A 115640-nucleotide genomic window follows, 5' to 3' on the forward strand; every position below is an offset into this window, starting at 1 on the left:
TTTGTGTATACATAAAAGATCTCGCCATATTTAAAAGCAAAACCACTGAAAGAGTAAAGAAGATGATGTAAGGAAAATAAATAGTTTTCTTACGTGCGAAACTATTTAAATGTTAATAATTTTATCAGTATCTTAAAATTTTGTGTACGTTTCTTCTTATTTTCTACAAAACAGATGTTTTATATTAGTGCTGCCAGCTCTCATAAAGTTGATCCAGATCGTTCCAATGAGATTTGAGCCAGAGCCAGAGCTCGATAAACCAATGGAACGGCCCAAAAGAGTTGCCGATAAGGTGAAATCTTTTTCGAACACGAAAAATTTTTTCGCCACCCTCTGCGATAGGGTGAACAAAAACTGTGAATATGTTCATAGCCTTCTCTTATAAATAACGGTGCTCACAAGTTACAGTGAACATCTAAAAATATAGTCTAAGAGCCCGTGACTGCCAGACCTTCTTCATTTTATAAAAACTGATATTTCTTCAGCGCATACTGCAAAATTAGATCTTACTTTTATCATTTTATAAAAGTTGATGTTCATAAATTGTCTTCGTAACGATATTAGAAGTTGTTAGCCTGATTGCCAGACACTGTCTTAGTGGCATTGTCCATTCAGCGGACAGGGGAACGCCGCAGGGAGGAGTGCTATCACCTCTGCTGTGGACGCTGGTCATCAACCAACTGCTCAGGCGATTTGATGAGGGACCCGAAAAACTTACGGCTTACGCGGATGAAGTTGCAATTGTCATAAGTGGGAAGTGCCTTCCAACGATTAGCTCTTTGATGGATCGGGCGCTTCGGGATATTCATACCTGGGCATCAAATGTCGGGTTGTAAGTCAACGCGGATAAGACGGATATGGTCTTGTTTTCAAAGAGGTACAAGGTCCCAAATTGGATCAGGCCTAAGTTAGGAGGGGTGACCCTACAGGAGAAACCTTGTACAAAGTATCTAGGAATCATCCTAGACAGTAAGCTGTCATGGAAGCTCAACGTGGAGGGGAGGGTGAAGAAGACTTCGACGGCGCTTTATGCATGTAAAAGAATGCTGGGGTGTACGTGGGGCTTATCGCCCTCTCTTTCTCATTGGGTTTTTGCAGCGATTGTAAGCCCTCTCCTATGCTATGGAATTCTTGTTTGGTGGAAAGCCACACAAAAATCAACCTACCTCAAAAAATTAGAGGGGGTATGGAGACTATCAATGCTTAGCATTACGGGAGCCCTGAAAACTGTGATTAAGATGACTATGAAAGATCAAAACTTGAAATCCCATTTTAAATTTAGGCAAGATTTTAACTAAAGAGTATTTTAGTCAGCGACTATGATTACAGGCCTGTAACTCTCACTCGAGAATAATTGATGTTTCGAACTCGCTCTTTGCCATGAAAAAAACGGTTCTATCTTCTCTTAATAATAAAAGAATTATATGTATACTTTTAATCTATTGTATTTGTGAATCTATATTTCTCAGCTGATGTTTCTCTGTAGCTGAGCAGTTTTAGATCTCGGCGCTTAAGAAGCCAGTGCCTCTCAAAGACTCGGTAACAATGAAAATTGTAAATAAAACATAAATAAGAATTAGAATAAAAAAATATATGTATTAAAAAACAGGATTAGTCTGGTTTCATCGGGTCACTTGAGGGCAGTGCGCTGCCACAACGTCCGAGAAAAAAACAAAAAAAGCTCCAAATAAATATAAAACACAGTTTTTTTTTACTATGACTATGCGCCAATTTGTTTCGGCTATGAAAAAATAAGTTTGCGATACGAAAATTGTCGATAAACCAGTTACAGGCGCTATAGTCTAGAGCATGCGTTTTGAAATGTACAAATTTTTATGAAAAAAAGTATATTTCAAAACTCATACAGAATGCAGTGCCAGAATCCGATGACAATATCGTCACTAATGGCCGCGGCACAATGACATTTTTCATATAGATAGATGCACAAGCTTATGCATTCCAATAATTTGCGTCATCCAGTGAGTTTTACAGCTCCGGCTCACGATCAAATCTCACGGGAATGCTCCGGATCATTGAGAGACTTGAGAAGCAGATGTGATATTTTCGCACACGTAAAATGTTATAGGCAGATGTCGCCGCTGTTTTTCATTTAGCTCATACGGCGAAAGGCTAAGCAGCGACATCTATTTTTGAAAAAGTATGTTTATTAAAGGCAGCGTTGCCAAACTAAAGAGTAGTAATTAACAAATTATCTGGCTCACAAATTTAACCAGACTTCTATCTGGATTTATCTGGCTCAAGTCGTTGTTGTTGCATTTACATGCAAAATTATTTATCTGGCTTGGGCTCTTTGCCACCGGAAGATAGCTAATATCGTCACAATCAACCAAGATGTTGCGTTTGTAAATATGAAGGAACTTCAGACTTGGCAATTGATATTTATTTCGCCTTGCCCATACACATACAAAAATTCGCGAAGCGCTGTTATTAAAGTTCTCCGTATACAGCAAAAATTCTTGCTAACATATTTTGTGTCGTATTCACTTGTTATATAGCAGTTTTTAATTGCGAAAAATGTTAGAATGGGAATGGGAAAAATAATTACACTTGCAAGTTGTGCCAACACCCTTCGCCAAAGCAAATGTCAAATTCTTCGCTTGTGGTTTGCTTGTAACAAAATTTGAGAGTTGGCCACTTTTCCATATCAGATGGCGCCAGTGTCGCTCAATCTACCGTTTCCATAAAAATACGTGCAATCTACTCATAATGCATAATTTTCACCTGCACCCTGGCGACTAATCTGTGGAGTATCGACTGACTTGCCTTTGGTGTAAGCATGCTGTGCTTAAGATAATAGTTCCTTACTCATGTTTGATTTTATATACATAGACTTCTATTAATCTCTCTAGAGTTTTGAGTAGAAAATATGTTAAACTAATAAGCTAGTCGTCTTTTGAATGCAAATGACTTGTTTTTTCCCGCTTCATTATTATTCTAAGCCGCTATACAATTGTTCCACTTGCCATCTGCAGCATAGCAGGGAATATCCTATCTGGACCTGTGATTTGAACTTGGCTTTTGGTATTTGTCAGCTATCCTGATACCTCTTTCTCCGTGTTAGAAGTGGAGACGATGTTACAAAACTCTCCTGATGGGAAGTGTGTGTTAAGTAGTGCCTCAAGGGACCACTTCTGTGTGACCATTCCTCGTCGTCCTTTTTTATTAGTCCCTGGACTGCATCTGCCTTAGATAGGACTACATCTGCCGTTTCGTTGCAGCAGAAATTTTTCCATGAAACCCTTGACCTGTTGATTTTACGTTCATAGATCCTCAACAGATATATATGTATATTCGTCCCAGTACTCCTCGCTTTCCGCAGCTTTTGCCAACTTAAAAATCTGGCCTCTAAGAAGACTCAACTCCTTACTCCACCATGGTGGCTTCGCTTTCCCCTTGAATCTTCTCAGAGGATAAGCTCTGTTGTACCTAGTTGGCTTTTGATAAGAAGTTGTTGCATTCCTCCAACTCCTCTACGGTGGTAAACTCTTTAGGCTGCCCCAGTCTTCCTGATACACATTTCTGAAATTTGTACCAGTCCGTTGACCTACGGTTTTCCCCTTATCTGCCCTTTTTAGGGGGATGCTGAAGCCTGTATATGCTTTGTCTGAGAAGGATGGCCTGTCAAGAACCCTCCATTCATAACCCGATATATCATGCTCAGAGCTCAATATGATATCAAGCAAATTGCTCAACGTTAGCCCAACATATGTAGTACTGGCAAAACTCACGGGTCGAGATGAATGTGTTGGTATATTCGGATTTTGACGCTGCAGCACGTTAAAGATATCCTCCGTACTCACCACTCGGGGTATACAAATCTTGGCATTTGGTATCGTGGGGATCAGTACTCTATCCACCACCTTTAACCTTGCGCCTTTTGTTTTTGAAGGTCTGGAGCAACTCTCTGCAGCCATTCTAAAGTCGCGTTATTGGTGGAGGTCATCAGTTTAACCCCATTATACCATCCATCTGTTTCAAAACATGGTAGTGGCTTTCTTGGCTCATTATGCATCTCTTTGATGATGCTACTAATCAGTTCCCTTTCTACGGATCTCCACCTTTCGGTTGACATCTGTCCATTGGGGTTGCTGCGATCTAGTAGTGCTACTGCTTCAAAACTTCACTTATCTTCTTCTCGGTGAAAACCGGAGTATCAGCGTTAGGTTAGGTTGAACTGGCCGGTCAATAAAGACCTCACACAGACTGACCGTGTCCATAGTGTTACCAAAATCTGTTTGACGACCAAACAGAAGAACCCCAATAAGGTGCCAGGACATATATGTTAAAGAATAATTCCGTCCTCTTGGCAAATACTGTGAGTTTTCTAGGACCCAGCTTAATTGCTGCCTCAAGATCTGGAAACTCTGCCGCCCCTAATAGCTGGAGCCTTGATCTGACGAGCGCAGGACATGAACACAGAACGTGCTCAACCGTTTATTCCTGCAGCTCACACTTCGTACACTTGCTGTTGCTGACGAGGCCTAACTTATAAGCATGTGGCGCCAGAAGGCAGTGTCCAGTCAGTATGCCCATCGTGAGCCTTAAGTCTTCTCTCATCAGAGATATGAGCCACTTTGTTAAACTAATATCGTAGGCTTTGCCCATGATCTTAGACATTTCGCAGCCCCGTGCTTTTGTCTACGCCTTTCCTGCTTGATGGATCATATGCAACTCCTGTCTCCTTTTGATTTCTCACAAACGGATTGGAACGTCTATCGTCGACTCATTGAGTGTTGCATCATCGGCCTTTTCGTTACCTTCTATCCCTTTATGACCGGGAACCCAGTAAGGATGTATGGTCCGGCCTGAACGAAGTTTTTCCAATCCTTCTTTGCATTCCAAAACGCTTCTTGATGAAGTACTGTGTGAGATTATTGCCTTAATCGCAGCCTGATTATCAATATATAAATTGACGCGACTGCAGCTTAAGCACGCTTCCTCCAGAATTTCTGCTACTTTCTTCACTGCTATAATTTCCGCTTGAAAAACGCTGCAGGAATCTGGCAGTCTGTATGATCTACTTATTTCTGGGTCGACACAGTAAACAGCAGACCCAATCCCTTCCATTAATTTGGAACCATCTATACACGTGTATAGCATGTTCTGCCACATCTGCACCCCGGCACCAACCCTCCAGCTCAATTTTTACTTCACTTTCGAGTAATCTGGAGTCTGATCTTTATCTCCCTTTAGCTTATTAACATTTGTCTTTGTTTCTCAAGCCATTATTGCCTTACTCTTCCTGTACTACAGCTTTTGAGGTAAATGGCTTGCCATATGTAGTAACGCTTATATTTCTCTCTTCGATCCTCTTGGCAGATTTTGAGGTTTGGTTCATATCATTCCAGCTGTTTCACCTCCTGTTACTGGCACTAGGGCGTTCCCTTCTGCCTCTTAAAGCGGGCTTGTCAGGTTCAGTCGATCGCTGCCTCTTACATCTCGGGGCTTCTTCCTCGATGCAGCTGCAAAATTGAGAATTGGTAGTAGCAAAGTTTTCGTCAGTGAACTGTGTTCGACATTCTTTCACCGTCTCTCTGGCCCATGTCAAGCGATCGCTCTCGTCGGTGATTGGTTTAACCACTCTTAAAGCTGCACGGCATTGTGAGAGGGTTTAGCTCCCTATATCGTTCCCGTTCTAATGTTGATTCTTGCTTTCTTTAGAAGTTTTCAACTCGTCTTGGTCGTACGACCACCTGCCCGACAAGGTGGGCACAGCGGGCTAATGTTAATAATGAGGATAAAAACCGTCTGCCACAACAGCGCCTATTGCTGTGGTAAGCCCATCATTACTTCTCGAGGCGGCCGATATGAGGAAGGCTCCGTTCAAATAATAACCGAAAACACGCCCTGACTGCAATTCATCCAATAGGCACGGCCCGCATAATACCCTGCTTTAGGAGGTTGGCAGTTCTTTTCACCAACATACCGTCACCCTCATATGAAGCGAAACGGTGTATGAAGATGCAGGCCCCAAACTGCTTACTCCCATAGTCGCTATATAGTTCAGCTAAGCCCTCACACCAATGACAAGTTGCTTGCTATAGTCAGGAATTCTAACAACTGAAATGAACCAAAATTATTACAAGGTTTCATGGCTTTTCAAATTATACTCACTTTCAAGGGAAACTCCAAAATAAGTCCCAAAAAATTTAAGAAAAAACTACGCGTTTATAATTGGGTGACCCGCAAAGAATACAATCAGACATAAGCAATCACCCTTATCGCGAAGTTCACGCGGAAAAGTGTTCGCCTTCACTTCTTTTGTTCTGTTGAACTTTTTCCGCCTATTGGCAATTTCGGGCGAAAAAAAGTTCACTTCGAAACAGCTGATGCTCTATTGCGAATTGGCAGTGAACAAATAATTTACTTACAATTGTGTAAATTTTGTAACCAAGCGTATTTTTCCTTAAAATACAACAAAAATAGAAATAAAAAATGTATAAAATAATGTTTAGTATTGCACTTAGGTTGGTATTGATTGAGCGTGAGGAGAATATACATAAATGTGAAAGCGGTTCGGAGCCAATTAAGGGAAAGTTCTAACCCTTTGGAGCTAAATGATTCACTGTAAGCTAAAAATTGCTATTTTTGAATAAAAAGTTAATTTTTTCAATTAGTTTTCGCCAATATTACAGGCTAAACAAGTCGGCATTCTAATATTTGCTAGTTATTCTTACCACTCCTTGCCACCATTGAAGCAAAAATTTGGAGTTCCACTAATTGTAAAATTGTGTACATGTCTTCGTTTTTTCGCATAGGGAAAGGGCGTCGGAAAGGACCATGAAGTGGGTCTTAGCCAATCTTGTTTCAGTGAGGTGCTCAACATTTTGGAACCGTTGCTTTGTCCACAATGGATAACTTGGCCAACTGATACGTTTGTCATAAAAAATAGAATTTACAGCAATACAGGAATTTCACTTCTTCCACTCAGCTTCCGATTGTGCATTATTTATTGATTTATTTCTAATAATAAAAGAACATATAATTATAAGAGTATCAAATTTCAAAACAAAAAATTACTTAAATTTTGTTTTCCTCTCGTTCGCCTGTAAAATATAAGTGAACAAATTTGGGTGTTCATTTCGCCCGAACAAAAGTTGCGTTCCATTGAGACTTGAGCGAGATACGGATAGAAATTTAACATGCAAATGCAACAACAACGTTGTGATCCTGATATTTATCTGGTTCAATTTCTGATCCGTATAGCAGTTCTGTTCGTTTCGTTTTCTGTAGTAGATTTTTTGACAGCTAACCACTTTTGAGTTGGTAGCACTCATGGCTCAACTATATGGTTGGCTCATCTCTACAGCAATAACATACCTTTGTTCACATTGCCAAAATTAGCGTGTTGGTGTTAGGCGAAAGGAATGGAATGAAAACATAAAACTTAGCAGCATTTGTAAGTAGTCAGAAAATGTTGAAAATTCGTTGGTTTCTTTTTAAGTTTGCCATCTCCTTCTGACAATCCCTACTCCAGTGAAATGAAAAAAATAAAATCAACTGGTGAGATGAGCCAACCATATAGTTGAGCTATTGTAGCACTGAACTAAATACGTGTACATTTGTGTATACATAAAAGATCTCGCCATATTTAAAAGCAAAACCACTGAAAGAGTAAAGAAGATGATGTAAGGAAAATAAATAGTTTTCTTACGTGCGAAACTATTTAAATGTTAATAATTTTATCAGTATCTTAAAATTTTGTGTACGTTTCTTCTTATTTTCTACAAAACAGATGTTTTATATTAGTGCTGCCAGCTCTCATAAAGTTGATCCAGATCGTTCCAATGAGATTTGAGCCAGAGCCAGAGCTCGATAAACCAATGGAACGGCCCAAAAGAGTTGCCGATAAGGTGAAATCTTTTTCGAACACGAAAAATTTTTTCGCCACCCTCTGCGATAGGGTGAACAAAAACTGTGAATATGTTCATAGCCTTCTCTTATAAATAACGGTGCTCACAAGTTACAGTGAACATCTAAAAATATAGTCTAAGAGCCCGTGACTGCCAGACCTTCTTCATTTTATAAAAACTGATATTTCTTCAGCGCATACTGCAAAATTAGATCTTACTTTTATCATTTTATAAAAGTTGATGTTCATAAATTGTCTTCGTAACGATATTAGAAGTTGTTAGCCTGATTGCCAGACACTGTCTTAGTGGCATTGTCCATTTGACACTTTTAATCCTTCTTAACTTGAAAGAACATTCAAGCAATTTTATAATGAAACTCAAAAAATCTTGAAAAAAAATGACTTCTAATATCGTTACGAAGATAATATATTGAGACGAATATTATGATCACTAAGCGATACTACCACCACTAAGCCGATACTAAGCAGCCACTCGTATGTACGTAAACAAATCAATCATCATGTACACACATATATACAAGGCAGCAAAGAGATACTCACAAACGCATGCCATCATCAGACGAAGTAGTACTCCCATATACACGCGCATATGGATACAAACTACAAATATACATGTATATAACTGGTAAACAATCATGAAGTTCACGAAATTACTAGACCTTAAGAGAAATGGGTGAACGAAGAAACCGAGAGTATAAAAGCAGCACAAGCTGAGGCATGACTAATCAGTTTTGATTTAAACACGCTATTGGTTGTGAAATATAATTGTGAAGTACTACTCTTGAAGTGGTGGCGGCCACCGTGGTGTGATGGTAGCGTGTTCCGCCTACCACACCGTATGCCCTGGGTTCACACCCCGTGCAAAGCAACATCAAAATTTTAGCAATAAGGTTTTTCAAGTAGAAGAAAATTTTCTAAGCGGGGTCGCCCCTCGGCAGTGTTTGGCAAGCGCTCCGGGTGCATTTCTGCCATGAAAAGCCCTCAGTGAAAACTCGTCTGCCTTGCAGATGCCGTTCGGAGTCGGCATAACACATGTAGGTCCCGTCCGGCCAAATTGTAGGAAAAATCAAGAGGAGCACGACGCAAATTGGAAGAGAAGCTCGGCCTTAGATCTCTTCGGAGGCTAACGCGCCTTACATTTATTTATTTACTCTTGAAGTAATCTAAATAAAGACCATATTGCAACACTGAATATTGGAGTGATTTATCAACAGTTTAGCGATTCGAACGTTAGCAGAAGGTTTCAAATAAGCGGAATTGCCCTAAATTCGTTACAATATGAATATCAGACTCAAGCTTCATAGTGTACCAAATTCCTACTTCAGGTGGAAGTACGCGCTAACGAAATTTCAACTTTTATAAAACGACGAAGGTCTGGCAGTCACGGGCTCTTGCTCTAAAAAGTTTAGCAGGGGTTTAACTAATTTTGAGCAAATTGTTTTTAATTATTATAAGACCACCGTTGAACATATACATATGCATGTTTGAACAGTTGCATATGAAAGTCTCCGTCCTATCACTAATTTTTCCTGTTGCCTCACGTCCCCCTAATGGAAAAATGCGAATTCGTGAATTATTTTCCGGTGAAATAAGTTCCGGGTGGACATCACATGAGCTTAAAACTATGGATTCAAAAATCGATAGCTTTTTACCACTACTAATTCTTCATTAGATCCTTTCAAATTTACCTAGAAATTACATACTTTTTTTGAGCGTTGTTAGTTTTTATTCTATACCCAAGCGAAAATTTGTAAGCCTCTTTGGAAAAAAAATGAAAATATTTTTTCTGAAGAAGTGTAATGTATACTTATGCAGTTGTTGTGTGCATTATTTGTTTATTTAAAAAAATGTACTTTACATTACTGTTTGCATTATGAAAGTCTTGTATTAATATTTTATTTAGCATTTTTCACTTATTTTAGTTATTAAGTATACATATATGAATGGCTTAATATCTTAATTGTGAAATTTGTTCTGTAAATACATGTACATTTTAAAAATTAAGTATTTAATGTAAACAAATAATTTATAATTTTTGTTGTTATATCGGCCTACTGATTTTAAGATCGCGGGTTCGAATCGAGCTCAAGGCCTAACAAAAATTTTTTATCATTATTATTGTTATGATAAATTTTTTCTTAATTGAAAAAATTTTTAAATTAGAATAGAAGAAAGAAAAAATTTTAGACAACTGCCAAAGCTCGTTGTATAGATCCATTTCGGGAACTGCTAAATTCCTTCATCGGCAACGTTTAGGCGCCGCTGCTATAACCATTCAGCCATCACAGCGGTTTTTTGTTTGTCTTCATTAATCCTACTTCTATTCTGTTTCGTGCCAATTGATATTCACAACACTGCGACATCTGTTGCAGGATGGCTGTGAAAATTGGACTTGTTTGTTGGCAATGCCGCCATAGTGTCATATTTTATTGACACTTTTTTCCCCGTGCTCTGGGATGTATTAACAATTTTTGTTGTTATATCGGCCTACTGATTTTAAGATCGCGGGTTCGAATCGAGCTCAAGGCCTAACAATAATTTTTTATCATTATTATTGTTATGATAAATTTTTTCTTAATTGAAAAAATTTTTAAATTAGAATAGAAGAAAGAAAAAATTTTAGACAACTGCCAAAGCTCGTTGTATAGATCCATTTCGGGAACTGCTAAATTCCTTCATCGGCAACGTTTAGGCGCCGCTGCTATAACCATTCAGCCATCACAGCGGTTTTTTGTTTGTCTTCATTAATCCTACTTCTATTCTGTTTCGTGCCAATTGATATTCACAACACTGCGACATCTGTTGCAGGATGGCTGTGAAAATTGGACTTGTTTGTTGGCAATGCCGCCATAGTGTCATATTTTATTGACACTTTTTTCCCCGTGTTCTGGGATGTATTAACAATTTTTGTTGTTATATCGGCCTACTGATTTTAAGATCGCGGGTTCGAATCGAGCTCAAGGCCTAACAATAATTTTTTATCATTATTATTGTTATGATAAATTTTTTCTTAATTGAAAAAATTTTTTTAAATTAGAATAGAAGAAAGAAAAAATGAAGACAAACAAAAAACCGCTGTGATGGCTGAATGGTTATAGCAGCGGCGCCTAAACGTTGCCGATGAAGGAATTTAGCAGTTCCCGAAATGGATCTATACAACGAGCTTTGGCAGTTGTCTAAAATTTTTTCTTTCTTCTATTCTAATTTAAAAATTTTTTCAATTAAGAAAAAATTTATCATAACAATAATAATGATAAAAAATTATTGTTAGGCCTTGAGCTCGATTCGAACCCGCGATCTTAAAATCAGTAGGCCGATATAACAACAAAAATTGTTAATACATCCCAGAGCACGGGGAAAAAAGTGTCAATAAAATATGACACTATGGCGGCATTGCCAACAAACAAGTCCAATTTTCACAGCCATCCTGCAACAGATGTCGCAGTGTTGTGAATATCAATTGGCACGAAACAGAATAGAAGTAGGATTAATGAAGACAAACAAAAAACCGCTGTGATGGCTGAATGGTTATAGCAGCGGCGCCTAAACGTTGCCGATGAAGGAATTTAGCAGTTCCCGAAATGGATCTATACAACGAGCTTTGGTAGTTGTCTAAAATTTTTTCTTTCTTCTATTCTAATTTAAAAATTTTTTCAATTAAGAAAAAATTTATCATAACAATAATAATGATAAAAAATTATTGTTAGGCCTTGAGCTCGATTCGAACCCGCGATCTTAAAATCAGTAGGCCGATATAACAACAAAAATTGTTAATACATCCCAGAGCACGGGGAAAAAAGTGTCAATAAAATATGACACTATGGCGGCATTGCCAACAAACAAGTCCAATTTTCACAGCCATCCTGCAACAGATGTCGCAGTGTTGTGAATATCAATTGGCACGAAACAGAATAGAAGTAGGATTAATGAAGACAAACAAAAAACCGCTGTGATGGCTGAATGGTTATAGCAGCGGCGCCTAAACGTTGCCGATGAAGGAATTTAGCAGTTCCCGAAATGGATCTATACAACGAGCTTTGGCAGTTGTCTAAAATTTTTTCTTTCTTCTATTCTAATTTAAAAATTTTTTCAATTAAGAAAAAATTTATCATAACAATAATAATGATAAAAAATTATTGTTAGGCCTTGAGCTCGATTCGAACCCGCGATCAAATAATTTATATTTTTATTTCCTTTTTCGTAAAAATATAATTGAGTTGGTTTGGTCCGAAAGAAAATTGATTTGTCTTGATATTATTTTTATTTCGCACGCATTTAATTATTAATTATTATATAATCAGTTTTTTTAATGTTATACTTTTTAAGCCTTATCTTACGTAAATTTTATTATATTGTTTTTAACTTTCGAATTTTTTTTACGAACATATTGGCTCATTTGTTTTTTTGTCGACAATATCCGATCGCTGAGCAAACATTTTTTTTAATAATTTTTAATACAACAAAAAAAATATTTTTTATAATATAATAAAATTTTGAAATACATAATGTTGCGCACATATTGTTGTTGTTGTTGTTGTAGCGATAAGGTTGTTCCCCGAAGGCTTTGGGGAGTGTTATCGATGTAATGGTCCTTTGCCGGATACAGATCCGGTACGCTCCGGTACCACAGCACCATTAAGGTGCTAGCCCGACCATTTCGGGAACGATTTATGTGGCCACATTAAACCTTCAGGCCATCCCCTCCCTCCCCACCCCCAAGTTCCATGAGGAGCTAAGCAAAACCAATATTTAGCAAACGCATTGCAATTTTACGTGGTAACGCAAATCAGAGTACGAAAAGTTGTTTGCCATTTTCGTAAAATGAATGCTGCTACCAGCATAGGATATGGGTCTTAAACTTGTAATCCTTGGTATCCACAGCACAAGAAAACGTAAACAATTTTTTCTTCTCTTGTAAACGTTGTATTTTTCTTGTATTTCGCTAGTTTTTTGAAATATAGTTTACAAACTTACACCGGTACTGAAACCGCATTAGGAGGGATGGCGACAAAAAATCTAGGAGAAAATACAGGAAAAATTCAGAGAGAATAAAGTAGTGTCAAAGATGGTAGTGTCATATAAGCCATGATGTAATATTAAAGGTGATATCAACAACAAAACCTTACTTTTCGGTAGCTTTTTTTCCAGTATTTACTTCCCTGCAAAAATCGTGTGACCAAAAACGCACACAGACACACGAATTTTTGACAGGGGTGACGATTTGGAATGAAAAATTCTCCAAATGAAATAGCATGTTGACAAATTTAGCTTTCCCACAACGTATCGTGCTCTCTCGCACCTATTATTTTTATAGGGATAGCAAAATACGTCATTTTTGCGTGCAAAAAAATCCACCATTTCTAATTCAGCAGAGACAGCAAAACATTTGGTGGTCGAAAATTTTTTCAATTTTGAGTGTTTTATATGGAATATCTCCGGAAAGATTTAAAATTAAGAGGGAGTTCTCCAGATCACATATATATAAATATTTAAGAGCGCAAACTTATAATTTAAAAGTTATTTGGTGTTAAAGTTTACAAATGTCTATACAAATTTTATATGTGTATACGTATACATATGTGGCAGCACAGCTTTGTAATGTCATCAATAAAATATATGTAAATATATATATGTGCATGTTGCTACAAAAGCGCGATTGATTTAATAAAAACATTTATAATAAGTGAAAACAAAGCAAAAATGAAATGTGAAATATACAAAAATGCAATCTAAGTTTATCGTTGCCAATTTATATAGATATGTATGTGGATTAAGGTTTTGAAAGATGTGTAAATTGTAATTTAAAGTGCTATAGAAATTTGCTAAATTTGCAAACTTTAACAACAAATAACTTTTAAATTATAAGTTTGCACACTTTAAAATATATATATTTGAGATCGGGAGAACTCCCTCTTTCATTTGATACCAAGTTTTACCCCTAACTCTGGGGGTGCTATTCTAAAATTTTCCCAAAGTCTTTAATATACAATGATTTTTGCTGTTTATTTCGACAACAATTTTTTATTTGATTTTTGTGCTCATCGAAAGACATCACAATTATGTAGCACCATGCCGCGAATTATGATAAAAGATGGTGTGTGGAGAAACACTGAGGTAAGCATTTGACGCGATTGGTTACTCTTGGCCGTTTATTAACTAAATTGATAACTTTCAGGATGAAATCCTCAAAGCAGCTGTAATGAAATATGGTAAAAACCAGTGGTCACGGATTGCATAACTGCTGCACCGCAAATCTGCCAAGCAATGTAAGGCACGCTGGTACGAATGGCTTGATCCTAGCATAAAGAAGACAGAATGGTCATGGGAGAAGGATGAAACGCTTTTGCATTTTGCCAAATTAATTCCAACACAATGGCGTACAATTGCGCCGATTATTTCAGAGGGTTAACTGGCACCAATTGTTCACACCAAATTGTTAGGTACAGGATTCGCCACGGGTAGGTAAGGTTGGCAATCACAACCCCTTGAATCATTTTGGTCGGCAGGTATGCCGCGGATATATTCTTGGCACTTGTTATTGATGGCTTTTATGATGCCACCAACACAACCTGGACAGACGCCAATGCTCAGTCAACCACCCAAGCCGGGTCAACCTCCAATACCTGGACACGTCCGGACGTCCTGGTTATAATGTATGTTAATACAACTAATAATTTACAAATTTGCTAATGATTATTTTTGTGTTATTTTCTTTAGCAACCACCTGCACCTGTTACTGGTAAATATCAAAAGCCGCAACAGTATGATCAAGCCCAACGCCGTTTAGGTCCCGATCAGATGCCAAATCCGATAAGCGTTATCATTGAAAATCAAAATAGCGCTGGTGGTGCTTTTATTACTAATGAACAGGATTTATTACCACCATTTGTGACCACAAAATATGTGGTAGAAGATCAGGGTAACTCCTCGCCACGTTACGTTAGGTATCGATAATCGAAATTAATGTTTTGCTTGGCAATTACCTTGATCTTTCTTCTTTGCAGGTCGTCTTTGTATTGCATACCTGCAACAGCTGATTTATTAAAAACAACAGCTTTGTCCATTACACTTACCGTCTCACCAATGGCACGCACGGTTGAGGGTGAATATGAGCCACCCATTGTAAATTTTGGTGAATTGGGTGCAATTAGATGCAATCGTTGCAAGGCTCAATAGCAACTTGTAGATGCTGGTCGTCGTTTCCAATGTCTAATGTGTAAAGTAACAAGAGATGGTAAAAAAAATCTTTCACTTTTACTTGTGTTCATTGATCCATATTTTTTCTCAACAGTGCCAACTGCATATTTCCAACATTTGGGCCATACCGGACAGCGTGTCGATAAATATGAATGTCTTGAACTTGTATTGGGTACATGAGTATTTGTGTAAAAAATGCTTGGGTACCGATAGCTCTCATGGTAAACCTCAACTCATATCCAACATCAATGCCTCGCATTCAATTGTGGCACTGTACGCACTACATTGGGTTCACGTAGTATTGACAAGCATATTGTTGATTCCAGTGGTAAGGCCAAAATTTCAAATGATGGGGAAACTATTATGAAACCATTGGATATTGTGAATCCAGCCGTAAAACTCTAGTAGACATCGCCAAATCTCAAAATGCTGAGGTAAGTTTTTTGTTATATTAGAATGTGTAGAATAAAAATGTTTCTCTTATCAGGTCGGCGATGGCACCACTTCAGTAGTATTTTAAGCATGTGAAATCTTAAAACAAGTTAAGCCAGATGTTGAGGAAGGCGTGCATGCACGTATCATCATTAAAGCTATACGTAAAGCATTACAATTATGTATGCTAAAATATGACATGGCTGTACATGTCGAAGCGCCAATCAAAGGAGCAACAAAGTGTTATTGGAAAAATGATCTGCCACAGCAATGTCCTCTAATGTCCAAGAGTATCAGAAAATTGTTGATGCTGAATGTCGTATTCTGTAGAATAAACTAGCTAAGTAAGGCGCCAATGTTGTGTTTTCTAAATTGCCAATTGGTGATGTTGATACACAGTATTTTGCAGATCGTGATATGTTCTGTGCTGTTCATGTACCAGAAGAAGATTGGAAACGTAGAATGAAAGCTTGTGGTGGTGCTGTTATGACTACAGCTAATGATATTAATTCAAGTGTTTTGGGTCAATGTGATTACTTTGAAGAACGTCAGGTTGGTGGTGAACGTTTCAACATTTTCCAAGGTTTGACATTAATTTCATTTTTATAGTTTATAATTATTTAAAGGTTGCGTTAATGCTAGAACAAGTACATTGATTTTACGTGGCAGTGTTGAACAATTTTTGGAAGAAACTGAGCTTCGTTACATGATGCTAAATTGCTTGTGCGGCGTACAATTAAACATGATTCTGTTGTTGCTGGTAAGTCAAAATACAAATTGAAAAAAATGTCTAATCTTAGGGCCTAATTCTCTATTACGAAACGAACTTTCGATGCGGATCATAGACGAATCGCTAGTGTATTTGCACTATGTTAAACAATGGCAACTTATCACTTGACAATTACTTTTGCCTTCCTGTTAGTTAGAAAGGTAAAGACCGAACGAAAATGATATAGAATACCATTGCTAGACGATATCGTTTGGAGGCGAATCGTTCGTCTGAGCTATCGTTCGCAATACAGAATGAAGCCTTTAAATTGTTAAGTAATATAATGAAAATATAATGAAATACCCCCAGCGGGTTAGGGGTCAGAATTTATCTGCGGTAGGTATGCCTGTCGTAAGAGGCGACTAAAATGGAGGGATGGCCTGAAGGTTTAATGTGGCCACATAAATCGTTCCCGAGATAGTCGGGCTAGCACTTTAATGGTGCTGTGTTACTGGAGCGTACCGGATCTGTATCCGGCTAAAGGACCATCACATCGATAACACTCCCCAAAGCCTTCGGGGAGCAACCTCATCGCTACAAAAACAACAACAAGATTGTGTCAAAATCCCGAAAAAAAAAACTATAAAATTTGTGTCAGTGAAATTATAATTATTGCTTTTGGTTGTTAGTTTTGAGGCATCGTCATCGAGTTCCTTCTGATCGTATATGCCGGTTCTTTTGCATTCTTTTACATGCATAAAGTGCCGTTGAAGCCTTCCTCACCCTCTCCTCCACGTTGAGCTTCCATGACAGCTTACTGTCTAGGATTATTCCTAGATAATTTGTGCAAGGTTTCTCCCGTAGGGTCGCCCCTCCTAACTTAGGCCTGGTCCAATTAGGGACCTTGTACCTCTTTGTAAACAAGACCATATGCAACGTCATCTGCGTAAACCGTAAGTTTTTCTGGTCCCTCGTAGAATCCCCTAAGCAGTTGGTTAATGACCAGCGTCCACAGCAGAGCTGATAGCACCCCTCCCTGCGGAGTGCCCCTGTCCACTAATTTCGTGGCCGCGTACAATCCCCATTGCGATGTAATCTTACTGCAGTTTAACATGCAGTCGATCCATCTGGGTAAGGCTGGATGTACTTTAACGTAATTAAGACCATCATTTAGAAAGCCCCGGCAATGCTTAAGAAGACTTCTAGAGCATATTCCTTATATTCCAGGGCTTTTTCTATGCCTATTACCACCCTATGCAATGCGGTGTCTACTGACTTGCCTTTGGTGTACGCCTGTTGTGTTGTGGAGAGCAGCTTTTCATCCACGTTGGACTTTATGTACACATCTAGCAGCCTCTCAAAGATTTTGAGAAATGATGGTAAGCTATTGGGTCTATAATCTTTGGGATACACGTGACCTATCTTCCCCGCCTTTGGTAGGAAAGCTACACGAGCAGTTCTCCAAGAGTGCGGTACATGATTCAGTTTATGCACTCATCGAATATTATTTTAAGCCATCCCACGACCGCCCTACTTGAAACTTGTAGCATGGCCGGACATGTACCATCTGAGCCCGGCGATTTCACCACCACTACGAGGTCCTCAGTAGTGTAATTAGGCAGCATATATGAATGCAGCTGTTTCCTTACCATTACTACAGCTCGCACCCGTCCTTCCGTTTGCGCATAGTAAACGCCAAATCCGCGCGCGCTAATTCCAGAAACCTTTTCTCCCGATGGAAGCCACGGCTCCTGGATCAGCGCGTTAGGAGAAGGAGTTCGCTCGACGCCACTTTACTGTGTTGGAGGTTTATTTGTAGGACTCGCAGCACCAATGGGCTGCTTGTCCCCCTCCAGCACCTTCATCGGGACGTCGTCGTCCTCCCCTAGCCCTTTTGGTTTAGAGTGTCCTTCAGACTCTTGTACCTGTTGTGCCGGGTGTTCCTCTGTGCGACTCACAGCACCATCTGGCTGTTGGTCCCCTTCTAACACATTCGGAGTGACGTGGGCTACCTCCACCTGTCTTTTTTCCCTTAGGCTTTTGAGGTCCTTTTCGACTTCGCCCACGTCCAGCGTGTTAGGACTTTAATACCCGCGACTTCTTTTCCTGAGTCGCATATAAATTTTGCCTGTACCTAAGGACATTTTTCCAAGCTGCGCGTACAATATATCCTCCGCCTGCTTGTTTATTTGGAAGATGTATAACTGACCTTCCTCCGTAGGCCGAGATACAGTAAGTACCTTCCAATCCTGTGTCGGTATGTTCGAATTCTGATTCTGAAAAAGGTGCATTGTATCCTCCGACTTCATCACGCATAGTATCCATACCTTAACTTTTGGTACCTTGGGGATTTGCGCTTTATCCACCATCTCAAAACGCGCGTTCGTTCCCTGCCTTTAGGGGTTTGGAACCACTTCCTCCAGCCACCGCAAGCTCGCGATGTTGTCGCACGCTATCATCTTCATACCATTATACCATCCCCCGAATCAAAGGTTGGAAGGAGCTTACTTGGTTATTCCCGCATCATCTTAAGCTCCTTTTCTACAGATCTCCACCTTTCACTATTCATCTGTTCGAAAGGACTGCTACGATCAACCAGCGCCACAGTCAGTGACTGCTTTGCCACATCACTAATTTTCTCGTGAAAAGCCGGCGTCTTAGTGTTATTTCCCTTTGGCACCTCCGAGAAAGCCGGAGTCTTAGCTCCCTCTTGCACCTCCGAGAAAGTCGGAGTCTTAGCGTTATCTCCCTTTGGCTTATCTCCTACTTCCAGAGTTGGAACTTCCCTCTGACTCGCAGCCTTCGAGGTAGTTGCTACCTCGCTATTGGGGCCCATCTGTCTTACAGCTTTGGGCCTACTTGTCTTGTCTATGGGACTGCCCTGCGTCGCGGCTCTGGGACTGGGCCCTTTCTGCCATTCGACGCTTCTTCCTCCTCATACCGGTTGCAGAACCGAGGGTTTCTCGCAGCAAACCTTTTGAACTGCCTTCGACCTACTTCTACCGCCTCATGAGCCCATGCCAAGCGCTCGATCTCTCTTCTGTTGGGTCCACCACTGCTCCCAAGCGTTGTACAATTCTTAGTACTGCACGGTACTTCGAGAGAGCTCTTTGCTCCGTACCCTTCTCCACTCTTCTACTCCTTTTTCATTTGTGTGCTTCTCCAACACGGAGTTCATTGAATTAGCACTACTCTCGCTCCCCGAGTCCGACGCATTGCTTAATGCTTAATGCGTATTTGTCGTCCTTGGCTTGCGGCTCAGTCCTCTTCTTATCATCGTCCTTATGAAAATTAGGTAATGAGTCGTTCACCTTGGTCGTACGACCACCAGCCCGACAAGGCGGGCTCAGCGGTCCAGTATTATATACGGGGAAAGAACCGTCAGCCACAGCAGCGCCCCTTACTGTGGTAAGGCCATCAATACTTCGGTCCGGTATCGGGAAGGCTCCGTTCGAATACAGTCGAATTTATCCCCTGGCTACAAATCGTCCAATAGGCACGGTCCGCATAACACCCTGGATTAGGGGGTTGGCAGTTCTTGGTCACCGACATCCCGCCGCCCTCCTATGAGGCGAAACAGTGTAGATGCCAGTCCTAAACAGCTCCTCCTCATAGTCGGGCGCTATGGAGATTGGCTAAGCCCTCACACCAACGACGATTTTCGTTACAATTGCTAGTGCATGCTCTCCAAGATGTAGATCCTGATCGAAAGTCACACCCAAAATTTTAGGGTGTAAGACAATCGGTAGGGTAATGCCATATGGTCGACATTTGGCATGTTTTAAATAAGGTCACCGATGATTTGGTTGATGAAAATATCAGGTTTCGCGAGGCGACAAAACTGGAGAGATTGGGGAGATAGCTGTTTATTTTATTACAAAGTTCATCGATGTAGGAAACAATAGCATAGGCATAGAAGCAATAGTGACTCCTGGTGGTAAAGGTAGCTATTGATATGTAGAAGTTAAGCAGAAGTTTGAATATGAGTTTTTTTAAGTTATAGCAAAAAAAGCGTTGAGGATTTTTAATATCTTACCAGGTACCTTCGTACATGTTTCTAAGAATGAAGAATAAAACCTATTCAAACTCAATTTTCACCAGGACAAAGCCGCTGAGACTTCGCTATACTTTAACATACAATACGTTACCCCATTTTAGCACAACTATCATTTTTTGATTTTATTAAATTTTATAAAATGTTTCTTCCTCTACAGTTCTATTTCGGTATTGGATGGTAAATATGGCTTTCGCATTTTCTCCATCAATAACTGTGAAAAGGTGGAAGAAATCTATGCGTGTAAATCTCACATATTATCTTGGTCGAGCGTGGTGATGGTGACAGCAGAGAAACCCAACTGTTTACAAATGTTACACTTCAAAAAGAATCAAAATATCTTCCATTGCGTCTACGGCTCAAATACCCACAGTATATGAATGAATCGGTTGCACGAACTGGGTCTGAATACTGAAACAGTACACATATTCAAAATCGATGAGGAGGCTGTGATGATGGTATAGGGTGAGTTGTTGAATAACATACGAAAACCACTTTAACCCATCTATATATTTGCATTACAGCTAAAGCTTTACAAACAGCAAAAATTGCTGGCGCCAAGCAATTGGAAAAGGCAGTGAAGCATTCATAACACTGTACGGATGGTGTAAAGTTAGAAACTGCTGTTGTAACAGCTGCCACCGACACAACGGTCATCTCTACTTCGCCGAGTAGCGGCTCGTCCGACTATCTATCGAAGACAGTATAATCATATCTTTCGCCAACACAGGTTAGCGATGTGCTTGCACAGGAAAAGATTTCAATTGGAAAACAAAAACCAATTAAGAGAGTTTATTTATTGTTAAAGTATTTTCGATTTTACGATTGCTGTCGGAATTAGATTTGAAACCAATCAATATTCCTGCTAAGGGTTGTAGAATTATTGCTTGAATAATTAGATTTAGAACAATAATAAATCTGACTATTACAAGTCGTACATTTTTAAGTTCATCAATTACGACAGCAATCGGATTCCACGACACCTTTGAATATTCTTGATTTGAAAAAAGAGTAAACGTAATCTGAATTTCTACTAAGCTTTAAGTTGTAGATTATTCAAATAGTTGAAGTTTTTTCTGAAGCTTAAAATTATTTTCTGCTCGCTTAGAAAAGATTTCAATTGGAAAACAAAAACCAATTAAGAGAGTTTATGTTATTATTAAAGTACTTACTTTTCTTTATATCAATTGTATTAATTTAAGTTGCAATATCACGTACATATATAATAAGGGATGTGATACGATTGCTGTCGGAATTAGATTTGAAACCAATCAATACTCCTGCTTTGGGTTGCAGAATCATTGCTTGAATGATTAGATTTAGAACAATAATAAGTCTGACTCAATTAATAGTCGTACATTTTTAAGTTCTTCAATTACGACAGCAGTCGGATCCACGACACCTTTGAATATTCTTGATCTGAATTTCTACTAAGCTTTAAGTTGTAGATTATTCAAATAATTGGAGTTTTTTCTGAAGCTTAAAATTATTTTTTGCTCGCTTAGGAGAGATTTCAATTGGAAAACAAAAACCAATTAAGCGAGTTTATTTATTATTAAAGTTCTTCTGTTTTATATGAACTGGATTAATATAAGTTCCAAGTTCATGTACATATATAATAATATTGAAAATAATAAATATTGAAAATTCAATTTTTTTGGTTCATATTTTATTCATATGGCTGCTCCAGGTAAAGTAAATCTGCAGGTAAAATTCACGTTATATGGCGGTTATATAAATGGTAAAACCGCAGTAAAATTGATTGTCAAATGACTCGAAAATGTAGAGTGAAATGACGGAAAAATGACCGCCATTTGACGAGCATTGTGACGTGTGTGAGCAGCACAGTGCTATGCTCACATCCTATAAGTGGGAGCGGAATGCACGATCACATTAATAGGAACGAAACGGAAAATTTGGTCACAAAAGTTCATCACGCCCATGCAAACGTGACTATGAATATAACCGCTGCAGAAAGTCACAATGACCGTAAAATGACTAGTAAAATGACGTGGAGCGTTTTTGCAGGGTTGTATTACAAAAGTATTAAATTTTGATTCCTTCATTTTTCGTACAAAATTCCCCAAAAAGTTTGTTTTCTGCAAATTTTTTTTCTATATTCTTTTGGGGAACACAAAGTTACGTTAATCTTTTTGGCAAAAAAATTATAGTAGCGGGTTATATAGTTATAATATTTCTAAACGTACAGTAAAATCTACTCCGATCGTAGTAGAACTCAAATGCAGTTCTGCATGATAGACAAACCTCTAAAATATACATGCCGAACTTGTCAGAATAAGGGAAAACATCAACGGCATTGTTTACTATATAGTTTGGCAGCTTAAGTAGAGGTTATGTTGCGAATAGAGTGGAAGGCAGTGGACTAGGCAGTCGAATGTCATATAATGAAGGAATGGTGTTCGGAGTTTTTTCAAAGTTAAAAAAAAAAATGATAAAAGCTTTAATATAAATAAAACTATTGTTTTAATAACAACAAAAATGCCATATATATTCTGTATACATAAATTTATAAGGATTATCTCACTTTAAAATTTGAATTAAATAATCTAAAAATTTTTTTTTGAAACTGAGTCGAGAACTGTGCGTGTGAATGTGCGAATTTTCACCGATCAGCTGTTAGTTGCGCTACTTGGTAAAATTTACAATGATCAAAAGGGTGAGAAAATCTGAATATTAATTTCATCATGGGTATAAGCAAAACTTGAAGATTTTTTCTTTGAAAATATGTACATATGTATTTTCCTATTTTATTATTCATTTTCTTTATTGCTCCCGATATGAGTGCTGCAATCATAAATTTAAGTCTGTACGCATTTCTCGAGCATTTCTTGAACCCTATAAAAAACCAGGACCTATGTTATAAAATAACTCTGTCCTCTTGGCAAATACTAGAAGCTTTCTAGGACCTACGCCACTTGCTGCTTCTAGATCTGACACCTGTATCACTCCTAATAGCTGAAGTCTGACAAGCGCAGGGCATGAGCATAAAACGTACTCTTTCGTTTCCTCCTCCCACCAGTACATCCTACATCTGCTATAACTCACCAATAGTGCACGGACTTTTAAAAAGAGAATGTTGGTAGACGAAAAATTTAAATAGTGGTAGAAGTTTGTAGATTTTTTTCCAAGAAAAAAATAGCTACAGTTTATATTTGTACAAAACAATTCATATTTTATTGTAAAACAAATAAAGCACATGTCATGGAAATAACACTTTTAAAAAAACATGTAAACAAAACAAAAAAAAGACATTTGTATATACACAGCTTATGCCTATATGATACTTGCTTGCTGTATTTCGAGCTTGAAATACTGACAAAAATTTACCGAAATGTCTAATTACAACAACATTTTTCCAATGTACCAAGAATACTGCCACAAAATAACCGACTTTGGTATTTACTTAAAGCTTTTTTTATTTTCGTTTAAAATTATTCACAAAAAACTGATGAAAATAGGAAATATTTGCGTGCTCATTTACCACATTTATTTCATAAACAAATTTATTGTTGAATTCGTACACATATTTTTCAAAATAAAAACCGAAATAAATGTAATCTTCGTTTGAAATAAAAAAAAAAAAATAAATGTAAGGCGCGATAACCTCCGAAGAGATCTAAGGCCGAGCTTCTCTTCCAATTTGCGTCGTGCTCCTCTTGATTTTCCCTACAAATTGGCCGGACGGGACCTACATGTTTTATGCCGACTCCGAACGGCATCTGCACGGCAGATGAGTTTTCACTGAGAGCTTTTCATGGCAGAAATACACCCGGAGCGCTTGCCAAACACTGCCGAGGGGCGACCCCGCTTAGAGAAATTTTCTTATAATTGAAAAACATTATTTCTAAAATTTTGATGTTGCTTTGCCCGGGAGTTGAACCCAGGGCATACGGTGTGATAGGCGGAGCACGCTACCATCACACCACGGTGGCCGCCGTTTGAAATAGCAATGGCAAACTTATTATATACCTAATGATCGCAGTATTTGGTTTCAATGCGAATATGTATATTGAAATGTTGGTAGATTTTTGGGCTTTGGTGGTAGCAGTGGTAGAAAATGAAAATAGGCTAAAAAGTTGGTAGATCTACCAATAAAGTGGTAAAGTCCGTTCACTGCTCACCAAGCCTAATTTAAAGCTGAACATAGGTTATTTTATGAAAAGTACGGACACCAAGGAATCGTACACTTTCGTAAACCTATGAACATACGAAACCTAAACCAATATGAAATTCATCGTTCACTTCCATGAATACTTAAACGGAAAAGGGCTTTCCGTAATAAATAAAAAGGTAAATACTGCCTTGTAGCAGGACCACACAAAAGCTTAACTCTTCTGTCAGTCAAGGTCGGAATATAAAGGTTTGAGACAATAAGCCATTTTCTTTTCTTTTTTTGTCAGTTCTTTGCGGCTGCTCAGATAGGGAGTTTTTGAAACAAATTTTGAGATAGTGTATTTTTGAATAAAATTCTAACGTACGGTATTCTTCAAACAAATTCTGAAATAATGAGCAAACCAACATAACTCTTTATCAATTGACGAAATATTTAGTAGAAAATTAATTATTTCCGCCAAAACCTGTTGGCATTTACAAATTTATTATCCCTACTAATATATTACTAAAGCTACTTTTCTACTACAATTTTCGTGAAGGGGATTGAATTATTCCCCGTTTTCCTTACTTCGTAAAAGCAACCCGTCCAGATTTTTCAATTTGGGAGTGCCAAAGCTATGTCATCATTGGAGAACAAACCTCTAGTAATTGAAACATGGATCCAGACTACATTTTGAACGAAGTTTTGTAAATAAAACGAATATCAATAAAGCAAAATACGAATATAAATAAGTAAATACAAGGGGAAAATAAAAAACATTCTTTAGCGTTTTCTTATGATCTGGATACCGCGCTTAAATGTAACTGATTACCAAATACTTGACTTGGCTTGATTTTTGATTTTCTACCTAACTTCTAAGTGACATCGGCAATCTTGAATGCCATTTATGTTTTTAAAATTTTATTTTGGTATTTCTTTGAACATATTAGCAAATAAGTTTTGTGTTTTTCATTTCGTTTTGGGAAAAAGTCAAGTGCAATGCTAAACGAATGTGGTAAGTGAAGTATAATCAAGGTTAGGTTCTCAAGTATGAGTAATGAAAACTTTAGTCCGTTGCTCGTCCGCTAACGTAATGCGTTAATATATGGTTAAGCTGTTACTGAATTTATTTAATTTGATGTTATTTAAAAAAAGGAAAAGGCATACCTTTTCACATTCCTTAAGAAACTAATTAGAGCGGGTCAAATTTATTGTTGAAAAGGCACAACCAGTTTCTGAATCTATGGGTCATACTGAGTAATATTCCCCATGGGACCATAGGTTTGAAATGAACTTCGAGCCTCCTTGTTAGAAAATTTTATATCAAAATTTTCTCACTTGATTAGGGAAGCTCGAAATTCATTTCAGACCTATGGTCCCGTGGACAATAACCCATAGATTCAGAAACTGGATGCGCACCTAAAGTGAAGCATCAAAAGTAAAGCATCAAATTAAATTAAAAGTTAAAATAGTTTTTTCTCCGTTTGGTGAAAGTAAAACGGTACTTTATGGGGGTACAACACGGTTGGCCAATCCAGCTGTGTGAAAACAACTTCAGAGCTCAAATGCACATTAAAAGGCTTCCCAATATCAAAACAGTGGCCCATTTCTGCTCTTCAAAAAAAAAAAAAATAAACGTTTCGTCTAAGCACAACACAAGCCTCGAGTTTTAAGGGCGGATTTTGGAACTTTTTTCCTATCCAGCCTCTAGATATGGGTATTTCGACGCCACAATGGCCAATCATTATACGTGTGTAGTGTTGTTCTGACACCATCTTTGCTCGGTACACATACCAAAATAAGTGTCGAAGGAAAGTTCTTGATAGTTAATATTGTTGTTGTAGCAGTGCTTCGCTCATCCCATAGGCACGACCGATCACAAATTGTCATCAAAATCCTCTAACGACAGTCCAAGAAAACTTGCAGTTTCAACAGGAGTGAACCATAGTAAGAAGGGTGTTAGAGGCGTTGATTCCACATTACAATTGAAGAGATGGTTGGTGTCATGTGGGGACACATACCAAGCAGTACGTATGTCGGGGTTGATTCTGGATAGGTAAGAGTTTAACCTGCTACAGTACCCAGATCGAAGTTGAGCTAGAATGACGCGCATTTACCTAGGGAGAGTGCTTTCCTCTTCTGCTAGTTCTGGGTATTTTTCTTTAAGAACTGGATTCGCCGTGCAATTCCTGACATAGAGGTCCGACGCCTGTTTGTGGATATCACTGTGGGCCTGCTTGTGCTTTTGCTTCATACGGCTGTGTTCTCAGGTGTTTACGGAGATGACCCCTTAAGCCCCTGGGAGGTGTAGCCTCATCAATCAATTGTTTTTTTTTTTTTTGGGATGCCCAGGTTTCTGGGTATTCAAGAGAAACTGTTTGTTCAGCATTTCATTTCTCTCCCTCATTGTGTAGGTGGTGTTCTGGGGACATAAGAAGACAGCCCGTATCGCTTCAATCAATAAATCTTTTGGCAGGCCTGTATTTTCTTCCAGTGACTAACTTTTAGGCCTGGCGACGATATCGGGGACGCGTAGCATGCAATCGGCCGGCCAATTGCTTTGTAAGTGGTAATGAGCGAATCATTGTCTTTACCCCAAGTGCTGCCGGCAAGAGATTTGAGGATTTTATTGCGGCTTTGGATTTTAGGTACACTTGCGGTTGCATACTCTTCAAAATGTAGATGCTGATCGAACGTCACACCCAAAAGTCGGTAGCGTAACGCCATGTTGTTGTTGTTGTAGCGATAAGGACATTCCCCGAAGGCCTTGGGGAATGTTATCGATGTTGATGGTCCTTTGCCGGATGCAGATCCGGTACCAAGCCCGACCATCTCGGGAACGATTTGTTATGACCACATGCGACTTTCTAGACCATGCAGCCCTCCCACCCGCTAGATCTATGAGGAGCTCGGGGTCGCCAGAGCCTCGGATATTAATGAAGCAGGATAAATGATAGGTGAGGTGATTGACGATTGCCAATTTTTGGCGAAAATTTCGTATATTTGCCCCATGTACAGACATCAATAACTTTCCTTGCGTGAATATTCCAAGATGAGGCAATTGATGGTATACTACTGTGGTGTAGAGAAAAAATTAACAAACGGTAGGGTAGGGTAGGGGAACATCTCAATTGTGGAGATTTAAACTACGTTTTTATTTATAAAAACTTTAAACTATATTTTTCAATACGCCTTAATGTATGCGTTTATTTTATTTTTCATTTTTCACAATAATCAAAACTTTTGAAAATTTAAAAATCAATATTGAAAATTACAAAGTTCAAAGTAACTAAAATACAAAGTTAAATAAAAATAATAAGAACCCTGCATCAATAAGCACTATATGGCACCTGCCAACACAGCCGTTTGATCCAGGCAAGTATTAGAAGGCCCTAGACCAAATCCACACAGAATCGGTAAACGCTTTTGCCGATTTTTTAGAATGGTATGAAACACCATATTCAAAAATATTCACTTTGGAGTACCAAGGGAGGAAGAGGAATTATCTGGGGCATGGGACCGGTTAACTTGTTCACGGATGGGTCAAAGCTGGATGGAAAGGTTGGTGGGGGGGTCTTTTGTCAAGAGCTAAATTTAAGCCGCAAGTTTAAGTTGGCTGATCACTGCAGTGTATTCCAAGCGGAAATTGCTGCGATTAAGGATGCGGTGGATGGAATGCTATCCAGTGCTACCACGGTTAGGGAATTTAACATCTACTCTGATAGCCAATCGGCTATCAAGGCCTTGAGCTCAACTACAGTGCGATCGAGGGTGGTCTGGGAGTGCCTGACCTCGCTTGCGATTGCATCGAATTATTTTACAATTAAGATTATCTGGGTCCCGGGCCATAGTGATATCCCGGGTAACTGTCAAGCGGATCTCTTAGCCCGCATCGGTACAACTGAACGGGATGAAGATGGCTGTAGGGACTTCGGGATCCCGCTGGCCACCTGTGGATTGCTCCTCCATAGCTGGGCCTCGAATCAGCTCAGCAAACGCTGGGCGGATACCACGTCTTGCAGGGTAGCAAGATCTTTCTGGCCGAAAGTGGATGGCAGGAGGTCTGCTGAAATAATTGGGTTCACTAAGGCTCACCTATCAATGGTCATTGGGGTTTTGACAGGGCACTGTCCCATGGGTATCCATGCGGTACGTCTCAATATACTGGAAACTCCATCCTGCTGCAGCTGTATGGAGGATGATGAGGTGGAATCACCAAATCACTTTATGCTTGATTGTCCAGCTTTTGCCAGAATTAGGCGAAAGTACTTCGGTCGCGACTCACTTGGATCTCCCGAGGATATATCCAAAGTTGAGATCGGTATCATTCGGAGCTTTATCGTTGCTACCCAACGATTCTCTAAGTAGCTGGATCTAGGTCACCGTTATTTTTGGTGTATGTGGTATCACAACGGACCTTCGTGTTGTCCAAGTGAGCTATCCTTATCAGGGCAGCTACCACCTAACCTATCCTAACCAAGGGAGGTCTAGTTCTTATCCACCTGACTCTGCCAACTCAGTGGAGATCCCCTCCTTCCTCTGTTCTGCCTTCGTCAATTCGCACACTAGCCACCGAAGCCTTTGGGTCTTTATTGACGGTATTATCTTCATATATATATTCGCATATATGCGAAAAGCTCATACACGCGATATTGAGCAGGCTGATGCAGTAGTAATTGGTGCAGTTTAGGACTCGTATTTCTTGTGGATAGGGGAGAGTACACGCAAACTCGTGGAGAGATGGTCAAATCCTGGACTTGCTCAACAAAATTATTGGGCTTTCAGTACAAATCGTGGATATATGAACATTCCTTTAAGTTTTCAGGTGACCTTTGATCTTTTACTCTTTACTGAAACTCAGGCCGCGACGACCTTACACACTTGGACAGCCAGCGACTTTGGCAAACTCTCCTTCTGCGCTACTTGTAGATTTCCAAATAAGTGATTGGGCCGAATTGGCCGAGTGTGAAGTTTTCTTGCACCCGGGAAAAACAATTTTTTTTTGACGTCCCCCTTACTACGCCACTGTTTCTTTTTTGATTTCGAGAACAGAGTGAAAACACACAGACACGATCTTTCCTATGGATGTTTAGCCATTAGAGTCTCGGAGGTCCGATCTAGATGTTAGCTTTGTATTTTGAATTGAGGCTTTAATATATACTATTTTTATTCATGTAATCGGTTACCTCCGCGATCTTTTACGTTAAACAGTTGCGATTTCATTACAGAGTTATGAATTGCAATTGTGGCAGTTGTCACTGTGGGGAGAGAGATGGGTGGGCACGCCGTGAAGGAATACTTTTGTTTAAACATATAGGTACCACACAATGTTAATGCTAGTACATAGTTTGTATTAAAAAAGTTATAGTTTTCCTTTAAATAAGGTTGAACACTTAACAATTCTTCTGCTCTTCTGACGCACTTTTGACCATAAGATGAGGGAGTAAAGATGAACACAAAGTATTGCACACATATATATATTTGTATGGATTTATTTGAACACATACTATCTATACATAATATGTACAATGATTTTGTAAGATTTTAATTAGTTTTCAAAAATTAAGGCAAGTTTTCCTTTGGACCACTTGAATGCACAAAATCCGTCGGCATTTCAACACTTTCATATATACATACGTACATATATATTTATACGCTTGCCTCACTACCTACATATTCTCACTTAACACACTTTAACCAATTGTAATACACATTGAAATGTATGTTATCATATCTATTGACTCTCTTAGATTTTATTTAAATGGAAGACAAACTCCGTCGACATTGTTGCACTTGCATATATATGTAGCTATGTACATTTATACACATACCACGGTACCTACCTCATTTTCACTTCTGCACATTTATCCAATCTTTATTACACAAATTTACATTTGCACCATCACTTAATAATTTTCTTTTGCATTTTAAAATTCAATTTGTAAAGTTTTATTAGTCACAACAGCACAAAATCCGATTAACCGATCAGTTAGAAAAACACTTGTTTTCTTTGGATAACCAAAAAACCTGCAAATGAAAATATAAACAAACAAAAGTGTTAAAAATGGCCGCGCGCACGAACAAAACAAGAAAGAAATAAAAATGACAGCCCAGGCTGGTGCGGACAGAATAACAAAACGCATGGTGAACACCTAATCTGGTTTTTCTAGAGGAACACCAACTTGTTTCAGTGCCATATAGAAACTCTACAGTGCGCCCTCTTGTATATCTATCCTCTTTGACCATACATGACAGAAAAGGTCGCAGAAACATGACATAACGGGAATGTTCGCGGAAATGTTCGTGTCGTGTATTTGGCGCTTAAGAACGTAACCGTATCGTAGCCAACCAATTGGTTTTTGGTTTACCGTCGTAACGATAAACAGCTGATTACGTTAGGTATACGACTACAGCGATACCTCAAACGGCACCAATGACTGCAGCTTAAAGGCTCCATTACTGATACTTAGCATAGACTTGACTTGACTTGGTGTAAACTTGGCAACTTAGCCACGATTATACTCCACTTAGCGCATACAATCTGGCATCATAATCAGGTTTGAAATTTTCTTTTAAATAAATGTCAATTTGTATGACAAAATGTCAAAATGACATGGAAACAAACAAATGGCATCTCAAAATGTAAACGTCACTTAGAACTTACATAGAAAATCAAAATTCAACAGACTTCTAAGTCAAGTTAAGTGTTGCCAAGTTTTGAGTAATCAGTAACATGCACTGTTCATTTAACAGAACTGTAAGTGACAGTTCTCAAGTCAAGTCAAGTCTATGCTAAGTATCAGTAATGGAGCCTTAAAGGGCGAATTAATGGTGACTTATAACCATAAAGCCATAACCAATTAAAACAGCTGATCGAACCTACCTTATGGAAATCAATGTAATCGATTAATGGTGCCAGACCATAACGCTAACTCGATTACATTGATTTCCATAAGGTAGGTGTGATCAGCTGTTTTAGCTGGAGACATTGGTGCTTTATCGGTAACCGTATCGGTAACCTTATAACAGCTGATTCGACCAACCTTATGAGAATCAATGCAATCGATTATTGGTGCCGCTAAGGTCGTAACCGTATCGTAGCCAACCAATTGGGTTTTGGTTTACCGTCGTACCGATAAACAGCTGATTACGTTAGGGATACGGATACAGCGATACGACATACGGCACCAATGACTCCAGCTTTTATCTGGTTTTGGCTTTATGGTTATAATTCACCATTAATCCGCCCTTAAGGAAGTTTAATTTGGCCTTAAGCCAAATTAGTAACTCCGACAATGAAATGAATGTCTGAAAATACTACAGCTGATTTCTCTGTTTATGTTTACAGAAGAAAAGTTAATTTTCCCGTGCAAATATTCTTTTGGGCAGTTAGCTATCTTGTAGAGTTTAGAAATTTAACAGATCCAAGTTTTAAATCGTAGAAAAATCCACAATGGGAGGAGGTGATCTGAATCTGAAAAAATCTTGGCATCCTCATACAATGAAAAACCAAGAAAAAGTTTGGAAAGCGGAACAAGCCAAGTTACAAGAGGATAAAAAGCTCAAGGACTTACGCCGAGAAATTGAAGAAGAGAAAACCAGAGAAGAACTGAAACAAATCGGGCGTAATTCTGGTGTACTACCACAGGAGGATAAAAAATTAGAATGGATGTATAAAAGTAACTAATTCACTGTTGTAGTATGAGATATGTAAGGCAACTTTATTTCATTAATTGCAGGTAGTACAGATCTTATAAATCGTGATGAATATCTACTTGGACGAACTATTGACAAATCATTTGAAATGCTGCAGGCTGAAGAACAAAGGAAAACTCAAAGTAACATGGTTGGGGTAAAACAGTCCATAAATCATGTTGAGCACGAGGTGATACCTTTCTCTATAAGAGCATATCGTAACATAGAGTCTAAGGAGCAAGTTGACTTGCAGCGTAAGGTTATGGAAGATCCCTTAATGCTTATCAAACAACGTGAAATGGAGTCTAGAAAAAAGATTTTAGAAAATCCGGTAAAACTCAAAGAGCTACATCGCATACTCAAGTCAGAGCAATTGCTCAAAAAGTCTAAGAAAACCAAAAAATCCAAGAAATCCAAGAAAAAGCACAAAAAGCGAGCAAAATCTTCCTCAAATGATGATTCATCCGATTCACTCAGTGATGTCGGAAATGATTTAGATAAGGAGTTAGAAAAGCGCTACAAAAGGTTGAATAAAAAAGATTTTTCCGGTTTAAATCTATCCAAATTATTAGATGCTAAATTTGAAACAATCACAAAGGAGTTGGACAAAGCTGCTGGTGATCGTAAGCATAAGAGTCGTCGAAAGCGTTCAACGAGCACAGAAGGTATTGATGGTTATAAAATGAGTAGATTGAAGGATAGCAAAGGAAGAGAAGAGGTCGACAGTTTCCACGACCGAAATCGTAGGCAACAGAGGAAATCACCTTCTTCAAGATCACCTAGTAACAAATATCGACGACGTTCACGATCGAGATCACCTCAAACTATAACGCTTCCTCCGGACGAGCGTCACAAAGGTCAAAATGTAATATCGCGATCAAGATCGCCAAATATAAACGAACCTCAGAAGTATTCTAGAAAGCGTTCAAATTCGCCCCGTACGACATTAACGAACGACCATGAACGACAACGGGAAACAGAGCGATCACCCGCAGAACCACGTACAAGGCAATATTCAACGTCACCCTCTGTAGAAAAAGAATTACGCAGCAAAGCTAAAGAAAATGAAAGTATTGCGAAAAGTAAAAAAAGGGTAGATCGTAATGCTAAATATACTAAACAAACAAGCGATCGGCGAAGAAGATCTAGGGAACATGATTATAGTGATAAGCAAAGAAATCATAGATCGCGTTCTCAATCCACGCAAAAGAGTAGGAATCGCCAAAAACGCTCATCAACGCGTTCACCTGAACGGCGGCCACGCAAAAGAGAGCTTTCTCAATCTCCACGAAAGTGCTCCACTTCACGTTCACCTCAACGTCATGTGAGATCAGGAAACCGTAACGAAAATGAAAGAAACATTACGCAATCGTCGTCGTCATCTACTGCAAACAAAACCTCCTCTAATTCCAGCAAAGTTTTACAGGGAAAATTCAGCGATGCTGAGAAGGAGGCACGCCTAAGGGAGATGATGGAAAATGCAAGTTGGCGTGAGGAAGATCGTGTAAAATCAGTAAAAAAGCAACGAGAAGCAAATGCAAGGGAAGAAGATCAATACAAAACGCAAGAGTTCGATAAAGAGTTTATTAATAAGGAAGTAAAAAAAGCGATTGCCACCCATTCTTCAGTTGGTTCGCGTATACGTTCAAATTTGAATAATATACAGCGTACCTCGGCTGCTATGAACTCAAATTTTACAAGAAAGTGAAAAATGATCACAGCGACTGTTTTACTAATTATATATCGAATATAGCAGAAATAACTATTAATAAACTTCATAAATTTTCTTTTATTTAAACAACCATTTTTTAGAAATGCTTTCCAAAACATTCTAGAACCGTTCATACAAGTTTAAAAACTTTTAATAAAACTTTTCCGAATGAGCTGTATAACAACAACCAAGACACTATTAGAAGTGTTTAAAACTCTTCATAAATGTTTCGAAATTTTTTGTTACAATTTTTGGAAGGAATATTATAACGGGAATTGTTTAAACCAGGTCTATACCGTTTTCGAAAAAATTCAAAAAACGAGAAAGAATTTTCCGAAACGCGTGTTAATTTTCTACAAAGTTTGTAAAATTTAAGCATTTAAAAAAACTGAACGTGAATTGCCGCCCTGCCTTAAAATCTTATCAATTTTTTTCGAAAATGTGTTAGAAAATGTTTTACATATTTTTCGTTATATTATGTATTGAAGTTTTTCTAAAACAAAATGTGTTAATTTTTGCGTTTATCTTTGTGTTCGTAATTGTATTTTCGAACTTAAATGCAATATGCTAACCGCTCATTGTTCATTATTATGGTAAAGCCAGTTATTGGTTTCTAATATTTTTGGAGAATAATACACACGACTTCCGTTTATTATTTATATTTATTATTTATTTTGATGATTTTTAAATCTTCAACAATCTAATACATATACAGACCAATTTCTTCATTGATTTAATGACATTTTTTTCATCTACTTGGATGCCTATATTATTTTGTAATATTACTAAATATGTCTCTTGTGATCTGTCTCCAATTGACTTTAAATAGTATATACACTCTTTTAAGCATTGCTCAATGCGGCTACACCTGGCAGGGTTTTGCCCTCAAGTAATTCCAACGATGCACCACCACCAGTTGAAACATGCGATACTTTAGATTCTGTACCCCATTTGGCGCAGCATGAAGCCGTATCTCCACCACCAATAATAGTAACAGCGCCGCTTTCGGTTGCCGAAACTACATAATCCATAAGCGCCTTTGTACCATTAGCAAAATTGGGAAATTCGAAGACACCCGGTGGGCTGTAAAGGAGATAGCGTAATAATGAAAAAATCATTATCAATATCAAAACTCTATTTAAATACAAACTTACCCATTCCAAACAATGATTTTTGCACGGCAAATGGGTTCTTTAAATAATTCTCTCGATTTTGGGCCAACATCTAAACCCATATAACCATCGGGAACACCTTGCTCAACGGTTGCTTCACAAGTTTTTGCATCTTCAGCAAATTTATCGGCACAAATAAAATCGACAGGCAAATGCAATTGAACATTATTTTTCTTCGCTTTAGCAACTAAATCATTAACAATCTTCGCACCTTCTTCATCGAATAGTGATGCGCCAATTTTCATGTTATTAATTACTTTTAAGAATGTGAATGCCATACCACCGCCAATCACCATCTCATGCACCTTATCCAATAAATTAGAAATCAATTGAATTTTATCTGCTACTTTAGCACCACCCAAAATAGCTAAGAATGGTTTAGGTGGGTTATCTAGTGCTTGAGCGAAATATTTTAATTCCTTGTTTAATAGTAAACCGGCAGCTCGTTTGTCAAAACCTTCACCCATCATTGAACTGTGAGCGCGATGTGCTGTACCGAAGGCATCATTAACGTACACATCACCAAGTTTGGCTAAACTTTCACGAAACTCTTTTACTTTTGCTGGATCAGCCTTCACCTTCGCGCCGCTGGCGTCAATACCTTTTCCCTCCTCCTCAACATAGAAGCGCAAATTTTCTAACAAGATAATTGTACCAGGTGTTGGATCTTTACATTCTTGTTCTACTTGTGGACCAACGCAATCGGATAAGAATTTAACATCTTTGCCGAGCAGTTTTTTTAATTCGTCAGCCACTGGAGCTAAGGTGTATTTTTGATTTTTCTGCCCATCTGGGCGTCCTAAATGTGACATGAGCACCTATGAAAATATGATTTTATTAATACGTCGAATTTTTTTAAATTAGATAAAAAGGTTACATAGCTATAGGATTGCATTATTTTGTTTCCATCTAGTCCCTAACACCTTATCCAAGTTTCAATCAAGAGGTCTAGTATAATTCTGACTAAACCACTGGTGCGGCGACATGCTTGTTGTTGTTGTTGTAGCGATAAGGATACTTCCTGAAGGCCTTGGGGAGTGTTATCGATATTGTTGGTCCTTTGCCGGATGCACATTCAGTACGTTCCGGTAACAAGCACCATTAAGGTACTAGTCCGACCTCACGGGATCGATTTGGTATGACCACATGAAACCATACCATCCACACACGCCCTATATTCATAAGGAACTTGGGGTCGCCAGAAACAGGATTCGCCACGGGTAATTGAGGTTGACAATTGGGTTGGAGAAGCTATATATTGCGCTGGCAACCCCTTAAAAGAGTTCCGCTACACAACCCCTTGAATCAAATTGGTATTTTAGTCGCCTCTTCCGACAGGCATACCTACGGCGGGTATATTCTAAACCCCCTAACCCGCTGGGGGCACCGACATGTTAGTGAGGATATGTACCGAGTTTGTTAAATCGTTGTTTAGTGTCCGGCGACTGGTGGTACTAAAGGCGTGCAAAAAGTTGAGCGATAAGATAATGTTTGTACTTATGTTGTGGCCAAATGTGTACCTTTTCGGGGCTGTCAGACTATCTCTTTAGTTTTCCCACATATTCTGGTACTAGTGAGCACTTAATGTCACATTAAGGCTGTGCACAACTATCTAGGTCATCCAACTCTCTCCCATGACCAATTTGATTTTCCAACCTCTTACGGGTAGCCTCTAAAGTGTTCTCCTCTCCAGCCAATGTATTGATTTAAGTTGGTTAAGCGGTGCTAGTATATCTACTTGCCTTGTGTAGGGCATGATGCAGCGGCTTTTACCGCAGAGGGGATTATTTATTATGAGTAGGAATGTATTCAAATACTTACAACAGACTTGGCTTTTGCATCCAATGCATATTTAATACTATCCAAAGCAGCGACAATACGTTGGTTGCTGGTTATTTTACCCTCTTTGATTGGAACATTGAAGTCAACTCTGAAAAATTGCACACATATTAACATATCAACGTTTGGATTTATGCAATTCACTCAAATTTGTTGCTATCACTTGCCTCATCAGCACACGTCTGCCATTTAGATCCAAACTTTCAATGCTTAATTTGTTAAACGCCATTTTACCGCCCTTATTACTATTTCCTTTTTTATCACAAGAGGATAATCTTTCTTGAATATAAATTAAATGTCCAAAAAAATGTTGCTCTCCGAAAGATTTGAGCAAAAGTTTCCTGCTGCTTATCGTTGTCAAACCTTTTAGCAGCCGATTCAATGTCATTACAAGGGCAACACAATAAAAGCAGAGTTGTTACTTTGCGAAAAATTGCAGAAAATCGATAAAAGGTTCAATTTAATTTTTATGAAATTTCATTTTTTTTTTTGAATTTGATGTTTATGTGATTACATGCTACGAAACATGATGGAATCATCGCTACGAAATTGTTTGTTTTAAAGGTAATTTCGAAAAAAAGACAGTCCACTAGAATTAAAAAAATAAGGATCAACCCATCAGATAATTCAAAGGGTGTTTTTTATAAATAATATCGAACTAAAGAGTTAATTAAACTTCCTTAACCCTAACACCATAGTCGTAACCACTCCCTTAGTCATAACGTATCCAAAACAATGAATAAAATCTACAAACAGTTATTAAATTCACCAACTCACATATTTTTTGGTTATGGATATGGCGAGAAACCAAAAACCAATTGGTTGGCTATGGTATGGTTATGGCGTTAGCGTTATGGTATGGCACCATTAATCGATTACATTGATTTCCATAAGGTAGGTTCGATCAGCTGTTTTATCTGGTTATGGTTTTATAGTTATAGTCACCATTAATTAGCCCTTAAAAAGCTAAAAATAATTTTCAAACTATGTTTAAAGCAACAATGAACGAAAAAACTGTTATTATTATGAAAAAATCGTCGGGCGCTCGATATACGAACGCTAGAATATTAGCCTGGCAAGCACAGGGCACGAGCACAAAACTTACTCGATCGTGACCTTCTCCAACCCGCACTTCCCACATCTGCATTAAATGACCAAGCCATATTTAAAGGCATGTGACGACAGAAGACATCGTCTAGTCAAAATGAGCGTGTTTCTACTGCTTTGGTGGCGTCTATTACTTTTGCTTGAAAAATGCTACAATGATCTTGCAGCTTGAAGGATCTGCATACCACAGACTCTACTCCTTTCACTACTTTGAATCCATCGGTGTACCGTGTATCGCCTATATCGCCTCGCCAGTGTTTCTTCTGCTTTGGTTACATTTACTACTTCCGCTTGAAAAGGGCTACAGTGATATGACAGCTTGAAGGATCTGTTTATTTCCGGATCAGACCAGTATACCGCAGACCCTACTCCTTCCACTACTTCAATAAATTGGTGTACCGTGTATCGCGTAGTCCGCCATTTACGAACCCTTGGGAGAACTATCCAGTTACGGAATCATGTAGCCTGTGCGTCCTGTAATTGATGACGCTATACTACTATGGCTCTACAGTCTGCGCTAAAGCAGCCATTAGGCAGTGAGCCTCGTTTCACTTGTTAACGCTATGTACTTTGCCACCAGGTCTACAGGTGAAATGCGTAGAAGGGTATACAGTTAAGCCGTTGGGGCTTTTTTCAGGGCTCCCGTAATGCTAAGCTTTTATAGCCGCCATACCCTCTCTAATTTTTGGAGGTAAGTTTTTTTTTTTTTTGTTTGGCTGTCAACTAAACAAGGACTCCGTAGTATAGGATAGGCTTTACAATCGTTGTAAATACCCAATGAGAGAGAGAAGGCCCCCCGTACACCCTGCATTATTTTACATGCATAAAGTGCTATCAAGGCCCCTTCACGTTGAGCTTCTACGTCAATTTGTTTTTTAGAATTATATACTACATACAGCATGCCAATCTAACACGCTATATGCCTATACTACACGCTTCGCCTAATCTACAGACTATGCATTTTGTATTCCCCGTACAGCATACCAATGCCACACACTACCTCTGCACTAACACTTCATATTGTCCCATATAGCATACCACTTTTAAATAATACGCTTACGGTTAAAATCTGGATGCCCTTACTATAGCAAAGATGTACACACATCAAAAACTGTTTTCTAAATTTTCGATGTTGCTTTGCCCTTACTTGAGCACAGGACCTTCGGTATTGTGGGATGAGCACGTTACCACCCCGCCATGGTCGCCATTATTATAGTTCCTCAAAAAAACAATACAAAGCGAGGCTGTAACAGCCTTTCATATATGTTCTGTTATTTGTTGAATTCTAAGAACTCGCGATCACCGTGGTGTGATAGTAGCGTACTCCGCCTAAAACACCGAAGATCAACATTTTAGAAACAATTTTTTCAATTAGAAGAAAAATAGTAGGAAAAACTGAAAGGAGCACGACGGAAATCGGAATTGGTTATCGCGCCTTACATAAATTGTTTTATTTATTCTAAGTATACTGAAAGAAATGGTGCTAGTAAAATCAACAAAGCGAACAAATTAAGCGCCAAATACACGACACGAACATTTCCGCGAACATTCCCGTTATGTCATGTTTCTGCGACCTTTTCTGACGTGTATGGTATTTTGATTTTTGGCGAACATTTGGCCGAACTGTTCGTGCGTGTGTGGCGAAATAGCTCATAATCGTAGTAATTTCTTAACGGAACAGACGTGCCCGGCAAAGTAAAATGGACAAAAAAAATTTCTGAGTGAATTTATTGAAATGTATAAATCTTTGCCATCATTTTTTTACGCTTAATTGCCACAGCGAGCAATATTGCTGCAGCACAATTGTTGTCCGTATTCATCGCTGTCTGAAAAAGAACTAATGTTCGGCCAAAAGTTCGTATGGTGTATGGCCAAAGCTGCGAACAAGATTGCGGAATGTTCGCGGAAATGTTCGTTAAATAAGAAAACCACCAAATCGAAAAAATACACAAAAAACAACAAAAAACTAGCTTTTCAGCTATCAATACAAAACAAAAAAATTAATATGCATAACACTGCAAAAAATTATGCGATACCGGGCCATCTATTTATCGGGTACAATTTTGCAGCTTCTCCTCCAAACGAAATGCAAAATTACGCCCTCTTGTTGCAAAAGTTTTGTTTGAACGAACAGGATTTTTCCAAAATTAGTAACATTTTGTCCAAGTCTTTGCGAATTTTCACCCACGCGAACGAATCTAATAAGATAATAAAAAACATCCTCTTTTAATATTGATGTTTCCGACAGCATAAAAGTTTGAGTTGTTTTGGAATCGTTTCAAAATAAAGTGTTACGAGAATTAAACTTGCCGAATTACATGTAAAGTTACTCCAGTGGTGAATTACCTTCCCACGATTTTATTCTTTACTTTTCTATAGCTTACAAGTTACCTATTTACAACTTTATGTCAAACATTTATGTATACTACAAGTTTTGTTCGAAAAAATCACGTGTGACAACTCTACATGCGAGAGCAGAAATTGAGAATAACCAGTAAAGTGACGCCCGGCGAATTTTCACTCACGCGAACGAACGCGGCGAAATTCAAAACTATAAATTAAATAAATTATAAAATAAAGTTTGGTGAAAGTCCGTTTAATAAAACAAAGTAATAAAGTGTATAATGTTTAATTGTAAGGTTGAAATAAAGTTCTTGAAACCGACGCCAATGTGGTTTAAAAAACGGTACATGCTCTTATTTTCGCTAGAGCATGTACCAACGCGTGTGTGAATATGTATGTAACATATATATATGTAGCAAGCATGCGTGTTTATGTATTCACATATTTACGTATACAGTGTACTCTCTCTTAAACGGACACCTAAGAGACTGCCAATTTTTCCGCTTATGAGAGGTGTCCGCTTATGAGAAATTGACGAATGTTTAAACAGTTTTATTTCCAAATCAAGAATATTAATACATACAAATAAGACTGAGTTAGGAGGTTCATAAAGCTTTGTTCATAAAATAAAGAATAAAGTTTTGTGTACAAAATATTTAAAATAATTGTACGGAAAGTTATGTTGTGACGTTTTTTTAACCTTCCCAGCCAGCCGGATGATGCACTAAAATCACCGTAATTGAGTCTCACTTCAATTTCTTTTGCTTTGTTCCTTATAAGTGTGCCTGACAGAGGAATGCTCTTATTTCGAGCCTTCACAAACCATTCGTAATCAATATTAAGGCCTTTGGACTTCAGTATACTCCTTTATCTCTCCGGGTTGACGTCAGTGTCCCACAAACTTAAAATTTGATCTTTGTTTTTGATAATGCTAGCAGCTTGCGTTTTGCTGATCTTACATTTCTTTGCCAACTCTCGTACACTTAGTTTTTCTTTCTTATGAATTTCAATGACATTAGCTTTGTCTTTAATACTCAGCACTACTTTAGGCATTGCGATTCACGTATGTACACACACAAGATACTAACTACGTGTATGCAATAGGTACATACTTTTATATGTTTTTTTACTGTATTGAAAACAGGTTCTTCGTATTTAGGGGATTCCCCTACATCCATGCACTTATTAGTGAATAAGCAACAGCTGTACGAATATGGTAAAGAGTAAATGAAAAAAAAGTGTTGTAAGCTGTCCGGTTATGGGAAATTAAAAAGCCCTTTATGCTTAAGGATTTTTTTGGTACTGAAAAAATTGTCCGTTTATGAGAGGTGTCCGCTTAAGAGAGGTGTCCGTTGGGAGAGAGTACACTGTATATATGGCAACATACTTTCGTACAAAGCTTTCGATGTTGATTCGGAACAAGTTTTGTTTATTTGAATTCAGATTTAAGCAATTATTATTTTAATTAATATTACTAAATAAAGCAATAAAATCATTAGAAATGAAATGTACTTATGTGTCATTTATTACAAATAAAAAAAAACTACGTAAGTTTAAAAATATATTTATCCGGCTTTTATTTTTTTCACAGGTATTAATGTCATAGGTATGAACAGCCACCGTGGTGTGATGGTAGCGTGCTCCGCCTATCACACCGTATGCCCTGGGTTCAACTCCCGGGCAAAGCAACATCAAAATTTTAGAAATAAGATTTTTCAATTAGAAGAAAATTTTTCTAAGCGGGGTCGCCCCTCGGCAGTGTCTGGCAAGCGCTCCGATTGTATTTCTGCCATGAAAAGCTCTCAGTGAAAACTCATCTGCCTTGCAGATGCCGTTCGGAGTCGGCATAAAACATGTAGGTCCCGTCCGGCCAATTTGTAGGGAAAAATCAAGAGGAGCACGACGCAAATTGGAAGAGAAGCTCGGCCTTAGATCTCTTCGGAGGTTATCGCGCCTTACATTTATTTTATTTTTTTATGAACAGAAAACTCTGTTGATGTAAAAGTTTACGCTATTAATCTAGAAAAAAGCGAAATAGATTTCACTGTCAGTGTCATTTCAACAATAAACACTGTTAATTTAACAGTTTACGCTGGTTGCTTCGAATGAACAGAAATCCCTTCCATTTTAACAGTTTTGATTGGTATTCCTAGAGCGACAGTAATAATTGTTAATTTAACAAAACTATGGGTAAAGTATTGTTACCAATATTAGCAACACTAAGGGGTATTGTCATCTCTAAGCCGATGCTAAGCGGTAACTTGTATGCACATAACCAAATTAATCATTATGCCTACACATATGTACGTACACGCAGCGGAGAAGCAACGCACAACAACATGCATATATCTGAAATATTCCTGAAAGTATGCAATAATTGTGCAAGTATTACTCACAACGACACGCGCATGAGCTATGAGAGAAGCTATAAAAATTGTGCATCTGTAGTTATAGCTGAGAAATTTATAGCAGATAACCAACTAGTAGATTCTGGAAAAGGAAGCGCCTAGAAGATGCAAACGAGAAATCAAAGAGTATAAAAGGCAGCAACAGCAGATGCGCGACAATCAGTTTGATTTACGAAGCCACATGGCGAGCAATAGTAGTGAAGTACGTTATTGTGAAGTACTTTAATAAAGGCCATTTTGCATTATTGAAAAGTGGAGTTATTTATTCAACAGTTTAGTGATTCGAACGTTAGTAGAAGATTTGGAAGAAGCGGAATTTCAGTAAATTCGTTACAGTATAATGAAACAACTTTTTTGTTTATTTGACTACTAAAACGGTCAATTACTAATCAACGATTTGTGCGCAGTTGATTCAACATCTTGTTGCGATGGATAAAATTTGACAGAAATTCCGGTTGAATTGACCCGTAATTTGGTAGATTTTACCAGTCTTTTTCTTTCAGTGTAATCAGTACATATTTAGGCAATTCACAGGGTCTCCTTTTCGCGGTATGTGTTATGCTTTAATAAAATTGTATATTGGAAACAACTTAAAGCTGAAGTCATTGGTGCCGACCTTAGCGGCACCAATAATCGATTGCATTGATTCTCATAAGGTTGGTCGAATCAGCTGTTATAAGGTTACCGATACGGTTACCGATAAAGCACCAATGTCTCCAGCTTAAATCTAAATGTAATACGGCAACACATTGCCTCCCCACGAGGTGGACCAGCTGATTACTGAGTTACACACGTCATTGGGGCTGCTCTGCTACTTTGCGTAATTTATGCAGTATTGAGTTTAGTGCGGTTGCCTACGTTTGTGATTATAGCTATCTGACGATTTTTCACGATCTAAACACATACATACGTGTATAAGTAAATAATACTTACAATTTGAATAGTTGTTATCTACTTATTTATATTATAGTAACGTTAAATCGGTGCGGAAGTATTAAGTAAAATGGCAAATGTTAGCGCAAAAACACTTCTCTCAGCGAATCGTGCACTGGGAGCTGCATTGAATGCGAATGCCGTACGAACACAGTAAGCTCCATCAAAGTGGGATAGTTTATGAAAATGTATAGAATACATGTTAACAATAATACCAATTTTCAAAAATCGCAAACTATGTACATACATATTTATGCATGTATGTATATCAAACGTGTACAGTGCAAACACATAATATACAATGGTTTAAAAAATGGATGTGCACTGACACACACTTAAATGTTTCTAGTGATTTGGCAAATAAATTTTGGTACTGTGCATAACCGAATATTAAGAAAAACGTACTTATAATATAAATCTTATTGATTCAATCTATAAAAATAATCGGTAAACTTTCCATCAAACAGATGTTACATTTTATGTATGTATGTGTGTATAGCTAATGTCATTAGACAAGGTCATGCCATTGAGTGGCATACATATCCATACACATTTTACGCGAAATCATTCTCCCCAATTTCGATTATAATTCATCTGATTAATTTTTTTAGCAACGAATATGTGAAAAGGCACGTCCACGCCAATATTCATGGACCGAGTAAAATCATATTTATGAATTTAATTATAAAAGGATATGTTAATAAATATTGCATATGTATACATTAGGGTGGGTCGATTTGTATGGACAAAAGTTAACCGATATCGCGGCATCGATTTTTCGATATGATTTGAGCTCAGGAAAAAAAGTTCCACTACGCATATCCAAAAAAATAATTTTCGAGTCTGCGAAATTTCAATTTTTTTGGCCCCTATTATGAGACTAATTCGATCTTCGACGGTGGTCGAAAGAGTTGATCGAAAGAATTTTCATTCGGTATTATGACAATAATTCGATCAAGACTACTGTCATTGTTCGATAATTCGATAAATTCAGCCGTTCAGAAAAGCACTTCTCATGATCTGCAAAATAAAATAAAAGCAAAATTATTTATTATGAAGAAAAAAGCTTAAGTACTGGAACTATCCAGAAGTATAAAACGTTGAAATGAATTTCAAAGCGTAATTGTAGCTTTCGAAACATTGTAACTTTCTAAATATGTTGTTACATACAATCAGCTGTTTTCCAGCTGTCATTTTATTGTGAAATATTTGTGGTGGCTTTTAAAACAAAGTGGTGGTTTTTAAACAAAGTTAATGTCAAAATGAAATGGAAACAAACAAATGGCATCTCAAAATGTAAACGTCACTTAGAACTTACATAGAAAATCAAAATTCAACAGACTTCTAAGTCAAGTGTGGCTAAGTTTTAAGTAATCAGTAACATGCAATGTTAATTTAACAGAACTGTAAGTGACTGTTCTCAACTCAAGTCAAGACTATGCTAAGTATGAGTAATGGGCCCTTTTGATTTTTAAAGTTTTTTTCATGACCTGCTGAACAAATTTTCATATTCAACTGTTACTGTCTAACTTAAAATGAAGCGCAAACAAAGTAACTTTCCATTTTGTTGTTGTTGTTGTTGTATTAACGACAAAGACACCCCGAAGGTTTTGAGGAGTGTTATCGATGTTGATGGTCCTTTGCCGGATATAGGTCCGGTACGTTCCGGTAACAAAGCGCCATTAAGGTACTAGCCCGACCATCTTGGGAACGATTAATATGACCACATTAAACATTCTACGCTATACCGCCCTCCTGACCCCCAAATTCCATAAGGAACTCGGGGTCGCCAGAGTCTCGCCTGCTAAATATGTGTATGATACACTCGTATGTGTATGATACACTCATATTTGTAACAGGATTCCCCTCGCGTAGGTGAGGTTGACAATTGGCTATAAACGTTCCAGTTTCGGGTTTGTTTGCTGTTATTCAAATTAGTTTCAGTTATGGTCTCCTTAAATTTTTCTCGGGCTTGCTATCTTTCTTCGAAACTTATTACGACTTCGGTGTTTGCATTCTACTTCGAATATTCTGCCAATACATGATCTAACGTGGAAAACGCATGTAGGTCTGTTGTTGTTGTTGTAGCAGCTTTTCGCCCCATCCAATAGGTGCGACCGATCACAAATTGTCATCAATGTCGTCTAACGGGAGTCCAAGGAAACTTGCAGTTTCAACAGGGGTGGACCATAGTGAGACGGGTGTTAGAGGCGTTGTTTCCACATTACAATTGAAGATATGGTTGGTGTCATGTGGGCACACATTGCAAGCAGTACATATATTTTGTATGTCGGGATTGATGCTGGATAGGTAAGAGTTTATCCTGTTACAGTATCCAGAGCTTTGCGAGTGGATATCACTGAGGGCCTGCTTGTGCTTTTTTGCTTCATACGGCTGTGTTGTCAGATGCTTGCGGAGATGACCACGTAAGCCTAACGCCTCTAACACCCCTCTCATTATGGTCCATCCCTGTTGAAACTGCAAGTTTCCTTGGACCTCCGTAAGAGGGTATTGATGACAATTTGTGATCGGTCGCACCTATTGGATGGGGCGAAGCACTGCTACAACAACAACAACAACAACCCCGTAAGCCCCTGAGAGGTGTAGCCTCATCAATCAGATGTCTGTTGGGATGCCCAAGTTTCTCGGTATTCAACAGACCCTGTTTGTTCAGCATTTCATTTCTCTCCCTAATGGGGAGTATTCTCGCCTCATTGTATAGGTGGGTCCTGGGGACATAAGAAGACACCGCGTAGGGGTTCTGAGGGCCATCTTTTGGCAGGCCTGTATTTTCTTGAGTAACTTTTAGGCTTGGCGACCATATCGGAGACGCGTAGCATGCAATCGGTACTCCAGTATTTCGCACTTGATGTTTTTTATCAAGTACTGAGTTAAGTCTCGATAATTTTCCATAATGGTCGACAAGGTACAGTCCGTTAAAAGGATGATTTGAGCAACTATTTTTATATACTCACCAAATCTAGTACACGAGCTTCTCTGAACTCAAGATATTGTCGACGATGCGGTAAAAGCTACTTCTCCACTATTTACTCAAAACGACTTTTGGGGAATGGGGGGCGATTTAGCATATGGTGGTAAAAGAAAAGTAAGAGTTTATTGACCAGAATCACTAAGATTAAAAGAAAATAAAACAAACTTGCAATACCTTAATTGTTTGAATTCGCCCTATCCCTAACTTCCTTACTTTGTTTTTCCTAAATTTAAAAAATTCGATCCCATTAAAAAAAACTATAAATTGATTCCAACAAAATCGTTGGGATCTTCGGGTTCGGTTCGTCGATTCTGTGCATCATTACGAGACAATTGACGTTTTTGTTGTGTGTCTGTTTGATCAGATGTGTGTTCTACTGTTCGAATTAAAGAATACTTGCGGGTGTTTGGTTTCCCTATGTCACCCACTTTGAAGTAGTTGAAACGTTTGAGAACTACTCAGCGCAATTTGTTTTAAGTTATAAGTCAATCCTGCTAGTAAGATACTTGGACGACAATTCAACCGGTTTATTAAGTACACTATTAGAAGGCTGAAAAACGTAAAAATGTTCTATACACTCAGTGTACTACAGAGAGAGACAAGTGTGTGGGGACTAGACCCAAGAAATAGGAACATATTTCGTGTAAGATATGGTGTTACAACTTACTTAAGCAAACTTTTCGCAAAAAAAAAAATTAAAATAACATACAATTGCAGAGGTTTCTTTAGAGCAAAAGCCAAAAATTATTTAAAGAGCGCAGCGAACAAAAAAAAAAATCTTTTAATGAAAAACCGGACATCTTAATGTACTTATATTCTACATAGTTTAAAGGATAAATAAGTAAGAGCTACCAATCTGCTACGAGTGGCGAGTAACTCGCTGGAAATCAAAAAAAGTGATGTCTAATGTTTTCTGTGAGGGACATTTTTAATTATCTCGCATTTATCCATGCCGTGTAGGCACCTTATACAAATGTGATTTTTAGAAAGAGAATTAATTAATTAATTAATTAAATACAGGCGGAAAAATAAACACAAAATGTATAGAAGACATTTATAAACATCTCTCCAAAAAAAAAAAAAAAAAAGTAGCGACTACCTCTCAGTCAACATCGAGTAAATGCCTAAAGAATAACGAGTGACGACTCTTATTATATTAATCCTCTTTGCCAAAAGTTGCCCAGCCAGCATTTTTTGAAAATATTGATCAAAAAATATTTAAATATCATACCCCAAGATGATTAAAAACGTTCAAATTTAAAAGCATTTTCTGTTCGAAAATTAACGTATCGTCGGGAGAAAAATGTACCATAAATGTGATTATTCTTGAATAATCATTTATGATTCCTATTTCGAAACGCTTTTTATTCATATTTGATATCATTAAAAAATTGAGCTTTAATAGTTTTAGAGTAATATTTGACTGCTTTTCAAAGTCATTTTCTGACCATATTCGTGAATATATTTCAATCGTTATGCTTGAGATTTTTGAATCATTTTTGAATGCCATTATAATGCATTTATTCTTCATATCTCATTCAAAATAGGATACCACATAATAATCTTATTTCATCAGGGGAAGAAAGCATGCGAAAGTGAGCTATTCGAACCACAGCTAACTCGCAAACAAACTTGGCCGATATACACCTGCGACTACAACATCCAACATCAGCATTATCGCCTGCATCTTAAAATACGGATACGATACGGGATGTTGAAGCCGTATCCAGGTATGTTAAGATAGTTTCACATACCTGGGGTTCAAATAGCTCACAACCTTTGTATTGCCCAATCATTATGTATTTTCTGGGAAACTGAAGGGGAGAAATGGTTGGGGAAAAAGATTATAATCAGCTGTTCGATGCGGCCACCTTGTATCGTTCCGCCATGGCATAAATAATAAAGTTTTTATATATTTTTTCTTAGCTTCATGATTGAAAAAATATGTGTATGTGAAAAAATAAGACTTTTAATGAAAAGTAAAATTTCAACAAGTATAAAATTCTTTATTCAGTCAACAAATATATTCATAAAAGATTCAGAAAGCTGAAAGAAAAATGATTATACATTTTTGATCACCTAAAGTAAACAAATTTGATTCAAATATGATTCCAAAATGTGATTGAAAAACTATATTCATTTTTTGTTCATCGAAAGGTAAGCATATTTGATTATTCTTCTTGTTGATTTTTATGAAATATTAAAATTTAGTCATCAAAGGACTACAAAAATGATTCCAAAAAGTGATCCAAAATGATTTTCGATTTTTGATCATCAAGAGTATTCATATTTGATGATTTCTTTTGTTCAATTGTATGATAACTCATTATTTAGTCAGAAAGAGTAATCAAATTGTATTTATATGTAGGGAAATTCCAAATTTAATCATCTAAATGCTGAGCGGGAAATGCTGAGTGGGTGAATGATTATACACATACATATTTATATATACACACGCACATATATATGTACACAGTAATGTGCAAAACATATACCAATGGCGTGTATACTCAATGAAGTGCCAACATATAAAAGCGATAACTTGTAATTTATTTTAATTATATTGAAATATGGCGTTTATTAATTGTAGGCGTTTATGTTTCTTCTATGACAGTATAAACCAGAATCCTCTCAAAAGTTCAATTATTCAACATTCCCAATCTCCCTCATCAGCTGATCGACCTCAGAGTTGTCTTTTCTTGTAAGTGTTACCAGATCCCTTACAGCTCGGCCGGTCATGACATTCGTCCTCTAGGACGAGTCGTCGTCAGACTGGGATTCATTTGCCTGGTTGTCCTGGTCCAGATCTGGTGACGTCGAGCACCATGGCTTCATATGGTCACTAGAGAATACGTTAGCATACCGTCGACTAGTGCGTTGTGCATCAGGTAGATCCTCGATGACATACCGATCATAATCCAGAACTTTAGTAACGATGTACGGACTCTTATACTTCGGTTCCAACTTGTGAGTTTCGCCTGTTGCTCCTGGAACATGGTCAATGACGACCAGTTGCCCTTCGCGGTATTGGTATGGTCGTTGATGCTTATGGTCATATCGTTGCTTCCACTTGAGCCGTTCAGCTTCGATGTTAGCTTTAGCCACTTCCTTCTTGGTTTCCTGTTCTTGTTCAGTTGGTAATGATGAATCGTCATGAATAGCTTGAATTACCCGATTCTCGCTTACGTTACGCAGATTGAAATTGAATACCAGTTCGTTCGGGCTGACTTTCGTAGTAGAGTTACATTGGGAGTTTATGGACCACTGGATGGTGGGTAGTAACATGTCCCACTCGTTTGACTTTTCCAATGAACTTCTCATAGCTGCAAGAATTGTTCGGTTCACACGCTCGGCTTGTCCATTAGCCCTTGGAGTTCGAACTGCGTTTTTCACATGTTGTATACCGTATGTTTCTATAAATGATTGAAATTCCTTCGATGTGTAAGCCGTTCCACGGTCTGTGGTAATCTTCAGCGGCTGTCCAAAGTTAGACATCACCCTACGCAGTAAGGTAATTACGCCTAAAGTCTTAGTACTCCTCACTGGTTCCAAAAGCGTATATTTCGTGAAACTGCATACTAGTACTATGATGTGTTGGTTGCCCCGTTTGCTGCGTGGAAGCGGACCCAGGTGATCTATATGAATTGACCGAAACGGGATAGGCAACACTTCCATTAGGTGCATTTGGCCGTCTTGTTTCCCACCTTTCACTTTGTTTAGACAGCATTCCGGACACGAAGCGATGTACGACTTTACGTAGCGTCTCATACGCTTAAACCAAAAGTGCTTCCTAAGGCGTTCCAGAGTCTTATCCACCCCAAAATGGCCAGCATCATCGTGGCATGATTTCGTGACTCGCCACCTAATAGTCCGTGGCACCACCAATCTTCGTTCCTTGCCCAGTTTCCTGACTAACCGTCCAGCGTGGATTTCGTAGTCATTTTGCGTTTGAGCCTCGTTTGGTGACCCTGCTTTCCCCAGTGATTGAGCAATCTCCCTAAGCTCCGGATCCTGTAATTGGATAGCATAAACCCAATCTTCGCCCTTATGCTCTAGCAATAACACCTGTTCTGCCACTGTTATCGGCTTTTTCGGTGGTAATGATGGTAGCCGGCTTAGACAGTCAACGTGCTGCATCTTTTGCCCACGTCGATGATGGCATTCAAAATTGTACTCTTGTAACCGTAGCCACCACCTTGCTATTCGAGGTGGGAGAGGTGTTGTTGCAACTGCCTTGCAGTCCGTAATAACGTTAAATTGCGTCCCCAGGAGATACATGCGGAATCTGTCCAAGGTCTCTACGATGGCCAGAACTTCCAGTTCATGGCTTGCATACTTCTTTTCTGCATCGCTACATTGCCGACTGTAAAACGACACGGGCTTCCACCCATCCGTGTCTTCCTGTAACAGCATGCCTGCCAACCCAAGGGTGCTTGCATCTGTGTGCACCTCATGTCTCTTCTTGATGTTATACACAACTAGTATTGGCTTGCTGGAAATCGCTGACTTTAATTGCTGGAATGCCTCCTCTTGCTTCTGCTCCCATACGAATGGTGTGCCGTTTTTAAGAAGCTTAGTTAATGACTCTGCAATGTGGCTATACCGTTCCACAAACTTTCGGAAAAACCCGGTAAGACCCAAGAATTGTCGGACCTCCGTTGCTGTTTTTGGTCGGGAGAACTTCTCAATTGTTTCGGTTTTCTCTCTACCCGGATGTATGCCGTTCCCGTTCACAACGTGTCCCAAAAATTTTACCTCTTGTAAGAACATGCACTTAGAAGGTCGTAGGGTTAGGCCCGTGCGCCTTACGGCTTCTAGGAATTCTTTCAACACCTCCTTTCCTTCATCTACCGTTGTTGTGGCGATTACTACCTCGTCCACGTAGCTAATAATTCGTTTTCTATTCTTAAGGCCTGAGATTAGGTGAAGTATCATCTCTTGAAAATACATGGGTGCGTTGACCAGACCAAAAGGCATTACTTCGTGTTCGAAGAGACCATCGTGCGTGAGGAATGCTGTAAACTTCTTACTGTCCTCTAATGGTATTTGATAGTAACCAGCCGTCATATCCAGGGTGGTAAAATATCGTCCGCCGGATAGTTTCGCTAGCTGTTCTTCAACGGTAGGCATCGGGAATTGCTTCTTTATGGTAACGGCATTGAGTGCCCGATAATCAACGCACATTCGACTTTCTCCGTTGCTCTTGCTAACGAAAATGACCGATGCCGCATGCGGTGACGTACTTCGCCGAATAATTTTGTTTTCCAATAATTTGTTTAAAATCTGTGTCAATTCCTCTTGTCGTGCTAATGGAACTTGATACCGTTTGCCTACTATCGGCTTATCTGACGTCACTTCGATCTTCATTGATGTACTGTTACATTTACCTAACGCAGTTACATCTTCTGCAAAACACTTGGAAAATTGGCACAGCAAGTTGTAGACCTCCTGGCGTTTGGTTTCTTGAAAACTCTCGTTAACGTTAAACAAATCATTCTTTTTAACTTGTAGCTGTAAAACCCCCGCATCAATAACCATTCTATTGTTCTTGTTGCAGAAAAGGTCCCTGCCCAACAAGATGTCATATTTTAACACATCACTTGGTACTAGATGTAGCTGTGCATTCAATGTTTCGTTACTAAATGTAGTTCGACTTCAATCTTTTCGGTTGATTCTTCTAGGGAGCCACCGAAACCCTCCAAACGTCTGACACATGGGATACGTTTACCTTCTACCCTCGCCGCCGTTGATTGTTTGATCAGCGAATGATCACTTCCCGTGTCAATTAACGCTTTAAGTAATTCGCCTCTAACCTGAACGTTCTCTACAATTGGAGGCACCAGTTTGTCCTCGTTGTTGTTCGTGTTAACTTCAGCTACTGACGATTTTACACCTACTTTGCAGTCCTTCGCCTCATGGCCTACTTTTGAACATTTATCACATCGCAGTTTCTTGGACGGGCGTGGACATTTCATAGCTATATGCCCCATCTCGTTGCAATTAAAGCATTTCGGTCCTCGTTGATTTGTTTGCTTAGGTTCCCTCACTCGTTACCTCAGCTGGCTTAGCTATGTACTGTAAATGCACCTTCGTCGGTTGGGCAATAGCCACGTTCTCTAATGACCGTAATAGCTCGTTCGTAGTATTGAAGTTTATTGCTGACAAAGCTCGAGTCAGTTGTATATCATTAAGACCATTTATTACGTAGGAGTTTATTGATACATCATCAAGAGATGCTCGTCTGGCAATTGCAAGAACAGCGTAGTAGTATTCCATCAGAGATTCCCCAACTTTTCGTTTCCGTTGCGCCAATTCCCTATGAATATCGGCAGCATTAACCGTACAAGGAAAATCTTTCGTCAACATATTTACAAAACTAGCCCATGATTGGAACACGGGCTGTGCGTCCAACCAATCTTTTGCAATGCCCCTCATCTTGTGTTGCACCGCGAACAAAACCGTTTCTTCACTCCATCCATACATACGTTGTAGTTGCTCCACTTTAGCCACAAACTGATTGGATGTTAACATTTTTTTTTAATGGCTCGAATTCCGGTAAAATACAAACTATGTCACGCATATTTTATTGCGTTTGCGCTGGCATCATTGCTGGTGTTGAATTTGATGTCTCCCTCAGATTTTGTGCCACCTCCGCTTGCCCAGTCGGTACTTGTGGTTGCATACTCGCTCTCATGTCATTTACGGATTTTGCCAAAGTTGATACGACGTCTTTTAATTCATTGATGGACTTGAGCCATGGTTCCATCTCTTCTAGTTCCTCCATTTCTATTTCATCATCGCCCAATGCATCGATTAACGTGGCAATTTTTGCGGTTTTATTGCCCGCCGTGGTCAAATTTTCTCTTCGCAACAACTTATTCAATTGCGGTACGCTCAGAGTTTCTAATTTTACTTTCATTTTCACACCAAATTACTTGAGACTTCCCAAATTACTTCAGACCTAATTCAGGAATGTACACGCTTTTTCTTGTTGCACGTCTCTTTTTTTTTTTCGTTGATTTCGAATTCTCCCTCTACTCGTTAGACTTTCCGCCGCCCGTTCTCGTTGTCACAATTTGTTTTTCAATCGTCGTTGTTGCCACGTTCTGTTACAGATTCGTTGCTTCATATAGCGTTGTTGCCTTAAATTCTAGAAGCTTCTATCGTTGCTTCACCTGTTTTTTTTTCCGTGACTCTCGTTTGCTGCTCAATACATATATACCCGTACCTTCGTGTAGGGTGTATTTCTTTATTCAGCTGCTTGTCATGTACAATTAAAAATTATTGGGTAAAGATCCCCTTCTGATCTAAAAGCGATAACTTGTAATTTATTTTAATTATATTGAAATATGGCCTTTATTAATTGTAGGCGTTTATGTTTCTTCTATGACAGTATAAACCAGAATCCTCTCAAAAGTTCAATTATTCAACATTCCCAATCTCCCTCATCAGCTGATCGACCTCAGAGTTGTCTTTTCTTGTAAGTGTTACCAGATCCCTTACACATACTTATGTTAGGAAACGACCTGAGATTGACCTTTCTCGACGACATAACCTTCTACGTTTCGGGCTTTTATATCACCTTAAATCAATCCGTTACGTCCCATTCATTAATAGACGAATTACTACTTCAACGACCTTTTGCCAAATTTGCCCACAAAAGTTTAGTATGGTCTCTACCAAAAAATATTTTACTTTTTTCTAGCTAAAAGTCTTGTATTTTATGAAAATCATTTAAGGCATTCACGTTACCATGATTATCAGTTTATTTTTTAAGAAAATATTTCTCTTCAGTGTATATTGTTTAAACAATAAAGTAAAATTCATGGCGGTACCAAAACAGGTGACTGTCGGAAATCAGCTGATTGGTGCTTATTAATATGATTCAACACCATCAACCAAGGAGGATAAATATAATAAGTGTCACCAGTCTGCTACGAGTGGCGAGTAACTCGCTTGAAATCAAAAAATTGTCTCGCATTTATCCATGCGGTGTAGGCACCTTGTCCAACTGTGATTTTTGGAAAGAGATTTAATTAATTAATTAAATACAGACGGAAAAATAAACACAAATACCCCACAAATATGTATAGAAAGCATTTTATGTACATCTCGCAAAAAAAAAAAAACAGCGACTACCTCTTAGAAAACATCGAGCAAATGGCTACGAGTAACGAGTGACGTCTCTTATCATAATTTATCCTCTTTGGTGCAACTCCCTTGTTAATGGGTTAGTTAAAGTTAAAAATTAAAAATTTTTCCTCCGATTTTTTTTGGCGTCGAGAAAGATTCTTTCATCATTTTTCGTTACTGCTTTCTTTAGAACGGTAAGTTTCATGTTGTTAACATCGCACCACCAACAAAATTATTTAAATCAGATTGGAGACTCAATCTGTCCTCCGGGATGTGGGTTGGCATAAAAAGTTTGGCGTCAACGGACTATGTTAAGGAGTTGCAATAGATCAGAAAAGTATGAAGGTCATAGGTTAGGTTAGGGCCATTGTGATAACACGAAGGAGCTCTTGTTACCTTTCTGTAGAAAATGGTTCATACACCATGAATACACCAGCGTGTTTGCCTGAGTGCCAACGGATTAATACCTTTCAAAACCAGCCCAACCGACACGAGGGGCGCATCCGCATGACGCACGGATTTTGTTTTTGTCTAGTTGTTGATAGGCGGAGGTTTGTTAAGCGTCGAGATCTAAAACTGCTCAGCTATAGAATACAAATCATCAGCTGAATATTATACATAACAGTTGGAAATTGTTGATATAATATATTGTCAAGTAAGTGAACATTTTTAGTATATATGTAAATATTTTTATTTTTTATTTATTTATTTTTGTTGTTACGAGTTCTGCACTGCCTCAAAAGAAGTGGTTTGTAATGTCTTGACGCTCGTGATGGGACATTGAAGTTTGCTCCGTTAAAGAAAGGGGCTAGAAATCAGTCCATTCAGTAGTTTGGCCATAAATAATACGCTTAGCATTTCTCTACGACTTGCTAGAGTTGAAAGATTGTTAAGCTTTAACCGATTAGTATTTATATTAGTATAAGGTGGAAGATTATGGGCAGAGTCCCAATGCAAATTCCTTAAAGAGAAAAGTAAAAATTGCTTCTGTATTGACTCTAGTCTATCTACATGTACTATATTGTGGATTTCATATTATTGATCCGTATTCTAGTATCGGTCTAACTATTGTGGTAAAAAGGGCTTTGGCTACATAAGGGTCATTAAATTCTTTAGACTATCTCTTCACGTATGATAGAACACCTCTAGCCTTATTGGCAGTAGTCATAATATGAAGGTTGAAACTAAGTTTAGCATCCATCGCGACTCCCAAGTCAACAAAATAATTATTTGATACAAGACGAAAATTATCAATTCCATAAGAGGCTGCTGGCAAAGATCTCCGAGGGAGGCACATGAATTTACACTTATTGATGTTCAGCGGCATTGAATTCTCGCCGTACCAATCAACTAAGCAGTTTAAATCCGCTTGAAGCAAGGGACGTTCTAAAAAGTTTCACATCATCAGCATACATTAAAATTTTGGAATATTTTATTGTGGTACAGATATCATTAATAAATAGCAAGAACAGAATTGGACCGAGAAATTTTGTTAAAAAATTTACGTATGTATACGCAAATTAAATGCTACCTTTTTTATAGTCCATCAGATGAAACGGCTCTGGGAGTGTCCGAGAGAAAAGTTGAACCTGAACGCGTTGGGGATGGCCAGTACCGAAGAAGAGTTAACGATGAGCTGTACGAGCTATACGCAGACATCAATATAGTCCAGCGCATTAAAACGTAGCAGATGCGCTGGCTAGGCCATGTTATGTGAATGAAAGATGACGCTCCGGCCAAGAAAGTGTTTCTATCGGAACCCGCCTATGGAAGCAGAGGTAGAGGGCGGCCCCCACTCCGTTGGAAGGAACAGGTGAAAAACGATTTAAACTCCCTTGGTGTGACCAAATGGCGCCGGTTGGCAGAGAGAAGGAGCGACTGGCGCGCCTTGTTGGACAGCCATAACCGTTTAAACGGTTAAGCGCCAGTTAAGTAAAAGTAGTTTTTTTATAGTTGAAAAAAGTTAAATGCGACAAAATGAAAATGTAACAACATCTAGATTATAGGGCCCTTTACCGATACTTAGCATAGAGTTGACTTGACTCGAGAACTGTCACAGTTGTGAGTAATCAGTAACAACCAATGTTCATTTAACAGAACTGTAAGTGACAGTTCTCAAGTAAAGTCAAGTCTATGCTAAGTATGAGTAATTGGCCCTTTAGAAGTCTGTTGAATTTAGATTTTGTATGTATGTTCTAAGTGACGTTTACATTTTGAGATGCCATTTGTTTGTTTCCATTTCATTTTAAATTTTGTCATACAAATTGACATTTATTGATTATGATTCCAGATTGTATGCGCTAAGTGGAGTATAATCGTGGCTAAGTTGCCAAGTTTACGCCAAGTCAAGTCAAGTCTATGCTAAGTATCAGTAATGGGCCCTTAAAAATTAAGTATTAGAGTATACAGTTTGAAAAAATTGCAAATTCATCATACTTCTGTGAAGAGGGAGACGACATGTATATAACATTTGTGAGTTTACGTCAATTTATAGCTTGTTTAGAGCTTTTCGAACATAGTAAAAATAACAAGTAAAGGTGTCTAAGTTCGGGTGTAACCGAACATTATATACTCAGCGTGAGCTTCAATTGTACATTTCATTTCAGATAAATTACTTTTCTACATAACACGTGGCACCGCCCGTTTAAAAAAAATGTCTCCCCATTTCCTCTTACAATAAAACTTGATAAGTGAAATATCATTGGTTCATAACTATTTTTTGCTAATTTATAGCTCATTATTCTAGTCTACGACCCTTTTAAACTTGTTTTATATCTAAGTTGCCATGGTCTTTAACCGATCCTGTCCATTTTTACTAGAAATATTTTCTGCTATAAGGAAAATATGTGTACACAATTTCATTACGATATGTTAATTTTTCTTCGAGTTATGGCTCCCGAAACATAGAAAATTGCTTAGTCATAAAAGGGGCGGTGCCACGCCTATTTTTTTTAAATTTGAAGTTTTTCCTATTTATTGTTATAAATCCACTTGGGAAATGAAATACCATTGATATAAAGCCCTTTTTCGCAAAGATATAGCTTATTTTATTCGTCCATGAACCCTGGTTGGTTATCATCCGATTTCGCTCATTTTCAATACCAATCTATCCTGGGTCCAGAGAAGCTCGTGTACCAAATTTGGTGAAGATATCTCAATATTTACTCAAGTTATCGTGTTAACGGACGGACAGACGGACGGACGGACATGGCTGAACCAAAATTTGTTTAGGTGCAAAGCACGCTGAGTATAAAAATGTACTTATTAATTTCGCAATAAATATAAATACGACATACATAACGCGTACTATAGATTTATATTTGTTTAATATCATATATGTATATTTATATATTTTATATTTATATATTTTATATTTATATATTTTATTCAGCGTTTAAACAACTATGAGTATATACATATATATTGTTTTTATTTATGCATTAATGTTAGGCCTTTTCAGAAAAATAATGTTTTTTTATATAATAATATTCAGTTCAAAAGATAATTTATGGCCGGTTTTCAGTGCGAGTTTAAACTGTAATTAAAGTTGTTTAGAGTTTAACCTTCCCACTTTGGTCGATAACATAAAATATTACTGTTCATCTCAGTTTAAGCGGCCAAAGTGGCAGCGTTAAACTCTAGTCAACTTTAACTGTAGTTTAATCTTGCACTTGACTCAAGTGCTTGGTGACATCACCGAAAACATTGTTTACTATATAGTTTGGCAGCTTAAATTGAGGTTATGTTGCGAATAGAGTGGAAGGCACTCGAATTCAGTGAAAGAAGGCACTCGAATGGAGTGGAATGAGGAACAGTAGGAAGAGCAGAGATGCATTGGATTAATATACTTTCAATCATTGTATCAATATTTAAAGATAAATTTAAAAAAAATAATTAAATACTTGAGTATAAGCAAACATTTTCTTTCAATTACTGCAATTAAGGTGACCTATATGCTATATATTCCCAAATTATAACATTTTATGTCTGTTTAAAAATTTAACTTGAATTTCCCTAAAGATTTCCGTAATATGGCCATTAGTGATGTTTGTGTGTGTGTGCTAAGTTTGAGCGATCAGCTGCTGTTAGTTGCGCTACTTGGTAAAGTTTACAATGACCGAAACATTTGAATTATAAGACATTGGTGCTTTATCGGTAACCGTATCGGTAAACTTTTAACAGCTGATTCGACCAACCTTATGGGAATCAAGGCAATCGATTATTGGTGCTGCTAAGGTCGTAACCGTATCGTAGCCAACCAATTGGGTTTTGGTTTACCGTCGTAACGATAAACAGCTGATTACGTTAGGGATACGGATACAGCGATACGACATACGGCACCAATGACTCCGGCTTAAGTTCGGGTGTAACCGAACATTACATACTCAGCTGAGAGATTAGGAGACAAAATCAGGGAAAATCACCATGTAGGAAAAGAAACCTCGGGTAACCCTAGAATGTGTTTGTATGACATGGAAGGTATTAAATATTATTTTAAAAGGGAGTGGGCCATAGTTCTATAGGTGGACGCCTTTTCGAGAAATCGCCATAAAGGTGGACCAGGGGTGACTCTAGAATGTGTTTGTACGATATGGGTATCAAATTCAAGGCATTAATGAGGGTTTTAAAAGGGAATGGCCCCTAGTCGTATATGTGAACGCGTCTTCGAGATATCGACGAATATGTGGACCAGGGTGACCCAGAACATCATCTGTCGGGTACCGCTATTTTATTTATATATGCAATACCACGAACAGTATTTCTGCCATGATTCGAATGGCTTTTGATTTCGACCTGCATAACTTTTTTCATTTTCTTCTACTTAATATGGTAGGTGTCACCCATTTTACAAAGTTTTTTGTAAAGGTATGAATACTTTGCGTCAAAAAACCAATCCAATCGCCATGTTTCATCCCTCTTTTCGTATTTTGTATAGAATTATGGCATTTTTTTCATTTCATCATCGAAAAAGTGGGCGTGGTCATAGACGGATTGCGCCCATTTTTAATACCAAGATAAAGTGAGTTCAGATAAGTACGTGAACTAAGTTTACTAAAGGTATATCGATGTTTGCTAAAGTTATCGTGTTAACGGCCGAGCGGAAGGACAGACGGTCGACTGTGTAAAAACTGGACGTGGCTTTAACCGATTTCGCCCATTTTCACAGAAAACAGTTCTCGCCATAGAAGCTATGCCCTTACCAAATTTCACAAGGATTTTTGTTCCACTTATGGCATTAAAAGTATTTTAGACAAATTTAATCTGGTAACCTTGCCGTGCGCGGACGTGTTTTTTTGATCGCTCTTCGAATTGTTATTCTTTTTACTTTGTAAACAAGTTTTATCTTTTATAAATATTTATTCATATAATAGAAAACAGTTTATAAGTTTAATTTGGTATTAAATCTTTACACAGTGCAATATACATAGTGGCTTTTTGTGCAATTTAAACATTCAGTCTGTGTGTTCATATATCATAGATTTTCACAAAAATTTGTGATAACTGCATACCTTTTTGTTGGTAGTTGCTATCATAGTACAGGTTTACAAGTATGATATGTATGAGAAGGAAGCATTTCCTTTCCTTTTCTAACACATTGCAGTTTGACACTTCGGTCAGTGTCAAACTATTGTGGAACTCAGTGGAACCTGCGTGGAACATGCGTTTGACACTGAACGAAGTGTCAAAATTACCGGGGTTGCTGTCGTTGGAAGCGACGCAGGGAAACAAAAAAAGGAGCGGAATATCAGATATGGCTTGCTGTGATGGTAAATTTTTTGAACGAATTTAGTATGAAAATGTAGTGCACCTATATGGGTCCTACAGAAAATTATACAAAAGTCTTGATTTAGGGTATCTGAGGACGCGTAGTAATTCCAGTATTAACAATATAAACACGGGTGCTAAGTTTTTCTACCCGTTCAAAAGTTCTCGGCGAAAAACAGTGTGAAACCGAGGTTGACTGCAATAACCCATCCAAAAATGTGGAAAGAGAAATGAAAAGACGCGTTTTGTCCTTTTATCAATAGCCCAAAGACGAAAAAGTAATCGAATTATTGGAAGCGAGCAAAAACGCGTCTATTAATACCTCCCCCCACGGTTTTGGTCGTGTTTTAGCAATCGTCCCCGGTAATAAAGTATCACAATTTGTTAATTAAAATTGTCGAAAACATATGGATTCTAAAGAAGGATGTAATTAAGTGCTCGCTTGAAAGTAAATAAGGGCATTTCTTTGTAAAATTACGATAAAAATTTTACGCAGTTTTCGTTAGCAGATACTACACTTTTCTTGGACCTAAGAAGTACAACAGTGCCAAATACCATCCACAAAAAAAACGAACAAGAACAAGCATTTTATCAGGTGAGCGTGGCTGTGTATGTGCATGCTGCTACATATCCTACTTGTAGACCTGTACTATGGCTGCTATTAGCAAGTCATTGTGTGCCCTTTTTGCTTTGTGTTGTGTTCGCTGCTAGCTATACGCTGTCTTGCGATTTGCATCCAGTGCTCCAAAATAACTCTCGCCCATAATTTTTGAACAGCTGTTCAATTTATCCTATACTTTTAGTTTCTCTTGCCTATTTTTCTTTTGGGTTTGTTTAAGTTTGCAATTATGTTGGATTGCTGTGTCAAGAAGTGCACCAATCAAAAGAAAATTTCCCGTGGTGATACTTATGTTTGTTGTTGGCTCTGTGATAATATGGCTCATGTTATCTGTGCCGGTTTCTCTCACATAGGTGATCGGGTGGTTGACCTAATATCCAGCAAAATTGGACTGAACTGGACATGTCATGATTGTCGTTCCGTAGAAAATGACATGCGAGCTTCTATGAGGCAAACTCAGAAAGATTTCAACAACATTTTTATTGGGTTTCGTGACCTTAACGAAAGATTCAAAACGATGGAGGCTCATTTTAAAAAATTGAAAGTGATATCTGAATCCCCAAAACGTAAGAAATGTATGCCCAACAATGACTCCAACTTGTCTTCGAGTCAGGGGCAAAGCTGTCCTCCTACGAATGTCCCTTCAACCGCGTTGACTGATACGAACAGGCTTACCAAAGACGTTATGAACAATGCAGCTCAGAGATCTCCACAAGGTTGTGTCGAGACTTCCAGTGAGACGATTTCTGGAAAATTAAACGATGCACGAACTAATAGTGGTACCTTTGCGGCTGTTTGTTCTACGTCACCAATGTTGATTTCGCTGGACTCCCCAATTCATACTACACCTCCACCGGTATCTTTAGCTCCAACAATAACAGTTACCGATACTGGGGTTGTTGCTAGCCATACAAGTGTACCTGAAAAAAATAGTACGGGCTCGATAACCAACGCTATAACGGCCGCACCTTCCCAGCTCTCTGGTGCGCTATCCGCTACTCCTTTGCCACCGTGCCACTCGTAGGGCTGTATTTGTGTCCCGATTACACGCCTCGCTTACCGAAAATGACATTGCTCATTACGTTTGCTCTAAACTTGGTGTTGCACCCACTAGTAACATCAATGTGTATAAATTTAACTTTAAATATGAGAGAGACAACTCCTCATTTAAAATAACCCTTTCAGATGAATATTTCGATAAGGTACTTGATTCCTCTTTTTGGCCCAAGCATACTGTGGTTCACTTGTTCACGAGAAAGGCGAGGGCCGAACCTGTTTTATTACAGCCAAAAAACGGTATGACGAACACAGTAATAACAACACAAAGGTAATTGCTGATCTGTCCCGTCTTCTCATTAATTACCAAAATGTTCGTGGTTTACGATCAAAACTTGTTCCATTCTTCCTTAATTCTTTCATCTTTTCTGCACAAGTTGTAGCTTTTACGGAGACCTGGCTAAAGCCTGATAATTACAATTCTGAGGTTTTTTCAAATAAATATGCTGTTTATCGGCGTGATCGCATCTCTAGAGCGGGAGGTGTCCTTATTGCTGTTGAATCTAACCTATCGTCTGAGTTGATTTCGCTGGACAATATCTCTCATATCGAATTCATAGCAGTTAGGCTTTCATTCGGTAGATATAGCGTAATTGTTTGCTGTTCGTATATACCACCTCGTTCGGATATGGATGTTTATGCTAGTCATAGCTCGGCCATCTGTGATTTGCATTCGCAGTTGGGATATAACGATCGACTTGTTGTTGTTGGTGACTTTAACTTGCCAACAGTTAGTTGGGTTTCTCAATTGCTTGTTAGACTCATCTCTTTTACAGATTAATAATGTTCCAAATAGTGGAAATAAAATGCTGGATTTAGTATTTGTGGATGGCTCGGTGGGTACTGCCCTTACGCGAATACCACCTTTATCCCTTCCAGAAGACCCTCTTCACCCAACCCTAGAGATATCACTTGATATCAGCCCACCCCGTAGGATTCAAGTACAGTATCGTCCCCGATCTAGATGCTTCTACAAAGCGAATTTCATTATGCTCAATGATCTGTTGGCTTCCCATGATTGGTCCGATCTCTATGCTTGCACTGATATCGATTCGGCTATCTCTATATTTTACAGTACGCTTGATGGCTTCTTTGATACCTGCATTCCAACTCGCTATACCCTATGTTCGAATAAGCCCCCTTGGTTTTCAAGGCAACTTATCACATTAAATCTAGGCTTTATAAGAGGTTCAAGAAATCTGGAGCATCTGCAGACCTCTCTAAATATCTAATAGCTCGTTCTAAATTTCACCGTCTTAATCAGCTTTGTTATAAAAATTACTTGAGTTGTTGTAAAGCCCAATTTTTTAGAAATCCAAAAAAGTTTTACAGTTTCGTAAATTCAAAGCGGAAAACTTCTGGGTATCCTTCCTCATTAACCTTTGGAGGTAAAAAAGCTTGCACTGATGATGACGTTGCTGAACTATTTTCTGAGTTCTTTAAGTCCACGTATTCATCCAGTGGTTTTCATTCCGGTCAATATCCCTATCACTTAGATAGCTCGAATTATATTAGGAATCCTGCTATTGATGGTAATATTGTTCTTCAGAGTCTTCAGTCTTTGCCCACCTTTTCTCCGGGACCGGACGATGTTCCTAGTAGCGTGCTTAGGTACTGCGCCGAAAACATGTATGAGCCTATTTTAAAATTAGTTGAGCTATCTCTGGGATCTGCGTCATTCCCGGCACTTTGGAAACAGTCTTTTATTATACCTCTGCATAAAAAAGGTAGTAGGTCAAAAGTTGAAAACTACAGGGGTATTGCTAAACTTTCAGTCATTCCTAAAGTCTTTAAACAGATTGTCACCAGTCAACTGCAATATCAGTGTTCTAGTCTTTTATCTGCATGCCAACACGGTTTTATTCGTCAAAGGTCAACCACTACAAATTTGCTTGTATTCACCTCTATAGTTATGGAAGGATTTTTAGCGAACAAGCAAACGGATGTCATCTACACGGACTTCAGCAAAGCATTTGATTCCGTCAGTTGCTTATTCATAAGCTTGATTTACTGGGCTTTCCATTTCACCTATTAATGTGGCTGAAAAGCTATCTTTCTAACCGGACCCAAAAAGTCCTGTTCAAGTGCAATCTGTCGGAATCGTTCGGAGTTTCCTCCGGCGTACCCCAGGGAAGTCATCTAGGCCCTTTGCTCCTTGCCCTTTTCATTAATGACTTGCCACAGACAATATTATATTCCCATACTATAATGTATGCGGATGATGTAAAACTTTGCTACACTTATGTCCTACCGATTTGAGTTCCTTGGATCTCCTTCAGGCCGACTTGGACTCGTTCCAATGTTGGTGCACAACAAATTTACGAGCTTTAAATTGCTCTAAATGTAAGCATATGACATTTCACCGAGGGAAGCCAGCATTGAAATCTTATGTAATAGATGGTACGCCTTTCGAGCGTATATCTATTGTAAATGATCTAGGTGTCCTTTTTGATCCGAAATTGAATTTTAACATGCATATTTCATCTATAGCCAACAAAGCGTTGGGTTTACTTGGATTTGTTAAAAGATGGGCTAAAGAGTTCGATGATCCGTACCTCACTAAGGTTCTTTACACATCGCTGGTTCGTCCAATACTCGAGTATTGCTCATGCGTTTGGTCCCCTGTTTCTCAAAAGCATATAAAGCGTCTTGAGTCAGTTCAAAAGCAATTTTTGATATTTGCATTGCGCGGCCTTAATTGGAACTCAAGTCTCCACCTTCCTCCATACAGAAGTAGACTTCTTCTTATTAACTTACCCACTCTGGAAAATCTGAGAATGTTACTGGGGGTATTGTTCATCCATAAGCTCATTATAGGAGAAATTGATTCCGCGGACCTCCTCAGCCGCTTGTTTTTTGCGGTTCCCCCTAGAGTATCCAGACACTACGTTCCTTTCTATTTACCCCTTTGTCGACGAAACTTTGCTAAAAATAATCCTCTTCTTATCTGGTGCGCGCACTACAATGACTTGTATAGCTGCATCAGTCTTGAATGTACTTTTGCCACTATACGTAATGCAATACTTGCCTATCTAATTTAAGAGATACAAGCTAATTTAATTTGCCGGCATTTTATTCCTTCGATAAAAAACAGGAACTATCTCGCTTAAGGATGGAGGAACATTTATCAACATGTGTCATTAAGAAGGAACAACACAGTACTGTGTTGATTGGAATCTGGTGCATTCCAACAACGTAAAAACATGCTTTTTCATGAGTCACTGACCGGAATCGTATGCATTCCGGCAGTATAATCTTATGGGTCAGGCATCGAGCTGATTGGAATCCGGTGCATTCCAACAACACAGGTCATGTTACTTGTTTATGCCTTGTGATGGCGTATCCTCATTACACTACTCTTAGCACTGCCGGATTCCCATGACATGCTGATTGGAATCTTGTTGCATTCCAACAGGGAGATTGGAATCCACTGCATTCCGAAATCATGCTGAGCGGAATCTGATGCATTCCGCCAGTATAAGATTTCGGCATAAGATCTTATTTCTATTCATATTTCTTATTATTATTATATTCTGAAATTAAATAGTAATGTTCATTAATATTTCTTTGTTTGTAATATAACATTGTTGAAATCTCGATATATCTTAAATTTTATCTTTTGAGTTGTATATTTATATATCTTTTATATTATGCAGTCGACCATAGTTTGTCGTCGACTTTAAATAATAAATAAATAAATAAATAAAAACATTAAATGAAAAAGGGCGGAGCCACGCCCATTTTGAAATTTTCTTTTATTTTTGTATTTTGTTGCATCATATCATTACTGGAGTTGAATGTTGACATAATTTACTTATATACTGTTAAGATATTAAATTTTTTGTTAAAATTTCTTTTTTAAAAGTGGGCGTGTTCGTCATCCGATTTTTTCTAATTTTTATTTAGCACACATATAGTAATAGGAGCAACGTTCCTGCCAAATTTCATCATGATATCTTCAACGACTGTCAAATTACAGCTTGCAAAATTTTTAATTTTCTATTCTGCGTCATAAGGTAAACCCACCTACCTAGTTTCATCGCTTTATCCATCTTTGGTAATGAATTATCGCACTTTTTCGGGTTTTCGAAATTTTCGATATCGAAAAAGTTGGCGTGGTTATAGTCCGATTTCGCGATAAGAAGCCGACGAAACTCTTCTACTAAAAATCGATAATTCTATAGTTGAACATCTAAATTTTGATCTCGATTGAGGACTGTTAAGGAGTGTGGCGTTTGGATCAAAGTTCTGACTACTCTATAAGATAATAATTTTTGTGTACTACTTGCCATCGTATTTTTATTTTTACATATCAAGTTTTATGATGTTTAAAGCTACGTATAATAATTTAATTTAAATTTTTTTTAGATCATGGTTTGCCGGTGTACAAATGGGACCCCCCGATGCTATTCTGGGCGTAACCGAAGCATTTAAGCGTGATACGAACCCAAAAAAAATTAATTTGGGAGTAGGGGCATATCGCGATGATAATGGTAAACCATGGGTACTGCCAAGTGTGCGTAAGGTAAGTTTTCTTTAAATTTTGGTCATACGAAATCATCTTTCATCACGAATGAGATATGATTAATTTTGAACCAAGCTGCATGGATTTCCAAAGTACAGTACCCCGCTAAAACCATAGTAGTAATTAAAATTGAGATTTTGAAAGTCTCTGTAGTTCTGCTAATCGATTGCCATCAAAACTTTGCCACGTGCAACCCTTAAGCCACAGCAACTATAATCTGCCTAGCAGGAACGTTACTCCTATTACTATATGTATGCTTAATAAAAATTAGCAAAATCGGAGAACGGCCACACCCACTTAAAAAAAATCTTTTTAAAGTCAAATTAAAAAAAAAAAGTTAATATCTTTACAGTATATAAGTAAATAATGTCAACATTCAACTCCAGTAATGATATGGTGCAACAAAATACAAAAATAAAAGAAAATTTCAAAATGGGCGTGGCTCCGCCCTTTTTCATTTAATTTGTCTAGGATACTTTTAATGCCATAAGTCGAACAAAAATTTACGAATCCTTATGAAATTTGGTAGGGGCTTAGAATGTAGGACGATAACTGTTTTCTGTGAAAAAGGGCGAAATCGGTAGAAGCCACGCATAGTTTTTATACACAGTCGACCGTCTGTCCTTCCGCTCGCCGTTAACAGGAAAACTTGAGCAAAAATCGAAACTCAGTTCACGTACTTATCCGAACTCACTTTGTATTGGTATAAAATATGGCCGAAATCCGACAGTGACCACGCCCACTTTTTCGATATTGAAAATTACGAAAAATGAAAAAAATACCATAATTCTATACCAAATACGAAAAAAGGGATGAAACAATGTAATTGGATTGGTTTATTGACGCAAAATATAACTTTACAAAAAAACTTTGTAAACATATCAAGTAGAAGAAAATGAAAAAGTTCTGAAGGCGATATCAAAAGCCCTTGGAATCTTGGCAGGAATACTGTTCTGGGTCACCCTGGTCCACATTTTGGTCGGTATCTCGAAAATGCCTTCACATATACAACTACCACCACTCCCTTTTAAAACCCTCTTTAATACTTTTAATTTGATACCCATATAGTACAAACACATTATAGAGTCACCCCTGGTCCACCTTTATGGCGATATCTCGAAAACGCGTCCACCTATAGAACTAAGGCCCACTCCCTTTTAAAATACTCATTATCACCTTTCTTCTGATACCCATATTCTACAAACGCATTCTAGAGTCCCTGATTCACCTTTATGGCGATAACTCGAACTAAGGCCCCCACCATTTTAAAATACCCATTAACACCTTTCATTTGATACCGATATCGTACAAACAAATTCTAGAGTCACCCGTGGTCGGCCTTTATAGCGATATCTCGAAAACGCGTCCACCTATAGAACTAAGGCCAACTCCCTTTTAAAATACCCATTAACACCTTTCATTTGATACCCATATCGTACAAACAAATTCTAGAGTCACCCGTGCTCCACCTTTATGACGATTTCTCGAAAACGCGTCCACCTATAGAACTAAGCCCGCGCCCTTTTAAAGTACTCATTAACACCTTTCATTTCATACCCATATCGTACAAACAAATTCTAGAGTCAGCCCTGGTCCACCTTTATGGCGATAGCTCGAAAAGGCGTCCACCTATAGAACTAAGGCCCACGCCCTTTTAAAATACTCATTATCACCTTTCATTTGCTACCCATATTGTACAAACAAATTGTAGAGTCATCCCTGGTCCGCCTTTATGGCGATATCTGGAAAAGGCGTCCACCTATAGAACTAAGCCCCACTCCCCTTTAAAATACCCATTAACACCTTCATTTTATACCCATTTCGTACAAACAAATTCTAGAGTCACCCCTGGTCCGCCATTATGGCGATATCGCGAAAAGGCGTCCACCTATAGAACTAAGGCCCACACCCTTTTATAATACTCATTAACACCTTTCATTTCATACCCATATCGTACAAACAAATTCTAGAGTCAGCCCTGGTTCACCTTTACGGCGATATCCCTAAATGGCGTCCACCTATAGAACTATGGCCCACACCATCTTAAAATACTCTTTAATTCCTTCCATTTGATACACATGTCATACAAACACATTCCAGGGTTACCCTAGGTTAATTTTCCTACATAGTGATTTTCCCTTATTTTGTCTCCATAGCTCTCAGGTGAGTATGTAACCTTCGGTTACACCCGAACTTAGCCTTCCCTACTTGTTTTTACATATAAACGACTTACCAGCCAGTTTTACGCTCGAATTGAGACTTATTAAGGGTTTACTAAAAGAGCATTGCCTTCTGGCGTAGCATGTTTATAAATTAGGCCTAGTCAATGACAACAGATGTGGGAAGTGCTCCTTTTGCATTCATTGCGCTCGCGAGTTCAAACTTCGGCTACTAAAGATGGCAAACTTATCAGATCGCGAGGCAGAAACTAAGGTGGGTCCTAGGAACCTACTAGTATTTGCAAAAACAGCAAAACATATTGTATGTCCTGGCACATGATTGGGTTTAAGGTTTGGTCGGCAAAACAAATTTTGATGGCATAGCAAATTCAGTCTATGGGGCGCCTCTATTGACAGTTCAGTTCAACAGAACCTAGCCATGTCTGCACAGAAATTTTCTGGAATGATACTTCTATTCATGTATCCAGGTACCACTGTAAGATCTATGCCTAAGTATGTGAGGGGGGGGGGGGGGGGGGGGGAGATATCAAAAGTTGGCTCAGATAATTTGAAATCCTTTAATAAGTTCCCCAGTTTTCACTATGGCCACCGTGGTGTGATGGTAGCGTGCTCCGCCTACCACACCGTATGCCCTGGGTTCACACCTCGGGCAAAGCAACATCAAAATTTTAGAAATAAGGTTTTTCAATTAGAAGAAAATTTTTCTAAGCGGGGTCGCCCCTCGGCAGTGTTTGGCAAGCGCTCCGGGTGTATTTCTGCCATGAAAAGCTCTCAGTGAAAACTCATCTGCCTTGCAGATGCCGTTCGGAGTCGGCATAAAACATGTAGGTCCCGTCCGGCCGATTTGTAGGGAAAATCAATAGGAGCACGACGCAAATTGGAAGAGAAGCTCGGCCTTAGATCTCTTCGGAGGTTATCGCGCCTTACATTTATTTATTTTTTTAAATATAATAAAAATACTTAGTTATTAAATTTAAACTTATTTATTTTTCATTTTTATTTTAGGCTGAAGAACGTATTTTTGCAAAACAACTAGACAAGGAATATGCTACAATTATTGGCGTACCCGATTTCTATAACAAAGCGATTGAGTTGGCGCTAGGCAAGGATTCTGAACGCCTAAAGGGAAAACATAATGCCACAACGCAGGTAAGAGAATACAACAAGTAAAAGCTACGAATTTATAAATGAATTTATCAAAATTAATCCAATTGGTTTTATCCAACAGTCCATAAGTGGCACTGGCGCTCTACGTATAGGCGCTGCATTTCTCAGCAAATTCTGGCAAGGCAATCGCGAAGTTTATGTACCCACACCCACTTGGGGTAACCACGTGCCAATCTTCGAACACGCTGGACTTTCCGTTAAAAAATATCGCTACTATGATCCCAAAACATGTGGACTGGATGTAAAGGGCGCTTTTGATGATATTAGCGTACGTTTCTTATTAACTAAGTGCAATGTGAACCGGCATATCTTGCAGGGTTAAATTCAGTTAATTTATCAGTTATTTGCGTTCGTTCGCAAGGGCTTCAAATATACCCAAACAAGAATTTGAGCTTGAGTACCATTAGAGCTCATGTTGATAACTAGCATACTTTCAAAATCACAACCGTTGTTTGAAACAGTGGCTCAACTTGAGCATCATACCGTTTCCAGCAAAGAACGGAATTTTTTTAAAGCGAAAAATGCTGTTACTTAAGTTGAAAAAAAGATAGATCCCAACTTGTGCTTCAGTGTGTAATTGGATTCAAATGTGAGATTCCAGTACTATATTATTTTCACGAAATTATAATAAAACACGTATAATTTATTTTTAATTTATAAGGCTTCATTACTGCTACCAACCAAGTGTTTATTTCTTAAAGAGAACAGCTGTTGGCAGTGGTGGTACCACCTTTGCGAAGGTTTTTTTTATAAATCCACCTTAACTCGATGTAACCCAATGTAACCTATCAACTGGAGAAATGTGGTGAATATACATTTGATAACTATAAATTAAATTTTTTCGAGGTTGGAGAAGAAAACCCCGGCTGAGCGGGTTGTGCGCTGGGCTTGGAACCCGCCACGTAAAACCATACTCCAATGAAATATAACAACAAGTCTCGGATAAATACACTCTCTATTGACGATGACTACGGCAAACGTTTGAAGGACAATGAACTGAGGGCATGCACCTGGAACGTCCGCTCCCTGAATGGGATTGGTGCAGATGTTCTCGTCAAAGCAAAATCTGACATCACCGCCATCCAAGAAATGCGGTGGACGAAGCAAGGAAGAAAGAAGATCAAAAATTGTGACATCTATTGGAGTGGCCATACGAATAAGCGCAGTTTCGGCGTCGGATTCGTGGTGGGAGAGAGACTTTGTCGCCAAGTTCTGGCGTTCACACCTGTGGACGAACGTCTCGCCGAGAAATATTTTTTTCGGTGTTTTTTGGGTAAACTATATCCAGGCGGCTTTAAGCTGTGACTGAAAAACTGATCTGTAGTTTAACTGGAGTTTAAATTTGATTAGATTTTAAGCAAAGTTTAAGCTTAGCTTAACCATATACATACATCTAAAAACCCGGTCTTTGCTGAAAACATTTTCACAATGTCTTTCTTAAAAGAATGAAAAAAAAACATTTTTCTTTATTTATTATAGAAAATTCCCGAAAAATCCATCGTTTTGCTGCATGCGTGCGCCCACAATCCCACTGGTGTCGACCTAACACAAGAGCAATGGAAGGAGCTATCACAATTGATAAAAAAGAAAAACTTATATCCCTTTTTTGATATGGCCTATCAAGGTTTCGCCTCAGGTGATGTTGATCGTGATGCACAAGCGGTGCGTATTTTCGAAAAAGATGGTCATTTGTATTGTCTAGCGCAAAGTTTTGCCAAAAATATGGGCTTATATGGGGAACGTGCCGGCGCGTACACGGTAACTGGTGCCGATAAAGACGAAGCTGATCGTATTATTTCACAAATTAAAATACTCATACGTGCACTCTACTCGAACCCACCCATAAATGGTGCCCGCCTTGCGGCCGAAATTTTGAACGATCAAGAATTAAGAGCCATTTGGTTGAAGGATGTCAAAACAATGGCTGATCGTATTATCAATATTCGCGCACAACTAAAACAGAACTTAATTAAATTGGGCTCATCACGTCCATGGGATCATATTACAAATCAAATTGGTATGTTCTGTTATACCGGCATGACACCAGAAAATGTTGAACGTTTGTCGAAGGAATTTAGCATTTATTTAACCAAAGATGGCCGCATTTCTATGGCGGGTGTAACAAGCAAGAATGTTGATTATTTGGCGCAAGCAATGCACGAAGTTACTAAGTAAAATTATGAAAAAATGTTTGGAGTTATAAACAAATTATACATTAAAAAAGAAAAGTAACAAAGAAAAAAAAAATCGAATGTAATGAAAAATTTTTTTTTTTAAATGAATGCTCTTTTTAGTTGTAGCCTGGTTGCGGTAATAGAAAACTTTTAATAGAAATATGATAAGTTTTAATAAAAATCCATACCTTAGCAAATCATCATGCAAAACGTGCTAAGAATACATAAAGTAGCTCCATATGCGTTCATAAAAATTCGCTCAAATAATCAATAGAAGAATGTATTAGTAAACAAGTAAGGAAGGCTAAGTTCGGGTGTACCCGAACATTACATACTCAGTTGAGAGCTATGGAGACAAAATAAGGAAAATCACCATGTAGGAAAATGAACGTAGGGTAACCCTGGAATGTGGTTGTATGACATGTGTATCAAATGGAAGGTATTAAAGAGTATTTTAAGAGAGAGTAGGCCATAGTTCTATGGATGGACGCCATTTAGGGATATCGCCATAAAGGTGGACCAGGGCTGACTCTAGAATTTGTTTGTACGATATGGGTATGAAATGAAAGGTGTTACTGAGCATTTTAAGAGGGAGTGGGCCTTAGGTCTATCGGTGGACGCCTTTTCGAGATATCGCCAATAAGGTGGACCAGGGGTGACTCTAGAATGTGTTTGTACGATATGGGTATCAAATGAAAGGTGGTAATGAGTATTTTAAAAGGGAATGGGCTTTAGTTCTATAGGTGAGCGCCTTTTCGAGAAATCGCCATAAAGGTGGCCCAGGGGTGACTCTAGAATATGTTTGACCGATATGGGTATCAAATGAAAGCTGTTAATGAGTATTTTGAAAAGGAGTGATCCTTAGTTCGTGCTAAGAATACATAAAGTAGCTCCATATGCGTTCATAAAAATTCGCTCAAATAATCAATAGAAGAATGTATTAGTAAACAAGTAAGGAAGGCTAAGTTCGGGTGTAACCGAACATTACATACTCAGTTGAGAGCTATGGAGACAAAATAAGGAAAATCACCATGTAGGAAAATGAACCTAGGGTAACCCTGGAATGTGGTTGTATGACATGTGTATCAAATGGAAGGTATTAAAGAGTATTTTAAGAGAGAGTAGGCCATAGTTCTATGGATGGACGCCATTTAGGGATATCGCCATAAAGGTGGGCCAGGGGTGACTCAGAATGTGTTTGTATGATATGGGTATCAAATGAAAGATGGTAATGAGTATTTTAAAAGGGAGTAATCCTTAGTTCTATAGGTGGACGCCTTTTCAAGATATCGCCATAAAGGTGGACCAAGGGTGACTCTAGAATGTTTGTACGATATGGGTATCAAACGAAAGGTGTTACTGAGCATTTTAAGAGGGAGTGGGCATGAAGTCTATAGGTGGACGCCTTTTCGAGATATCGTCATTAGGGTGGGCCAGGGGTGACTCTAGAATGTGTTTGCACGATATGGGTATCAAACGAAAGGTGTTACTGAGCATTTTAAGAGGGAGTGGGCATTAGGTCTATAGGTGGACGCCTTTTCGAGATATCGCCATTAGGGTGGGCCAGGGGTGACTCTAGAGTGTTTGTACGATATGGGTATCAAACGAAAGGTGTTACTGAGCATTTTAAGAGGGAGTGGGAATTAGGTCTATAGGTGGACGCCTTTTCGAGATATCGCCATTAGGGTGGGCCAGGGGTGACTCTAGATTGTGTTTGTACGATATGGGTATCAAATGAAAGGTGGTAATGAGTATTTTAAAAGGGAGTAATCCTTAGTTCTATAGGTGGACGCCTTTTCGAGATATCGCCATAAAGGTGGACCAAGGGTGACTCTAGAATGTTTGTACGATATGGGTATCAAACGAAAGGTGTTACTGAGCATTTTAAGAGGGAGTGGGCATGAAGTCAATAGGTGGACGCCTTTTCGAGATATCGTCATTAGGGTGGGCCAGGGGTGACTCTAGAATGTGTTTGTACGATATGGGTATCAAACGAAAGGTGTTACTGAGCATTTTAAGAGGGAGTGGGCATTAGGTGGACGCCTTTTGGAGATATTGTCATTAGGGTGGGCCAGGGGTGACTCTAGAATGTTTGTACGATATGGGTATCAAATTAAAGGTATTAATGAGGGTTTTAAAAGCGAGTGGCCCTTAGATGTATATGTGAAGGCGTTCTCGCGATATCGACCAAAATGTGGACCAGGTGATACAGAAAATCATCTGTCGGGTACTGCTAATTTATTTATATATGCAATACCACTAACAGTATTCCTGCTAAGATTCTAAGGGCTGTTGATTTCGCCTTGTAGAACTTTTTCATTTTCTTCTACTTAATATGGTAGGTGTCACACCCATTTTACAAAGCTTTTTCCAAAGTTATATTTTGCGTCAATAAACCGATCCAGTTACCATGTTTCATCCCTTTTTTCGTATTTGGTATAGAATTATGACATTTTTTTCATTTTTCGTAATTTTCGATATCGATAAATTGGGCGTGGTTATGGTCGGATTTCGGCCATTTTTTATACCAAGATAAAGTGAGTTCAGATAAGTACGTGGGCTAAGTTTAGTAAAGATATGTCGGTTTTTGCTCAAGTTATTGTGTTAACGGCCGAGCGGAAGGACAGACGGTGGACTGTGTATAAAAACTGGGCGTGGCTTCCACCGATTTCGCCCATTTTCACAGAGAACAGTTACCGTCATAGAATCTATGCCCCTACCAAATTTGAGAAGGATTGGTAAAGTTTTGTTCGACTTATGGCATTAAAAGTATTCTAGACAAACTAAATGAAAATGGGCGGAGCCACGCCCATTTTGAAATTTTCTTTTATTTTTGTATTTTGTTGCATCATATCATTACTGGAGTTGAATTTTGACTTAATTTACTTATATACAGTAAAGATATTAAATTTTTTGTTAAAATTTGAATTTAAAAAATTTTTTTTTTAAAAAGTGGGCGTGTTCTTCATCCAATTTTGCTAATTTTTATTTAGCACGTATACAGTAATAGTAGTAACGTTCCTGCCAAATTTCATCATGATATCTTCAACGACTGCCAAATTAAAGCTTGCAAAACTTTTAAATTACCTTCTTGTAAAAGTGGGCGGTGCCACGCCCATTGTCCAAAATCTTACTAATTTTCTATTCTGCGTTATAACGTCAACCCATCTACCAAGTTTCATCGCTTTAACCGCCTTTGGCAATGAATTATCGCATTCTTTCGGTTTTTCGAAATTTTCGATATCGAAAAAGTGGGCTTGGTTATAGTCCGATATCGTTCATTTTAAATAGCGATCTGAGATGAGTGCCCAGGAATCTACATACCAAATTTCATCAAGATACCTCAAAATTTACTCAAGTTATCGTGTTAACGGACGGACAAACGGACGGACGGACGGACATGGCTCAATCAAATTTTTTTTCGATACTGATGATTTTGATATATGGAAGTCTATATCTACCTCGATTCCTTTATACCTGTACAACCAACAGTTATCCAATCAAAGTTAATATACTCTGTGAGCTCTGCTCAACTGAGTATAAAAACGCATTTAAAATACTGTCAAAATTAATATTAACTCTCACGAAACGATGCAAGTATTTGACTATTGTTAGTTCATTTTGTATATGGGGTAAAATAACCCAAGTGTTCTACCCAAAATTTTTTATATCTCCAATTTCGATATTGTTGTACAATTGGACATCAGCTTATGTGTCAAAAACAAAACTTAATAAATAAGACAAAGCGGAAGGCCTATACCTTTCATAAATGCAGTTGAGCAGTGCCTGTTGTCTGCAAGATATAACTATCACTATGAATATCTTGCCTGAACAAGAACATTAGGTTGATCCCATACAATATGTACAATATTTGCCCTATACGTAATCATTTGGTAAAATATCAAGCTTATGGCTGTTAAAATGGGTCAGAAATTGCCATAAGATTCTTACCTGAACAATTGGTTGTATGGGACTATGCTATATGTACGACCGATCTCTACAAGTTTTTCAGACAACAGTACGGGCCATATACGAAATCATTTGGTGAAATTTGAAGCTTATATCTCATAAATTGAGGAAGATATGACAAACCAGATCGTCAATCTGATCAATTCGGTATACTTATTGGTGGGTCTATCTTTCCTCTTTTAAGGATTTATAATTTTGATATTCGAGACAAGCTTACGACGTTATTATGTATAACGCAACGCGACGCGAGGAGTCAGGTGATTATCTTACGTTTTTTCGTATTATATAGCGACGCAAAATTTGAACACTCCTTTTTGCTGTCAAAATATTCACGGTACCCCGTAACGGCATAAACTAATCGAGATAGATATAGACTTCCATAAATCAAAATGATCTGGGCGAAAAAAGAAATTCATTTAGCCATGTCCGTCCGTCCGTCTGTCCATAAACACACTTAAATTTTGAGGTATCTTAATGAAATTTGGTATATAAGTTCCTGGACACTATTTAAAATGAACGAAATCGGACTATAACCACGCCCACTTCTTCTATATCGAAAATTCCGAAAAAGTACGATAATTCATTATCAAAAATTTTGGACAATGGGCGTGGCACCCCCACTTTTAAAAGAAGGTAATTTAAAAGTTTTGCAATCAAGTTTTGCAATCTATAATTTGGCAGCTGAGTATGTAATGTTCGGTTACACCCGAACTTAGCCATCCTTACTTTTTGTAACAAAAAACCTTCAGAAATATTATTGGTGGTACGGCCTAGAAGGTTCAATGTTCGAGATGGTCGGGCTTGTACCTTAATGGTGTTTGTTACCGGATATATATCCGGCAAAAGCCCATCAACATCGATAACAATCCCCGAAACTTTTGGGGAGTTTCTTTATCGCTACAAAAACAGCAACAACAACAGTTGGTTATGGTTTTTCGATAACAAGTTTCTAGTGTTAGTAGCGAAAGTTGTAAAGTGTCCTGACAGGTTTCCAATCCAGATATTTACGAGAATGGATTGGTAAAAAGTCGTTTCATTTGGATGAACGGTATCTTTGTTATTGGGAAGTACTTTTATTCTGTTCTTAAAAATAAATTTTATTTTTTGTGTGGATTTTTTTGATTCGTCAAGAAAATGCTATGGGTATCTCCGGAATCCCATACACTTTCAGCAAGCAAAAGTTTTTAACCGGACTTTGTCGACTCAGCAGAAGAAAAAACCTATTAAAATGAGTCACTGATTATAACTAATAGTTATACTATAGTTTTGTCACTATCTTTCGTCACGATCCTTATTTTCTTAGTTTTATTTAAAAAAAAGTAATTCTGAGTAATAGTAAAATCAAAGTCATAATTTTATTGTGGATTTTTGATAACTATACCTCCGTGCTACTTTTATTTTAATTTTCTCATAAATCGGTGATTCTGCTGATTCTCGAACATCGTAGTGAATTATTTCGAGCCTCAAAAGGTGTATCGCAAATTATCTGTCTGGTAGGCAAGCATCGGTGCAATTCAGGAACGGGACATCTAAGCCCAGAAGAATTAAACAAGGGGTACCACGGGGTGGTGTCCTATCTACGTTGTTCTTGCTTCCTACTTCTTTAACTTTCCTGTTGTTACTGGTGTTGATAAGCGGTCCATTGATAAATTTGCTTCACTGACTGTTTAGCGTAACCTCAGACGGGTCCCTTTAACCACTCGCTCTCGCAGTTAATTATGAGTATTCGGACATATTTAATAGACTTGGTTTTCTTTAATGATTTAGGAGAAATTTAAAGGTGACATCAGGACGGACAAGGCGACAGATTTTTCGATTATACCTTGCAAATCTCTTCAAAGCTCTTCTCTCGCGAGTGGGATTTGAACCCGCACTCCTACGATGGTTGAAGTGTTACAGCTAAGGCATGACGTGGCTGAATGTCATACCGTGTTAACTTTTATATTGACAGTCAAGCAGCAATTAAGGCAATAATCTCGCATAGCATAGCATCTAAAAGCGTTTTAGAGTGTAAGCAGTCTCTGGATATAAGCGGGACAGGGAGAGGCATACATCTACATTGGGTCCCAGGGCATATGGGAATGAAAAAGCAGATAAACTCGCTAAAAAGGGCGTATCCCTTGGAGCTTGCTCCGTTGATGTCCCAATTAGACCTGGCGAAATTAAGAGACGGCGAGAGGTGCACATGATCGACCAAGCAGGAAAGGCGTGGGTTCAAGCGCGGGGCTGTAAAGTGTCGAAGATTATGTGCAGGTCTTACAATCTTAGACTAACAAAGTTGCTTCTATCATTAAAAGGAGAGGACTGTAGACTCATGACGGGTATTTTGACTGGACACTGCCTTCTGGCGTCACATGCCTTTAAATTAGGCTTGGTCAGTGATAGCAGATGCAGGAAGTGCGGGCTGGAGGAGGAAACGATCGATCACGTTTTATGCTCCTGCCCTGCGCTTGCCAGGCTAAGTCTCCAGCTATTAGGAGTGATACAGCTGTCAGATCTAGAAGCAGCAAGTGGCTTAAATCCCAGGAAGCTACTTGTATTTGCCAAGAGGACGGATTTATTTTATAACATAGGTCCCGGTTTTTCAGTTTGGTCGTTAAAACAAACTTCTGTTAACACTACGGAATTATTCCGTCTATGTGAGGTCCTCATGGACTGGGCAGTTCAACCTAGCCTAACCTGATATCATAGCAGGTAACAAATGAATTGATTTCCATAAGTTTGGTTGGATCAGCTGTTTTGTACCGATATGGATCGGTCAAGTAAGGCATTTGCATGCGTCACACTTTAATAACCTACAACAAAACAAAAATTTTTGTTTTAATTCACAATTACATATTTTATTATTTATTTGTAAATAACAAAAAGAAAAATTGCCATTTGGACTGCTTATTGAACTATACCATATCTCAGCTGCCGTTCCGAAAACGCTCTATCTTAGCATAAATTCTATGTTTTGGCGTGAGCTAAGATTTTTATGAACTTAGTTTAGGTGAACTCAGCAGTCGATTTAAAAAAACACCTTGCAATTAATTTATCATCACATGTGCCATAAAAAGTTTAACGTCCCAATTATTCATATTTGTGTATAAAGTCGGATAATCGCGGCTCAAAGGTTCCATCGTACCTGATAGCACCGCATAAAGTGTTTCTTCCGCAACGGCCGGTGCACCAGCATCTCCCCAACACGTATCACTTGTGTGATGTGTTAAACAAATTACTGTTGTTGGCAAATTTTTCCCTAACTCCTCATAAAAATGCGCACAAACGTCCCTTGGGAATACTTCAAATTCAGCAGATTGTAGTATATGCCAAGTTTCCATATTGTTTGAAGTTTTCGAACCCCATCCGCTAACTCGCAAATTTACGCCCCGGTTTAATTCAGTTTCGCAAATAGATATTGTTTTTATTCTTCCAGAGGTTGTGAAGGTTTTATGCAATACAATCACAGCTAAGTCCATTTCTACCGTTCTCGAATTATAATCACGTGGCCTAATTATGCGCACGCCATCGCGCCTGGTGCCTGCTAGCTCTAAATTGGTTACCCCAGCTACAACAGTGATGCGGGTGCAAGTCGGATCTAAATTGCCCAAGCAAACTGCGGACGTAAGCGCCTTCTTCAAAGTGATTAAAGTTCCAACGCATTGATACTTGTTTTCATAAAATATTGCCACCAAATATGGGCTATTAGTTATATCCCAAGTAATGCCACCTTGAACGCGATAATGCGAATTAGTATTAGTAAACAGGCAGTTAAGGAAGACAAAAATAATCGCGAGAGAATATTCACGGGAAAGGCGTGGGTTCAAGCGCGGGGCTGTAAAGTGTCGAAGATTATGTGCAGGTCTTACAATCTTAGACTAACAAAGTTGCTTCTATCATTAAAAGGAGAGGACTGTAGACTCATGACGGGTATTTTGACTGGACACTGCCTTCTGGCGTCACATGCCTTTAAATTAGGCTTGGTCAGTGATAGCAGATGCAGGAAGTGCGGGCTGGAGGAGGAAACGATCGATCACGTTTTATGCTCCTGCCCTGCGCTTGCCAGGCTAAGTCTCCAGCTATTAGGAGTGATACAGCTGTCAGATCTAGAAGCAGCAAGTGGCTTAAATCCCAGGAAGCTACTTGTATTTGCCAAGAGGACGGATTTATTTTATAACATAGGTCCCGGTTTTTCAGTTTGGTCGTTAAAACAAACTTCTGTTAACACTACGGACTTATTCCGTCTATGTGAGGTCCTCATGGACTGGGCAGTTCAACCTAGCCTAACCTGATATCATAGCAGGTAACAAACGAATTGATTTCCATAAGTTTGGTTGGATCAGCTGTTTTATACCGATATGGATCGGTCAAGTAAGGCATTTGCATGCGTCACACTTTAATAACCTACAACAAAACAAAAATTTTTGTTTTAATTCACAATTACATATTTTATTATTTATTTGTAAATAACAAAAAGAAAAATTGCCATTTGGACTGCTTATTGAACTATACCATATCTCAGCTGCCGTTCCGAAAACGCTCTATCTTAGCATAAATTCTATGTTTTGGCGTGAGCTAAGATTTTTATGAACTTAGTTTAGGTGAACTCAGCAGTCGATTTAAAAAAACACCTTGCAATTAATTTATCATCACATGTGCCATAAAAAGTTTAACGTCCCAATTATTCATATTTGTGTATAAAGTCGGATAATCGCGGCTCAAAGGTTCCATCGTACCTGATAGCACCGCATAAAGTGTTTCTTCCGCAACGGCCGGTGCACCAGCATCTCCCCAACACGTATCACTTGTGTGATGTGTTAAACAAATTACTGTTGTTGGCAAATTTTTCCCTAACTCCTCATAAAAATGCGCACAAACGTCCCATGGGAATACTTCAAATTCAGCAGATTGTAGTATATGCCAAGTTTCCATATTGTTTGAAGTTTTCGAACCCCATCCGCTAACTCGCAAATTTACGCCCCGGTTTAATTCAGTTTCGCAAATAGATATTGTTTTTATTCTTCCAGAGGTTGTGAAGGTTTTATGCAATACAATCACAGCTAAGTCCATTTCTACCGTTCTCGAATTATAATCACGTGGCCTAATTATGCGCACGCCATCGCGCCTGGTGCCTGCTAGCTCTAAATTGGTTACCCCAGCTACAACAGTGATGCGGGTGCAAGTCGGATCTAAATTGCCCAAGCAAACTGCGGACGTAAGCGCCTTCTTCAAAGTGATTAAAGTTCCAACGCATTGATACTTGTTTTCATAAAATATTGCCACCAAATATGGGCTATTAGTTATATCCCAAGTAATGCCACCTTGAACGCGATAATGAGAATTAGTATTAGTAAACAGGCAGTTAAGGAAGACAAAAAGAATCGCGAGAGAATTGCGTAAATACATTTTTGTTTTAGATTTTCCGTCGTTTTTTAAGTTTAAAGTGAAGGAAGTTGAAATTTGTGGGTGCTATTTATACTAAATTTTGTTGTGAAAATAAAAATGAGTTTTGAATAGGAAAAAGACAGCCTACTAAATTTTTGTGATTGTAGCAGCATACGTGTGACAAGAAAACAAGTCGTTTGTCTAGACATTTTTTTATTTTCCATTTTTATAGCGTGTTTTTCTTCGTGTTACTCACATGCCTGTTTATTTTTTAGTATTCGTATCAGGGATGATAAATGGATTTTTTAATTTCGTACCAAACGAGGAAAAAAAAATTTGTACATTTTTCCAAAAATGTAACAAAAGTCTTGGGATGTGAATTTGAACCAAGTTGGAGCTATATTCTGCTTCTTTATCTAAAAACTGTTTTTAGTAAGGCAACTTTCTAACACAAATTAAAGGTAGTATAACAGGGAAATATGATTTATGAAGAAATACTTTTCCAGTAAAAATAATAAAAGAAGTTTATCGATTGAAGCGTACAATTATATACATATATAACAAGTAAGGAAGGCTAAGTTCGGGTGTAACCGAACATTACATACTCAGTTGAGAGCTGTGGAGACAAAGTAAGGGAAATCACCATGTTGTAAAAGGAACCTAGGGTAACCCTGGAATGTGTTTCTATGACATGTGTATCAAATGGAAGGTATTAAAGAGTATTTTAAGAGGAAGTGGGCCATAGATCTATAGATGGACGCCATTTAGGGATATCGCCATAAAGGTGGACCAGGCCTGACTCGAGAATTTATTTTGTACGATATGGGTATCAAATAAAAGGTATTAATGAGTATTTTAAAAGAGCGTGGGCCTAAGTTCTAAAGATAGACGCCTTTTCGAGATATCGCCATAAAGATGGACCAGGAGTGACTCTAGAATTTGTTTGTACGATATGAGTATCAAATGAAAGGTGTTAATGAGTATTTTAAGAGGGCGTGGGCCTTAGTTCTATAGGTGGACGCCTTATCGGAATATCGTTATAAAAGTGGACCTGGGTTGACTCTAGAATGCGTTTGTGCAATATGGGTGTCAAACGAAAAGTGTAATAAGTGTTTTAAAAGGGAGTGGGCCTTTGTTCTATGGGTGGACGCCTTTTCGGGATATCGTCATAAACGTGGACCAGGGGTGACTCTAGAATGCGTTTGTACAATATGGGTATCAAATGAAAGGTGCTAATGAGTATTTTAAAAGGGAGTGGGCCTTAGTTCTATAGGTGGATGCCTTTTCGAGATATCGCCATAAAGGTGGGCCAGGTGTGACTCTAGAACTTTTGTGTACGATATGGGTATCAAATGAAAGGTGTTAATGAGAATTTTAAAAGGGTGTGGGCCTTAGTTCTATAGGTGGACGCCTTTTCGAGATATCGCCATAAAGGTGAACCAGGGGTGACTCTAGAATTTGATTGTACGATATGGGTATCAAATGAAAGGTGTTAATGAGTATTTTAAAAGGGCGTGGGCCTTAGTTCTATAGGTGAATGCCTTTTCGAGATATCGACATAAAGGTGGACCAGGGGTGACTCTAGAATTTGATTGTACGATATGGGTATCAAATGAAAGCTGTTAATGAGTATTTTAAAAGGGAGTGGGCCTTAGTTCTATAGGTGGATGCCTTTTCGAGATATCGCCATAAAGGTGGGCCAGGGGTGACTCTAGAACTTTTGTGTACGATATGGGTATCAAATGAAAGGTGTTAATGAGAATTTTAAAAGGGTGTGGGCCTTAGTTCTATAGGTGGACGCCTTTTCGAGATATCGCCATAAAGGTGAACCAGGGGTGACTCTAGAATTTGATTGTACGATATGGGTATCAAATGAAAGGTGTTAATGAGTATTTTAAAAGGGAGTGGGTCTTAGTTCTATAGGTGGATGCCTTTTCGAAATATCGCCATAAAGGTGGGCCAGGGGTGACTCTAGAATTTTTTTGTACGATATGGGTATCAAATGAAAGGTGTTAATGAGTATTTTAAAAAGGCGTGGGTCTTAGTTCTATAGGTGGACGCCTTTTCGAGATATCGACATAAAGGTGGACCAGGGGTGACTCTAGAATTTGTTTGTACGATATGGGTATCAAATGAAAGGTGTTAATGAGTATTTTAAAAAGGAGTGGGCCTTAGTTCTATATGTGAACGCCTTTTCGAGATATCGCCATAAACGTGGACCAGGGGTGACCCTAGAATGTGTTTGTACGATATGGGTATCAAATTAAAGGTATTAATGAGGGTTTTAAAAGGGAGTGGCCCTTAGTTGTATATGTGAAGGCGTTTTCGCGATATCTACCAAAATGTGGACCAGGGTGATCCACAACATCATCTGTCGGGTACCGCTAGTTTATTTATATATGTAATACCACGTACAGTATTCCTTCCAAGATTCCAAGGGCGTTTGATTTCGCCCTGCAAAACTTTTTCATTATTCTTCTACTTAATATGGTAGGTGTCACACCCATTTTACCAAGTTTTTTTCTAAAGTGATATTTTGCGTCAATAGACCAATACAATTACCATGTTTCATCCATTTTTTCGTATTTGGTATATAATTATGGCATTTTTTTCATTTTTCGTAATTTTCGATATCGAAAAAGTGGGCGTGGTCATAGTCGGATTTCGGCCATTTTTTATACCAATACAAAGTGAGTTCAGATAAGTACGTGAACTGAGTTTAGTAAAGATATATCGATTTTTGCTCAAGTTATCGTGTTAACGGCCGAGCGGAAGGACAGACGGTCGACTGTGTATAAAAACTGGGCGTGGCTTTAACCGATTTCGCCCTTTTTCACAGAAAACAGTTATCGTCCTAGAAGCTAAGCCTCTACCAAATTTCACAAGGATTGGTTAATTTTTGTTCGACTTATGGCATTACAAGCATCCTAGACAAATTAAATGAAAAAGGGCGGAGCCACGCCCATTTCGAAATTTGCTTTTATTTTTGTATTTTGTTGCACCATATCATTACTGGAGTTGAATGTTGGCATAATTTACTTATATGCTGTAAAGATATTAACTTTTCTTTTAAAGTTTGAATTTAAAAAAAAATTTTTTAAAAGTGGGCGTGGTCGTTCTCCGATTTTGCTAATTTTTATTAAGCAGACATAAAGTAATAAAAGTAACGTTCCTGCCAAATTTCATCATGATATCTTCAACGACTGCCAAATTACAGCTTGCAAAACTTCTAAATTACCTTCATTTAAAAGTGGGCGGTGCCACGCCCATTGTCCAAAATTTTAGTTATTTTCTATTCTGCGTCATAAGCTCAACTCACCTACCAAGTTTCATCGCTTAATGCGTATTTGGTAATTAATTATCGCACTTTTTCGATTTTTCGAAATTTTCGATATCGAAAAAGTGGGCGTGGTTATTCTCCGATATCGTTCATTTTAAATAGCGATCTGAGATGAGTGCCCAGGAACCTACGTACCAAATTTCATCAAGATACCTCACAATTTACTCAAGTTATCGTGTTAACGGACAGACGGACGGACGGACGGACATGGCTCAATCGAATTTTTTTCGATACTGATGATTTTGATATATGGAAGTCTATATCTATCTCGATTCCTTTATACCTGTACAACCAACCGTTATGCAATCAAAGTTAATATACTCTGTGAGCTCTGCTCAACTGAGTATAAAAACATTTCTCTATTGAGTACCAGTAAGGAATATAAAAATAATATTAAAAAAAAAAATAACAGCTGCATTCAATGCAAAAATATTTCATAAAAACATTTTAGGTTCAAAAGATTTAGATTCATGTATAAAAGTTGACAAATTGTCGCCTACATCTATACTAATAGCTCATGTTTCAATCACTACATTAACAGTTCTTCTTCTTTGAGTTCTTTAAATACCTCAGTTGACAAAAAGCTTTTTTTCGTATCTATATTATGACAACTATTGTTAGTTGATTTCATCAAGTCTTTAGCTTTTATTAAATTCGATACTGTGTTTGTTTGAATTCTATTTCTACACTTAGTTTCATTAAATTTTGTATAGAAAATATCCTTTCTACGTTTGTGGATGAATGTGGAATCGACAATAAGCCTTGAACTATTCTATAAATATTGGAAAACATTTGCGCATTTAATTTATTTTTAACTGATCTTAATTCTTCCAAAAAGCTGCATATATTGAATTTTTTAAGGCTCTCATGCTAGAGCTCTAAATTCAGAATAAAATTTCCCTATTTTATCAAATGCAGATTTCGGAAAAAAGTGCATAACTAAAGGCGCAATACTATTTGTTTCACCGTTTAAAATACTTTCTGGCTTAAGCTTCGCAGCCCACCACAAAGTTCTATCATTAAAATTTACATTCTTTAATAAAGTACTACGAAATTGTATATAAATATGTTTTGCACAGCTCTTAAATATGTGTACGCCATCTATTTCGAAAAGGTTGTTTGATAGAATAATATCCACATTAATACCGCAGTATACTTGATCTGGGGTTAAGTGATTTTCATCTGAATCAATATTTAACATCCAAATAGGATTGGAGTCTAAATAAGATTTTTTTATAAAATTTTTATTTTGGTAATAAGTAAATGTATGCCAATATCTTCAGACTACATTTCTATATTCACATTATTTATTTCACTTAAAATATAACAAAGAAATGTAAAATATACTTTATAAATAGAACTTTGAAAAATTTCAGATATAAGATTAATATTTTGATTACTGCTTTTATTTTCAAATCCGTAAAGATTAAAATAATACTTGAGGGCATCCCATTGCTCAAGAATTCTATCTATGACTGCTTGTCTAGAAAGCCGCCTTGTGGGGGCGTACTTTAGTATAACATGCATTTCTGTACCGTAATATTCTTGAAAACTCTGAAAGTCTGCCCTCCTAATGGGGCTGTTACAAAAATGATAGTTTAGGTCTTATAAAAATTTATCAATTTTGTGTGGGAAATACATCACAAGCGGTTACTGAAGCTAAATTTAAAGTGTGACAAACACATACATTCATAAGCATATTTAAATGATCTATAATTGCAAATGGCAAATTGTGCTCGGCAACAAAACAACTTAACTATATATTTTCTTCGAAAAATTTACACATTTTTTTGTACATTCAGAGCTGCTTTGCCCTAAATGACTTGAAGTGTAGTGCTTTATGTAGTACCGACGTACTTTTGGGAAGCGTAAAGCACCAAAAAAAGTACAAATGTACCATGATTATCATCACTGATTCGTATGCATATCGCTTGTTTGCTTATTGTCGTTTTTTATGTTGATAGCTACATACATACATATGTTCTTCTTTAAGACCGCTCATAGTGCACCACGTATCCGCAATGACACAGTTTGCTCACTTTATCAAATATTTTTATACTCAGTTGAGCAGAGCTCACAGAGTATATTAAGTTTGATTGGATAACGGTTGGTTGTACATATATAAAGGAATCGAGATAGATATAGACTTCCATATATCAAAATAATCAGGATCAAAAAAAAATTTGATTGAGCCATGTCCGTCCGTCCGTCCGTCCGTCCGTCCGTCCGTCCGTTAACACGATAACTTGAGTAAATTTTGAGGTATCTTGATGAAATTTGGTATGTAGGTTTCTGAGCACTCATCTCAGATCGCTATTTAAAATGAACGATATCGGACTATAACCACGCCCACTTTTTCGATATCGAAAATTTCGAAAAATCGAAAAAGTGCGATATTTCATTACAAAAGACAGATAAAGCGACGAAACTTGGTAGATGAGTTGAACTTATGACGCAAAATATAAAATTAGTAAAATTTTGGACAATGGGCGTGGCACCGCCCACTTTTTAAAGAAGGTAATTTAAAACTTTTGCAAGCTGTAATTTGGCAGTCGTTGAAGATATCATGATGTAATTTGGCAGGAACGTTACCCTTATTACTGTATGTACGCTTAATAAAAATTAGCAAAATCGGAGAAGGACCACGCCCACTTTTAAAAAAAAATTTTTTTAAAGTAAAATTTTAACAAAAAATTTAATATCTTTACAGTATATAAGTAAATTATGTCAAGATTCAACTCCAGTAATGATATGGTGCAACAAAATACAAAAATAAAAGAAAATTTAAAAATGGGCGTGGCTCCGCCCTTTTTCATTTAATTTGTCTAGGATACTTTTAATGCCATAAATCGAACAAAAATTAACCAATCCTTTTGAAATTTGGTAGGGGCATAGATTTTATGGCTCTAACTGTTTTCTGTGAAAATGGGCGAAATCGGTTGATGCCACGCCCAGTTTTTATACACAGTCGTCCGTCTGTCCTTCCGCATGGCCGTTAACACGATAACTTGAGCAAAAATCGATATATCTTTACTAAACTCAGTTAACGTACTTATCTGAACCCACTTTACCTTGGTATGAAAAATGAACGATATTGGACTATGACCACGCCCACTTTTTCGATATCGAAAATTGCGAAAAATGAAAAAAATGCCATAATTCTATACCAAATACGAAAAAAGGGGTGAAACATGGTAAGGTAATTGGATTGTTTTATTGACGCGAAATATAACTTTAGAAAAAACTTTATAAAATGGTTGTGACACCTACCATATTAAGTAGAAGAAAATGAAAAAGTTCTGCAGGGCGAAATAAAACACCCTTAAAATCTTGCCAGGTATTACATATATAAATAAATTAGCGGTATCCAACCGATAATGTTCTGGGTCACCCTAGTCCACATTTTGGTCGATATCTGGAAAACGCCTTCACATATACAACTACCACCACTCCCTTTTAAAACTCTCATTAATACCTTTATTTGATACCCATATCGTACAAACTCATTCTAGAGTCACCCCTGGTCCACCTTTATGGCGATATCTCGAAAAGGCGTCCACCTATAGAACTATGCCCTACACCCTTTTAAAATACTCATTAACACCTTTCTTTTGATACCCATATTGTACAAACAAATTCTAGGGTCACCCCTGCTCCACCTTTATGGCGATATCTCGAAACGGCGTCCACCTATGGAACTAAGGAATACTCCCTTTTAAAATACTCATTATCACCTTTCTTTTGATGCCCATATTGTACAAACAAATTCTAGGGTCACCCCTGGTCCACCTTTATGGCGATATCTCGAAAATGCGACCACCTATACAACAACCACCACTCCCTTTAAAAACCCTCATTAATACCTTTAATTTGATACCCATATCGTACAAACACATTCTAGAGTCACCCCTGGTCCACCTTTGTGGCGATATTCCGAAAAGGTGTCCACCTATAGAACTAAGCCCCACACCCTTTTAAAATACTCATTAACATCTTTCTTTTGATACCCATATTGTACAAACAAATTCTAGGTTCACCCCTGGTCCACCTTTATGGCGATATCTCGAAACGGCGTCCACCTATGGAACTAAGGATTACTCCCTTTTAAAATGCTCATTAACACCTTTCTTTTGATACCCATATTGTACAAACAAATTCTAGGGTCACCCCTGGTCCACCTTTATGGCGATATCTCGAAACGGCGTCCACCTATGGAACTAAGGATTACTCCCTTTTAAAATACTCATTAACACCTTTCTTTTGATACCCATATTGTACAAACAAATTCTAGGGTCACCCCTGGTCCACCTTTATGGCGATATCTAGAAAAGGCGACCACCTATACAACAACCACCACTCCCTTTTAAAACCCTCATTAATACCTTTCATTTGATACCCATATAGTACAAACAAATTCTAGAGTCACCCGTGGTCCACCTTTATGGCGATATCTCGAAAAGGCGTCCACCTATAGAACTAAGGATTACTCCCTTTTAAAATGCTCATTAACACCTTTCTTTTGATACCCATATTGTACAAACAAATTCTAGGGTCACCCCTGGTCCACCTTTATGGCGATATCTAGAAAAGGCGACCACCTATACAACAACCACCACTCCCTTTTAAAACCCTCATTAATACCTTTCATTTGATACCCATATAGTACAAAATAAATTCTAGAGTCACCCCTGGTCCACCTTTATGGCGATATCTCGAAAAGGCGTCCACCTATAGAACTAAGGCCCACTCCCTTTTAAAATTATCATTAACACATTTCATTTGATACCCATATTGTACAAACAAATTCTAGAGTCAGGCCTGGTCCACCTTTATGGCGATATCTCTAAATGGCGTCCATCTAAAGAACTATGACCCACTTTCTTTAAAATACTCTTTAATACCTTCCATTTGATACACATGTCATACAAACACATTCCAGGGTTACCCTAGGTTCTTTTTACAACATGGTGATTTTCCCTTTGTCTCCACAGCTCTCAACTGAGTATGTAATGTTCGGTTACACCCGAACTTAACCTTCCTTACTTGTTGGTAATTGAAATTGTACGTGCCTAGCATAGATTGGTGGCCGGTGCAGCAGAATGAAGAAAATTATGCTGACATGAACCAATGAATAGATACCACATTAAACAAGTAAGGAAGGCTAAGTTCGGGTGTCACCGGACATTACATACTCAGCTGAGAGCTTTGGAGACAAAATAAGCGAAAATCACCATGTAGGTAAATGAACCTAGGGTAACCCTGTAATGTGTTCGTATGATATGGGTATCAAATTAAAGGTATTAATGAGGGTTTTAAAAGGGAATGGCCCTTAGTTGTATATGTGAAGGCGTTTTAGAGATATCGACCAAAATGTGGGCCAGGGCTGACTCTAGAATTTGTTTGTTCTATATGGGTGTTAATGAGTTTTTTTAAAAGGGCGTGGGCCTTAGTTCTATAGGTGGACGCCTTTTCGAGATATCGCCATAAAGGTGGACCAGGGCTGACTCTAGAATTTGTTTGTACTATATGGGTATCAAACGAAAGGTGTTAATGAGTTTTTTTAAAAGGGCGTGGGCCTTAGTTCCCTAGGTGGGCGCCTTTTCGAGATATCGCCATAAAGGTGGACCAGGGGTTACTCTAGAATTTGTACGATATGGGTATCAAATGAAAGGTGTTAATGAGTATTTTAAAAGGGAGTGGGCCTTAGTTCCCTAGGTGGACGCCTTTTCGAGATATCGCCATAAAGGTGGACCAGGGCTGACTCTAGAATTTGTTTGTACTATATGGGTATCAAACGAAAGGTGTTAATGAGTTTTTTAAAAGGGTGTGGGCCTTAGTTTTATAGGTGGACGCCTTTTTGAGATATCGCCATAAAGGTGGACCAGGGCTGACTCTAGAATTTGTTTGTACTATATGGGTATCAAACGAAAGGTGTTAATGAGTTTTTTTAAAAGGGCGTGGGCCTTAGTTCCCTAGGTGGGCGCCTTTTTGAGATGTCGCCATAAAGGTGCACCAGGGGTGACTCTAGAATTTGTTTGTACGATATGGGTATCAAATGAAAGGTGTTAATGAGTTTTTTAAAAGGGCGTGGGCCTTAGTTCCCTAGGTGGGCGCCTTTTCGAGATATCGCCATAAAGGTGGACCAGGGGTTACTCTAGAATTTGTTTGTACTATATGGGTATCAAATGAAAGGTGTTAATGAGTTTTTTTAAAAGGGCGTGGGCCTTAGTTCCCTAGGTGGGCGCCTTTTCGAGATATCGCCGTAAAGGTGGACCAGGGGTTACTCTAGAATTTGTTTGTACGATATGGGTATCAAATGAAAGGTGTTAATGAGTATTTTAAAAGGGAGTGGGCCTTAGTTCCCTAGGTGGACGCCTTTTCGAGATATCGCCATAAAGGTGGACCAGGGCTGACTCTAGAATTTGTTTGTACTATATGGGTATCAAACGAAAGGTGTTAATGAGTTTTTTAAAAGGGTGTGGGCCTTAGTTCTATAGGTGGACGCCTTTTCGAGATATCGCCATAAAGGTGGACCAGGGCTGACTCTAGAATTTGTTTGTACTATATGGGTATCAAACGAAAGGTGTTAATGAGTTTTTTTAAAAGGGCGTGGGCCTTAGTTCCCTAGGTGGGCGCCTTTTTGAGATGTCGCCATAAAGGTGCACCAGGGGTGACTCTAGAATTTGTTTGTACGATATGGGTATCAAATGAAAGGTGTTAATGAGTTTTTTAAAAGGGCGTGGGCCTTAGTTCCCTAGGTGGGCGCCTTTTCGAGATATCGCCATAAAGGTGGACAAGGGGTTACTCTAGAATTTGTTTGTACTATATGGGTATCAAATGAAAGGTGTTAATGAGTTTTTTTAAAAGGGCGTGGGCCTTAGTTCCCTAGGTGGGCGCCTTTTCGAGATATCGCCATAAAGGTGGACCAGGGGTTACTCTAGAATTTGTTTGTACGATATGGGTATCAAATGAAACGTGTTAATGAGTATTTTAAAAGGGAGTGGGCCTTAGTTCCCTAGGTGGACGCCTTTTCGAGATATCGCCATAAAGGTGGGCCAGGGCTGACTCTAGAATTTGTTTGTACTATATGGGTGTTAATGAGTTTTTTAAAAGGGCGTGGGCCTTAGTTCTATAGGTGGACGCCTTTTCGAGATATCGCCATAAAGGTGGACCAGAGGTTACTCTAGAATTTGTTTGTACTATATGGGTATCAAATGAAAGGTGTTAATGAGTTTTTTAAAGGGGCGTGGGCCTTAGTTCTATAGGTGGACGCCTTTTCGATATATCGCCATAAAGGTGGACCAGGGCTGACTCTAGAATTTGTTTGGGTATCAAACGAAAGGTGTTAATGAGTTTTGTTAAAAGGGCGTGGGCCTTAGTTCCCTAGGTGGGCGCCTTTTCGAGATATCGCCATAAAGGTGGACCAGGGGTTACTCTAGAATTTGTTTGTACGATATGGGTATCAAATGAAAGGTGTTAATGAGTATTTTAAAAGGGAGTGGGCCTTAGTTCCCTAGGTGGACGCCTTTTCGAGATATCGCCATAAAGGTGGACCAGGGCTGACTCTAGAATTTGTTTGTACTATATGGGTATCAAACGAAAGGTGTTAATGAGTTTTTTTAAAAGGGCGTGGGCCTTAGTTCCCTAGGTGGGCGCCTTTTTGAGATGTCGCCATAAAGGTGCACCAGGGGTGACTCTAGAATTTGTTTGTACGATATGGGTATCAAATGAAAGGTGTTAATGAGTTTTTTAAAAGGGCGTGGGCCTTAGTTCCCTAGGTGGGCGCCTTTTCGAGATATCGCCATAAAGGTGGACCAGGGGTTACTCTAGAATTTGTTTGTACTATATGGGTATCAAATGAAAGGTGTTAATGAGTTTTTTTAAAAGGGCGTGGGCCTTAGTCCCCTAGGTGGGCGCCTTTTCGAGATATCGCCATAAAGGTGGACCAGGGGTGACTCTAGAATTTGTTTGTACTATATGGGTATCAAATGAAAGGTATTAATGATTATTTGAAAAGGGAGTGGGCCTTAGTTCCCTAGGTGGACGCCTTTTCGAGATATCGCCATAAAGGTGGACCAGGGCTGACTCTAGAATTTGTTTGTACTATATGGGTATCAAACGAAAGGTGTTAATGAGTTTTGTTAAAAGGGCGTGGGCCTTAGTTCCCTAGGTGGGCGCCTTTTTGAGATGTCGCCATAAAGGTGCACCAGGGGTGACTCTAGAATTTTTTTGTACGATATGGGTATCAAATGAAAGATGTTAATGAGTTTTTTAAAAGGGCGTGGGCCTTAGTTCCCTAGGTGGGCGCCTTTTCGAGATATCGCCATAAAGGTGGACCAGGGGTTACTCTAGAATTTGTTTGTACTATATGGGTATCAAATGAAAGGTGTTAATGAGTTTTTTTAAAAGGGCGTGGGCCTTAGTTCCCTAGGTGGACGCCTTTTCGAGATATCGCCATAAAGGTGGACCAGGGCTGACTCTAGAATTTGTTTGTACTATATGGGTATCAAACGAAAGGTGTTAATGAGTTTTTTTAAAAGGGCGTGGGCCTTAGTTCCCTAGGTGGGCGCCTTTTTGAGATGTCGCCATAAAGGTGCACCAGGGGTGACTCTAGAATTTTTTTGTACGATATGGGTATCAAATGAAAGATGTTAATGAGTTTTTTAAAAGGGCGTGGGCCTTAGTTCCCTAGGTGGGCGCCTTTTCGAGATATCGCCATAAAGGTGGACCAGGGGTTACTCTAGAATTTGTTTGTACTATATGGGTATCAAATGAAAGGTGTTAATGAGTTTTTTTAAAAGGGCGTGGGCCTTAGTTCCCTAGGTGGACGCCTTTTCGAGATATCGCCATAAAGGTGGACCAGGGCTGACTCTAGAATTTGTTTGTACTATATGGGTATCAAACGAAAGGTGTTAATGAGTTTTTTTAAAAGGGCGTGGGCCTTAGTTCCCTAGGTGGGCGCCTTTTTGAGATGTCGCCATAAAGGTGCACCAGGGGTGACTCTAGAATTTTTTTGTACGATATGGGTATCAAATGAAAGATGTTAATGAGTTTTTTAAAAGGGCGTGGGCCTTAGTTCCCTAGGTGGGCGCCTTTTCGAGATATCGCCATAAAGGTGGACCAGGGGTTACTCTAGAATTTGTTTGTACTATATGGGTATCAAACGAAAGGTGTTAATGAGTTTTGTTAAAAGGGCGTGGACCTTAGTTCCCTACGTGGGCGCCTTTTCGAGATATCGCCATAAAGGTGGACCAGGGGTGACTCTAGAATGCGTTTGTACGATATGGGTATCAAATGAAAGGTATTAATGATTATTTGAAAAGGGAGTGGGCCTTAGTTCCCTAGGTGGACGCCTTTTCGAGATATCGCCATGAAGGTGGACCAGGGGTGAATCTAGAATTAGTTTGTACGATGTGGGTATCAAACGAAAGGTATTAATGATTATTTTAAAAGGGAGTGGGCCTTAGTTCCCTATGTGGACGCCTTTTCGAGATATCACCAAAAAGGTGGACCAGGGGTGACTCTAGAATTTGTTTGTTCGATATGGGTATCAAAGGAAGGTGTTAATGAGTATTTTAAAAGGGAGTGGGCCTTAGGCCTATAGGTGGACGCCTTTTCGAGATATCGCCATAAAGGTGGACCATGGGTGACTCTAGAATGCGTTTGTACGATATGGGTATCAAATGAAAGGTGTTAATGAGTATTTTAAAAGGGAGTGGGCCTTAGTTCAATAGGTGGATGCCTTTTCGAGATATCGACCAAAATGTGAACCAGTGTGATCTGTCGGTTATCGCTAAGTTATGTATATATGTAATACCGCGAACAGTATTCCTGCCATGATTCCAAAGGCTTTTGATTTTGCCATGCAGAACTTTTTCATTTTCTTCTGCTTAATATGGTAGGTGTCACACCCATTTTACAAAGTTTCATCCCTTTTTTCATATTTGGTATAGAACTATGGCATTTTTTCATTTTTCGTAATTTTCGATATTGAAAAAGTGGGCGTGGTCATAGTCGTATTTCGGCCATTTTTTATACCAAGATAAAGTGAGTTCAGATAAATACGTGAACTGAGTTTAGTAAAGATATATCGATTTTTGCTCAAGTTATCGTGTTAACGGCCGACCGGAAGGATAGACGGTCGACTGTTTATAAAAACTGGGCGTGGCTTCAACCGATTTCGCCCATTTTCACAGAAAACGGTTATCGTCATAGAATATATGCCCTACCAAATTTCACAAGGATTGGTCAATTTTTTTTTTGGAATTATGGAATTAAAATTATTCTAGACAAATTAAATGAAAAAGGGGCGGAGACACGCCCATTTTAAAATTTTCTTTCGTTTATGTGTTTTGTTGCGCCATATCATTACTGGAGTTGAATGTTGACATAATTTACTTATATACCGTAAAGATATTAAATTTTTTGTTAAAATGTGACTTAAAAAAATTTTTTTTAAAAAGTGGGCGTGTTCTTCATCCGATTTTGCTAATTTTTATTTGGCACATATATAGTAATAGTATTAACGTTCATACCAAATTTCATCATGATATCTTCAACGACTACCAAATTACAGCTTGCAAAACTTTTAAACTACCTTCTTTTAAAAGTGGTCGGTGCCACGCCCATTGTCCAAAATCTTACTGATTTTCTATTCTACGTCATAAGGTCAACTCACATACCAAGTTTCATGGCTTTATCCGTCTTTGGCAATGAATTATCGCATTATTTGGTTTTTCGAAATTTTCGATATCGAAAAAGTGGGTGTGGTTATAGTCCGATATCGTTCATTTTAAATAGCGATCTGAGATGCGTGCCCAGCAACCTACATACCAAATTTCATCAAGATACCTCAAAATTTACTCAAGTTATCGTGTTAACGGACGGACGGACGGACGGACATGGCTCAATCAAATTTTTTTTCGATACTGATGATTTTGATATATGGAAGTCTATATCTATCTCGATTCCTTCATACCTGTACAACCAACCGTTATCCAATCAAAGTTAATATACTCTGTGAGCTCTGCTCAACTGAGTATAACAAGTAAAGGTGTCTAAGTTAGGGTGCAACCGAACATTATATACTCAGCGTGAGCTTCAATCGTACATTTCATTTCAGATAAATTACTTTTCTACATAACACGTGGCACCGCCCGTTTAAAAAAAATGTCTCCCCATTTCCTCCTACAATAAAACTTGTTAAGTGAAATATCATTGATTCAAAACTACTTTTTGCTAAGTTATAGCTTATTATTCTAGTCTGCGACCCTTTTAAACTTGTTTTATATCTAAGTTGCCGTGGTATTTAACCGATCCCGTCCATTTTACTAGAAACATTTTCTGCTATAAGGAAAATATGTGCACCCAATATTGTTACGATATGTAAATTTTTCTTCGAGTTATGGCTCCCGAAATATAGAAAATTGCTTAGTCATAAAAGGGGCGGCGCCACACCCATTTTCAAAAATTTTAGTGTCTTCCAATTTAATGTTATAATTCAATTTAGAAAGTAAAATTTTATTGATAAAAAGCTCTTTTTCGCTAAGATATAGCTTATTATTTTCGTCTACGACCATTTAAAAATCTTTTATATAAAAGTGGGCGTGGTCTACAGGACCAGCTCTACCATAACGCGAACTACGCGACCCGCCTAGGGCACCAAGTTCTAGGGGGCACCAAATTCGATAAACACTTTTGTACTAAAATCCTTTTTGCAAAAAAAAGACGATAATTTGCTTCAAATTCTTGTTGAACACACCCCAAGTCAAGTAAAAGAATCACTTCTTCCGAAAAACTCAGATAATAGAAAATTCTCCGCTACTAATTACAAAAGTTTACCTTTAAATGGCGAATATGTTGCCCGGCAATGGCTTCAATATTCTATTTCTAGAAATGCTGTCTTTTGTTTTTGCTGTAAACTTCTTCCTCAATTGAATGAATCGTCTTCTTTATCTATGGGCGAAATAGTGATTGGAGTAATTTGTCTGCTATCTTAGTTAGGCACGAATAAAGCAAATTTCACCTTGCTAGTTTTCAGGAGTGGAAACAACTTGAATTAAGATAACACAAATCTTCAACTATTGATCAAGAAAATCAAAATTTGATACGAAAAGAGGAAATGTATTGCCGGCAAATTTTAAAAAGACTCTTTGCTTTAGTTCAAGCACTTGGAGCTCAAAATCTCGCATTAAGAGGAACAACAGAAACTTTGTTCACCCAGGCAAAGGTAATTTTCTCAAATTTCTCGAATTTCTAGCTTTGTTCGATCCGATTATGCATGACAATCTTCAAAAAGTTCAAGATAAAGACTTTCATGTTCATTATTTTGGAAAAAACATAGAGAATGAAATAATTAATTTTTTCAGTTCTGCAATACAAGATGAAATTGTTAAATCTGCTTGATGTGCTAAATATTTTTCAATTATTCTTGACTGTACGCCTGATGTAAGTCACGAAGAACAAATGACTATTGTCATTAGATTTGTAACATTGCAAGGTGATGAATATCAAGTGAAAGAGCATTTTTTGGCTTCATATCTTTGAGCGAAACTTCTGGTGCTAGTATAAAAAATACTATTCTTGAAAAGTTAAATGAAATGAAATTACCGATAGAAGATTTACGGGGACAATGCTATGATAATAATAGTAATATGAAGGGAGCGTGTCATTATTCTGTATTACAAAATTCTGGGTGACAAAATTCTGTAAATTGCAAACCAATTCTGCTTGATCAAAATTCTACTTTTTTAAAATTCTGCTTTTTCAAAATTCTGCCTGTTTAATTCTGGAAGTCAAAATTCCGGAATCATGGCATGGCGTAGGCGGTGTTGGATCGGCTAAGGGTTATTTTTGTAAAGTGCGGCCTTCGGCCGCCTACGCAGAAGGGCATCACCGTGGCGGTAGCCACGGTTATACCACACACCCGGATTTGGCATGGCGTAGCCCAGGGTTATTTTTTATAAGCGCGGCCGAAGGCCGCCTAGCAGAAAAGTGTTCTACGCAGAATTACTGTGCATGGCGCACTTTTTCAAAATATTGTAACGAATTTACTTGCAAATCCTCTTATTTGCAATCCTCTGCTAAGTTCGAATCACTAAACTGTTGAATAAATAACTCCAATATTGAATAATGGAAAAATGGCCTTTATTAAAGTACTTCACAATGACACTTATACTTTGCTACTCGCTGGCTTAATAACCAAACTGATTGATAACTCCAATTGAACTCTACTATTGGCCGCTAGATCGCGTGCTTAATCAATAACTGATTGATTGCTCAACTCAAACTGAATTACTGCGCCTCTTCATCTGTTGCCTTTTATACCCTTTGGTTTCCTCGTTGGCATTTTTCCAAAATGTACTAGCATTGTCCATGAGCTCTCAAACTTCTCAGCTATAACTAAAATTGCACAATTTTATACATCTTTTAGGCGCTTCCAGAATCTACTAGTCCAGTAGCTCTCAAACTTCTCAGATATATGCATGCGTTTGCGCATTGACTCTCCGCTGCTTGTGTTCGTACATGGTACATATGTGTAGACGCAATTATTTCTTCGTTTATGTAGATACATAAAGATTGAATTATTGATGAGAATGTTTGTAGTTTACAGTATCTCGCGCGCACATAGGCGTATAAGTAAATGCATCTGAGTGTGACATCTCTCTGGGCTGCCTTATATATGTGTATACTTGATTTGATTATTAACGTAAATACTGCTTGGCATGGCCTTAGCATCGCCTTAGTGATGGGATAACTTAGTGATGGTAATATCCGTGGCAATATATATATATTTTAATACAGAATTTGTAATACAGAATTTGTAATACAGATTTTTGAAAGCAGAATTTTAAAAAGCAGAATTTTGTTTTTAGAATTTTGTACATACAGAATTTCGACACCAACCCTAATATGAAGGGCAAAAATAATGGCGCTCAACGTCAAATGTTAGACTCAACCCTGGAGCATTTTTCGTGCTGTGCAATTCTCATTCACTAAATTTCGTCGTCAATGATGCTGCTGATTGTTGTTTGGAAGCAAAATCATTTTTCATGTTTGTACAAGCTATATACAATTTTTTTTCTACGTCCACCCATCGTACTTAATTTAACTTTGAAACCGCTAAGTTCTACGCGATGGAAAAGTCGTATTGACGCCCTAAAACCTCTTCGGTATCAACTCGGCAATGTATACGACACTTTCATAGATATAGCCGTTGACTGTAATTTGAAAGGTTCAACCAGAAATGCAACGCGAATAGAAAGTGAATCTCTTGCCAGCAAAATTTCAAATTACAATTTTGTTGGGTCATTGATGGTTTGGTACGATATTTTGCTCTAAATAAATATTAGCAGTAAACTTCTTCAGTCTGAAGAAATGATTTTACAAACGTGTACTGAGCAGCTTGCTGTAACTAAGACATTTTTGGAGGACATGCGATCAGACTCAGGTTTCGAAAAAATCGTGGTTGATGTAAAAAGAGTCGCTGAGAATTTTGGTGTGATTACTAATTTTGAACCATCGAGAAGACCACGGAAAAGAGAAAACAATTTTCGTATGAAGGAGATGACGAAAAAATTGTAGATGAAAAGAAAAAATTCAAAATAAATTTTTATTTTTCTATTTTGGATACTGCTATCAATTCCAACGATGAGCGATTTCTGCAACTGAAAAATATGAACTCTGTTTTTGGCTTTTTGAACGATATCCACAATTTGTTGAATGAGAGTACAAAAACCATTTTTAGAAGTTGCCAGAATCTAGAAAAAGCTTTAACATTCAATAAATCGAAAGATTTATGTGATGAATTACAAGCTAACGCACGAAGAGTCACAGAATCACTCAACCCTCTTGATGTTCTTAATTACATTTTACAGCACAACTTGTCTGGTCTCATGCCCAATTTAGGTGTAGCTCTACGTATTTTATTGACGATACCAATGTCGGTTGCGAATGGCGAGCGTAGCTTTTCGAAACTGAAATTAATCGAAACGTACTTGCGTTCGACCATGACTCAAGAAAGGCTTGTAGGTTTAGCATTGCTATCAATAGAGCAGGAAACAAAAATTAGATTTAAGTAAAATTGTATCAACTTTCTCTGAGTTGAAGGTGCGGAAAATGAATTTTAGTAAACTCTAAGAGAATTAAAAATACCTCTAGTATGTAGTTATTAATGTAAGAATGTATATATGTATAGGTTAACAACTTTTGTATAAATAGGAAAGAATTTATTCAATAAAGAAGATTTATGAATCTGATGTCAGTGCTGAACATTAGAGCCAACAAAAACCATTTTCTTTTAAAATCTAAAAGTATACTTGTTTAAAGGTGTGTTCAGTTTATACTTATATTTAAAAATTCATGAGCTTAACACCGGCTTATAATAATTGAATTTCAATTATTATGTTTTCTAAGAGAAACTGAAAAGATTGTGTTGTTAGTGTAGAAATGAGAAAAACTGAATTAAGCATGAAAACAAATACCAGCAGGATAGCCTAGTGGTTAAAGGCAACTGCAGTTTCACCATGTGATTCACGGTTCGAATCCCGGTGAAACCTGATTATGATTACGTTGGCGGTTTTCGAAATGGTTCCATCGCAATATGCCAGTAAATGTTTCTTTCTTTTCAGTTTCTCTTAGAAAACATAATAATTGAAATTCAATTATTATGAGCCGGTGTTAAGCTCATGAATTCTTAAATATAAGTCTAAAAGTATACATTGTACATTTGTGTGCAAAGCACTCTGAATATAAAAACAATTTTAAATGAATGTTATTTATGTAAAGCACTTGTCAGTTGTAGCCTGGTTGCGGTAATAGAAAATTTTAATAGAAATATGATAAGTTTTAATAAAAATCCATAGCTTAGGAAATCATCATGCAAAACGTGCTAAGAATACATAAAGTACCTCCATATGCGTTCATAAAAATTCGCTCAAATAATCAATAGAAGAATGTTAGTAAATAAACGCATTTAAAATACTGTCAAAATAAATATTAACTATCACGAAACGATGCAAGTATTTGACTATTGTTAGTTCATTTTGTATATGAGGTAAAATAACCCAAGTGTTCTACCCAAAATTTTTTATATCTCCAATTTCGATATTGTTGTACAATTGGACATCAGCTTATGTGTCAAAAACAAAACTTAACAAATAAGACAAAGCGGAAGGCCCATACCTTTCATAAATGCAGCTGAGCAGTGCCTGTTGTCTGCAAGATATAGCTATTGTTACGTAACTGCTTGTGTTGGGAGAGGAGGAGTGGCGGCTCGGCATGGTTGTAGCCCGGCTGAGGCTCGTCGGCTTAGGGGCGCGGTTCTTGCCACGTCTCTTTCTCACAGTTACATAGCAAAAAGGGTTCATGCCTAGATGTGCGTGTTTGTGCAAAAGAAAGGAAAAGAGATAGGAAGGCAAAAGCGGGAGAAATGCCCAGTCCTTGTCAGGTGTGGAGCCTTCCCACCCCTTCTGTTCACAAAAGGGTGAACAGCCTTGGACTCCACTATGGCTCCGTCATCCGAGTGGAGTCCCCTATTTCCTGACATCGTCCGTCACTAAGTCTTCAGTCCCTGTCCATCACTCCTACAACTATCTCAACTCACCTGCAACACTTGCCACAAGGGCAACACCTGCACCAACAAGGAAAGAAACTTTAGCCTGACATACCTGTGGTCATTGCTCTATAGACTCAACCCATATAAATAAATATTCTGAGGATTTCTCTAAAAATTTACAATAATTTCTTTATTCACAATTTTATTGTCTTAAATTACCAAAGAAAATCAAACATGTAACTATTAATAGGTACTACTATTAAAACTTAAAATTTAATAAATTTAAACTTTAAAGTGATTTTAATCAATTACCCAGTTTCAATTATCTTCAAAATTTTATACAAAAAGTATTCAGGCTACACTAATACTAAATTTATTTTCTTTTCATTATTATTATTAATCTATTGATATATATTTTTCTTCAATCAAAAGTTTATTAAATTCGTTAAAAAATTTCATAATAATGTAATTTATTTTATTTCAAAATCTCTATATGCCTTATTCTTCCAACAAAAGAAAAACCTCTAAAATTGGTACGCCCTAACGCCTATTCAGATATTTTCCTTGCACTTGCTCTAATCTGGTGTTACCAAATGCTGCTGGCGCTAGGTTGCTTTCGCCTTGTAAACTATGTCAAATGCGAATGTTAGGTGTTGCGTTTTCGTGGAAAGTTGAGTTAATGTTGACGTGTTTAGTCAACAATGTTGCCTCACTTGTGTTGTGGAAATGGGTACGTGTGCGTGTATTGGTGTAATTTTGTCTTACCAAATTTGTGTTTGTGCATGCGAATGATGAATTCCGTTTGTGTAGGTGTGATTCTGGGTTGGCGCAATCTGTTGGAAAAGATCGTTGTGTTGTGTTGCGTGTACCTCTGTGAATTTGCCTCTTTATTGCTACTCCCTTAAAAACGTTTTATGGGCTTTTCTCCAGTCTGGTGGATGACGTCCTCTACCCACTATCTTCTCCTTCTGCTTTAAACCTCCTGGGCAGTTTTAATCTTTCTTAAAATTCGTCCAAGTCGCGGCCTACGACTGCTTCTCGTTCCTGGAAAAAATGGAAGAACACACACAACGTTAACACTAAAAATCATAAGCACACAAACACATAGTCGGTTCATAACTGCAAGAATATGATGCAAATAAGACAATGCAACACAATAAAAAAACAAAACATACGATTTCACATACTTTTTTTTTTTATAAAAAGTTTTGATTTTTAATTCACTTTTTATTCAAAAGTAACCACGCACTAGAAATTTTATTTTTTTATAATTCTTGCATTTATTTCACTGCGTTAAAATTATCAAGCCTGCACAACATTATAAAAAAAAATTTACAAAAAAAGGAATCAAAACGGAATTTTTATTTCAACTAAATCGAAGGAATTTTTGTTTTCCTTAAATTTCCGAAGTTGAAGACTTTAATAAAAAAAATTTTTATTCACAAACAAAAAAAAAAATTCTATCATAAAAACTAAAAATTACAACTATTAAAATTAATGCAAAACAAATAGGAATGAAAATTGATAACCTATTAAAATTGTTGTGCAGCCTTACAATTCACATTTCACAAGAAAGAATTTCTCACTTCACAGAAAAAAATCCCTAAAAAAATTGCATTTTACTTACCGAAAAAAAATCAGCAATATGAGGGCAAAAGGAAACAGATCTCCAACCGGGATGTGTTTCTTCCTGGTTCCAGGATTTTGATGGTCCTGGGGAAAATTCCCAGGGACTTGAGCGTTCACTCGCACTTCACTTAACGCGCGACACTTTTCGTGGAACCCGCAATTGCTAAAATAAAACTTTATATTTCAAACTTTATTTTTCAGCACTGTACACTTTTAAAATAACTTAAATTTGTTTTACTACCTTTGACAAAGCAAACGCTAAGACCGCGTCTTGCGATTTTTGTGAAACCGAATACTAAGCGGACCCCCTTATATACCAAAATGTATCTTGCGGCACTTATCTTTGTCACCGTACAGCAAAGCCTTTCTGCCCCTGTTTAGCTGAATGTTATAGCGGGCGTGTATGCACGTATACGCATCCCTCTAGTTATCTAACTACAACATGCATGCATTTACTTTAGTGTGTGAAGTGCTGAAAGGGAAAAGATCGTTACTGCCGTTGTATAGCTATCTGTGCATATACCCGCTTGCACGTGATTGGAAATTATTTTAGGGAAATCACAAGGGCTGCCGTTACACTATCACTATGAATCTCTTGCCTGAACACTAGGTTGATCCCATACAATATGTACAATATATACGACCCATCTATAAGATTTTTTCATTCAACAATATTTGCCATATACGTAATCATTTGGTAAAATTTCAAGCTTATGGCTGTTAAAATGGGTCAGAAATTGCCATAAGATTCTTATCTGAACAATCGGTTGTATGGGACAATGCTATATGTACGACCGATCTCTACAATTTTTTCAGACAACAAAAAATACTATATATGTATGTAGTCGCTATGTGAAATTTTAAGCCTCTAGTCCTTGAAATGGGACAGAATTTGCGAAAAGCTTCTTTTATCTGAACAATCGGTTGTAAGGGATACATACTACACGACTGATCTCTCCGATTTATTCAGATAACAGTACGGGCTATATACAAAAGCATTTGGTGAAATTTGAAGCTTATATGTATCTCATAAATTGAGGAAGATATGATAAACCAGATCGGCAATCTGATCAATTCGGTATACTTATTGGTGGGTCTATCTTTCCTCTTTTAAGGATTTACAATTTTGATATTCGAGACAAGCTTACGGCGTTATTATGTAAAACGCAACCTGACGCGAGGAGTCAGGTGATTATCTTACGTTTTTTCGTATTATATAGCGACGCAAAATTTTACGAACACTCCTGTCAAAATATTCACTTGCTTGTGGGTCGCGTTTGCTTCATTCACTTCGTTTTTTAAATGTCGCTTTTTATCATTTTTGAGTAAGAATTGAAGAACCATAACATTTCGTGAAAAAAAGATTGACAGCCGATAAAGGTTATATTTAGGGCTTCGTTCAATGTGGATGCATATTTCGTAAATTTTTTTTATGAAATTATAGCTAGGCACCCAGACTGTTATTCTTTTTATACTCAGCTGAGCAGAGCTTAAAGACTATATTAATTTTGTTCGCATAACGGCACCCCCTAACGGCATAACCTAATCGAGATAGATATAGACTTCTGCATATCAAAATGATCTGGGCGAAAAATAGAAATTTATTTAGCCATGTCCGTACGTTTGTCTGTCCGTAAACACGAGCAAATTTTGAGGTATCTTAATGAAGTTTGGAATGTAAGTTCCTGGGAGTTCATCTCAGACTGCTATTTAAAATGAACGAAATCGGACTATAACCACGCCCACTTTTTCGATATCGAAAATTTCGAAAAACCGAAAAAGTGCGATAATTAATTATCAAAAATGTTGGACAATGTTAGAAGAAGGTAATTTAAAAGTTTTGCAATCTGTAACTTGGCAGCTGATTATGTAATGTTCCGTCACACCCGCACTTGGCATTCCTTACTTGTTGTAATAAAATTCCTTTATAAAAAATTATTGGTGGTACGGCCTAGAAGGTTCAATGTTCGTGATGGTCGGGCTTGTACCTTAATGGTGTTTGTTACTGTATATTAAGCTGGGTAGTTTTATTAACCTATATCGCGGCATCGATTTTTCGATAGGTTTTGGGCTCAGGAAAAAAAAGTTCCACCACTAAGCATACCCAAAAAAATAATTTTCGAACCTGCAAAATTTGAGTTTTTTGACTTTTTTTTCTTTGATTTTTAAGGTTTTTTTTGATGACCTACTTAAAAAATTTTCATTTGATTTTAAAGTGTTCATAGATACCCGACTCAAAATTGTACGCTAAAACTTTGGCGATGACAGTTTCTCGAAAAAAAAAAATAATTTTTTGGGTTTTGAGGAGTGTTTTGGTGAAAAATTTTATTTTTTCGCCATTTTTTAAGGGTTTCTTCATAAACGTGCAAAAGTGTTGCCGATGAAAACAAATTTGTCCTATCCTGCTTAAAATTATGAGATAAAAACGTTGGCATTAAAGGTTTAAAAAATTTTTTTTTTTGTTTTTTGGGACCTGTTTTGGTCGAAATCGATTTTTTTTCATTTTCAAGGCTCCAAATCATTTTTTATGTATATGTTTCCGTTAGACCCACCAATAAGTATACCAAAACGATCAGGGGACGAGCTGAGTTGATTCAGCCATGTCCGTCTGTCCGTCTGTCCGTCTGTCCGTTTGTTTCAACGCAAACTAGTCCCTCAATTTTTGAGATATCTTGATGAAATTTGGTAAACAGGCATATTTTGATGGGGGATTTGACATTTGTCGGAATCGACCGGATCGGACCACTATAGCATATACCTCCCATTCAACCGATTATTCAATAAGAGGGTTTTCGCCATTTCTGCCCCATTTCTGCCTCCTTTTAATAGCTAGCAACATCAAATTTTACCACAAGCTCACGTATTGGGCATAGATGGTTGTCTGAAAAAATTGTCAAGATCGGACATATATATTTTTTTAAAACTGCACTTACCACCGTCTTTAGCGCATGAATTCACTTGGGACTAAAAAAAAATATATGTCCGATCTTGACGATTTTTTCAGACAACCATCTATGCCCAATACGTAAGCTTGTGGTAAAATTTGATGTTGCTAGCTATTAAAATGAGGCAGACACGGTGCAGAAATGGCGAAAACCCTCTTATTGAACAATCGGTTGTATGTATACATGAAAAATGATTTGGAGCCTTGAAAATGAAAAAAAAAATCGATTTCGACCAAAACAAGTCCCAAAAACCAAAAAAAAATATTTTTTTAAAAACTGTTAATGCCAACGTTTTTATCGTATAATTTTAGGTTGGATAGGAACTATGAGAAAAATTCGTTTTCATCGGCAACACTTTTGCACGTTTCTGAAGAAACCCTTAAAAAAAATGGCGAAAAAATAAATTTTTCACCAAAACACTCCTCAAAACCCAAAAAATATTTTTATTTTTCAAAAAACTGTTATCGCCAAAGTTTTTAGCGGACAATTTGAGTCGGACAGGGTATACATGAAAATGTCAAAACACTCAAATTTTGCAGGCTCGAAAATTATTTTTTTGGGTATGCTTAGTGGAACTTTTTTTCCTGAGCCCAAAACCTATCGAAAAATCGATGGCGCGATAAGGGTTAACTTTCGTCCATTTAAATCAAACCAGCCTACTGGATATATATCCGGCAAAGGACCATCAACATCGATAACAATCTCCGAAACGTTCGGGGAGTTTCTTTATGGCTACAAAAACAGCAATAACAACTGTTGGTTATGGTTTTTCGAAAACCAGTTTCTAGTGTTAGTAGCGAAAGTTGTAAAGTGTTCCAACCGGTCGCCAATCCAGATATTTACGAGAATGGATTGGTAAAAAATTCGTTTCATTTGGATGAAGCGACGTACTTTTATTATGTTCTTAATAAATAAATTTTATATTTTGTGTGGATTTCTTTGAAAACCGGATGCATGATGATTCGTTAAGAAAATGCTATGGGTATCTCCGGAATCCCATACACTTTCAGCAAAGAAAAGTTTTTAATCGGACTTTTTCGACTCAACAAAAAAAAAAAAACAAAAGCCTCAAAAGGTGTATCGCAAATTATCTCTCTGGTAGGCAAGCATCAGTGCAATTCAGGAACGGGACATCTAAGCCCAGAAGAATTAAACAAGGGGTACCACGGGGTGGTGTCCTATCTATGTTGTTCTCGCTTCCTACTTCTTTAACTTTCCTGTTGTTACTGGTGTTAATGAGCGCGCGCAGTTATGGTCCATTGATAAATTTGCTTCACTGATTCAGGCGGGTTAGGATTTGGGAAAAATGTAAACAACGTGACATCAGGACGGACAAAGCGACAGCTGTTTCGATTATACCTTGTAAATATCTTCAAAGCCTTTTCTCTCGCGAGTGGGATTTGAACACGCACTCCTACCGTGTTAACTTCTATATTGACAGTCAAGCAGCAATTAAGGCAAAAATCTCGCATAGCATAGCATCTAAAAGCGTTTTAGAATGTAAGCAGTCCCTGGATAGAAGCGGGACAGGGAGAGGCATACATCTACATTGGGTCCCAGGGCATATGGGAATGAAAAAGCAGATAAACTCGCTAAAAAGGGCGTATCCCTTGGAGCTTGCTCCGTTGATGTCCCAATTAGACCTGGCGAAATTAAGAGACGGCGAGAGGTGCACATGATCGACCAAGCAGGAAAGGCGTGGGTTCAAGCGCGGGGCTGTAAAGTGTCGAAGATTATGTGCAGGTCTTACAACCTTAGACTAACAAAGTTGCTTCTATCATTAAAAGGAGAGGACTGTAGACTCATGACGGGTATTTTGACTGGACACTGCCTTCTGGCGTCACATGCCTTTAAATTAGGCTTGGTCAGTGATAGCAGATGCAGGAATTGCGGGCTGGAGGAGGAAACGATCGATCACGTTTTATGCTCCTGCCCTGCGCTTGCCAGGCTAAGTCTCCAGCTATTAGGAGTGATACAGCTGTCAGATCTAGAAGCAGCAAGTGGCTTAAATCCCAGGAAGCTTCTTGTATTTGCCAAGAGGACGGATTTATTTTATAACATAGGTCCCGGTTTTTCAGTTTGGTCGTTAAAACAAACTTCTGTTAACACTACGGACTGATTCAGTCTATGTGAGCTCCTCATGGACCGGTCAGTTAAACCTAACTTAACCTGCTATGATATCAATAACAAATGAATTGATTTCCATAAGTTTGGTTGGATCAGCTGTTGAATACCGATATGGATCGGTCAAGTTTGCCTCACTTATTTCGTTATTTTCTTTTTAGATATGTTCTATTCATAAACGAGGGAACTTTCAGGCTGGGTTTAAAGTTTGATCTCACAACCTAAGGCTTAGCATGCGTCACACTTTAATAACCTACAACAAAACAAAAAAGTTTTTTTAAATCACAATTACATATTTTATTATTTATTTGTAAATAACAAAAAGAAAAATTGCCATTTGGACTGCTTATTGAACTATCACCATATCTCAGCTGCCGTTCCGAAAATGCTCTATTTTAGCATAAATTCTATGTTTTGACGTGAGCTAAGATCTTTATGAACTTAGTTTAGGTGAACTCAGCAGTCGATTTAAAAAAACACCTTGCAATTAACTTATCATCACACGTCCCATAAAATACTTAACATCCCTATTATTCATATTTGTGTATAACGTCGGATAATCGCGGTTCCGAGGTTCCATCGTACCTGATAGCACCGCATAAAGTTTTCCTTCCGCAACGGCCGGTGCACCAGCATCTCCCCAACACGTATCACTTGTGTGATGTGTTAAACAAATTACTGTTGGCGGAAAATTTTTCTCTAACGCCCTATAAAAATGCGCACAAACATCTCTTGGGAATACTTCAAATTCAGCAGACTGGAGTATAGGCGAAGTTTCCATAATGTCTGAATTTTTCGAACCCCATCCGCTAACTCGCAATTTTACGTCCGGGTTTAATTCAGTTTCGCAAATAGATATTGTTTCTATTCTTGCAGTCTTGTAGAACCTTTTATGCAATACAATCACAGCTAAATCTATTTCTACCGTTATCGCATCGCAATCGCGTGGCCTAATTATACGCACACCATCGCGACTGGTGCCTGCTAGCTCTAAATAGGTTACCCCAGCTTCAACAGTGATGGGGGTGCGAGTCGGATCTAAATTTCCCAAGCAAACTGCGGATGTAAGCACCTTCTTCCATGCGATTAAAGTTCCAACGCATTGATACTTGCCTTCATAAAATATTGCCACCAAATATTTGCTATTTTTTATATCCCAATCACTGCCACCTTGAATGCGATATTGCGAATTAGTATTAGTAAACAGGCAGTTAAGGAAGACAAATAGAATCGCGAAAGAATTGCGTAAATACATTTTTGTTTTAGATTTTCCGTCGTTTTTTAAGTTTATAGTGAAGGAAGTTGAAATTTGTGGGTGCTATTTATACAAAATTTTGGTGTGAAAATAAAAATGAGTTTTGATTTGGAAAAAGACAGCGTACTAAATTTTTGTGATTGTAGCAGCATAAGTGTGACAAGAAAAGAAAGTCGTTTATCTAGATATTTTTTTTATTTCTGATTTTTATAGCGTGTTTTTCTTCGTGTTACTCACATGCCTGTTTATTTTTTTTTTAGCATTCGTATGCATATTGCTTGTTTGCTTGTTATCGTTTTACTATATCAATTATTTTTATACTCAGCTGAGCAGAGCTCACAGAGTATATTAACTTTGTTCGCATAACGGTAATCCGTAACGGCATAGACTAATCGAGATAGATATAGACTTCTATATATAAAAATGATCTGGGTGAAAAAAGAAATTCATTTAGCCATGTCCGTCCATCCGTCCGTCCGCCCGTCTGTCCGTCCGTCTTTAAACACGATAACTTGATTAAATTTTGAGGTATCTTGGTGAAATTTGGTATGTAGGTTCCTGGGCGTTCATCTCAAATCGCTATTTAAAATGAACGATATCTGACTATAACCACGCCCACTGTTTCGATATCGAAAATTTCGAAAAATCGAAAAATTGCGATAATTCATTACCAAAGAGGGATAAAGCGATGAAACTTCGTAGGTGGGTTCAGATTATGACGCAGAATAGAAAATAACTAAAATTTTGGACAATGGGCGTGGCACCGACCACTTTTAAAAGAAGGTAATTTAGAAGTTTTGCAAGCTGTAATTTGGCAGTCGTTGAAGGTATCATGATGAAATTTGGCAGGAACGTTACTCCTATTACTATATGTATGCTTAATAAAAATTAGCAAAATCGGAGAACGACCACGCCCACTTTTAAACAATTTTTTTTTTAAAGTGAAAATTTTACAAAAAATTTAATATCTTTACAGTATATAAGTAAATTATGTCAACATTCAACTCCAGTAATGCTATGGTGCAACAAAATACAAAAATAAAGAAAATTTCAAAATGGGCGTGGCGCCGCCCTTTTTCATTTGATTTGTCTAGGATACATTTAATGCCATAAGTCGAACAAAAATTTACCACTCCTTGTGAAATTTGGTAGCGGCTTAGATTCTAGGACGATAACTATTTTCTGTGAAAAAGGGCGAAATCGGTTGAAGCCACGCCCAGTTTTTATACACAGTCGACCGTCTGTCCTTCCGCTCGGCCATTAACACGATAACTTGAGCAAAAATGGATATATCTTTACTAAACTCAGTTCACATATTTATCTGAACTCACTTTCTATTGGTATAAAAAATGGCCGAAATCTGACTATGACCACGCCCACTTTTTCGATATCGAAAATTACGAAAAATGAAAAAAGTGCCATAATTCTATACCAAATACGAAAAAAGGGTTGAAACATGGTAATTAGATTGGTTTATTGACGCAGAAAAAAACTTTGTAAAATAGGTGAGACACCTACCATATTAAGTAGAAGAAAATGAAAGAGTTCTGCAGGGCGAAATCAAAAGCCTTTGGAATCAAGGCAGGAATACTGTTCGTGGTATTACATATATAAATAAATTATCGTAACCCGACAGATGATGTTCTGGGTCACCCTGGTCCAAATTTTAGTCGATATCTCGAAAACGCCTTCACATATACAACTACCACCACTCCCTTTTAAAATTCTTATTAATACATTTAATTTGACACCCATATTTTACAAACACATTATAGAGTCACCCCTGGTCCACCTTTATGGCGATATATCGAAAAGGCGACCACCTATAGAACTAAGGCCCACTCCCTTTTAAAATACTCATTATCACCTTTCCTTTGATACCCATAATGTACAAACGCATTCTAGAGTCAACCCTGGCCCACCTTTACAACGATATCCCGATAGGCGTCCACCTATAGAATTAAGGCCCACTCCCTTTTAAAATACTCGTTAACACCTTTCATTTGATACCCATATCGTAAAAAAATTCTAAAGTCACCCCTGGTCCACCTTTATGGCGATATCTCGAAAAGACGTCCACCTATAGAACTAAGGCCCACTCCCTTTTAAAATACTCATTATCACCTTTCCTTTGATACCCATATCGTACAAACAAATTCTAGAGTCACCCCTGGCCCACGCTAATGGCGATATCTCGAAAAGGCGTCCACCTATAGAACTAAGGCCAACTTCCTTTTAAAATACTCATTAACACCTTTCATTTGATACCCATATAGTACAAACAAATTCTAGAGTCACCCATGGGTCACCTTTATGGCGATATCTCGAAAAGGCGTCCACCTATAGAACTAAGGCCCACGCTCTTTTAAAATACTCATTAACACCTTTCGTTTGATACCCATATCGTACAAACGCATTCTAGAGTCATCCCTGGTCCACCTTTATGGCAATATCTCGAAAAGGCGTCCACCCATAGAACTAAGGCCCACTCCCTTTTAAAATACTCATTAACACCTTTTATTTGGTACCCATATCGTACAAACTAATTTTAGAGTCACCCCAGGTCCACCTTTATAACGATATCCCGAAAAGGCGTCCACGTATAGAACTAAGGCCCACTCCCTTTTAAAATACTCATTAATACCTTTCATTTGATACCCATATCGTACAAACAAATTCTAGAGTCACCCCTGGTCCACCTTTATGGCAATATCTCGAAAAGGCGTCAACCCATAGAACTAAGGCGCACTCCCTTTTAAAACACTCATTAACACCTTTCGTTTGATACCCTTATTGTACAAACGCATTCTAGAGTCACCCCTGGTCCACCTTTATAAAGATATCCCGAAAAGGCGTCCACCTATAGAACTATGGCCCTTTCCCTCTTAAAATACTCTTTAATACCTGCCATTTGATACGCATGTCATACAAACACATTCCAGGGTTACCCTAGGTTCATTTTCCTACATGGTTATTTTCCCTTATGTTGTCTCCATAGCTCTCAACTGAGTATGTAATGTTCGGTTACACCCGAACTTAGCCTTCCTTACTTGTTTTTATACTCAGCTTAGCAGAGCTCACAGAGTATATTAACTTTGTTCGCATAACGGTAATCCGTAACGGCATAAACTAATCGAGATAGATATAGACTTCTATATATAAAAATGATCTGGGTGAAAAAAGAAATTCATTAAGCCATGTCCGTCCATCCGTCCGTCTGTAAACACGATAACTTGAGTAAATTTTGAGGTATCTTGATGAAATTTGGGATGTAGATTCCTGGGCGCTCATCTCAGATCGCTATTTAAAATGAACGAAATCGGACTATAACCACGCCCACTTTTTCGATATCGAAAATTTCGAAAAACCGAAAAAGTGCGATAATTCATTACCAAAGACGGACAAAGCGATGAAACTTGATGCGTTGACCTTATGACGCAAAATAGAAAATTAGAAAAATTTTGGACAATGGCCGTGGCACCGCCCACTTTTAAAAGAAGGTAATTTAAAAGTTTTGCAAGCTGTATTTTTGCAGTTTTTGAGGATATCATGATGAAATTTGGTAGGCACGCTAGTCCTATCACTATATGTGTGGTAAATAAAAATTTGCGAAATCGGATGACGAACACGCCCACTTTTAAAAAAAAATTTGTTTAAAGTAAAATTTTAACAAAAAATTTTATATCGTTACAGTATAAAAGTAAATTATGTCAACATTCGACTCCAAATACAAAGATAATAGAAAATGGTGCAACAAAATACAAAGATAAAAGAAAATTTCAAAATGGGCGTAACTCCGCCCTTTTTCATTTAATTCGTCTATAATACTTTTAATGCAATAAGTCGAACAAAAATTTAGCAATCCTTGTGAAATTTGCTAGGGACATAGATTCTATGACGATAACTGTTTTCTGTGAAAATGGGCTAAATCGGTTGAAGCTACGCCAAGTTTTTATAAACAGTCGACAGTCTGTTCTTCCGCTCGGCCGTTAACACGATAACTTGCGCAACAAACGATATATCTTAACTAAACTTAGTTCACGTACTTATCTGTAGTCACTTTATCTTGGCATAAAATATGGCCGAAATCCGACTATGACCACGCCAACTTTTGCGATATCGAAAATTACGAAAAACGAAAAAAAGTCATAATTCTGTACCAGATATGAAAAAAGAGGTGAAACATGGTAATTGGGTTGGTTTATTGACGCAGAATATAACTTTAGAAAAAACTTTGTAAAATGGGTGTGACACCTACCATATTAAGTAGAAGAAAATGAAAAAGTTCTGCAGGGCGAAATCAAAAGCCCTTGCAATCTTGGCAGGAATACTGTTCGTGGTATGACATATATAAATAAATTAGCGGTAACCGACAGAAGATGTTCTGGGTCACCCTGGGCCACATTTTGGTCGATATCTCGAAAACGCCTTCACATATTCAACTAAGGGCGACTCCCTTTTAAAACCCTCATTAATACTTTTAATTTGATACCCATATCGTACAAACACATTCTAGAGTCACCCCTGGTCCACCCTTATTGCGATATCTCGAAAAGGCGTCCACCTATAGAACTATGGCCCACAACGTTTTAAATAATTATTAACACCTTTCATTTGATACACATGTCATACAAACACATTCCAGGGTTGCCCTAGGTTCATGTTGCTAAATGGTGATTTTCCCTTATTTTGTCTCCAAAGCTCTCAGCTGAGTATGTAATGTTCGGTTACACCCGAACTTAGGCTTCCTTACTTGTTGGTAATTAAAATTGTACGTGCCTGGCAGGGATTGGTGGGCTGGTGCAGCAGAATCAAAAAAATTATGCTGACATGAACCAATGAATAGATACCACATTAAACAAGTAGGAAGGCTAAGTTCGGGTGTAAGCGAACATTACATACTCTGCTGAGGGCTTTGGAGAAAAAATAAGGAAAATCATCATGTAGCAAAATGAACCCAGGAATGTGTTTGTATGACATGAGTATCAAATGGATGGTATTAAAGGGTATTCTAAAAGGGAGTGGGCCATAGTTCTATGGGTGGCCGCCTTTTGTAGATATCGCCATAAAGGTGGACCAGGGATGACCCTAGAATGTGTTTGTACGATATGGGTATCAAATTAAAGGTATTAATGAGGGTTTTAAAAGGGAATGGCCCTTAGTTGTAAATGTGAAGGAGTTTTCGAGATATCGACCAAAATGTGGACCAGGCTGATCCAGAACATCATCTGTCGGGTACCGCTAATTTATTTATATATGTAATACCACGAATCGTATTCCTGCCATGATTTCAAGTGCTTTTGATATCGCCCTGCAAAACTTTTTCATTTTCTTCTACTTAATATGGTAGGCGTCACGCCCATTTTACAAAGTTTTTTCTAAACTTATATTTTGTGTCAAAACCCCAATCCAATAACCATTTTCGTCCCTTTTTTCATATTTGGTATACAATTAGGGCATTTTTCGAAATTTTCGATATCGAGTTGGCGTGGTCATAGTCGGATTTCAGCCATATTTTATACCAAGATAAAGTGACTTCAGATGAGGACGTGAACTACGTTTAGTTAAGATATATCGTTTGTTGCTAAAGTTATCGTTTTAACGGCCGAGCGGAAGGACAGACGGTCGACTGTGTATAAAAACTGGGCGTGGCTTCAACCGATTTCCCCCATTTTCACAGTAAACAGTTATCGTCATAGAAGCTATGCTCTTACGAAATTTCACAAGGATCGGTAAATTTTTATTCGACTTATGGCATTAAAAGTATTCTAGACAAATTAAATGAAAAAGGGCGGAGCAACGCCCATTTTGATATTTTCTTTTATTTTTGTATTTTGTTGTACGGTATCATTACTGGAGTTGAATGGTCATAATTTACTGTAAAGATATAAACATTTTTGTTAATAGCGATCTGAGATGAGAGTGCCCAGCAACTTACATACATATTAAATTTCATTAAGATATCTCAAAATTTACTAAAGTTATCGTGTTTACGGACGGACGGACGGACATGGCTAAAAGAATTTCTTTTTTCGCCCAGATCGTTTTGATATATAGAAATGTATATCTATCTCGATTAGTTTATGCCGTCACGGGGTACCGTTATGCGAACAAAATTAATAAAATCTGTGAGTGCTGGTCAGCTGAGTATACAAATTTAACTTAGGTACATTAGGGTGGCCGGCCCTTAATTTTCCTTTGGGGTTAGCCTGCTGGCCTAAACATTATTGAATACA

The 115640-nt window shown here is 38.0% G+C and overlaps 4 protein-coding genes and 2 long non-coding RNA genes across 10 annotated transcripts; 4 read left to right on the forward strand and 2 right to left on the reverse strand.

Annotated features, from left to right (window-relative positions):
- The first annotated feature begins 1971 nt into the window (after positions 1-1971).
- Positions 1972-7063, forward strand: LOC137241031 (uncharacterized). The gene is made up of 2 exons (XR_010949888.1): positions 1972-6588; positions 6639-7063. It is a non-coding gene; the product is annotated as an uncharacterized lncRNA (long non-coding RNA).
- A 6183-nt stretch (positions 7064-13246) lies between these two features.
- On the forward strand, positions 13247-21938 carry LOC137241035 (T-complex protein 1 subunit eta-like). Of its 3 annotated transcripts, none has more exons than XM_067768187.1 (10): positions 13247-14008; positions 14070-14547; positions 14612-14838; positions 14899-15128; positions 15186-15525; positions 15579-15867; positions 15933-16106; positions 16150-16283; positions 20447-20751; positions 20811-21938. In XM_067768187.1, the coding sequence occupies exons 7-9, from the start codon at positions 15941-15943 to the stop codon at positions 20468-20470; spliced, it is 324 nt and encodes a 107-aa protein (XP_067624288.1). In that variant the 5' UTR covers positions 13247-14008; positions 14070-14547; positions 14612-14838; positions 14899-15128; positions 15186-15525; positions 15579-15867; positions 15933-15940; the 3' UTR covers positions 20471-20751; positions 20811-21938. The 3 variants fall into 3 exon arrangements, with proteins under 3 accessions (XP_067624288.1, XP_067624287.1, XP_067624289.1); XM_067768186.1 differs by having other exon boundaries at positions 13248-14008; positions 15923-16106; XM_067768188.1 differs by having other exon boundaries at positions 13252-14008; positions 15579-16075; positions 16133-16283.
- Positions 21939-25046: 3108 nt separating this feature from the next.
- On the forward strand, positions 25047-33897 carry Cwc25 (CWC25 spliceosome associated protein homolog). The gene is made up of 3 exons (XM_067768185.1): positions 25047-25415; positions 31843-32079; positions 32140-33897. The coding sequence occupies exons 1-3, from the start codon at positions 25400-25402 to the stop codon at positions 33801-33803; spliced, it is 1917 nt and encodes a 638-aa protein (XP_067624286.1). The 5' UTR covers positions 25047-25399; the 3' UTR covers positions 33804-33897.
- Positions 33898-34449: 552 nt separating this feature from the next.
- On the reverse strand, positions 34450-37217 carry Pgk (phosphoglycerate kinase). The gene is made up of 4 exons (XM_067768195.1): positions 36985-37217; positions 36800-36908; positions 34961-35796; positions 34450-34889 (listed from the first exon to the last, which is right to left on the reverse strand). Exons 1-4 carry the CDS (start codon positions 37203-37205, stop codon positions 34649-34651), a joined length of 1407 nt encoding a protein of 468 aa, XP_067624296.1. The 5' UTR covers positions 37206-37217; the 3' UTR covers positions 34450-34648.
- LOC137241043 (uncharacterized) lies at positions 36001-36793 on the reverse strand. Its single transcript, XR_010949892.1, has 2 exons — positions 36499-36793; positions 36001-36432 (listed from the first exon to the last, which is right to left on the reverse strand). It is a non-coding gene; the product is annotated as an uncharacterized lncRNA (long non-coding RNA).
- Positions 37218-43463: 6246 nt separating the features above from the next.
- Positions 43464-72293, forward strand: LOC137241038 (aspartate aminotransferase, mitochondrial-like). Of its 3 annotated transcripts, none has more exons than XM_067768194.1 (6): positions 43464-43587; positions 43646-43761; positions 66543-66699; positions 69885-70028; positions 70108-70314; positions 71526-72293. In XM_067768194.1, the coding sequence occupies exons 2-6, from the start codon at positions 43679-43681 to the stop codon at positions 72219-72221; spliced, it is 1287 nt and encodes a 428-aa protein (XP_067624295.1). In that variant the 5' UTR covers positions 43464-43587; positions 43646-43678; the 3' UTR covers positions 72222-72293. The 3 variants fall into 3 exon arrangements, with proteins under 3 accessions (XP_067624295.1, XP_067624294.1, XP_067624293.1); XM_067768193.1 differs by having other exon boundaries at positions 43487-43593; XM_067768192.1 differs by having other exon boundaries at positions 43497-43761.
- Positions 72294-115640: the final 43347 nt, after the last annotated feature.

The sequence above is a fragment of the Eurosta solidaginis genome, chromosome 2, assembly GCF_040869045.1.
Source record: "Eurosta solidaginis isolate ZX-2024a chromosome 2, ASM4086904v1, whole genome shotgun sequence".
In the NCBI taxonomy this organism is placed as follows: Eukaryota; Metazoa; Arthropoda; class Insecta; order Diptera; family Tephritidae; genus Eurosta; species Eurosta solidaginis.

Excerpts from the sequence above, each read along its gene's own strand:
- LOC137241035 (XM_067768187.1), top strand. The coding sequence starts at position 15,941 with ATGTTCTGTGCTGTTCATGTACCAGAAGAAGATTGGAAACGTAGAATG. Across the intron at positions 16,107-16,149 it reads ACGTTTCAACATTTTCCAAG|GTTGCGTTAATGCTAGAACA; the intron begins GTTTGACATTAA and ends AATTATTTAAAG. Across the intron at positions 16,284-20,446 it reads ACATGATTCTGTTGTTGCTG|TTCTATTTCGGTATTGGATG; the intron begins GTAAGTCAAAAT and ends CTTCCTCTACAG.
- Cwc25 (XM_067768185.1), top strand. Across the intron at positions 32,080-32,139 it reads ATTAGAATGGATGTATAAAA|GTAGTACAGATCTTATAAAT; the intron begins GTAACTAATTCA and ends CATTAATTGCAG.
- Pgk (XM_067768195.1), bottom strand. The coding sequence starts at position 37,205 with ATGACATTGAATCGGCTGCTAAAAGGTTTGACAACGATAAGCAGCAGG. Across the intron at positions 36,909-36,984 it reads GGCAGACGTGTGCTGATGAG|AGTTGACTTCAATGTTCCAA; the intron begins GCAAGTGATAGC and ends GCAATTTTTCAG. Across the intron at positions 35,797-36,799 it reads ATGCAAAAGCCAAGTCTGTT|GTGCTCATGTCACATTTAGG; the intron begins GTAAGTATTTGA and ends ATATTTTCATAG.
- LOC137241038 (XM_067768194.1), top strand. The coding sequence starts at position 43,679 with ATGGCAAATGTTAGCGCAAAAACACTTCTCTCAGCGAATCGTGCACTG. Across the intron at positions 66,700-69,884 it reads TACTGCCAAGTGTGCGTAAG|GCTGAAGAACGTATTTTTGC; the intron begins GTAAGTTTTCTT and ends TTTTTATTTTAG. Across the intron at positions 70,029-70,107 it reads AACATAATGCCACAACGCAG|TCCATAAGTGGCACTGGCGC; the intron begins GTAAGAGAATAC and ends TTTATCCAACAG.